Raw genomic sequence first — 121,896 nt, forward strand, 5'->3', positions numbered from 1 at the left:
GAGAGAGCAAAAAACTTGCCCAGAGTCACACAGCTAGTAAGTAGGATGACCAGGGTTTGAACCCAGGCAATGTCTAAGTCCAGAACCCTCAGCTTTAACAACTTCACTCTATTGCCTTTTGGGAAAATGATTTATAAAATGTTGCTTTGCTCCCGAAATCTCTCTGTTGAAATTCTACCTTTAATAACAGTGTCATAGAATTTTACACCTAGAAGAGACCTCAATATTCATTTGATTCAATTCTTATCCATAGAGCAACATCCTGGACAACTCAGCTTGAACACCTCTAGTGATGGGGAACTCATTACAGTTAGAAGCAGTCACGGATAAAAAAGTCAAAGAATAGTGGTTACTTTTATGGGGAAGAGAGGAGTAGCCCTTTGCTAGAGGTACAAAGGCAATTTCTGGAATGCTGGCAATGATCTTTTTTTTTTGGTTGCGCTGCGCCGCTTGTGGGATCTTAGTTCCCCGACCAGGGATTGAACCCGAGCCACAGCTGAAAGCGCCAAGTCCTAACCACTGGACCTCCAGGGAATTCAGTGATCTATTTCTTGAATGAGTGGTAGATACTTAGGTGTTTGCTCTGTGATAAATCATCAAACTGTAAAAATAAAAATAGGGCTTCCCTGGTGGCACAGTGGTTGAGAATCTGCCTGCTGATGCAAGGGACACGGGTTCGAGCCCTGGTCTGGGAAGATCCCACATGACGCAGAGCAACTAGGCCCGTGAGCCACAACTACTGATCCTGCACGTCGGGAGCCTGTGCTCCGCAACAAGAGAGGGCGCGATAGTGAGAGGCCCGCGCACCGCGATGAGGAGTGGCCCCTGCTTGCCACAACTGGAGAAGGCCCTCGCGCAGAAGCGAAGACCCAACACAGCAAAAATAAATTAATTAATTAATAAACTCCTACCCCCAACATCTTCTTTAAAAAAACTAAATAAATAAAAATAGAGATTAAAAAGAATTTTTTAAATTTTCCAAAAAAATCAAAATTCCATATAAAACTCATTCACTCATTCAAAAAAAAAAAGAAGCAGTCATGGGCAGCTCTAATTGCTAACGAAAACATTAAAATCCGTGTGCCAGGCACCTTGCATGGGGGAGAAATTCTTCAATATGTTGAGCCCAAACCTTCCTCCCTGCCACTTCTCCCTCCTGGGTCTGTGTGTTCTGTCTTTGGAACAACACAGATTGTACCTGTGGTTCCTGCATTTCCAGACGGCCTCACATATATTTGAAGACAACTATGAAGTTCTCCTTAGACTTTCTTCTTCCCTGTTTATTCAATCTTTTCTCATATCTCATTCCCTATGTGAGATTCAGTTTTCTTATAAACAAGCTTTTGTTTTAAAGTGCACATGTGGGAGGGCAGCGCATTAAGCTTCATCTGATGCTTCCCTTCCATCAAACTGTCTTGAGGGAAAGGAGTGGGGAGGGTGCTGAGAACAGAAGCAGTTGGGAGCATGGTTCAGGTGCCAGCCCAGGCTTGGAGAGGGTGTCCATGCAGGATCTCGGGGTAGGCAAAAAGCAGCACAGGAACTCTGAGCTCCTGAGACTAAGAAAGGGGACGTGCCAAGAGCTAAAAAATAGCAAAAGTGATGAACACCTGTTGAGCACCGACTATACGCACGCTGGGCACTTAGCTTGAATTGCCTGGCTTAATCCTCGCAACTGTGTCACTAGGTAGGTACCGCTATTATCCACATGTTATAGATTGAGTAATCTGAGGGCTAGAGCAGGGAAACAACCTGTCTAGAAAACGGCAACCAGGTTCTGCAGCCAGCACCCTAGCCTTTTCCTTAACTACCTTGCTCACAGAAAGATGAAAACCTAAATTTGCCTCCTTACCCTAGAGCCGATTAGTAATTATCCAGATGGAATCCAGATGCCCCAGACTCCTCCAGCCTTCAGGAGTCCTGCGGTACACAAGTAACGAACCCCACTCTTATACCAGGTCCCTAAGTTTTGAATCCCCAAGGAATGGTCTGTGCTCCACCAGTCTGTCTTAGATGTTTTTGGCTCTCTGAATCTGCCTGCCTCACCACTCCTGCCACGGGGAAACCCTTGTACTGCTGAACCTCATGGCACAGTTGAGACCAGACGAGACTGTTTAGTGAGACTTGTTCCCAGGGTCCCCTACTGAGCAAATCTCACGGCAACTTCCAGCCAGGTTGCAGTGATCAGTTTACCCTCCACCTTCCCCACTGTGAGCCCACCACCTCCAGAGTCAGTCTCAACAACTTCGACACTCCCAGAAGGTAGACCCTATTTGCAGAGATGTAGTCACCCAAGGGGAAGTGATGTGAGCTGATTAGCACCTCATGTCTCTCCATTTCTGGATAGGATCTTGGCTTTACCATTGCAAAACCAAAGAGCCCATTAATTAAGGCCCTCCTCCTCTACAGAAACTTGCAAACTGCATAGCAAGTCTCATCCAGGGCCTCATTACACAAACACACAATCACATTGAAACTATTACCTTTTTAAAAATATATATATAAACTAATAATTTCTAAAGAGAATACATTTGGGACAAAGGCATTTCTTTGCTTGTTCGGAATCTAGACTCATACCGTGGGAGGACCTTGCTTTAACTCCTAAAAGCACAGTGTGTTAACTCTCATTTTATCACCTGGGTCTTCCTTCTGACTGGTGAAGGAATTCTGACTGAGAATTATTTTTACTATAAGAATCTGTGGAAATCTCTCAAGATCCAGTACTGTTGGGTTTGAAACCGTGAATTGACAATTTTAAGACACACTGAAAACTGGCTCTAATGGTTAGTGTTATTTTAAAAAACATATACACAACTTTGAACTTCTGTGAATGTAACTGACACTGATGAACATGTCCAGTGTCTTCCTGGTAGAGGTGAGCTGGAGAATGAAAGAACCCAGATACCATAGGGACCTACAAGAAGGGAAATGAAGGTGTGGTTTTGGTGCCTGGCTTCAAAGGCTAGTGGCAATCATGAACCTAATCTGTCTCTTTCCAGCTAGACCCATTTTCTGTAAAGACAGAAAAACCCCAGACAGCCAAACTTCCCCTGCAAAAATGTTAATTTAACAATGTCCCAGTTTCCAAGCTATCTGCAGCTGATTTTTATAAGCACACTGATAACCCAGGCACCAGCAGGGTGAGGAAATGGCTAGTGTGCCAAAGCTTAGGCTCCCCAGCTCGGGGTCTAAGTCTTCCTTCTTTTCCCTGAAGTTCCAGCTCCTTGATGAACTTATGTTTACTCATTCCATTATTATTAAGGACAGAAATGAATAGACTAGAAAAGAGGTTCTTTTTTTTTCCCCCCATCCCAATAAATCACCCAGTAAATAGCACTGAACAGCCTCCAGTCTTGATAGCTGGTTGCACATATGAACTCTGCTGTGTAAAATCAGCTAGTTCACGTTTTCTTGGTTCTCAGGTCCTCTTGATAGCAGATCTCTTCCTTTGTGTGCCCAGCCCAGGGCACAGGCCCAGCAACTTCTCTCTGCTGCCTCACACAAACTGCATCAGACATACACATTCCACCTATTAGCATCCATTGTGGGAGGGGGGGTGTTAATAGAGACGGTAAACTCACTAAAAAAGTATCTAGACAGATTCAGATTCTAGACTTAAAGGACCTGCCACCTTAGGCTAAGTTTATGAAAATTATAAATATCGATTAAGAGCTAAATTCCTCTTTTAAACAAAATGGTTCTTTCTGAGATCCAGATTGACTAATTACTCCCCATAACTAATTTGCTCTGAGAGTCAAAGCCTCCTAGAGTATATATGAAGCTTCTTTGTGTTCAAACGCTTGGGGGGCGGGTAGGATCACTGCCTCACAAGGCAGGCTGTTTCAAATTTTTGACAACCTGTGGAGTTAAAAAGTTCCTCCTTATACTGAGTCCAAATGACCTCCTATAGCTTTCACCAATTTGGTCTTGGATCTACGCTCTGGAGAGACACAAAATAAACCTAATCCTTCTACTAGACAGCTAATCTCTTTATATGATTCTCTTAAAAGAAATTGTGGTGACTCAGGCTACAATTCTATCAAGGATATAATAAACCCAATACCTTCCCCCTCCTCCTCCTTTTAGTGGCAGAGTGAGCTTATGTGAGTATACTTAACATGCTGGGAGAAGGGAAAATGCTCCCCTCTGGCAGGCCCCAGTGCTACAGGCCAATTCAAGATTCCAGTTTGGAGGCTGCCTATGGGCAATCAGAAATGGATGAGAGTCTCACAAAAGGTAGTGCTGGACAGGCAGGATCCTTCAGATTTTTCTCTGTTACAACCCACAGCCTTCTGCTGGCTAAAGTGCAGGTCTAGCAGGGATTCTCCTTTTAGCCTGGATCAGGGGTCCTGGGTTCTCAATCTTTTGTGTGCATTAGAACCCAGGGAGTTTTCCATAGGGCCCACCCCTTGAGATTTTGATTAGTAGAAATGAGGCAGGCCTAGTAATCTGTATTTTAACAAGCACTCTAGGTACTGATGTCCTTTCTACACTGATCTGAATGAAGAAAAAAAAGATGAGCCAAAAAATACCTCGTATTTTGGCTTTATTTAACCAGAAAGCACACACACTTATAACATTTAACTTATTGGTCCTATCCATTTAAACAAAATTATTAAATTTCATGTTATATAAATAATAAAAATAATACTTCATCATTTATTATTCATCTGATACTAATCATTAAGTCTATCAAAATTCTTCCAGAATAAGGAGAGGACTAGTAGCATCATCTGCAGGTTACAGGCTGATAAACTGAAGTTTTGGGGGAAGCATTTAACATCGGCCTTCAGAAGGGAGCCAGGCTCCTGCACTGCAGCCTAGTCCTGTCTCGAGCTGGACAACAGAACAGGGTGGAGGACCAGCTTTGAGGAACTCTACAGGGAGAGTACGTTTTGGTCCAACACTTAGCTGATCAACCTCGTGATTGAAGTTAACACAAAAATCACACCTGGGTAAGCACCACCACACACAGGCTATGCAATTTTGTGGGAATTTTAATAAAGCTAAAGAGGGATTCTAGCACACAGGTTACAACAAATTAAAACGTTTCACAGTAGTCTAAGTACCTGGGCAGTTTAATTATGCAAAGAAAACCCTCTTTCCTTTGAGAACAACAGCTTATTTCTTTTCAAAATAGCTGCTGTGGTTCTTTTACAAATATAAAGGGTGTCTCATCTCTAACTCAGCCTTGAAGTAATGCTGTCCCAAAGCAGCCCTGGTGACCTTGTTTCCTTGTGGCAAAGTGAACCCATGTCCTACCCAGTAATTTAGCACTTAGTAAACTGATTCAAAAAGTTGAGCAGCAAATTTAGTAAAAGGTTTTGGTGATAGGAGCTTACTTTCCTACTAAGACACTTCATGCATATTTGTTGCAAAATAAACTTATTTTAGAATAAAAGTAGCAAAGGCATCTAACTTTCATTTTCTGTCAGGGATGAAGGCTTTCACTGGTTGGCTGACCTTCCTCTTCTTCCTGGAGCTCTCAGAACTTTGCTGACTGTACACAAAATTCATTCTTTGAATCTGTGAGAATCATCAGAGATAGGCACAATTCAGCAGAGATTTTGACGTCTGCACAAGGCATAGACAAGACAGGTAGACCAAGCATTAATCCCTCTTGCTGCATAACCAGTCTAAACCTGCTTTCCTGTGGGCTGGTTTAGCCCTGCACAGAGGCCCTGCTGCCAGTATCAGAGTCTGGAATTCAAAGTTTCAGGAGCTGAGGCCCCTGGATGCAGCCAGTTTCAGGGACAATTTCTTTTTTTTTTTTTTTTTTTTTTTTTTTTGTGGTACGCGGGCCTCTCACTGCTGTGGTCTCTCCCGTTGCGGAGAACAGGCTCTGGACGCGCAGGCTCAGTGGCCATGGCTCACGGGCCCAGCCGCTCCGCGGCATGTGGGATCTTCCCAGACCGGGGCACGAACCCGTGTCCCCTGCATCGGCAGGCGGACTCTCAACCACTGCACCACCAGGGAAGCCCCAGGGACAATTTCTTGGCTCTCTTTAGTGAATTCAGCACATCCAGCTCTTGAGAGAAGTGTTGTCAAGGTGTGGGGCCAACAAGGGGCAATTAAGGGTCAGGAGAGATCTAGGGCACTGGCTGGTTTAGAGGCAAATAGAATTGAAGTCCCTTTTCAGTTAGCAGAAACATACAGCCTTATTATTATTATTATTATTTTAATCGTAGGTTCAGATTAATGAATTAGGAAGCACCATGGCCCTTCTTTCTGCTTGATGAGACTTATATGTTATTGATTTAAGACAAGTTGATTAGTGAATCATCATAGATATATATTTCTCCATTGGGCTCAGCTTTGGTAAAGATTTTAGAATTTATATTTGTTTAACTGAGGGAACAACCAGATGTCAGACAATCCCTAATGCCTGGAATTCCAAGAAACACATGGAGGGCATTTTTATATTTTCCAGCCACTAGATGGGAGGAAAGGTTTTTCCATGTTCTCTGTTCTTTCTTTGGAGGAAAATGGAATAAGATATATATTTTTAAGCAAGACTTAGAATATCTAGTAGAGGTTCCAACATTATTCTTTTGTTATTTTGTTATAAATACAGGTTATTATCATTGACATGTTTTTACTACAAAATAGTGGAAATGTCATTAAAGCATTTAAGTACCATTTAGAACCAAAGATTGGGTCTACAAATGGCTAATTTAATCACTAACTTTTCATTTTAGAAAGTAGTTGAATTTCTGATCTCAGAAACCACAAATTCCCTTTGGCTTAAACCAAGACATTGACTATATAGAGCAGTAAAACTCTGAGAATATAAGTAGGGCTGCTTTTCAAGTAACTGGTTTGCTTAGATATGCAAAGTTTGAAATGGTCTGCTCTAAAGGAAAGGAAATAGCAACATAAAAACCCAAAGCACAAAAACCAACTTCTGCATCTAGGAGATGAATTTTTTACAGTGTAGCTGTAAGAAAAAGTACTTGGTAAAATTCAGCTTTTTAAAAAATGTTGCTTGGGCATGCTTTCTATTCAAATGAAATTATCCTCAATTCTATCAAGTCTGGATACACTGGGAAGAAAACAAGATGGGTGTACAAGTTGGTCTGATGGTTTAATAGTGTTTTTCTCTTTTTCTTCTTTGCTCAAAAGTAAACCAGAGTTTTATTACAAGTTTCAGAGCTGTAATTTTATTACAGTGAGTTCATCAGAACATCTTTAATAATGTATACAATCTCAGGGCAACCAGTGAGGTCTGGGAAGTCTCACTGGTTTATAGATAACTAGTGGGTTCGAAAGCAAGTGCGTGATCAGTCAGGGGATACTTCCTAACATAGATCAATAGTCCATATTCTGAACTATATAAACCAACAAATTTATCCATAGAAAGCAACATGTTTTTGAGAAACATTTTTCAGGTGTGTTCTAACTGGCTGAGTTTGATACCAAAGCCACCCAGGCAAGCATTCCCCTGGAGGTGTCCAAGTTAAAAACCTAGGAGTTGAGGGAGACCTTCAAGATGGCGGAGGAGTAAGATGTGGAGATCACCTTCCTCCCCACAAATACATCAGAAATACATCTACATGTGGAACAACTCCTACAGAACACCTACTGAACGCTGGCAGAAGACCTCAGACTTCCCAAAAGTCAAGAAACTCTCCACGTACCTGGCCATGTGGCTGACAGGGTCTTGGTACTCTGGCTGGGTGTCAGGCCTGTGCCTCTGAGGTGGAGAGCCGAGTTCAGGACATTGGTCCACCAGAGACCTTCCAGCTCCATGTAATATCAAACAGCGAAAGCTCTCCCAGAGATCTCCATCTCAACGTTAAGACCCAGCTCCACTCAACAACCAAGCTACAGGGCTGGACACCCTATGCCAAACAACTAGCAAGACAGGAACACAACCCCACCCATTAGCAGAGAGGCTGCCTAAAGTCATAATAAGGTCACAGACACCCCAAAACACACCACTGGATGCAGTCCTGCCCGCCAGAAAGACAAGATCCAGCCTCATCCACCAGAACACAGGCACTAGTCCCCTCCACCAGGAAGCCTACACAACCCACTGAACCAACCTTAGCCACTGGGGGCAGACACCAAAAACAACAGGAACTACAAACCTGCAGCCTGCGAAAAGGAGACCCCAAACACAGTAAGTTAAGCAAAATGAGAAGACAGAGGAACACACAGCAGATGAAGGAGCAAGGTAAAACTGCAGAAATACAAAGGATCATGAGAGATTACTACAAGCAACTATATGCCAATAAAATGGACAACCTGTAAGAAATGGACAAATTCTTAGAAAAGCACAACCTTCTAAGACTGAACCAGGAAGAAACAGAAAATATAAACAGACCAATCACAAGCACTGAAATTGAGACTGTGATTAAAAATCTTCCAACAAACAAAAGCCCAGGACTACATGGCTTCACAGGCGAATTCTGTCAAACATTTAGAGAAGAGCTAACACCTATCCTTCTTAAACTCTTCCAAAATATAGCAGAGGGAGGAACACTCCCAAACTCATTCTGTGAGGCCACCATCACCCTGATACGAAAACCAGACAAAGATGTCACAAAGGAAGAAAACTACAGGCCAATATCACTGATGAACATAGATGCAAAAATCCTCAACAAAACACTAGCAAACAGAATCCAACAGCACATTAAAAGGATCATACATCATGATCAAGTGGGATTTATCCCAGGAATGCAAGGATTCTTCAATATACACAAATCAATCAATGTGATAAACCATATTAACAAATTAAAGGAGAAAAACCATATCATCATCCCAATAGATGCAGAAAAAGCTGTTGACAAAATTCAACACCCATTTATGATAAAAACCCTCCAGATAGTAGGCGTAGAGGGAACTTACCTCAACATAATAAAGGGCATATATGACAAACCCACAGCCAACATCATTCTCAATGGTGAAAAACTGAAGCCATTTCCTCTAAGATCAGGAACAAGACAAGGTTGTCCACTCTTACCACAATTATTCAACATGGTTTTGGAAGTTTTAGCCACGGCAATCAGAGAAGAAGAAGAAATAAAAAGGAATCCAAATCGGAAAAGAAGAAGTAAAACTGTCACTGTTTGCAGATGACATGATACTATACATAGAGAATCCTAAAGATGCTACCAGAAAACTACTAGAGCTAATCAATGAATCTGGTAAAGTAGCAGGATGCAAAATGAATGCACAGAAATCTCTTGCATTTCTATACACTAATGATGAAAAATCTGAAAGAGAAATTAAGGAAACACTCCCATTTACCATTGCAACAAAAAGAATAAAACACCTAGGAATAAACCTACCTAAGGAGACAAAAGACCTGTATGCAGAAAACTATAAGACACTGATGAAAGAAATTAAAGATGATACAAACAGATATACCATGTTCTTGGATTGGAAGAATCAACATTGTGAAAATGACTATACTACCCAAAGCAATCTACAGATTCAGTGTAATCCCTATCAAACTACCACTGGCATTTTTCACAGAACTAGAACAAAAAATTTCACAATTTGTATGGAAACACAAAAGACCCCGAATAGCCAAAGCAATTTTGAGAAAGAAAAACAGAGGTGGAGGAATCAGAATCCCTGACGTCAGACTATGCTACAAAGCTACAGTAATCAAGACAATATGGTACTGGCACAAAAACATAAATATAGATCAATGGAACAGGATAGAAAGCCCAGAGATAACCCCACGCACATATGGTCACCTTATCTTTGATAAAGGAGGCAAGAATATACAATGGAGAAAAGACAGCCTCTTCAATAAGTGGTGCTGGGAAAACTGGACAGCTACATGTAAGAGAATGAAATTAGAACACTCCGTAACACCATACACAAAAATAAACTCAAAATGGATTAAAGACCTAAATGTAAGGCCAGACACTATCAAATTCTTAGAGGAAAACATAGGCAGAACACTCTATGACATAAATCACAGCAAGATCCTTTTTGACCCACCTCCTAGAGAAATGGAAATAAAAACAAAAATAAACAAATGGGACCTAATGAAACTTCAAAGCTTCCGCACAGCAAAGGAAACTATAAACAACATGAAAAGACAACCCTTTGAATGGGAGAAAATATTTGCAAACGAAGCAATGACAAAGGATTAATCTTCAAGATATACAAGTAGCTCATGCAGCTCAGTATCAAAAAAACAAACAACCCAATCCAAAAATGGGCAGAAGACCTAAACAGACATTTCTCCAAAGAAGATATACAGATTGCCAACAAACACATGAAAGGATGCTCAACACCACTAATCATTAGAGAAATGCAAATGAGGTATCACCTCACACTGGTCAAAATAGCCATCATCAAAAAATCTACAAACAATAAATGCTGGAAAGGATGTGGAGAAAAGGGAACCCTCTTGCACTGTTGATGGGAATGTAAATTGATACAGCCACTATGGAGAACAGTATGCAGGTTCCTCAAAAGACTAAAAAATAGAACTACCATACGACCCAGCAGTCCTACTACTGGGCATATACCCTGAGAAAACCATAATTCAAAAAGAGTCATGTACCACAATATTCATTGCAGCTCTATTTACAATAACCAGGACATGGAAGCAACCTAAGTGTCCATCGACAGATGAATGGATAAAGAAGATGTGGCACATATATACAATGGAATATTACTCAGCCATAAAAAGAAACGAAATTGAGTTATTTGTAGTGAGGTGGATGGACCTAGAGACTGTCATACAGAGTGAAGTAAGTCAGAAAGAGAAAAATAAATACCATATGCTAACACATATATATGGAATCTAAAAAAAAAAAATGGGACTTCCCTGGTGGCACAGTGGTTGAGAGTCCGCCTGCCGATGCAGGGGACATGGGTTCGTGCCCCGGTCCGGGAGGATCCCACATGCCGCGGAGCGGCTGGGCCCGTGAGCCATGGCCGCTGAGCCTGCGCATCCGGAGGCTATGCTCCGCAGCGGGAGGGGCCACAGCAGTGTGAGGCCCGCGTACAGGAAAAAAAAAAAAAAAAAATCCCTGCCCTGTAGATTTTACAATCTGGCCATGTTACTTTTTGGCTTAATGATTTCCAATGGCATCTCACTACTTTTAGGACAAAGTCCAAAGTTCCTGCCTTGGCTTTTCATACACCATCAGTGGTTCTTTACACTTCTAGGGAAGGAGAGGGGTCACAGATTGGCTATAAAACCCTGATGAAAGCTCTGCAGTCATTCCTTAGAAAATTGCTCCCACTCCCACTCTCACACTCATCCACTGTGATGGGCCGTTTGAGGGGGCTCCTACCCCCCAAATACCTCCCAATTAGAGGCACCCCCCCTCAGGGCCTGGCTGTGCCCAGCAGTACCAGCCTCATCTCCTCTACTCTGCCTCTCACTCTCTGCCCTCTCAGTTTTCTCATACCTTTGCTTCGTCTTGATTCTGGACCTTTGCACATGATACTCCTTCTGTTGATAAAGCTCTTTCCCCTACACCAGCCCTCTTTTTGCCTAATTAATTCCTACTCATTCTTCAGATCTCAGCTGGAAAATTATTTCCTTAAAGAAACTTTCCTTCCCCTATTCCAATTAAGTTAGGTACCCCAGTCATATGCTGTTAATAGAGTTCCAAGAGATCAGGGACATGCCTGTATTGGTCACAACTTACATTAGAAGGGGCTTAAAACATTTTTTTCAATGGATGAATGAATGAATGAATCTGTCTTCAAAAGCACTCTGCCTGCTGTATAGAAAGGTATTGGAGGCATCAAGTGGATGCAGGGTGATGAGTCATGCTACTGTAGTAGTCAGGTAATAACTTGGATACCAGTGCAGATGGAGAGAAGTCAACAGTGAAATATTTAGAAGGTAGAGTCAGAAGGATGATCAACTGGATACAGTGGTAAAGCTGAGGTAGGTAGGTCAATAATGACTCTTGGTTTCTGGTTTAGCTAACTTAATGGATGGAGGGACTGTTGTCTCAGGCAGAGAACAATGAGAGTTTTGAACCTGCTGTGTTTGGAGTACCTGAGAAACCCCAAGTAGACGTATTGAATCGGCAGATATATGTGGAAATCTGGAGCTCAGGACAAAAGTCTGGGTTGGACATGTAAATTTAAGAGTCATCAGCATATGGAGGCTAATTAATGCCATGGGTGTGGAAGAGATTGCTTATTGAGAGATCAGAGCGTGAGAAGGAAAAGGGACCCAGACATAGCCGTAAGGAACTCCAATATTTAGAGATCAGGTGGAAGATGAGCCAACAAAGAAGGTTGAGAAAGAGAGAGAGAAAAGAAGTCTAGCAGACTGTCCTACAAAGAAAGCCAAGAGAAGAGAGTTTTAAGAAGGAGTAGAGAAAATAAAAGAGGTGAGGGTGGTGGTCAGTAGTGTCAGGTATTGCTGAGAGGTCAAGATAAGGACTGAAATATGTCTACTTGATTTAGCCACATGGAGGTTACTAGGGGCATTGGATTGTTCAGGGCAGAAGTCACCTTGAAGTCGTTGAAGAATGCATAAAAAATTAAAGAAATCAAGACAGCAAGTATGCAAAGTTTTATCAAAATCAAGAGGGAGTGACCAGCTCAGCCTGGGGAATTTAGAGAAGCCTCCTTAGCAGAAGAGGGATGTTGAGCTGGGTCTTGAAGAATGAGTAGGAGTTCACCGTACTGGAGATGGGGGTGGATAGGAGAGATCCTTCTAGGTGGAAGGTTCATTCAGCATGTTTAAAGGCACTAAGGCATAAAAAGACACAGAAGGTATATGGGACAGTGAGAAATGTCCCTTCATTAGATTGGCTCTTAGGGTGAGGTGTTATATATCCAACACACTCCTGTTAAAAATATAAATTCCCCTGGAATTATTACTCAATATGATGTTAGTGTAAATTAACGTATCAAATGTCTCTAAGTGGCAGCCTGCTGAAAGCAGGGCCTCACAGGCTTTGGGAAGAAGATAGATAAGTATCAATATAGAAAAAGCAGCTCAGGGCAGTGTGCTTTGCTTTAGGAGGTAGATCTGTGTGGCGGACCAAGGAGTGGGCAGCCCCAGACACCCAGGAAATATCGTGAGTACTTCTGTGCCTGGGGTGAGAGTGCAGTGAATTTTGCTTACTTCAAAATTGTCAGGTCAGGTATGGCAAAACGTTTTTCTTTAGAAAGAAGTTCCTAGATCAAGGAAATTTATGGTTCAAAGAGGGTCTGTGCCCCTGTAAGTTATAGCAGCGATGTTAGTTTTGAATCCTTTCCCTTAACATTTATCTTTTTTGTACAATGAAAGGTAGATCAACAGCAATTATAAAATAAATGCTATTAGCATAAATGGAGCTCGTGTTAACATTGAGATGAATGAGCAGTAAGAAACCAAATACCTAAAGAGAATGCTTACCTCCGATTCCAGTAGAGCTGTGAACTCTCTGATATGTTGGGAAGTGTCTCATGTTTTACTGAGATTTATGAAGAGTTTGCCCATTAACTTACTTTCTTGATTTTCTGTAGTTTATGCCCAGGGTTCTGGACCATGTTTATCTCTGTTTGGGAGGTAAATATGTATTCTCCTTAGAATCATAATCACATATTTCCATTAATCTCTAAAAGTTATTATATCGGTTCTGCCTTCCTCTATATTTTCTAAGGCATCATATGGCTTTAAAGTTCTATAATTAATTCAGTTATTCAACAAATGTTTTTGAGCATCTTCTCTGTGTCCTTCATTGTGCTGAGCACTAAAGACACAAAGCTGATCAAGACATACTTCAAGTCCTTAAAGAGATTATGGTGGGGAAACAAACTGGCTACAGATGAAATGATAGAGTCACGTATAGGGTACAGTAAAGGTTCCAAAAAGATCTTATCAGCTCTTCCTGGGGAGGCCTGGCAAGGCTTCAAAGGGGATGTGAAACTTGAACTAAGTACTGCAAGATGAGCAGACATTCACCAGGCAAATGGCATTAGGGACTGGTCTTGCAGAGAGAACATTCTAGACAAAAGCACAGGGACAGAGATATAAAGCAGAATACTCCTGGAGAATTGGGAATTGTTCAGTGGGACTAACAGGAAGGGCATAGGGTGGTGGGCTGGGTCAGACAATGTCATTCTCCGAAGTTTGGACTTTGTACTATAGTGGAATGCCACTGAAAGGTTCTAAGAGCAGATTTGTTTTAGAAAAGTCCCTATGGCAGCATTGTGAGGGGTGAGCTGGGGAGGAGTGTGACAATAAGGAATGAGGCTACTTCAAGCAAGAACAAGAGCAGCAGTGAGGTTAGACAGGAGAGGGCTAAAGCAGCAGAGGGCCGAAGAGAGAGAGAATGAAGGCCTGAACCTGAACCCTAACATATCTTTGCCATCCATTGTAATGGGCACAGAGGTGGCAAAAGAAAGAAAGGAGTAAAAAATGACAAGAATTACCCAGGTAATGCCATTGACAAAAATGGGAAACAGAGGAAGCTAAGGGGGTGGGTGGTAGAAACAAGGTGGGGAGGATGGATGGAGAAATAACTGACTCTGTTTTCAAGATTCTGAATTGGAGGTGAGATTTCCAAATGAAGATGTCCACCAGGGCACTGACTATGTGACCTGGAGCTCAGGATGGAAGACACTGCCTCAGGAGCACGTGTAGAAAGTGTATTCACTTTGGATAAAAGACGGGCTGTTACTTGAGGTCTGCAGGAGGGTGGTAAAAGTGGATATAGATACAGGTACATCTTTAAATAGGGGGGCAGGAAGTTGAATGATCTATACCTGATGGCCTTAATTATTTCTATGAAGTAGAGTTTAGTTCATCTGTTTAGAAAGGGAGTGAATTGTCATGGGTGGCACTTAAGACACTTATGTGATAAAAGTATGGACAATGGGAAAGGGGCCAATAATGGACTTTCAAAACTAATAGTTATTGCTTAGAATCCAGATAACTTTAAGATATATCACCTTCAAATTAAAATATTTAAGTTTGACATATTAAAATTTTTGCTCTTCTTTTTACAAACATTTGAAGGCTTACAACAGACTGTGCTAAGAACAGCATAAATGTTATGTCATTTATTCCTTGCAATAACTATGTGGACAGGGAGGGGGTTTTTATTCCTCTTCTACAGATTTAGAAACTGAAGCTCAGAGAAGTGAAATGACTTGTCCAGTTCACACATTTAGTAAGTAGAAGTCTTGAACACAGGTCTCCTGACTTCAAATTTAGTGCTCCTTATAATTTGCTTTCAACCCAAAGGGGTAAACAAAGGTAGGAAATTGCAGGAGAGACTGTCAGAACTCTATGTAGGGTTTTGGGCTTCTATCTGCTGTTGACCATTATTGGGCATAGCCTACTGCAACCTCAAACTAAAGCCAAAACTGAGTTCATTCATTTTCCTTTGTAACCAATTTTTCCTCATGACTTTTCAATTTCTGTTAATCACCATTTCCCAGTCATCAAAGGTGGAAAACACAGTCACCCTAGATTCCTCTCTCATTTCCTAATGCCTACACAGAGTTCTTGTAATGAGTAAATGAAATAGCACAGATAGAGCACCTGGTACATCTCATATGTGCGAGTCATTTAGTGACTGGTGGCTGTTATCATCTCTACTGCCACAGGTATCCCTACTCCAGCCAAACTGGATCCTTGTGGTTTGAAAGGCTGAAAAATGGGCCACCAAAAGATTGTGCATGTCGTAGTCCCTGGAGCCTGTGAATGTTACCTTATTTGGCAAAAAAGGCACGGGGTGGGGGGGGGCAGTCTTTGCAGATGTGATTAAGGATCTTGAGATGAAGAGATTTTCCTGGATTATCCAGGCAGACCCTACACATAAGCACATATATTTTTATAAGAGGGAAGCAGAGGGAGATTCGAACACTGACAGAAAAGAAGACAGTGTGACTGCTGAGGCAGAAACTGGAGTGATGTGGCCACAAGCCAAGGAACGCCAGCAGCCACCAGATGCTGGAAAAAGCAAAGAACCGACTCTCCCCTAGAGCTTTTAGAGGGGGTGTGGCTTGATTTCAGCCCAGTGACACTGATTTTGGACTTCTGGCCTCTAGTGAGAGAAAACATTCCTGATGTTTTAAGCCAGTAAATTTGTGGTAATTTGTTACAGCAGCCCTAGGAAACTAATACAGTTATTCCCCAAACACACCTCATTCTTTTCCCTCTTCTCTATTTCCTCCACATTTCAGAATACAGAAATCTTCTATTACTTGCTCTCTTAAATTTTGAATAATTCCTTCAAGATCAATCTCTAAAAGTATTTCATCCACAGAGCCTCTCTTGTTTCTTTAATGTAATATGAGCTTTCTTTCTTGAGCGAATACCCACAGCCCATTTTTTGTAATTAAGTTTTCCTGACAGCATTAATATTTGTAAACAATTTGTCCTTTACCTGGGGCAGGGTTTTCTGTTCTTTAGGAATTCATTTGTATTAATATTATGATCTTTAGACTCTCTGCAATGCTTTACGTGGTGTCTCACATCAGTAATTCTTTTGCTACCTACCTCTACTACCTACAAAAGTATTCAATTACATAGTTATTCACATAGCCTAAAGCTGCACTGTCTATTATGGTAGCCATTAGCCATACATGACCATTTAAATTTAAATTAATCAAAATTAAATAAAATTTAGAATTCAGTTTAGTCAGTTGCTTTAGTCACATTTCAAGTGTTCAAAAGTCACATGTGGGTGCTCAGTTCAAGTGCTGAATAAATAACCGCATATCAGACATCACAGATATAGAACATTTTCATCGTCACAGAAGTTCTACTGGACAGAACTGCTTTACAGAGGCAATCTATATAATGCAAGCAAACAAGTTTCCTAGGGACCATGGTGATAATAGGAATACAGAAATTAGAAATAAATTTTCCTCAAAATGCAAAGACTTGTTATTGTAAAAATGTCACAATTTTCCCAAGATAATTTTATCAAACCAATGCAATCCCCATCAATATCCCAATAATATGTCTTTTGGAACTTATTAAGATGATTCTAGTAGTCGTCTAGAAGTGAAAATACACAGGAAAATCTCTCAAATACTGAAATAGAGGAACTATGAGGGGAAAAAGAGTTGCCCATCCAGACAGCAAAACATAAATGTAGAGTAATTAAAACACAATAGCAGTAATATAGGAATAGACATAGAATAGCAAGTATAAAAACCTATATATCTATGGGTTTTTAATTTATGATAAAAGTGGCATTCAAATTAGCAGGGAAAGGGTAGATGATTCAAGTGGTACCAACACAATGGGAAAACTTTCTCACACCAGGAAAAAAATATTCTAGCTAGCTTAGGGAGCCAAAAGTAAAACTACTTCATTAGGAGAAAATGTAGAAAAACTTATCAGAAGAAAATATGGAAAACTTTGTTTACAGCTTTAGCACTGTAAAAACCTTTTTAAGCAAGTATGAAATGATGAAACCATGGAAAGTTACCCTGTGTTCCTAAATTGGAAGACATAATATTGTTAACATGTCAGTACTACCCAAAGCAATCTACAGATTCAATACAATCCCTGTCAAAATCCTAATGACGTTTTTTTTTTGCAGAAATAGAAAAATCCATTCTAAAATTCATATGAAATCTCATGGGACCCTGAATTGCCAAAACAACCTTGGAAGAGAAGAACAAAGTTGAAAGCCTCACACTTCCAGATTTCAAAATTTACAACAAAGCTACAGTGATCAAAACATGGTACTGGCATAAAGACAGACGTGTAGACCAAGGAATAGCATAGAGAGCCCAGAAATAAACCCTCACTTATATGGTCAAATGAGTTTTTTCTTTTTAAAGTTTCTCATAGAGTTTTTTAAAAAATAAATTTATTTTATTTATTTATTTTTGGCTGTGTTGGGTCTTCGTTGCTGCACGCGGGCTTTCTCTAGTTGCGGCGAGTGGGGGCTACTCTTCGTTGCAGTGCGTGGGCTTCTCATTGCGGTGTCTTCTCTTGTTGTGGAGCATGGGCTCTAGGCACGCGGGCTTCAGTAGTTGTGGTGCGCGGGCTCAGTAGTTGTGGCTCGCGGGCTGTAGAGCACAGGTTCAGTAGTTGTGGCGCATGGGCTTAATTGCTCCGTGGCATGTGGGATCTTCCCAGACCACGGCTCAAACCTGTCTCCCCTGCATTGGCATGCGGATTCTTAACCACTGCACCACCAGGGAAGCCCAGGTCAAATGATTTTTGACAAGGATATCAAGAGGATTCAGTGCGGAAACTAAAGTCTTTTCAAAAAATGGTGTTGGGAAACCTGGATATCCACATGCAAAAGAATGAAGATGGACCCTTATACCACCTCAAAATGGATCAAAGACCAAAACATAAGAGCTAAAAACTATAAAACTCATAGAAGAAAATATAGGGGGGAGCCTCATGACATTGGATTGGGCAAGACTTTCTTGGATATAACACCAAAAACACAAGCAACAAAAGAAAAAATAGATAAATTTGACTTCATCAAAATTAAAAACTTTTGTGCATCAAAGGACACTACAAATGAGATGGAATAGACAATCCATAGAATAAGAGAAAATATTTGCAAATTATATATCTTATAAGAGATTAATATCCATAATATATAAAGTACTACAATTCAACAGCAACAAAACAAACAACCTGATTAAAAAGTGGGCAAAAGACCTCAAGAGGCATTTCTCCAAAGAAGATACAGAAGTGGCCAACAACCAAATGAAAAGAATCTCAACATCACTAATCATTAGGGAAATGCAAATCAAAACCACAGTGAAATATCACTTCACACCCATTAGGATGGCTATTAGTTCAAACAAACAAACAAACAAACAAAAACTAGAAAATAACAAGTAATGGAGATGATGTGGAGAAACTGGAACCCTTGTGCATTGCTGGTGGGAATGTAAAATGGTGCAGCTGCTATGGAAAACAGTATGGCAGTTCCTCATAAAATTAAAAACAGAATTACCATATGATCCAACAATTTCACTTCTAGGTATATACCCGAAAGAACTGAAAGCATAAATTTGAACAGATACTTCTACACTCATGTTAATAGCATAATTCACAATAGCCAAAAAGTGGAAGCAACCTAAATGTCCATAGATAGATGATTGGGTAAACAAAATGTGGTATATACATACAATGGAATATTATCTAGTCTTAAAAAGGAGGGAAATTCTGACACATGCTACAACATGGATGAACCTTGAAGACATTATGCTAAGTGATATAAGCCAGTCACAAAAGAACAACTAGTGTATGATTCCACTTATATGAAGCACCTAGAGTAGTCAAATTCACAGAGACAGAAAGTAGAATGGTGGTTGCCAGGGGCTGAGGAGAGAGATGGGGAATTACTGTTTAATTAGTATGGAATTTCAGTTTGGGAAGATGAAAAATGTTCTGGAGATGGTTACACAACAGTGTGAATGCCACTGAACTGTACGCTTAAAACATAGTTAAAATGATAAATTTTCTGTTATATATATTTTACCTCAGTTAAAAATAAAAAGTGGCACGTGATTTACAAGAAGATGAAACTGTAAGGAAAACGTCCTTTGAACAGGACAATCCGGAGGATATACAAAAATTTCAAATGCACATCTATTCTAGTCATCTATTCTAGAGAAAAGTCCCCATATGCACACAAAGAGTCATGTTCAAGGACATTCCCTGAAACAATGTTCCTAAGGAAAAGTGAAAACAAATGTTCCAGTAATAGCAGAAAATTGAAACAAACTAGAGCACTTTACTACTAAGGAATACTATGCAGTACTTAAAAAGAATGGGGTTAATCTAAATATACCAACAAGGAAAAATCTCTAAGACATACGTTAAGTGAGAAAAGCAAGTTTCAGGAAAAGATATTATCCCATTTAAGCTTTTAAACTACCCACAAATAGGGACTTCCCTGGTGAGGGAGTGGTTAAGAATCCGCCTGCCAATGCAGGGGACACAGGTTAAAGCCCTGGTCCGGGAAGATCCCACATGCCGCGGAGCAGCTAAGCCCATGTGCCACAACTACTGAGCCTGCGCTCTAGAGCCTGCGAGCCACAACTACTGAGCTCACGTGCCACAACTACTGAAGCCTGTGTGCCTAGAGCCTGAGTTCCGCAGCAAGAGAAGCCTCTGCAATGAGAAGCCCACGCACTGCAAAGGAGAGTAGCCCCCGCTCACTGCAACTAGAGAAAGCCCGCTCACAGCAATGAAGACCCAACGCAGCCAAAAATAAATAAATTTTTAAAAATCCACAAATATATGCATATATGTGTGTGTATATATATATATGCATGTATATATGTATGTATGTATACTATATATACATACATACCTATACATGTATATAACGCTGTCCAATAGAAATAGAATGCACAATTATAAAATTTTAAATTTTTTAGTAGGTACATTTTAAAAAGTAAAGGAAACGGATGAAATTAAATTTTAATAATTATTTAATCCAATATATAAAAAATATTATCTCAATATGTAATCAATATGAAAACTGAGATATTTTACATTTTTTATACTATGTCGTTACAATCCAGTATGTAGTTTACACTTGCAGCACATCTCAACTCAAATTAGCCACATTTCAAGTAGTTAATAGCCACATATAGCTAGTGGCTACCATATTGGTCAGCACATCTTGTGTGTGTGTGTGTGTGTGTGTGTGTATGTATGTGTGTTTTAAATACAAAATCAGTGGTATAGAATACCCTTATTGGTAGTGTTTGAATTATCTGTGAGAATGTATTCATGTAAAACTTATATAATTAAATTTATATTAAAAATATAAAGTTCCATATTAGTTCGCTTATTCTTAAAATTATATCTTTTATGAACTGATGTGTTTATAATTAACATGGTTTATCTCTTTGTTTTCCTTTATTTCAATGTGATGAAAGCTTTATTATGAAACTATTTTAATTTGTTAACTGGAAAGTTAATAAAAGAACATTAAAACCTTTAAAGTTTGTTTGGCTTACGTTTTACAGTTATAAAATATTCTAAACTATTATTAGATACTTTTCAGTAGAAAAATATCAGCTACTTTCCTACCTTCAAATGCCTGAGTAATTAACTATTAACTCTATGGTAGCTAAAGGTAGACATATAAAACACATATAAACACACTCAAGCACATACTTGAAGTAATTATAAAAATGAAAAAGTTGTTTTTGGTTTGTGGCATGTAGGAGGAAACCTACAGGCAATATGTTTGATGTATATCAAACATTGATATGATGTTGTTATTAGACGTACTAAACTTGACATAGGTTTGCTGATTCCTCAAAAAAGAGATGAACAGATAATAGTTACAGAATTGGAAATGTGATACCCTGCTTCTCATAGACTTGCTATGTAGGTCATTTGCTTGAGTCTGAGTCTCTATAAAGTGCTTCAGCAGGTGTTGAAAGGAACATAGTATAACTGTAAGTACAGAAATGACTATAGAGATAGGCCCCATAAAATAGACAGAAAAAGACCACTCTGGTATGAAGACTGTCTGAGATGGAAGATCTCTATGGGTGTGACATCCAGACCTCGGGTCATAACTGCCTACTCTTGCTGGCAGGAAGGAGAGGGCAAAGCAGATGACACTTAAGAACTCTGGCATCCCCTGAACAGTTCTTCCATACAAGGTGGAGGCAGAGTGGCAAAGATACATTCACTAAGAAGTCAGATTTTCACTTTAAACTGGTCCTAAGTTCACTTGAAGAAGAAAAGAGAAAAAACTAAAAAGAAGTAGTTGAGCGTTTAGAGTGAGGATAAGTTTTATATGAGGGACAGACACCTAACCTTAATTTTTATTTTACTTTTTCAGCCAACAGTGAAACATTTTCAAAGTTTTTAACAGAAAATGAAAATAATCATACCTCTCCTTCTGATCTACTTTTTTTTTTTTTTTTTTTGATCTACTTTTATTTTTTAACATATTTGAATCCTTTCCTATAATTAACAGAACTTTCCATTCAGTTCACATCTAGTTATTTAATTGCCTGGTTCTCTTTTCTTGATTTTATTTATCTATTTCAATAACTAATACAGTCACATAGTATGAAATTCAAAATGTAAAATAAAGGTATACAGTGAGATTCTCCCTGCCATCCCAGAGCCACTCAATTCCCTGCCTAGAAGGCAACCACTGTTACCAGTTTCTTGTACATCCCTCCAGAAACTTCTGTTTTCATTTTGAAATCAACTGTACCACTAAAAAACTTAAACTGCTATAAAATTCACAATATCATCCTCTTCAAATTGTTTTACTAAAGCTGGATCAGGCCTGGCCTGATGAGGAAGTGGAGGGTTGTGACCAAGTAACCGACCTATCTGCAGGGTCATTCCTGGTCTCATATCAGATGGAGGTGGGCTTTCTTCCCATTGTCTCCAGTTATCTTCCCCATCTGGAGACCACATGTTTTCCTCCTGACTAAAAGAAATGAAAGAGAACCAAACTGTAGAAGGGTAAAAAGGAGGGTCAGGAAGGCAGAGATTCAAGGCACCATGCTAAGTGCTGTGGTGGTGATGGGAACAGCAGGATGACATGGCAGGGATGGGCAGCAGTGTCTCAAGGTAGTGACGAACAAAGATGTAGAAACAGTGAACTCTAACCAACATCTAACACAGGTAAGATGAAGTAAGGGCTAAATAAACATACAAACAGGATGCTGTAGGAATGTAGAGGGAGAAGGTGAATGGGGGAAGGGACTTCAAAAATTAGCCTGGGGCTGGTTGAGCACGTCTGATGAGCTTCTTCTCAAAACAGCACATGTTTTTCCCTGACTCATAAAAACCTAGAGCTGGGAGAATGCCAGACCAGTGTGCTGAAGCTCAGTCAGTAGGGAAGTCTTTTAAAACCAATATGGAGGGACTTCCCTGGTGGCACAGTGGTTAAGAATCCGCCTGCCAATGCAGGGGACACGGGTTTGAGCCCTGGTCCAGGAAGATCCCACATGCCACAGAGCAACTAAGCCCATGCGCCACAACTACTGAGCTCGAGTGCCACAACTACTGAAGCCCACGTGCCTAGAGCCCATGCTCCACAACAAGAGAAGCTACCGCAATGAGAAGCCCACACACTGCAACAAAGAGCAGCCCCCGCTCGCCGCAACTAGAGAGCCCATGTGCAGCAACGAAGACCCAACACAGCCAAAAATAAAAGAAATATATTAAAGAAAAAACCAATATGGAGAGGAAGAACTAAGAACTTGCACACACACATAAGGATGAATAATAAAAGTCCCGCTGCAGCTTACAACTTGTCTTTGTTGTGAATCTGAGAAAAAACATGAATATTTTCCAAAGCTTTACTAATTAATTAAATCGGAATGGCCAGGCACTGCTCACTTCCAGGGGGCGCCATTCACATTGCTCTCTATGTTTTAGGTACCCCGCTGGAATTGTGCACAATCAATACAACCATGCATGGCAACCCTGGTAGGGCAAACATCACTTTTTTTTTTACTACCACTTTCTAAGTTTCCCCATCACTAAATTTTTACTTGGGATACAGGATATTCCTTTTGGCTAATATTTCCAATGACAAGAAAAAAAACAGATATTTAAAATATGAATACATTTTCTTAAAAACCCAAGGTTGTTGAGTATAAACTGCAGTATAGCTATGCTACAGAATATGGCTAGATTATATACCTAAAGTATGACATACTGTACATATTTTCCAACCTATAAAGATTTTCCATGATGGGATAGGGCTGCTCAGTCTCAAATTAAATACTATTTATTTAGAAATGTAAGGCTATTTCAAATCAAGCTGGGCCAGAGAGCAGGGTGGAATAGTATTATTGTTGCAGGGCATCTGGCACATTTTTACTCTGAGGCTTTCAGATTTAATGATTAAAAGTTGAAAGTTTCTCCTTGTTTTAGAAGAAGAGTTTTTCTGTTTTCCCCCAGCATCTCTCTTTTCACTGCCATTATCTAATACAGCAGCGTAAAGACATCTACCAATTTGGAAAACAATATGACGGTGGGTCACATGAAAGAATAAAAAAATGAGATGTGAAATTGATTTTTGTGTTTAAAATTATGCCACCATAGTTCATAATTCCTGGTTCAAATATTCCTGATTAGGAAGTGTCTAACCAAGTGAAATCAAGAAATACTTGTCTTCATTAGACACTGTTGTGTTTTGTTCTCTGTGCTTTGCATTAATTGGTGAATATGCAGGAACCAATCTTTTAAGGTGTTAGGGTTTTTATTTTGGTGGGTATTGAGCTAATTCCTGGTGGTTTTTAGAATTCACCCACATTTTCCCTTTTTGTGGAAATATTTATGCTGGGGATTTCCACTAAGGGAATTAGAGTTAATTGAGCTCTTTGGTTTGGGGGGTGGGAGGGGAGGTTGGAGGCAGGGACATGGCAGCTGAGGCCATACTTCTATTAGTACCTTTCTTTTTCTTGCCCCACTCTGTATCCATACACATAAGACTTAATCTAACAGGTCCTCATGGGATATCATATATGTAAAATAAGATCACGTATTTGAAAATGTTTGGCACAGTATCTGGTACATGTTAATCACTCAATACAAATTGGTTGTATCTAGTTGAACATTGCCTAATTTTGGTGAATATGTGGTTGCTGTAAATGAAATGTGCCCTAAACTGGCATAGGGATTTTAAAAAATCTAACTTATCCTGGGGTATGAGAAGTATACGGGATCTCTGAGTGATAAGTGAGATTATACATTTAGTAACGGTCTTCCCTTCAAATTTCAGCTACAAACTTGCACTGAAAACTGAAATGCATACAAACTGAGACATCCTCTCAAATCCCACCCAAGAAGAAATGAATAAGCTTGAAAAATTATTCATCTGGTTATTTTCACGGTATAGTGCAAAGACTGAGAACTAGGGGGCTGGGTTCCATCACTGACTTGCAAGTTTCCATCACAGTAAAAAAAAAAAAAAGGAGGGGGATAGTATTTGCCATGTACCAAACAGCAATGCTTTGAGGATTAATGACATAATGTCTGTAAAGAGGTTTGGAGCTCCTTGGAAAAAAGACACTACATAAATATAAAGTAGTATTAATATTTAGGCTTAGTCCACAATGTGAGACCTGCTTTCTTTGGCTCATGATGTCATCAGCAGTTTTGTAAGGTGTGCTCAAACACCCACAGAGGAGCCTTGTTAGCTTCCTCGTAAGTGGACTGTAAAGTTAATCTGGACCCACCTGGTGGGAGCAGTCACAGAGGCCGTGTTCCCTTTTCATGGTCTCCAAGAGGGTATGGATGGAGAGTGTTTGACTCCCTGAAGGAATGAGACATGGCCAAGGAACACTCAACAGCATTTAGGACTTCCCAGGAATGCAGTGGGAGTTTGGGAACGTTTTGGCTTAGAATTAAACAAAAGTCCAGTCTATCATATCTTGATTTAGAAGAAAGGCTAAATTTGCCTTTCTCAGACAAAGAAAGTTGGGAGTAACAGTAGGAATGAGAAAGCTACTTCTTGGAATGGTTAGTTTATATCTTTAAAGGATTTGGAAGCAAACTTGGGTATTTTTGTCCTGGGAAAGTTGTGGTCTCCAGGGGCTGTCTGTAGTCTCTTTGATGGCCACATTCTGACTCCTCATCAGTGCTTCATCTCTGTGAAATGGTTGTCAAGGGAGATCTTGCAGAGGTCTAACCGAATGATTATAATATTATTGTGATGAAATATTTGCATTTCTCAGCTTTAAAAGATAAAATTAATTTTGAGCCTCAGGCATCAGAAACCACCATCTTCAAAACTGTAAAGTTCATGAATTTACCATAATCACAAGCACTTGATAGTGATCCTGAGGCTGTGTCAATAATACCAAAATATTTGAACAAAAGATGGAAAAATATGAAGAAATATTTCTTTTTTTATCTGGGTGTTTTGTTTCTACATTGATCTAGGTTGGGTATTCTTTCAGAAATGTTTTGGCTCTTGTCCACTGATTTCTATGGTATTTCAGATAGATATTGACAATATGTGTTTTTTAGGAGAAAGGAGACAAATGTTATCACCTTCTCAACTTGTAGTCAAATCTACACTAGCTAGAAAGCTTTTTCTAAATAAAATATTGACTTTAATTCTTCTTCCTCTTCCTGCCCCTCAATGAGCAGTTCAGTCCTAACACCACTGTCAGGTGTGGCAGAGCCAGAGAGGTGTGTGCCGGAGGGGAGTCAGAACCTGAGCAGCGTGAGGAAAGCCTCCATGTGGAGGACGGGCCTAGCATGAGAAGTCAGAGGCTGAATGGAGTGGGGAGGGCCTCACAAGTATGGGTGACTCACAGGGGGTGTCAGAGCTTGAGCAGGGTGAGATAGGTATCTATATGTGTGTAGGGAAGGTGGCAAGGATGGGAGCTTGGTTACATTCGAGGGGACAGATAACATAAGTAAATATGTTAAGTATAATGGGGGCCAGGTTTCTTACTGATAGAGAAAGAAATGACAAATACAGAAAGTGAGAAAACTAGAATGATTTCTGTAGTATTAGATTGGAATTGGTGGTATAGGTGTGAATTCATGATAGGAAAATAATAATTGTGTATTGGACAGTGGAGTTAGTGGGAGTGAACACCTGATTAAAGTGGGTCAAAGAGAATAGAGAGCAGGGAAGTGGACACAGCAAGCATAGACAATTCTCTTGCAAGATGGATATGATTTAGGTCAATAGAAAGAAGAAAGGCATTCCAAGCAAGAGAAAGTATATTTGTTAAGATATGAAGGCAGAAACAAACTTGGCTTGTTCTTTTGACAGTGAGAAAACAGACTTAAGGAAGGGGGAACAGGTTGGGTAAGAGTGGGAAGTAAGACAGGTAACATGGAGCCATTTCATGAGTGGCCTGAAAGTCAGGTAGGGGTGTTTAGACTTGATGTAGTAGGAAATAGGAATCATGAGAGATTTTGATTAAGGAAGTGATACGATGAAAGTTGTATTTAAAGAAGATTTGACTGGCAGTGGTATATGGGATAGAGCAGGAGGCTGTGAGACAGCCTGGAAGCTGTGGCTGCAATTCAAATGCAAGAGGATGAAGGCCTGGACTCCAGTTTTGGCAGTAAGAACAGACTGGAAAAGGAAGGCTTGGATGAATTTTGATACCTGACTGAATAAATAAGAATGATTTCAAGATTCTGAACTTAAGACATTGAGAGGATAAAGGAAACTGCTGAGAGGCAGGGAAACTGGGTAAGGAAAGTTGTTCTGGGTGTGGAAAGGGGAGGGCAGTGGTGAATAAAAAGATGAGCATACTGGATTTGACATGATAGTGAGATATCAAAGTGGAAATGCCCAACAGAAGATTAAAGATATAGAACTGAAGCTGTTCAGTGCTGATGGTCAGGGCACAAGATAAGACTTTTGGGAGTCAACAGCACACATGTGATGATTAAAGCCCTGAGAATGGATGAATCCTCCAAAGTATGTAGACATTGAAGATTATATAGTCTGGGCCTTGAAGGGGTTGGGCTTTGCCAACAGTTAGAGGTGGGAGAAGGAACAAAAGTAACAGAGAGAAGCAGATGACAGCACAGACAGATGGAAAGAGAATGAGAACAGTATAATGTCATAGAAATAAAAAGGAACATTTAAAAGAGAGTATAGAGTCAACATCATAAAACAGGCCAAGAAGATTGAAAAAAGGAGTAAAGACAGTGAGATCTCTTAATTAAAAGTCATTGTTAGGAAAAGTGAAGATGACTGAAGAAGCCAGCTTTCTGATTCAAAGAGCAGGTGAGAAGGGGTACAGTAAATGGAAAGCCTCTTATGAAAAATTTGGTAAGGAAACAGCACAGTAACTAGAGGGATAATCAGGATCACGTGAAGGCTTTTTCTTCCTAATGTTTAGAACAACTTCATTCAAATTTTCCTCCTCACCTTCTACTCAGAATTTCAAAGTCTTGCTTTTGAACAAAGTCAGGATTATGACACAAAGCATCCAAAACCAAGTGGAAGAATTTGATCTCTGTGTGTTCTTCTAAGTTAATAGGACAGTATCTTTGTGGACTTTTAAATTATCTTATACTAATATTTTTTTCCTAAATTGAAACTATGGATGTTCTAGCAAGCTCTGAAAAGATAAAGTATGCATGAAAAATTTTTAACATGCAAATATTTTCAGATAATATCATTATTATATCCAGTGGCCTTCTACCCATCTGAGATATTTATTTCCAAGTGGAAGACTCTGAGCTAATATTCTCTTCTTGAAACCATTTAGACTTAAATTCTCTCTCTTTTTTTTGCTGTACCTGGGCCTCTCACTGTTATGGCCTCTCCTGTTGCGGAGCACAGGCTCCGGACACGTAGGCTCAGCGGCCATGGCTCACGGGCCCAGCCGCTCCGCGGCATGTGGGATCTTCCCGGACCGGGGCACGAACCCGTGTCCCCTGCATTGGCAGGCGTACTCTCAACCACTGCACCACCAGGGAAGCCCCTAGACTTAAATTCTTTAAATATGATTTTTGTAGTATCTTTATAGTATTATGAAGTATTTTTTATGTTAAAATTGTTGAGCAATACTTTACCAATTCTCAGAAATCCTGTCTGAAGCAAGTAATAATACCTTTATTCTTCAGACCAAAATGCTTAAAGAAAAAAATGCATTGCTGGTCCTATAAAGTAATTCTTGACATATTTATTTATTTATTTATTTATTTTTGCGGTATGCGGGCCTCTCACTGTTGTGGCCTCTCCCGTTGCGGGGCACAGGCTCCGGACGCGCAGGCTCCGGACGCGCAGGCCCAGCGGCCATGGCTCACGGGCCCAGCCGCTCCGCGGCATGTGGGATCTTCCCGGTCCGGGGCACGAACCCGCGTCCCCTGCATCGGCAGGCGGACTCTCAACCACTGCGCCACCAGGGAAGCCCCATATTTATTTTTTTAGGAGTATATTTACTGACTTCTGGGTGAAGATGGTAGATGCACACACCATCAACATTTATTTAGTTTCCTCCCCAAACCTCTTTAGAATGACAGTAAAGAGATTTATTTAAAGAGTAGAAACCCCAAAGGACAGAAAGAATAAGAGAGAAAGCAGCAGCAATGAAAGTTTGGAAGCTGGAAAGCAGATGGATGAGAGGTAACTAATGTAGTGGTAACTTAAACCAGCAGTGGGGCAAACCAAGAACCATCCAAATGTACAGCAGTCTAAAGAATTTCCAGCATCAGGTACTTGTGAAATAAGGGATAAAGAGGGTGGGTAGAGGAGCTAAAATAAGACCAACTAAAAGACATTTATGAAGCAGTTGGAATCCTCAGACCCCTTCTTCAATTTTGCAAAACCAAACAGTTGCCCCTTGACCACCCAGGCATAAAATTGGAAGTTTATTCTCTGGGGAAGGTGATAGAGGTGTTTAGATAGTGGGATCCAAAGCACAGTTGAGGCAGGGTTATGGTACTGGAAATGGGGGAATTAAGTGAAACTATGCATACAGAATGTGGAGACCCTCAGCCCTCTATCTCTATTTGGCTCCCAAAACACTGGTGGCCAGCATAGATTGAAGAAACTGACCAAGAGGAATGATTTAAAAAATACAGATATTGAGCATTCCCCCCAAAGGCCTGATCATATCATTCGACAATGAAGGCCACAATCACAATCATCCACAAGCTCAGAGCTTTCTAGTCCTTCCCCTTTTAAGTATAAGCAGACAACCAACGACTACCAGCCATCTTTGGCCTTCTGAGGAGAGAGAGGTAGGAGAGGTGGCTGGGGGTAAAGGAGGAAACAGCAAACAAATAGAAGAAACAAACAAAGACATACAAAGAGAAGAAATGTATCTAGAGATATCAATATCCTCTGAGATAAGAGACAATTCTGTAAGAGCGGGATGCAGTAAAAAGGAACACTCAGAGAACAACAACAAAAGGCTCTTGGAAACAAAATACAATAGCACAAATAAAAACTCAACAGAAGAATAGGATTACGTTGAAGAGTTATCCATGAGGGCAGAACAAAAGCACAAGGATATGGAAAATTGTAGAGAAAAGATTTTTAAAAATAGAGTAACTATATACAGGAGGTCTACTATCTAAATATTAGGAGATCCAGAAAGAAAGGATAGAGAGTTTTGAGGGGACATAATTTTTATCAAGGAAATAATTCAAGAAAATTTCCCAGAACTGAAGGATCACCCAAGTTACCAGATTCAAACTGGCCACTGACTGACAAGCATAAATAATGAATGAAAACAGACCTATATCAAGGCACAACATTATGAAATTTCAGAAATCTGAGGAAAAAGCTTCCAGACAGGAAAAAACAGATAATATACAAAAACTCGAAATCAGAATGGCTTGGAAATTCTTAACAGCAACACCAGAAGCTAGAACACAAGGAACAATGCCTCAAAATTCTCATGAAAAATAATTGTCCTCCTAGATTGTTATTTCCAGCCAGACTCTCAATCAAATATAAGGGTAAAATAATAATATTTTTACGGCTTGTATGATTTCAAAAACTCACCTCCCATCACTCCTCTTCTCAGGAAGTTATCAGAGGATATGTTCCATGGAAATGAGGGAGAAAACCAAGAATAGCAAACAAAAGGTCTAACACAGGAGAGGCAAAGAATTCCCCAGAAATTGTTGAAGGTAGATTCCAGGATGAGAGCCAGGCACCAGAGAGCAACAGATTTGGTCAAAGGTGAAAAGCTCCAGGAGAAATTTCTCAGTGAGGACAAAATTATTGCTTCTGAGTATCTTAAAGGAGACTTAGGCCAGCACTGTCATTAGATCTTTCTGTGATGATGGAAATGTTCTATATCTGCACTGTCCAATACAGCAGTCACTAGCCAGAGCACTTGAAATGTGACAAGTGTGACTGAGGAACTAAACTTATCATTTCACTTAATTACAATTAATTTAAATTTTAATAGCCACATGTGGTTAGGGGCTACCATTTTGGATAGTGCAGGTTTAGATAATCAGCAGAAAGTTTGGAATTGAATTAGGAATAAGTAGAGGAAAAACTAAGCAAATGAAGAACAATTATTAACTGCAGAGAAAGCAAAAACTTATGCAAGAAAGGAAAAGCAATCATGACTTACTACATAACTCAGCTCTTTATAGAATTATATAGTTATAAGAATATAATGCAAATTATTGACATAACCCAAATTAAATTATATATTTGGGAAAGTATTAGGTGGCTTGTTTTATCTTATCTTCATTTACCAAAAAAGTACAAATATTTTCTCCAGATCGATAATTTCACTTCTCTACTGTGTTCTTAATGGCTACATAGTGCCTCATCTTATTGGTCTACCAAAACTTATTGAACCAAACTTTCACTGAGGGATGCTTAGGTTGTTTCCAATTTGTAACAATTACCAATAGGGCTTTAATGAGTAATACCATGGATTACTGCTTTTTAAAATTTAACTGTAATGAGGCAAAGTTTACATACTATTGTACATACTATTGCATCTATTTTAATTATACATTTCTATGAGCTTTGATAAACCTATATATCCACCACCACAATCAAGATAGAGAATGTTTCATCGACTTAAAGTTTCCCTATTCCTCTTTGCGCTAAATCCCCATCCAACCCCCACCCCTAGGCAAACATCAGTTTGTTTCCTATAATTTTAGATTAGTTTTGCTTCTAGAATTTCATGTAAATGAAATCATATAGTATGTACTCTTGTCTGACTTTTTTTGACTTCTAAAAATTTATTCACAATTTTGCACAGTTTATTCTTTATTATTATTATTGCTAATACTAATTCGTTGTACAAAGATACCACAGTTTGCTGACCCCAGGACCAGTTGATGGGCATTTGGGTTGTCTCCAATAATAGGAGCTATTATGAATATAGCTGCTATGAACATTTCTGTTCAAGTATTTTTGTGATTATATGTTTTCATTTCTCTTGGATAAATAACTAGGAGTGAGATTCCTGTACCATATAGTAAGCATATGTTTAGCTTTATAGGAAGTTGATAAAATCTTCTCCAAAGTGGTTGTACCATTTAACATACCCACCAGCAATGTATGAAAATTCCAAAAGATTTACATCCTTGACAACACTTGATATTGTCGATTTTAATTTTAGTCATTCTAGTGAATGTATGCTAGTATCTCATTTTGGTTTTAATTTGTATTTTCCAGATGACTAATAACATGAAGCATCTTTTCATGTGCTTACTTGGCTATGGGTACATATTTTTTGGTGAAGTGTCTGTTCAAATTCTTGGACATTTTTAAAAATGGGGCTGTTTTCTTGAGTTGAAAATTATCTGTATAAATATCATCTGTACACATAAAAATTATATATCCTGAATACAAGTTCTTTGTCAGATGTATGTATTAAGAATATATTCACCCAGTTTTTTTGTTTTGTTTTGTTTTGTTTTTTTATTCACCCAGTTTTTAGCTTGCCTTTTTCTTAACAATGTCGTTTTGGAAGAGAAGTTTTAAATTTTGATAAAGTCCAATTTATCAATATTTTTCCTTTTATGGTTAGTATTTTTAGGGAACTGCCTGAAAACTTTTTGCTGAACATTTTGTTTCCTTCTAGAAGTTTTATAGTTTTAGCTCTTACATTTAGGTCCTTAATCTGTCTTCAATTAACCTTGTGTGTGGTATGAGGTAAGGATTAAGGTTCACTTAATATGGATATATGGATATCCAATTGTTCCAGCACCATTTGTCAAAAAGACTATCTTTTACCTTGGTACCTTCGTAAAAACTCAATTGACTATATATGTGTGGGTATATTTCTGAATTCTGTATTCTGTTCCATTGATTTATATGTCTATCTTTACTACAAGGTCACCCTATCTTGTTTACTGTACTTTTAGTACCTTTACAGTGTTGATATCTGATACAGTAAGTTCTACAACTTTGTTCTTTTTCAAAAGTTCTGTCTTTTCTAGGTCCTTTGCTTTTCCTTTTAAATTTAGAATCAGCTTATCAATTTCCACAAAAGAGAGACCTGTGGAGTTTTGACTGGGATTCCACTGAATGTATAGATCAATTTGGAGAGAACTGACATCTTAATCATGTCTTCCAATCCATGAACATGGTAGATCTCTGCATTTATTTTGGTCTTCTTTAATTTATCTCAGCAATGTTTTATAGTTTTAATTGTGTACGTTTTGGCAAATGTCTTATTAATTTAGCTTTAAGTATTTCATGAATTTTTATGCCACTGTAAATAGTATTTAAATTTTTCATTTTCCAATTGTTCATTGACAGTATAGAGAAATACAATAGTTTTTTTGTGTGTTGACCCTGTATCCTGTGACCTTGCTAATTTCATATATTAATCCTGGTAGTGTCAGGATTTTCTGTGTACACAGTCGTGTCATTTTCAAAGAAATTTAGTTTTACTCCTTCCTTTCCAATCTGTATGCCTTTTATTTTTTATTCTTACTTTAATTCACTGACTAGGAGCTCTAGTATAATGTTAAATAGAAGTAGTAAGAGTTGATATCCTATTTTACTCTCTATCTTAGGTACAAAGTGTTTAGTCTTTCACCATTATGTACGATGCTACCTTTAGGTTCTTTGTAAATGTCTTTTTTTGTGTGTGTGTGGTACGCAGGCCTCTCACTGTTGTGGCCTCTCCCGTTGTGGAGCACAGGCTCCGGACGCGCAGGCTCAGCGGCCATGGCTCATAGGCCTAGCCACTCTGCGGCATGTGGGATCTTCCCGGACCGGGGCACGAACCCGTGTCCCCTACATCGGCAGGCGGACTCCCAACCACTGCGCCACCGGGGAAGCCCATAAATGTCTTTTTTTTAATTGAAGTATAGTTGATTTATGATACTATATTACTTTCAGGTGTATGGCATAGTGACTCAGTACTTTTACAGATTATACTCCATTAAGAGTTATTACAAGATAATGGCTATAATTCCCTGTGCATATAATATATCCTTGTTGCTTATCTATTTTATACATAGCAGTTCGTATCTCTTAATCCCAAATTTGCTCCTCCCCCTTCCCTCTCCCCTTTGGTAACCACTAGTTTGTTTTCTATATCTGTGAGTCTGTTTCTGTTTTGCCTATATATTCATATGTTTGGTTTTTTTTTTTGGATTTCACATATAAGTGATATCATATAGTATTTGTCTTTTCCTAACTTATTTCACTAAGCATAATATTCTCTAGGTACATCCATGTTGCTGCAAATGGTAGAATTTCATTATTTTCTATGGCTGGGTAATATTCCATTATATATATATACATATGTATGTATGTATCTCACATCTTCTTTATCCATTCGTCTGTTGATGGGCACTTGGGTTGCTTCCATATCTTGGCAATTGTAAATAATGCTGCTATGAACTATGAATAATGCTATGAACATTGGAGGGCATGTATCTTTTTGAATGAGTGTTTTTGTCTTTTCTGAACATACACCCAGGAGAGGAACTGCTGGATCATATGATAGTTCTATTTTTAGTTTTTCAAGGAACCTCCATACAGTTTTCCATAATGGCTGCACCAATTTACATTCCCACCAACAGTGTACAAGGGTTCTCTTTTCTCCACATCCTCTCCAACATTTGCTATTTGTAGACTTTTTAATGATAATCATTCTGACAAGTGTAAGGTGATATCTCGTTGTTTTGATCTGCATTTTTCTAGTAATTAGCAGTGTTGAGCGTCTTTTCATGTGCTTGTTGGCCATCTGCATGCCATCTTTGGGAAAATGTCTATTCAGTTCCTCTGCCCATTTTTTAGGTCAGGTTGTTTGTTTTTCTGATATTGAGTAGTATGTGCTATTTATATATTTTGTATATTAACCCCTTGCCGGTCATATCATTTGCAAACATTTTCTCCCATTCTGTAGGTTGTCTTTTTGTTTTGTCAATGGTTTCCTTTGCTTTGCAAAACCTTTTAAGTTTAATTAGGTCCCATTTGTTTATTTTTGCTTTTATCTATTTTGCCTGAGGAGACAGATCTGAAAAAATATTGCTATAATTTATGTCAAAGAGTGTTCTGCCTATGTTCCCTTCTAGGAGTTTTATGGTTTCAGGTCTTACATATATAGGTCTTTAATCCATTTTGACTTTTTGTATATCGTGTGAGGTAACATTCTCAATGTTTTACATGTAGCTGTCCAGTTTTCCCAGCAATAGCTGTTGAAGAGACTATCTTTTTAAATTATTTATTTATTTAATTAATTATTTAGTTATTTATTTGGCTGTGCCGGGTCTTAGTTGCAGCACATGGGATCTCCCTTGTGGCATGAGGAATTTTTAGTTGTGGCATGTGGGATCTTTAGTTGCAGCATGTGGGATCTAGTTCCCTGACCAGGGATGTGGGATCTAGTTCCCTGACCAGGGATCGAACCTGGGCCCCCTGCATTGGGAGTGCGGAGTCTTAACCACTGGACCACCAGGGAAGTCCCAAAGAGACCGTCTTTTCTCCATTGTATATTCTTGCTTCCTTTGTCATAGATTAATTGACCAAAGGTGCATGGTGTAAATGTCTTTTATAAGGTTGAGGAAGTTCCCTTCCATTCCTTGTCTTCTAGAAGTTTCTCTTTAAAAAATTACAAATAAATGTTGATTTCATCAAACACTTTTCCTGCATCTATAAAGATGATCATGTGGTTTTTCTCCTTTATTCTGTTAATATGGTGAGTTACATTGATTGATTTTAAAACCTTAAACCAATCTTGCATTTGTGGGATAAACCCCATATAGTCATGATGTATTTTTCTTTCTATATATTGCTGAATTAGATTTGCTAATATTTTGTTAAAGATACTTGCATCTATAGTCAGTCATGAGAGCTATTGGTATTGTTTGGTTCAGAGTTTTCTTTTCTTATAATGTATTTGTCTGGTTTTAGAATCAGATAATTCCAGCTTCATAAAATGAGTTGTGAAGTCTTCAATATTTTCTTAAAGAGTTTGTTTAAGATCAGCATTATTTCTTTCTTAATTGTTTGAAAGAATTCACCAGTGAAACCATCTAAACTGGAGTTTCCTTTATGCGAAGAGTTTCAATTACAAATTCAACTTTATACAATATAAGATTATTAAGTTTATCTATTTCTATATGTGTCAGTTTGGTAATCTGTGTCTTTCAAGAATGTGACTATTTCATCTAAGTTGTCCAATTTATCAGAATACAGTTTTTACAATATTTCTTTATTTTGCTTTTGATATCTGTGAGATTTGTGGAAATATCGATCTTTCATGCCTGTTATTGGAAATTTGTGTCTTCTCTATTTTTTAATCAGTTTAGCTTATAGGTTTATCAATTTTATTGATATTTTCAATATTTTCCAAATTTTTATATATTTCCCAGATATATTGTTATTGATTTCCAATACAGGCATACCTCATTTTATTGTGCTTTGCAAATATTACGTTTTTTACAAATTGAAGTTGTGTGGCAATGCTGTGTGGAGCAAGTCTGTCAGTGCCATTTTTCTAACAGCATTTGCTCACTTCATGTCTCTGTGTCACATTTGATAATTCTTAAAATATTTCAAATTTTTTCATTATTGTTATATTTGTTATGGTGATCTGTTATCAGTGATCTTTTGATTGTTACCATTGTAATTCTTTTGGGGGCACCATGAACTGCACTCATATAAGACAATGAACTTAATCAATAAATGTTTTGTGAGGTTTTGGGGGGCTTTTTTTGTTTTTTTTTTTGCGGTACGCGGGCCTCTCACTGTTGTGGCCTCTCCCGTTGCGGAGCACAGGCTCCGGACGCGCAGGCTCAGCAGCCATGGCTCACGGGCCCAGCCGCTCCGCGGCATGTGGGATCTTCCTGGACCAGGGCACGGACCCGTGTCCCCTGCATCGGCAGGCGGACTCTCAACCACTGCGCCACCAGGGAAGCCCGTTTTGTGAGTTCTGACTGCACCACCGCCTGGCCGTTCCCCATCTCTCTCCCTCTCCTCGGGACTCTCTATTCCCTGAACACAACAATATTGAAATTAGGCCAATTAATAACCCTACAATGTCCTCTAAGTGTTCAGGTGAGAGGAAGAGTTGAATGTCTTTCACTTTAAATCAAAACGTTTTTTGGTTTTTTTTAAGATTAAATAAAGGAAGGCATGTCAAAAGCCATACTAGGCCCAAAGCTAGGCCTCTTGTGGCAAACAGTTAGCCAAGCTGTGAGAGCAAAGGAAAAATTTTTGAAGGAAATTAAAAATGCTACTCCAATGAACACATGAATGATAAGAAAGCAAAACAGGCTTGCTGATATAGAGAAAGTTTCAGTGGTCTGGATAGAAGATCAAACCATCCACAGTATTGCCTTACACCAAAGCCTAATCCAGAGCAAGGTCCTAATTCTCTTCAATTTTATGAAGGCTTAGAGAGGTGAAGAAGCTCTCAGAAGCTCAGAGAAGCTTTTCTCAGAAGAAAAGTTTGAGGCTAGCAGAGGTTGGTTCATGACGTTTAAGGAAAGAAGCCATCTCCATAACATGAAAGTGGATAAAGCAGCAAGTTCTGATGTAGAAGCTGCAGCAAGTTATCCAGAAGTTCTAGCTAAGATAATTAATGAAGGTAGCTACACTAAATAACAGATTTTCAGTGTAAATGAAACAGCCTTATGTTGGAAGAAGATGCCATCTAGGACTTTCATAGCTACAGAGGAAACACCAATGCCCGACTTCAAAGCTTCAAAGGACAGGCTGTCTCTCTTGTTAGGGGCCAATACTGCTGGTGACTTGAAGTTGAAGCCAGTGTTTACTTACCATTCTGAAAATTCTGGGGCCCTTAAGAATTATTCTAAATCTACTCTGCCTGTGCTCTATAAATGGAACAACAGAGCCTGGATGACAGTATGTCTATTGATAACACTGTTGAGACCTGCTGCTCAGGAAAAAAAAATTCCTTTCAAAATATTATTGCTGGGGGCTTCCCTGGTGGCGCAGTGGTTGGGAGTCCGCCTGCCGATGCAGGGGACGCGGGTTCGTGCCCCGGTCCGGGAAGATCCCACGTGCCGCGGAGCAGCTGCGCCCGTGAGCCGTGGCCGCTGAGCCTGTGCGTCCGGAGCCTGTGCTCCGCAGCGGGAGAGGCCACGACAGTGAGAGGCCCGTGTACGGCAAAAAAAAAAAAAAAAAAAAAAAAAAATTATTGCTCATTAACAATGTACCTGGTCACTCAAGAGCTCTGACGGAGATGTACAATGAGATTAATGTTGTTTTCATGCCTGCTAATACAGCATCCATTCTGCAGCCCACCAATCAAGGACTAATTTTGACTTTCAAGTCTTATTATTTAAGAAATAAATTTCACTACAACAAAGGAGGCAAGAAAATATACAATGGAGAAAAGACAGTCTCTTTAATAAGTGGTACTGGGAAAACTGGACAGCTACCTGTAAAAGAATGAAATTAGAACATTCTCTAACACCATCTACAAAAGTAAACTCAAAATGGATTAAAGACCTAAATGTAAGACTGGATACTATAAAACTCCTAGAGGAAAACAAAGACAGAACACTCTTTGACATAAATCACAGCAATAATTTTTTGGATCCGTCTCCTAAAAGTAAAGGAAATAAAAGCAAAAATAAACAAATGAGGGCTAATTAAACTTAAAAGCTTTTGCACAGCAAAGGAAACCATTGACAAAATGAAAAGACAACGTACAGAATGGGAGAAAATATTTGCAAATGACATGACCGATAAGGGATTAATATCCAACATATATAAACAGCTTATATAACTCAACATCAAAAAAACCAAACAACCCGATGAAAAAATGGGCAGAAGAAGTAGACATTTTTCCAAAGAGGAAATGCAGATGACCAACAGGCACATGAAAAGATGCTCATCAGGGAAATGCGAATCAAAACCACAATGAGATATCACCTCAGACCTGTTAGAAGAGACTCCTGGAGAAATTCAATAATGTGTATTTAATGTATTGTTTAATCTATAACATAAGGAAGTGTAATATATGTGCCAATATAAGCACAAAGGACTTGAGTAGGAACAAAGCTGCATTGGGCTAAGAAAATGACTACAGATGGCAGAGTAATAATTATGACAATGTATTGCTGGGTGTGTAACATTATAGGTGTAATATTAATAGCAATAATAACCACAGAAAAGGGGGAAAGGGAATAGAGCTATATAGGAGTAACACTGCTAAATCTCCCTGGAATTAAATTAGCATAAACCTGAAGCTAATTCTGATGAGTTAAGATGTATATGATAGAGTAACCAATTAAAAAACCAAAAAATTTAGTGAAAAAATGTTTAATTTTAAATGCTTCATTAAAAATATTCACTCAATACAAAATAAAGCAGTAAAGGAGACTAGAGGAACAAAAAAAACAAACACATAGAAAATGAAAAGTAAAATGGTAGTCATAAATCCTACTTTATCAATAATAACATTAGGGACTTCCCTGGCAGTCCAGTGGTTGAGGCTTCACCTTCCAGTGTAGGGGGTGCAGGTTCGATCCCTGGTCGGGGAGCTGGGATCACGCATGCCTCACAGCCAAAAAACCAAGACGTAAAACAGAAGCAATATTGTAATGAATTCAATAAAGACTTTAAAATAATAATAATAATAACATTAGTGTGAATGGATTAAACAATCCCATCAAAAGGAAGCGATTGTTACTGGAGATAATGAGGGACATTTTATGATGATAAAAGGGCCAATGCATCAAGAAGATAAAATAATTATAAACATATATACATATATACACACCTAACAATAGAACACAAAATTACATGAAGCAAAAACTGACAGAAGTGAAGGGAGAAACAGGCAATTCAACAATAACAGTTGGGGACTTCAATACCCCAATTTTAGTAATGAGTAGAACAGCTAGACAGAAGATTAATAAGGAAATAAAAGGACTGAAAAATAGTATAAACCAACTAGACCTAACAGACATCTATGAAACACTATATCCAATAACAGCAGAATATACATTCTTCCCAAGTGCATGTGGAACATTCCCCAGCAAAGACCATATGTTAACTCATAAAACAAATCTCAAATAAATTTAAAAGGATAAAAATAATTAAAAGTATGTTCTCTGACTACAGTGGAATAAAGTTAGAAATCAAGAACAGAATAAAATCGAGGAAACACACAAATACATGAAAATTAAACGACACACTCCTAAATAACCAATGTGTTGAAAAAGAAATCAAAAGAGAAGTCAGAAAATCATTTGAGATTAATAAAAAAGAAGACACAACAGAACAAAACATAACACTGCTAAAACAGCAGTGCTTAGAGGGAATTTAATAGGTGTAAATGCCTATATTAAGAAAGAAGAAAGATCTCAACCTAAACTTCCTCCTTAAGACGATGGAAAAGTGCAAACTAAATCTAAAACAAGCAGAAGAAAGGTAATAACGACTGTATTGGAAATTTATGAAATGGAGAATACAAAAAACAATAGAGAAAACTGATGAATCCATAAGCTGGTTCTTTGAAAGATTGACAGAATTGACAAACCTGTAGCCAAGAAAACAAGAGAAAAGACTCAAATTACTAGAATCAGAAATAAAACAGCAGGGCTTCCCTGGTGGCACAGTGGTTAAGAATCCACCTGCCAATGCAGGGGACACGGGTTTGAGCCCTGGTCCAGGAAGATCCCATATGCCTGGAAGCAACTAAGCCCGTGCACCACAACTACTGAGCCTGTGCTCTAGAGCCCGCGAGCCACAACTACTGAGCCCACATGCCACAACTACTGAAGCCCGTGTGCCTAGAGCCCGTGCTCCACAACAAGAGATGCCACTGCAATGAGAAGCCCGTGCACCACAATGAAGATTAGCCCCCCGCTCACCACAACTAGAGAAAGCCCACATGCAGCCAAAAATAAATAAATATAAATAAATAAAACAGCAAACATTACTACTGACTTTACAAAAATATAAGAAAGCAGTATAAAGGAGTACTACAACCAGTTATATGTCATAGCTGAAATAATAAATTCCTAGAAAGACACAAACTACTAAAACTGACTCAAGAAGAAATATCAATAGAAAATCTAAATAGATCTGTAACAAGTGAAGAGACTGAATTAATAATAAGTTTAAAACTACCCAGAAAGAAAAACCCAGACCCAGCTAGCTTATTTTAATTCAAAGAAAAACTAATGCAAACTCTCCACAAACTATAGAAAAGGAGTGAACACTTCCCAACTCATTTTATGAGGCCAATGTTATCCTGATACCAAACCAGACAAAGACATCACAAGAAGAGAAAACTATAGATTAATATCTCTTATATATGTGGACATAAAAATCCTTAACAAAATTTTAGCAAACTGAATTCAGGAAAAAATATATATATATAATCTCCCATGACCAAGTGGAATTTATCCCAGAAATACAAGCTTGGTTTAATATGTAAAAATCAATTAATGTAAAACATCATATCAAAATCACTTGATCGGGCTTCCCTGGTGTCGCAGTGGTTGAGAGTCCGCCTGCCAATGCGGGGGATATTGGTTGGTGCCCCGGTCCAGGAAGATCCCACATTCCGCAGAGCGGCTGGGCCCGTGAGCCATGGCCGCTGAGCCTGCGGGTCCGGAGCCTGTGCTCCACAACGGGAGGGGCCACAGCAGTGAGAGGCCTGTGTACCGCCAAAAAAAAAAAAAAATCACTTAATCATCTTAATAGAATAAAAGCATTTGACAAAATCCAACAGCCTTTCATGATTAGAAAAAAAAAACACTGAAGAAACTAGGAATAGAAGGAAACTTATTCAACATGTTAGAAGGCACCTACCCAAAAACCATAGTCAATAACATACCTAATGGTGAAACACTGGATGCTTTCCTCCTAAGATCAGGAACAAGACAAGGCTGTCCACTCTCACCGCTTCTATTCAACATTGTAATGGAAGTTCTAGCCAGGGCAGTTACAAAAGGAAAAGAAATAAAATGCATCCAGATTGGAAAGGAAGAAGTAAAAGTGTATCTATTAGCAGATGACATGATCTTGTATGTGGAAAATCCTAAAGAATCCACTAAAAAACTATTAGAACTAACAAGTTCAGCAAGTGTATTATCTAGGGTTCTGCAGAGAAACGAGCTAACAGGATTTGTGCAACTAACATTGCTGAAAGAAATTAAAGAAAATCTAAATAAATGGATAAATATCCCATGTTCATGGATCAAAACGCTTAATATTATTAAGATGTCATTAATCCCCAAACTGATCTTGAGATTCAATGCAATCCCTATGTGAATCCTAGCAGACTTCTTTATAGAAATTGACAAGCTGATTCTCAAATTCATATGAAATTGCAAAGAACTCAGAATAACCAAAACAATCCTGAGAAATAAGAAGGAAGTAGGACGACTCATACTTGATTCAAAACTTATTACAAAACAATGGTAATCAAGACAGTGTGGTACTGGCATAAGGATAGACACATAGACTAATGGAATAGAATTGAGAGTCCTGAAATAAAACCACCTGTCTATGGTCAACTGATTTTGACAAGAGCACTAGGACCGTTTCAGGGAGAAAGAACAGTCTTTCGAACAAATGGTGTTAGAATATCCACATGCAAAAGCATGCTGTCAGATTCTTACCTCACACCATATACTAAAATTGACTCTCAAACTGTATCAAAGATCTAAATGTAAGAGCTAAAACTATAAAACTCCTAGAAGGAAACAAAGGAGTAAATCTTCATGACCTTGGATTTGGCAAAGGATTCTTGGATATCACATACACACATCGCACAAAGCATAAGCAACAAGAGAAAAAATGGATAATTTGGACTTGATCAAAATTAAAAACCAATTGTGCTTCAAAGGACACCATCACAAAAATGAAAAGACAACTCATAGAATGGGAGAAAATATTTCCAAGTCATATATCTGTTAAGAGACTGTACCCAGGAAATAAAGAATTTTTACACCTCAACAGTTTTTATTGTTGTTTACAAATAACCTAACTTAAAAATGGGCAAAATATCTGAATAAACATTTCTCCATGAAAGACATATAAATGGACAATAAACAATGATATCACTAGTTGCTACAGATATAGAAATCATAACAATGAGATACCAGTTACTTCATACCTACCAGGATGGCTAGAATCAAAAAGTGACATAAGTCTTTTTGTGGATGTGAAGAAAATTGGAACTTGCATACACTGCAGGGGGAAATATAAAATGGTGCAGCCACTTTAGAAGACAGTTTTGGATTCTTCAAATGATTAAACAGAGTTAATAGGACCCAGCAATGCCACCCTTAGGTATATACCCAAGAAAAGTAAAAATAGGTGTTCCAAAAAACTTGTACATGAATGTTTTTTCATTTTGTTGTTGTTGTTGTTGTTGTTGGCATGATGCAGGATCTTAGTTCCCTGACCAGGGATTGAACCCCTTGCAGTGGAAGCATGGAGTCTTAACCACTGGACCGCCAGGGAAGTCCCACATGAATGTTTATAGTAGCATTATTCATAATAGCCAAAAGGTAGAAACAACCTAATTGTCCATCACTGATGAATAGATAAACATGTGGTCTACCCATACAATGGAATATTATTCAGCCATAAAAAGGAATGAAGCACCAATACATGCTACCACATGGGTGAAACTTGAAAACATGATGCTACGTGAAAGAAGCCAGTCACAAAACACAATATATTGTGTGACTTCACTTGTATGAAATATTCAGAATAAGAAAATCTATGGAGACAGAAAATAGATTAATGGTTGCTTAAGACTTGGGGGAGAGATGGAAAGAGGAAATAGGGAGGTGATAGTTAAAGGGTATGGGGTTCCTTTCTGGGGTGATGAAAATGTTCTAATATTGACTGTGATGATAGTTACACAACTCTTTGAACATACCAAAAACCATTGAATTGTATACTTTAAGTGGGCAATTTGTATGGTATATGAATTATATCTCAATAAAGCTGTTCAAGAAAAAAATGTTGTATAAATAGAATCATACAGTATGTAATCTTTTGATGCTGGCTTCTTTCACTTAGCATGATGTATTTGCAACTGATCCATGATGTTGCAGGTACCAGTAGTTTGTTCTTTTTTATTTTAAATTTATCCATTCTCCCATTAAAGAACATCTTGGTTGTTTCCAGTTTTGGGAGATTACAAATAATGTCACTATAAACATTTGTATACATGTTTTTGTGTAAACATAGGTTATTATTGCACTTGGTATAATAGTTGTTTTAAAGTCCTTATCTGCTAATTTTATCATTGCTGGCATTTCTGGGTCTCCTTCTATTGACTAATTTTCCTTGGTTATTGGTCAGTTTTTCTGCTGCTTTACATGTGAATGAATTGTTATCGGATTCTGGACAATAAGAATTTTACATAGTTGAGTGTTTGGACTTTGTTTTCCTCTAAAAAGTGTTGAATGTTATTTTGGCAGGCAAATAAGCTTGATCCTTTCAAGGCTTGTTTTTAAGCTGTTAGAATTCAGTTTGGAGGCCTTCACTAAAGGATTGGTTTAGCCTTCATGCTAAGGTGTAACCCTTCTGGAGTCTCTATTGAATGTTCCAGGTGTTCAACAAGGTCTCTCCACATAACTGATTGTTAGGTGAATGTCTGTCAGTCTTGTGAGAGTTCTAAGACTCTTTTACAGTTCCCCCAATAGTTTTCTGTGTCCAAACTTGTAGAATTTCAACCCATACTTGAGAAGCTGAATATTCAACAAAAGACTCAAGGGATGCCAGTGATGATTTCTGGAGCTCTTTCTCTCTGTAGATCCCTCCCTTCTGATACTCTGTCCCCAGGTGCTTCAGCTTCCTCAAACTCCAGTCTATTTCTTCAACCCAGCAAGATGCCATGCTCTGCTTGGGTTCCCCCTTCCCACACCGGTGGTCCAGAAAGAACCCCCTGATGGAAGGTGCAGTTTTAAGGCTCACCTTGTTTTTCTTCTCTCAGGGATCACAGTTTTGCCTTTCCTGTTATCTAATGTCTGAAAACAGTTGCTTCACATATTTTACCCAGTGTCCTAATTTTTTATAACAGGAGAACAAGTCTGTTACATTATTCCTTCATGAATAAAAGTGGAATTTAATCATTCTATAGGATTTTGGCTCTCTTGTGGGATTTTTAACATTCTCTCCTACATGAATGAATGTAAGGTTTAATGGACTGAGGATGAGCTTTGGAGCCAGAGAGACCTAGGTTTTCTGATACTGACTCTGATGCTTTCTAGTTGGGCAACATTGGATATGCTACTTAATGTCTATGAACTTCTGTTCCTTCAGCTATAAAATGTTATGCAAAGTTGTTGGGATCAATTGAAGTCATGTGTATATAAAGCCCTTTGTAGGCACTTAATAAATACTGATTATTATTATTATTTATATAACAGCTACTTGTTCCATTTCTCCTGAGTGATTCTGAATCAGGAATTTGACGTGTTTATCTTTGTACAGTGAGTCAAGCATGATAGGCTTCAATATAAATTTGCTGACTGAATAAATGTTGATACCTTATGGTTGATTAGAATATTTTAGAATATTATTTTAAACTTTCTTCACAATGAGCTAAGTGCAGACTTGTTTTAATGTCAGACCAGTGCCATTAGCTATAAGGTTTCTGTTTGTTCTGAATTTGGTTATCAAAGCAGGAGGAGCCCTCCATCATACAGGAAGAAGCAAATTTGAGGTGGTGGCTCCATAGAGGATATATATATACTTCAGTTTCTAGCTCCTCTTTATCACTGTCTGAAGGACTGGTCTTCTGAAGTCTTAAATCTCAATTTTGAGATCCTAATATAAATACCAAAAGAATTACTCTCCTTACAATGCCTGGGTTTGTTACAAACCATAATCTCATCTGTTTACCAACAGGCAATGTAACTTCAGATGGAAAACTAGCAGCACATATAACAAGTATTAGAAAAATTGGCCAACTGTATATAGTTCTATATAATTAAGTAACATTATCATTATATTTTTTCCAGTATGTAATTGACTAAATCTCAATAAAGTCTTTATTTTTTAAAAAACTCTAAATAGAGCCTAATATTACACTGGTTTTAGTATAATGATAACATTGTATTATTTCAGATTATTACAGGTATTTTTTTAAACCAGAAAGAACATTATCAGTCTTACTCCTTTTTTAAAAAAACAAAACTTACTTCTTTTAATGCTAGGGTTTAATAATAGTAACATCCAAAGTGTTATTACCTAAGATTACTCACTATGCTTTTCTTCTGTTGTAATATATATATATCAATATACTCTTTTTTTCTTTATGTAAATGAAATATACACAGATCATCAGAGTGGCTCTTCCCACTCACAAAAGAAGGAGATAATTCTCTGGTATGTTATAGAGTGATTCATTTAAAAAAAGAGATGATTTATATGACTGATGGAATAGTCAACCAACTTTCATTCCTCTTTTCATGGTTAACAGAGGATAACAATTATATTCTGTAATGCAGAACAGAAAAATTAATTGAAAAAATTTCCTATTTGACAAAAAGAAACTTTGTGAAAAGGACTATAGCCCCATGACAAAGAGAGAATGATGTGTGGTTTTTAAGTCTGAATATTTTCTGTAGATAATGTGCCTCTTCCAACGTTTTCAATAATCAACTCTATTTCCAAGAATCTAAGATATTCTTGCCAACACTACATTGTATCAAACAAGGCATATATGCTTCAAGAGATGTAATACTGTGAAAATCATGAGACTATACCTCAAAAATGCAAAACTTCAGTTCAGAGTTTAGTGGGAGAAAATAGATTCTGAATGAAAAGGCTCTTGTTTTAATCCACTGACTAGAATACAAAGCAATTCTAAGAAATTACAGAAAATATCTTTCTAGTCCACACTTAAATGGTACCATTTACTTTGGCACCAATGTACTTTACATTCTAATTTCTCAAAAACAAATCATTTACACTTTAATCAAATGTGTTAGCACAAAAGGTAAGAAATGGCCTTCACACAGGGAAAAAAATGGCCTTCACGCAGGGAAAAAAAGGCATATATTGTTATATGTATTATTTTGTGGACTTCATCAAAAAGAAAAGGCAACCCTTTCTGAAGGTACAAAACTCATAAAAAGCTCAGAAAATTAGAAAAGTACAGCCTATGGATCCCCATTTAAAAATTGATAAAAATACGAATTCCCAAAGAGCTGTAATGTCTTAATAAACTAGGACCATCAGTCTCTACAATAGACATGTGCAACATTAGCTCTCCATCTTTTTATAGCTGTCTGGATGTATCAGTAATTACTAGTCCTTTAAGGAGCCTGGGTTAAGTACCTCTATTAGAAAGAAGTACTTTTCCCTCAGCATTTAAACTTAGCATAAAATTTAAATAAGATTCTACAACCAATTCCAGAACATGTGGTTATTGTCACCATATAGGTGAATTCTTTAAAAAAGCCTATCCAGGGCTTTCCTGGTGGCGCAGTGGTTGAGAGTCCGCCTGCTGATGCAGGGGACACGGGTTTGTGCCCGGGTCCAGGAGGATCCCACATGCCGTGGAGCGGCTGGGCCCGTGAGCCAAGGCCGCTGAGCCTGCGCGTCCGGAGCCTGTGCTCCGCAACGGGAGAGGCCACAACAGTGAGAGGCCTGCATACCGCAAAAAAAAAAAAAAGAAACCTGTCCAAGAGCCTCTCTCTAGTGTATATGTCTATTGCTATCCGTCCAGCTGACTGAAACAGAGAAAACAGGTCCAACTTCACAGAGTACTGTGAGGTGCCACTGTGTTTGTGTGTCCTTACTACCTAAGGCCTTAAGCTTAAACCACCCCTACAAGGAAGTAAGACCTGTCCTGAAGATGTCGCAGAGGTAGATAAAATAAGGACACATTTGGGACAGGGTTTTTCAGACAGTTCTACATAACCCTGTTTCGTCCTGGGATTCCTTGGTCTCTTTACTTGGGTTCTGTGTCCTATTTTCCAAGTGGAGTTAGGTTTTAAGAGTTCTTGGGGACTTCCCTGGTGGCGCAGTTGTTGAGAACTTGCCTGCCAATGCAGGGGACACGGGTTCGGACCCTGGTCTGGGAAGATCCCACGTGCCGCGGAGCAACTAGGCCCGTGAGCCACAACTGCTGAGCCTGCGCGTCTGGAGCCTGTGCTCCACAACAGGAGAGGCCGCGATAGTAAGAGGCCCGCGCACCGCGATGAAGAGTGGCCCCCGCTCACCGCAACTAGAGAAAGCCCTCGCACAGAAACGAAGACCCAACACAGCCAAAAATAATAAATAAATAAATAAATTTTGAAAAAAAAAAAAAAAAAAAAGAGTTCTTGGGCTTCCCTGGTGGTGCAGTGGTTGAGAGTACGCCTGCCGATGCAGGGAACACGGGTTCGTGCCCTGGTCCGGGAGGATCCCACCTGCCGCGGAGTGGCTGGGCCCGTGAGCCATGGCCGCTGAGCCTGCGCGTCCAGAGCCTGTGCTCCGCAACAGGAGAGGCCACAACAGTGAGAGGCCCGCGTACCGCAAAAAAGAAAAAAAGGAAAAAAAAAAAAGAGTTCTTATCATCTAAGAAATTTTAAATTTCAAGTTTATCTCCTTTAATCATTTCTGAATCCATTGCCAAACTATGATCTCAGTTTTACATTGTTCTTCAGATCTTAAGGATCACACCAGAAAATGAAGAGTACAAATATTGAATAATTTCAACTACTGGTAGAAATCTTTTATATTTGTCTTTCTGTGACTGAGATAAGAAATAACCTGAAAAAGAAAATTGTATTAAAATATTTTTTTCAATCTTACAATAACCTCACAAGATGATTATGTTAAATTACTTCTTTACTATGGATCACTGGTGAAAAAGCAGTATAAGCTGTTTTTATCAAGATTTTGTAAACTTTATATTTTAATAGAAAAATTTTACTATTTAAAAAAGCTTTTAAAAATCTTTGAGTTAAAGTTTATGAAAAGTAGAGATTTCAGCAAAGCCAGGTAGGATACAGGAAAAGATGTGGAAGGTTCAGAATTGGAATTCCAAATCATAGAGACAGAAGTTCTGATGCTACCACACTGTAATTTCCAACTTGCCTGGAACGTCCTCTGCCCTAATGTCTGCCAATCAAACTGATGTATCCATAAAATCAACTCAATGAAACCTTCCCACACAGTGCCAGTTTACCTTTATTTCTGTATCCTAAGAGCACAGGCTTTGGAGTTCAACTGCCTTGATTTGAATTCTGGCACTGCTACTTATTCACTGTATCTGTAGCCTTGGGCTAATTTCTCTAAGTTTCAGTTTTCTCCTTTGTAAAATCAGGATAATAATAGAATCTACCTCATAAAATAGCTGGGAAGATTTAAAGTGATAATACATGTGAAGCCCTGAGTATCATGCTCAGTATTGTTAGTTAATATTATTTCTATCATTCATATACTCTCCAGTATTATTTTTCTTTATATCATGTAGATATTGTCTCTTCAGCTAGAGTTCTCAAAGGTAGAAACTATATTTTATATGTCTTAATTTTCCTCACAGTGCTTAGTAGGGCATTATTCTCTTAATAGGAATTCAAAATATAACCCAGGGAATCTTAGCATGGACGGGACCTCAGAGGTCAGTCTAGTTCAACCTTCCCCCTAAATCATGATTTTCTCTTGCAACACCCTAGAGACAATCATCTGTACTCTATCTTGAACATAGTATATACCTGTACTTGAACACAGCTGTCGACAAAGCGTTCACCCTTCTCAAGACAGTCAGTTTTATCAAGTAGTTGTCTTTTTTAGAAAATCCATCCTGAGGAGGTAGAGAAGCTGGAAGCTTCTGGAAAATGATAATACTCATTTGAGAGCTATACAAATTTTCAGGCTCTGTAAATTTCACTCCTGATACTATACCCTTAGAAAATAAGGGAAAATTCTGCCATACATACAAAGGTATTTATTACAACACCATTTATAGTAGTAAAATCAGGAATTAACTTAAATATTTAATGTAGGAAAATGGTATAATACCTAAATGGAAAAAAAAGTTCATTAAAATTAAAAATATGAAGAGTAAGGTAGGACATAGTTATAAAATTAATATTAAGTATAAAATTATCAATAAAACAAATTTATATTTATACCATGATTAAAATCATGTATAAATATGTATATCTGTGGAAAAAGACTAGATGGGATGGAAAATATAAAAATGAAAACAGGGATTTCCCTGGCAGTCCAGCAGTTAAGACTCTGTGCTTCCACTGCAGGGGGCACAAATTTGATCCCTGGTTGGGGAACTAAGACCCCCCATGCCGTGGTGTGGCCAAAAAAAAAAAAAGGAAAGAAAACAGTAGTGATGGGATGGGATGGTAGGACAGCTGGAAGATTTGCACTGCTTTTTAAATTACTTTAGTATCATTATGATATTGCTTTAAAATTTTTTTTAAGAGAAAGTTCTTCCTTCTCTTGAGCCAAAATCAACCTCTGCACACCTCACCCAGCCAATGTAATTTTCATTTTCTGGCTCTCATTCTGACCTTTGAAATTACACAAAATAAATCAACTTGAAATATTTGAAAATGATCATCATAGTTTTAGTACCCTCACTCTCTGGCACTCTGGAAGACAAATTAGAGGGGCAATGCTGTCATCAGGGAGACTCAGTTAGGAGGCTCAGCTGTCCTTCACCAAGAAAGCAATGATGACAGCCTGAATCAGTACAGTGGCAATAGGGCCAGACTGGAGAAGTATTTCAGATACAAAACAGACAGAAATGGCAACCAAAAGGCTGTGAAAAGTGAGAAGAAAATAGGAGTTGAACACATTCCTGGTCAGGCTGCTTGGTAAAGTTTTAATGAAATACAAAGATAAGGAACCTGGGAGGAAGAAGAGCATGTTTGGTAAGAAGTTGAAATTCCATTTGATACTGAATTCGAGGTACTCGTAGAATATATATGTCTATATATTGATGGAGAGATCAGTTTGGAATAAGGGAGACAAAACCAAACCAGAGAAATAGAAGAAGGCAAAGATAAAAACAAAACATGAGCAAAATAGAAAAACAAAGCAACAGAAGAGATCAGCACAACTAAAAGATGACTTTGAGGGCTTCCCTGGTGGCGCAGTGGTTGAGAGTCCGCCTGCCAATGCAGGGGACACGGGTTCTTGCCCCGGTACGTGAGGATCCCACCTGCCGCGGAGTGGCTGGGCCCGTGAGCCATGGCCGCTGGGCCTGCGCGCCCGGAGCCTGTGATCCGCAGCGGGAGAGGCCACAACAGTGAGAGGCCCGCGTACCGCAAAAAAAAAAAAAAGATGACTTTGAAAAGAGTAATAAAAAATACTGATTTGGGGCCAATCTAACCAAGAAAAATGAATGGGGCACAAATAAATACCAGATAAAAAAACAGGAAAATAACTACAGAAGCAGAAGCAATTTTTAAAATTATGAGACCTCCATGAATAACGTCACACCAAAATATATAAATACTTGAAGATAGGGGAGAGAAAGGTCAGTTATTTATATTTTTGGTATGATGTTATTCATGGAGGTATCTTATAATTTTAAAAATCACTTCTGTTTCTGCAGCTATTTCTCCTTGTTAGAGAAAAACATAGAGTACATCTCTGTAAACTTTAGAGTGGATAAAAAATTTTAAATAAAAACTGCCGAAGATAGCCGAAAAGATTGATAAGTTGAACTATATTAAAATTAATATTCTGTTCATCACAATACACCGTTAAGAGAGTAAAAAGGCAAGTTAGAAAGTTGAAGAGATATTCACAATACATGTATCTGACAAAGGACTTATATGTGGAATATATATTCAGAACTCCTACAAATCCATAAGAATGAAAGACAAACCCAATAGAACCCAATAGAAAAATGACAAATGACTTGAAAAGACATTTCACGAAAGAGGACATCCAACATGGCCAATAAACATGTGAAAATGTGCTCATCTTCATTAGTCATCAGGAAACTACAAATTAAAACCACAATGACCTACCACTACACACCCACCAGAATGGCTAAAATTAAAAAGATGGAAAATGCCAACAGTTGATGAGGATGTGGAGCAACCAAAACTTGCTGATGGAAGTGTAAATTGGCAAAAGCACTTTGGAAATTGTTTTGTAGTATCTATTGAAGCTAAATGTACTCATATCCTGTGACCCAGCAATTCTACTCCTAGTAAATCTATTCCCTCCAGAAATGTGTATGTATTTCACTAAAAGACATGTTCAAAGCAGTGAAAAAATGTTTCATACTCCATGATTCCACATCTATAAAATAAAAAACAAGAGAAACTAATCTATGCTAATAGAAGCCAGGATAGAGATACTGCTGTTGAGTAGAACAGTGACTGCAAAGTAAGACTGAGTTTTCTCAAGGTGCTGGTAGTATTTTGTTTCTTGATCTGGGTGCTGATTTCACATGTGTATTCATTAGGGCTGGAATGGGGTGAGGCAAACAAGAAACCTAGGAAGTAATATTTAAGGTGGTACTCACTCTTACCTTGTTTGCCTCACTCTCATCCCAGCCCTGGTGTTCAGTTTGTGAATATTTATTGAGCTGTATCACTATGATATATGTATTTTTCTGTATGTATATTATACTTGGATTTTAAAATGTAAAAGGGGTCTGGTCTACCTTACCCCACAAATAAAAATAAATTCCAAGTGGAATAAATATGTAAAAAGAAAAACCTTAAATTTTTTATAACAAAATAGAGGAGAATATTAAAAATGAACTCAGATAAGGAAGAATTTCTTAATATCCAAAAGCACATATTAGAGGAAAAGAGTTGACTACATTAAAATTAACAACTTCTCAAAAAAAAAAATTAAGAACTTCTCTTTAGCAAAAAACATCTTAAAGAAAGTGAAGAGACAAGCCACAAACCTGAAAAAAAATTGCAACATAAATAATGAAAAATAATTACTATTCAGAACATATTTTTAAATCAATGAGGAAAAGATAAATAATCTAATAGAAAAATGCATGAAAGACTTGAACAGTTACTTTATACATAAGAAAACCAGAACAGCCAATATACATGAAAAGATGCTTAAACTCATTAATAATCAGGGAAATGCAAATCAAAATCAAATCATGAAGCATTACCATTTACATCCAGGAGTTAGGCAGAAAACATAAACTTGGGTAAAATTAAGTATTGACAAGGGGACTTCCCTGGTGGCGCAGTGGTTAAGAATCTGCCTGCCAATGCAGGGGACATGGGTTCGAGGCCTGGTCCGCGAAAATCCCACATGCCGCAGAGCAACTAAGCCCATGCGCCACAACTACTAAGCCTGCGCTCTAGAGCTCGCAAGCCACAACTACTGAACCCGCGTGTCTATAGCCTGTGCTTCCCAACAAGAGAAGCCACCGCAATGAGAAGCCCGCGCACCAGCAAAGAGTAGCCCCACTCGCTGCAACTAGAGAAAGCCCGCGCGCAGCAACAAAGACCCAATGCAGCCATAAATAAATAAATAAATAAAATTTAAAGTATTACTTAAAAAAAAAAGTATTGACAATAATGTACAGCACTCCCTCCACTTTTGGTGGAGCATAAATTGGTACAACCATTTTAGAGAACAGTTTTTCATTACCTAATAAAGTTGAAAATGTGCAAGTCCTAGAACTCTTTGGTATATTCCCTGGAGACACTCTTGCATATGTGTACGAGGAGGTATATACATGAATGTTTATAACAATTGCAGAGGAAGAAAGAATGTCTGTCAAGAATAGAATAATCTACAGCAGTGAAAATGAATGCACTCTGACTTAGGTTTATCCATAACAATTTTCTACCCCAGTAATCAAGAACTTACTTATACTTGCAGTGAGTATGAATAAACACCTATAATATTTTTAAATGTTTAATATGCTCTTATAAGTTATAGAAAATCCAAAATTTCCTAAATTCATGGGTACCTTTTATAAAAAGAAGTATATTAGAAAGTCTTTTTTTCTCCTAGCCATGGACCACTTCATCTAACAGAGTATATTTCCTTCTCAAAGATAGTTTTTTTAGAATAGCTTTTTTAGAATAAAGACTCGAGGTTAGGGGCTAGTTTTGTTTCAGTTTTTACACCCGGCACACTCCATTGGATCCTGTTACTATGATATGACCTGTGTGTGAACTGAAAAATGTCAACTGGGTTTAACTGAAGCAATGGACAGTCGCTACAGCTTTGCCTTACGTGATTGTTGCATTCCTCTTCCTCTTCCTCTTCATCACAGTCTAGACCCTGATGGGCGATCTCTGTAGTGCTGCTCTCCTGAAAGACTCTGTTCTCCAAATCAGACACTCTGGTGGCCTCAGTTGTGACTTTTAATTTCATGCTATGAAAGCCAGTGGAGACCAATCCCGCTTGCAGGTTTACAGGCTTCCCCTCGAACAGCAGGAAGTGTGAGTTTACCCCTTCTTTAAAACCAGGGGGATGGTAGTTATGTGGGGTCACTGCAAAATGAAAAGGGCAGAAAACCGAGAAAACTGTTGAGTTTCAGGAGAACAAGTCAGCATAATCTTTCATGGGTAACAACAGACATCTCTTTCAAATGATTGCCAAAATCCTTCTATTTATCCAAAACATTTACTTCACCACTGAAGAAGGAATTTGACTAGAGGTCTCCACCTACCTGCATTATAGTAGTGGAGTTTCATAGTAAGTATAACATCATTAGGAAGGGGTCCAAGGTTCTGCATCATCATGTACAATTTACGCAACAGTAGAACACTGGCTTTCTTAACATCTTCACTGTTTGTCCCACTTTCGAAGGTTGTGCTACTGCTATAACCACATAGAAAAACAGCATACTTTTCAATCACATATAATACTGAAAATCTATTTTAAAAAGAACAAAACTTTTTACTATATGATCAGATAAATATAAACTCAGGACACTCTTGAGACTATTTTAGAATGTAAATTAGAGGAGTTATTGTACTTTTTGCAATGTATATACAAAGGATTTCTTAAGTAGCAAGTTCCCTTTAAGACATTTTCAATGTGACCTGATTTTTTAAAAATCTGATTTACAAATAACTGCATACTATAATAGTGAGAACAATGGACTTGACATTTAATATTGGCTCTGCTGCTAACTGGCTGAATGACCCCGGTCAAGTCACTTAGACACTCTATGTCAGTTAGCTCCTATGTGAGATAAGCTTACACACATTTATATACCTCTCCAAGTTAAATCAATCATCAGCTCTGGGCCTTTGTACCATCTGGTTATCTCTCAGAGGCATCCCCTTCTCACTCTTACATGGATTATGACAATGACTGACTATTCTTCCTGCTTTTCTTCTTGCCCACACTGCAAAACATTCTCCACACTACTACCAAAATAATATCCTAATAGGAAAATCCACTCATGTCATTCTCTTGCTTAAGTTTCTTCTATTATATCCATCACCTTTCAATCAAATTTGAGAACAGTGTGTGTACAATGCCTTTCACAACCAACCACACACTCACCTCCACCTTCATCTGCAACTACTACCCAGTTCCTTCTTACTCCTGTGCATTTGTATGTGCTGTTCACTTTGCTTGTACTGTGCTTTTCCCACTTCTTTTCCTGACTCTACCGAATTTATCCTTTAATACCCATCTCATGTGTCATCTCTTCAGGGAAGTCTTCCCTGGTAATCCCTATACCTCACCCCTGTTTGTAACTGTATGTCCCCTCTAGACTATGAATGGCTATATTTTTCATCTCCACTGTACTAAGTTTAGTGCCCAACTATATTAAGTACTCAATAAACATTTGTTGTATTAATGAATGAATGGACAAGTTGGACTAAATTACCTTCCAACGCTAAACATTTTTTATTTCTCTCCAAAATTTTTTCCCCAATTAGTCTCACATTTGAGTAGTTTCCAAGGACTATGACTGCAATATATTTTTACAATGCCTTTCTCAATACTGAAAAATAATCCTTAGTAATTGAACTACTAGAGATAGTGTCAATTCATAAAACAAACATTAAGGAATCACATTTGCTCCTTTTTCAGTTTTGAAAAACTTAAAGTTTTGTCTACCAGGATTTAACCAAATTTGAAATAGGTAATGAGAGGGAGGGGCTATTGCCATGTAGCACTTGTGATCCTTCAGTATACACCATATTCATAAAATCACACTCATGTAAAATCATTTTCAAGACTCCCTTGTACTCTTTTAAAAGGAAAATTTTCTTTACTATAGAAGAGGTGATAAGGTAATTTTGTGTGAACAATCACTTGAACAAATGCCCACCTTTGGTCACGTATGCATTACCTTCTCTTCCCCTTAGTAAATGATTTGACCATTTCTTCTTTTTTCTTTTTAAAAATATTTATTTATTTATTTGGCTCTGCCGGGCCTTAGTTGCAGCACGCGGGATCTTCGTTGCGGTGTGAGAGAACTTTTAGTTGCGGAATGTGGGATCTAGTTCCCTGACCAGGGATCGAACCCGGTCCCCCTGCATTGGGAGCACGGAGTCTTAACCACTGGACCACCAGGGAAGTCCCAGATTCGGCCATTTATGTTTTACTGTTCACCTCTAGACATATGTGCCTTCGTAACAAAAGAGATTAATCTGCTTGTCAGTTGTACAGAGAGTAAAAGGCAGCTGTTTTATGTGAGAGAATATGTGTGAAAAGTGCTGAACAATCTGTAAAGTGTTATACAGATGTTAGCTAATGATGGTTAGTACCTTAATTCTTGTTCCTAGAACTTACTTCCACTTCACATCCTAATGCTGTCCATATATTTCACAAATGAGAAGATAATCAAGGGTGTGAATCTTGGAGAGAAATCATTAAAGTTGTAATAATAAATGATGAGACAGAGCTAATAGTATGGAAAATTGAGAATTAGGCCACATTTCTCTTCAGTGTTATTCCTTTCAGAGAAACTCATCCCCCTGAGGTGCAGCTTTCTACCACCCAAGGTTTTTCTCCATCATCCACCCTCCCCACTTCTGTTCCGTCTCATCAGCAATACTTAGCTCTATCTGAATCCAAAAGCTACTGGGAGGGGAATAAATGTTGCTCCTCAACAAAACATCTCCATCTTTACTAAGGACCTTCTGAAGTAAATGTCCTTGTCCTTGTTATTTAACCCATTAGTATATCTAAAACTTGGAATTTCAGACTTGATAGGAAAATGCAGTGCTTTCCAGTCTTTTCCATACAGGGACACATAGATAATTATATTTGTATGACACACTGGGGTAAACAGATGAGAATATTTGTGTCTATAGGTAAATAGCGCAGGGGTTTCATCTACCCCAGTCCTGATCTGGCTATATTGAGGGTAGAAAGGGTTAATATCTTGGCATAACAATTGAGGAACTTTGAATTAGTGGCTAGATAGAGCCTCATGGAGTTCTTCAATCAACACCACATAGACAGCCTCATTAATATAATTTCTACTGCTGTGCCACCCACCAACCACCATTGCCTCCAAAGACCACCACCATCCCCACCACTAGGTACAATTTACTGTGTGTTTATTATGTGCCAGGCATGGGTAAAGCTTTGTATATGCAGTATAATTTAATAATCACAGCAACCATATGAAGTAGATATTATTAATTCCACTCTGCAGATAAGAATACTAATATTTAGGGAGGTTTATTATTCTGTCCAAAGTTAAATGACCAGTAATAGTCAGAGCTGGGGTTCCAAGCTAGATCTTTCTGCCTTAGGAATTAGAACTCTTAACCACTAAATTGCCTTTAGACCCTACTAATATCACCTATAGGAGAAGAAGGAAAGAAGCAAAGGAAGCCTCTTCTCCTACTGGCTTCATCTATGGATTTCAGAAATTTAAACAATTTTTACAGTCCCTTTTCATAATAGTGGTTTTTGTGGGATTGTTGGGGGAAGTTACAAAGGAAGTATAAGACCTACCTCTGGCCTCAAGAAGCTTATGTTTACCTCAATCCTACATATTTCTCATGTTCATTAAACAATTAGATTCTACCTGTCAAAATCCATAGTGGCTCCTTCTTTTGTGTATTTGAATTTGAACTGGTATATCTCAGTCACTTTCTAGAAATAGCAAAGGGAATAGAGAAAGAAATTATTTTTTAAAAATCCAGAATCTTATCTGATAATAGGTAAGGAACACTTTCATTGTATACCTACTATACCTCCTACATACTTGTTTTATAGCATTACATTATTCAGGAGTAATATTTCCAGATATAAAGATAACAATTTTTCTCCTCCATGCTGAAAATGAGTTAGATGGCATAATCTCTTGTTACCATCTTAAAGCTGGAGAAGCTAAAGCACAGAGTCAAGTGTCTGACCCAGCTTAGGTAAATAACAGTGGAACTAGTTAAGAAACCATTCATTCATGATAAGGATATTTATTGAATGTCTACTTTGTGTCAGGCAGTGGAGTCACTATGGTGAACATGACAGAAAAGGTCCCTGTTTTTCTGGAAAACACAGACAATAAACAAGTAAACAAATAAAATAATTTCAGGTAGTAATAAGAGCTGTGAACAATATGAAGCAGATGCTGTGACAGAGTACAGAAGGGAGAGGTGGTGATTTGGTTTGGAAGGGCCAAGGAAGGCCTCACTGAAGAGGTGATGTTTGAGCTGAGCCTCATTGATGAGAGAGGTCAGCCATGTGCAGAGCTAGGGGAGAGCAGGGCACCCCAGCAGAAGAAACATCAATGCAAAGGCTCTACAGTAGGAAAGGAAGCCTCTTCTAGGATCACAGAGAAGGCCAAATGGCTGACGATGAGTGAGCAAGGGGGAGAGTATAGGAGATGAGGTTGTAGAGAAAGTTGTGGGGCCTTGTTAACTAAGGGGTTTGGACTTTATTCCAAGTAAACCAGAAGTCCATTGAAGGGTTTTAAGCATGGTAGTAATCTGCATTTTTTAAGATCACCTTGGCTATTTTAAGAGTGCAGAGAAGTGGGAACCATGAGAACAATTAAGAGCCTCCTGAAAAAAAAAGAGAGAGAGAGAACACAAGAGGGAAGAGATATGGGGATAAATGTATATGTATAGCTGATTCACTTTGTTATAAAGCAGAAACTAACCATTGTAAAGCAATTATACTCCAATAAAGATGTTAAAAAAAAAGAGAGCGAGAGAGAGAGAATTCTGTAGTAATTCAGGGAAGACTAGAATGGCAACAGGAAAGCTAGAAAAAATCAGAAAGGAACCAGGGTCTATGGTATCAGGTGTTTTTTAATTTTTGTTCTCTTGATCCTGCACTAAAAACTAGACACCACTGCTGTCTGCTAGCTGTAAATATGGACAAATATAAACAGATATAAATAAGCTAGAAATAAAGGACAGATTTCCTCATGAGAGATATACTCCATTTAAAATAAGGTGATTGCCTAATAGTTGAAGCTAATAGTTGACCCAGATACATGTACAGTTGGCTGTTGAACAACATGGGTTTGAACCATGCAGGCCCACTTACATGCAGATTTTTTTCCAATAGTAAATACTACAGTTGTACATGATTCATGGTTGTTGAATCTGAGAATGACGAACCAAGGATACACAGGAACCGTGTATATGGAGGACCTACCATAAATTATACATGGATTTTCCACTGCTTGGGGGTCACCACCCCTAACCCTTGTGTTGTTCAAGGGTCAACAGTAGTCTGTACACAGAGCTGGAGAAGGTGCTAAAGACAGGCAAGGGTATGAATTTAAGTCTGAACACAAAAAATACCCTTCATTCATCTATTTCAGTGTTTGTTCCTTGACAATGTGGGAATGGAATGTTAGACTGATCAGAAAAAATCACAATGTTCTTGTTACTTTTGTCTATTCTGAGATTTGGTATCCCATGAATTATAGGTGAGCAGGTCCTAGGGAAACTGGCTCATGGTGCTTATACTCTAAAAAGACTGACTTGTAATGGAGTTATTTTTAAGAGAAAAAGATTTTTTCTAGCAAGACAGTCTACTTGAGAAATCAAACCAAGTTCAGAATGTTGCTTTGTGAGTACAATACCAGAGATATGTGAGAATAGAGGTGCCTACAGCAACAGGTTCACTCCAGACAGGCTAGATACACAATATCCTCTCTTCCGTTGATGCGTTGATGCATTGATGCGGTATAGTTGCCCTGTCAAGTAAACAATGCCTGTTCTTCCTGACCGCCCATGTTTCTCAACCAGCTCTAGCTTTCTGATACTCTGAGCTATCTTTTATTTTTTTAAAATCTATCAAGAGTAGATCCTTTAGTGGCTGATAATTTTATTAACATTTTATTATTTGGTCCCTAGTGCAACTACTAATAAAAGAGTGATGTTTGTAATTGTTTTATAGAAGATGATAATCCTTAATAACTTCCATCCGAGTCTGATTGATCAAGGAAGGTATATTTACAGCAGGCACTAGTCTCTTCTTAACACCTCATAAAACATTCTCCTGCTTTTCAGATTAATGTGTTGCCTAATAAGTATGAGTCTTTAAACTGCTCACCAATGGTTTCTATTAATCATACTGAATGCATCCACATGGTCCAAAGCAACAGCAACATACACAGCTTTTCATTCTCCCTCCACACTCCAATCCATCGGCAAGACTTTTCAGGTCTATCTCCAAAGCACATCCCAAGTCCATCTGGTTCTCTTCACCTTCATTCTCTTCACCCTATCCAAGCCAACACCATCTCTTTCCATCTGATCTGCTTGCTTCCGAACTACTCCTCCTTCTCCAAATTCATTCTCTGTTCTATAGCCAAAAAAGTTTTGAAAATGCAAATCAGACCATGTCACTCCTTTGTTAATGGTTTCCCATTGCCCTTAGAATAAAATCCAGAATTTACCTTGGTCCATGGGCCTTACTCATCTGTCCCCCTGCCTACCTCTCTGACCTTATCTCCTGCCTCTTTCCCTCCCACTCACTCAGCTCCAGACTCAGGGCACCCTCTTTGTCCGTGAACACACAAGATGCCTTCCTGCCTTTGGGCCTTTACACAACTGTACTCTGGAAAATGTTGTCTCCAGTTGATGATAATAATCATGATATCTGGGCACTTCCCTAAATGCTCTACATCTATTCATTCTTACATAGCCACACTCAGAGTAGGTATTATTACATCATTATAGATGAAGCTAGTAAGTAGTAGAGCTGGGATTTGACTCCAGCGCCTGCAATGTTAACTACTGTGTTGTTCTGCAGTCACATGCTATTACCTCTCACAGGCCTGCATGGGGTGACTCTTCTTCAGTTTCAGCTCAAACAGTGGCCCCTCAGGGAGGCTTTCCAGGGACTGCCCTCCAATCTTTCTTCCTCCATTCCCACCTTAGCACTCTCCAGCATACCAACTTTTATTTTCTTCATAGCATTACGATCTATCTGAAACTTGTTTTGCTAAGTTTTGTTTACTTGTTTATTGTTTATCCTCCCTCATAAGAACGTAAGCTTCCAGACAGTCTACCCATTAACTCCTGTGTTTCAGGCACATAAGGGGAACCCAATTAATACTTGCTGAATGAATAAATATTCAGCCAGGATAGAGTTCACATTCAATTAGGATTTCATCCTACAGGATTTTTTAGAAACAAAGTATCTAAAAGTATATTGTGGCTAGAAGCAGGGACCATCTATAGTTCAGTTCCTGAAGCAGTCTATTAAAAGTGGTGTTGACCACCTCTAACAGGCAAAAAGAAAAACAGATGGTGAAATAGTAGGATTTGAATCCTCACAATATTCAAATATAGCAACTCTTTATGGGTCTATCATGCATTAAACTGTGTAAAAATTTCCTTAACATATTTACATTTTGGCTTACACATCTTATTAATACCCTCTACCCATTCTGTAGTGTGTATCTGCAGAAAAGACACACAGCCCTCTTCACTACTTTAGTTAGTTTCATCAGTTCATCTCTTTCTTAAGATGGAGCAACCAGAACAAAGCCTCAAGTGCAGAAGCACCACAGCTTTGTGCAATGCCCAAAACTCTGTTGGTTTCTGGACTGGATAAGCAAACTTATTTAAGACAGAGGTTCTCAACTGGTGTACCATGACAGACTCTTCACAAGAGTGCTGCAAATTTTAGTCCATGTGTAAAATGCATTTTTGCTTCAGGTAAATATTAATGTTGTCACTGTTTGTGCAGTTTTGCTTAGGGGACAATATATACTTCTACCAGTATGAGTCAAGAAACATGGCACCATATCAGATAAATGCCAAAGAAAGACTTTATGTGAGAATGCTGTTTTGCGAGTACATAGAAGAAAGAGATCAAAGAGGTAAATAGTTCTATCAGTGACTTGGTGCTAAAGAGCAACCATAAAACAGTGTAACCCCATGGATACTTTTAGGCACTATGAACATTGCTGTGCCATAGTTATACCATAATTATTGCTGACACATTTGGTGTCCTTTTAAGTCTTTTAATACCCTTAAACATGCCACCAAATTTTCTAGTAATCAAGAGTGTGCCATGAACACAGAGGTTAGGGATCACTGCTATAGGAAATAATATGTAAGAGTTCAAAATATTTTTTTCTGAGTCATAAATGATAGCTCAGAACGTATATAATAAGCTTTTGCTTTCTAACTTTATTATTATGTATATTGCCTGCATCAAAACTCATTTAACAGTTTTCTTCCCACTCTGTAATATTTTTCTGTAGATAGCCCAATTTCCTCAGCATTTCACTACCTCAAAAACATTAGTTTCAGATGAGTTTTACATGCATAAGAAAACATAATAATTTATTGCACTAAGGAAATGACCAATTTATTAACAATTTATCAGGAGATCTTACTTTGGGAAACCTCCCCTCAAACCTACTGAAAACAAAAAAATTGAAACTAAACTAGAGACAAAGATAAAAATAGGTTTAGCTTGGGCATTGAGGAATTGTTACCCACCTCAGGCGCCAGTTTTCTTTTGCCTTGCTCAAACAGCTGTTTATAATCTTGCCAAAGAAGAAAGGATATTAAAGACTAAAAAACACTTAACTTAGTTGTGAAGGTTACCAGTTAGGCTAAATCCATAGGTTTAGGGGAGGAAAATTGAAAGCAAGCAAAAGGGAAAGGGAAGAGGAAAGAAAGCTGGGAGGAAAATAGAGGATAGAATGAGAAGAAAGAACGAAGGGCTTCTCCCTCCATTTGTGCCACTGCCACAGCTGTCATTCAAAGTAGCACAAGTTACTATTACGTATCCAGGACTATGAATTCACACTGGGAGATCGAAAAGAAGACAAGATTTGTCCTCAGGAATCACAATCTGGTTAGGGAGATAAAGTAATCTTTATGAATTAATTAAGAGTGTTAAATTGTGAGGTCCTGCTGGAGAAAGGAATTTGGAGAAAGGAATTTAGAGAAAGGAGAAATTAGTGTGAACAAAACAGCCAAAGAGGCTTTCATGAAAGCTTTAAACATAAGTTGGTGTTGAGGATGAGTAGGATTCAATAAGCAGAGGGGAGAAATTTAGAGAGAGAAGAGGTAAAGCTTAAAAAATCTATGAAAATGTCAGAAGGGAGAGAATTAAGTTAGCCATAAAAAAAAAAGTTTAGCATTATGCCACAAAGGTCAGAAATAGAAAGGATTCAGCATCATTTAAAATAAAAATAAAAGGTAGTTTTCATACAGATTCTCACTGTTAACGTGTTAGGGAATACGCTCAGTTCTACTCAATGTTTTTTTTTCCCAATACCCTTAGGTAGTTTTTTAAATCTCATAATAAAGAATTGGTGACATTTATAATAAAACACACTGAAAAAGCTCACTACGAGTTACTTTGTTCATATGGTAGTCTAGTGATATAATTTATGGCCTCAACTCAGGTAAACATATTTAAATATAATATACTGCCCATCTCTTTATGTGTTCTTACCTCAGGTTCCTTCGGATTTGTGTAAAGCTATTTAAGGAAAAATAAACAGCATTTAATTTCTGAAACTAGATTACTCCCCACAGAATACATTTTCTATGTGAAGAGTTCAATTTGTGCTATATTAATTGAGTACTGAAATATATATATATATGTATCTTGAGATATATATTTCAAGCTAGAGATAGAATAAGCTCTTATTTTGTGAACATAGAGCGTCTTTAGAGCATTCTGTGAACCCTGATTATAAGGAAATTGATAACCAGATATTTATGATTACTGTGACTGCACTACAGTCACAGTAATTTGTTATGGTTTAAAATTTTTAAAATAACTCATATATCTAAGACTCTCAATAGTATCTTCTCAGGCTTCCCTGGTGGTGCAGTGGTTGAGAGTCCACCTGCTGATGCAGGGGACACGGGTTCGTGTCCCGGTCCGGGAGGATCCCACATGCCGCGGAGCGGCTAGGCCCGTGAGCCATGGCCGCTGTGCCTGCGCGTCCGGAGCCTGTGTTACGCAACGGGGGAGGCCGCGGCGGTGAGAGGCCCGCGTACAGCAAAAAAAAAAAAAAAATAGTATCTTCTCATTTTCCTTCTATTCTTAACTACATATACCATGTTATATACCAGGAAGTATACAAAGCTTCAATAAAGTTTGTAAAACTTCAAAAACAAAGAGCTTTGAGTCTGTAAATTAACTCAGAAAATGAAATTCTAATAGCCAATAGATGAAGCAGATAGTATAGCCTATATATTTCCTCATGTATTATAATATGCCAAAGAAATATGTAGATTGTGATCTTTTATTAAAACTTCTGATAGAGTTTTTTTTTTTCTTCCAAAATGCATAGGACAGACAATGAAATTCAGGGAGGATGGGGGAGAGTACTGTTTTACTATTTCACTTGCCAAAAGACAATGAAGCAGAGACAGAGGCTTGGTCTTTAAATGTGCACTTACCGTAAGTACTGCCATGTGTAGCTTCAAGAGAAAAGAAAACTATTGTTACTATACATTTGTACCTATATTATTATTATTTTCAATAAAGTCTAATTAAAATATGACTTTCAAATTAAAAGATCTGAGCAGGAAAAAAATACTATTCAGAAGGTCAGAGAAATGGATACTAATTATTCATCCATTCAAGTGAGTCTCTATTATATACCCAAGGTTCTGCTGGGGAGGGGAGAGATGGAAAAAAAAAAAAAAGAAGATAACTATCCTTAGTCTCTATAAGTTACATTCTAGTTTGGGAGGCAAAAGATATACAAAATAATTCATTATTACTAAAAGTTAATTATGCCATAAGCATCTCTAAAACAGTTTGCGTTTTGAAAGTAATCTAAAATAAAAAATTTTAAGTCTGATATAAGTCTACAAAATCTCTGCCCTCCCTACAGCTACATTACTATAAACAGATTCTGCTTGGAAGAATAATGGAATATATAGATACAGAGATAGAGATATAAGCAAGCCTATTAAAAACTAGGATACAAATGAGAAAATTTCAGGACCATAATTTTGTATCAAATTATTCACCTATTTCACCCAAAAGACTAAAACTTTAGTGACACTGTGTGGCCGTTTTGGTTACTGCATACAATTGATTTTCAGACTACACGGTAACACTCTAATTTATATTAATTATTTAATTAATAGTTCATTCATTCATTCAAAAATAGAAATGGCCCCTGATCTCAGGGAACATGCAGACCAGCAGGAGAGAACAAAAAAAGCACACAGATAGGTACATCATTACAATTGTGTTAATTGCTATGAAGTAGCAGCACTGAGTGCTTGTGACCATTAAACAGATGGGAGAGGGGTGCGGGGGGGGGGGGTGGTTGTCAGGGAAGGCCTCCCCGAGGAAGTAAATATTTAGGCTGGGACCTGAAGGATAAATTGGAATTAGCCAGATAAAGGCTGTGGGGTAGGCAAGAAAATTTTGCAGGCAAAAGTAACAATATGTACAAAGGTAAAAGGCACTTGGCATGTTCTCGAATGCTTGTGTGCTTGAACATGGTGAGCAATGGTGAGAGTGATGCCTTGGAAAGTATGATCCCTAGACCAGCAGTCTCAGCATCACTTGGAATTTGTCTGAAATGAAAATTCTTACACCAGAAATTTTGGGGTGGAACCTGGCAATGTGTGTTTTAACAGGCCCTCCAGGTGGTTCTGATGCAAGCTAATGTTTGAAAACTACTGCTTTAGATTATTAACTCATTTAATTCTCAAACAACCCTAAGAGGTTCGTTTTATTATTATTGTAAAGAAGCTAAGTTACCAAGAGGTAGGTTATGTGCCAAGATCACACAGGTATTAAGTGGCAGAACTAGGATTCACTTCAGACTGACTTCTTCTAAACCTTGAGCTCTTAACTATATTTCACTGCCCCTCAAAGATGGGCACTCAAGAAATGTTGCTAAATGAACGGACAAAGGAGAATGAATGAGTGCTGTTCGGTGTACTGGTGAGGACCTTCTTCCCCTCTCAGCCTGTCTAAATACTAAGGGCCTTCAAAGTCATTTTCTCCCAAAGATTTCCCTCATGTCCCTCACTGGATATAACCCCTCCTTTTCCATACTTCCTTTGCACATGATCAATATCTTGCCTTTGGTATGCATCACTTTCTAATGAAATATCAAACTGATATGAAAAAATCAAAATTTAACAGCCCAACATGGCACAGGTACTGACCAATCAGAAAAGATGCCAACTTAGCCCTGGTGCTGGGTTCCTGGAAGCTCCCCCCTGGGCCAGGTGTCAACCCTTTAGTTGCTAGATTGTGGAACAGTCTAGGGACATCCCAGAAGAGACACTGGTGGGGTGAAGGGGCGGACATGGTGGGAGTCATTTGGGATCCCAGAGAAGCAACCGTTTACCACTGGCTATAGAGTACTTCAACATTTTAACAACAGGTACAGCTATGCCAGTGTGCAATAGCTGATCATCAGCCGTGCATGCATGTCATCTATCTTCTGCCATGGACTATAAGCTCTTTGTGTGCACAATCTCATATCTGTTTTATTTTTGTATCCCTCAACCCCCCAGTCAGTGTTGAATAAATCATAAGTAATAACTATTCAATGAAAAAGGAAATATATCAGTGCAACTAAATAATCCGATGTAAGGCTTACTCACCTTAAGGTTTTTTAAAGGAATAGGAATTGAGAAGTAAAAAGAAGACAGAGATGGGGAAAGGAGAAAGCAGTGGTGGAAAGTTCATTTATATATTATCTCTTCAACTAGGACTAGAGCCTCTAATTTTTACACGCTTCATAGCTGTCTTGGGCAGCAAGAAAAATCTAATGCACTTAAAATTCAAGCTGCATTAAAAAAAATTCAAGCTACAATACTAGCTATTTTGAGGGAACAGGTTATATACATGTGCCAAACATAGCTAACAAAATAACTAACATAGAATAAAAACCGATTATTCAAGTCCATTTTTTCCTTTCATATCTGCAAATTGAACTGCCACTATTTTGAACATGTTCAATGTGCTAAATGCCAGATTCTTGTCTGCCCTTTCCCACATCCTGTGGATCTCTTCCAGTGACTTCAGAGGAAATTCTGTGGTCAAAAAGATATGAGTATGTAAAAGAGAAAAATGAGGGTTTCATTTCTAATTGATTCAAACAAGACATCAACAGGACAACAAAGACACAAAATAAAAAGAAACTGGTTCATGAATGCAAATGTAGGAACTGGTATACTGTTAAAACACAACAACAAAATAAAGGCTAAATTTTTCTTTTAAAGGGATAAAGGATGAGTCTTTGATCCTGGTGTAAATTTAAAAACATTCTTACGTATCTCTTTTCCAAAGCATCAAAACAACCTCGAATCCTGTCAAGAAATAAATGTTTGGTGTCAATTTGGACCAGATGCAAAGCCAGAAAGAATCCCAAGTACAAAACTGATTTGTTTCTTGCTTTGAAATACATTAAATTGATGACCATTTCACCTTTCCCATTTAATCATTTTTTAGAAATTCCTATATCTTTTAATATGTTGATAGTACTTTATAAATAATATGTAAGCAATTTTGAGGTAGGGAATCACATCTTATTTTTCTTTTGGCCTCCCATAATGTTTAGGACACTGACATGCATATGATGAGTAATCAAATTTTGATTGATATTTTTCTTTCTTATATAAAGTCCATTTTCTTCAAAAACAAAACTAAATCAGTATCTTAAAATAATATTGAATAATTGTTACACAATTTCTAGGAAATTAAAAAAAAAGAAGATGAAAAGAAAGAAAGGAAGAAGGCAATAGTTTTAAGGAAATGATCTTACCAAATAAAGTCTTATGGGTAATTTCAGCTATGATAAAAATAATGTTGTTCAACTTTGGTGGAATTTCAATTACTTACCACCTGATAATATGCAGTGACCCAGGACATTTTTTATCTTCTCGGAGGATTTTTAAACTGAGGTCTACAAAAATAGAAACAGTCTGTTGCACTAAAATTGTCCATACTAAATAAGGGTATTTCCTTTCATGATTTTATTTTTATAACTTACTTAGTTTATAGCTTATAAAAACATTTTGAATCACTAAATATCTAATTTAAAAATAAATCCTATGTTGATAATTGACTTAGTTCCCATTTTTATTATAGATTAGCAGTCTTCCCTTCTACAATGTAGCACAACTGACTTGGTTGCAAAATCAATTTGTGTCACTTCTTTGCTTCTGCTGAATTCTAAGTTATCATAAGGTAGTACTGAGACCATCTCCATCAACCAATTTAAAACGTACACCTCAGTCTCAAATCACTTCTCTGGTATTTCTCTCTCTCTCAATGAAAGAAAAAAAGGATGAAAAATGTTTCCATGGATTATTCTCAAATATTAATTTCCATCTGAAATTCGACTACCTTACTATAGGAAGGAAGAATAAGAAAATCACATTAAAAGTTTTGGTTTAGATCAGTCTAAAATCAATTATTGATTCATGTATGACTTTGTATAAATCACTTCACCTTTTCAGATTGTTTTCCTATCCTAAAATTGATGTTACCTCTATTGCTATTGAGAGATACGAAAATTATTCCATATTGGTATAACATTTAGAGATTGCCAAAAAGAGAGCAACTTAGGAGTACTGGGCATTTTTATGATATATGCTACTTTAAGTACAAACACTGGGAGGGAGATATATAACTTCCATTAAAACTGTCACAAAAAATAAAGCTATAAACAATGGTATTGCCCTCCATGCACAGGTTAGTGATTGGCACACAGTAAGCGCTTAGTTAATTACTCCAAATATGTCTTTTTCCAATTCTATATTCCAAACAAGAGGAGAAACTGCAACTATATGCTACATATAAACATTTTCACTATTACAGATTTATACCCTATAGACCAAAAGAGGACATAACACAAATGAGGCTGTCACAGTTGCAAATATAATGCTTTTGTGTTTATAGCACACATGCATTTCATTGATGCTCATGTAGAGAATCAAATGTTTAAGAAAATTAAATTGGAATGAGGCCTAAGTATATCATTAAATACAGATGTGAGAAATTTAAAGTTAAGTTAGATTTTGAAGAATAACATCTTACAAGGAAACTTGTAGCCCTCTATATTTATTTTCCAAATGATACTTTCCCACTTTCATGACAAATCAGCAAAATTTTCTGAATTGTTATCACAATCCATCTTTTTAAACAAAAAGATTTTTGAAAAATTGAAGAGTCCTAGGTACATTCTTTTTAATACAAGAGAAGGAAAGGAGACAGAAACAGCTTGTAATACAAGGAAATGAGATCATGAGTTTAAGGACATAAGAAATAAAAGGAAGAAAAGTAGAAAAGACAGAAAATTAAGAAAAAAACAGAGCTGATTAGAATAATAATGGTCTACATATCCATGTTAATCAACAAATGGGTTTGGCATGGGTATGCATATTTTCCACATATTTGTATATGTTAACAGAAAGAATTAAACTTCTCAATTAAAATTCCTCAAGGCCAAAGTCTACCTCAAAGAAAAAAATTCAGTTGAGACACAAAATAGTGCAAATGTACAGCACCCAAGTAGATTTCGATCTGGCTGCTGCTTTTGTAGGTACAGTTTAGAATTACTGGGCTTGTCCATACATATTTCTTTTCTCTTCATTCGGTGATTTGGTATTAGCCAGGAACTAATGGTTCCTATAAGTAAAACTACTAAACATAGTGAAATTAAAATGGAAAATGAATTAGCAAATTGATCTTAAAGAACCCATGACTTGAAATTAGCACACTCTGTGAGAAAGTAAAGTTTTACTCCTGCCAAATAGAGGAAAAGGGCTCCACCAGCCAAAGTAACCATTTAGTTAAACTTTACCATCCAAATGGCCTTCTTCATAAGAGCTCTCTGGAAACAGGCCCCTTAGATATGTTACACATGAGATAGAAGTAGCAAAAAGTTTCTTCACCATTATCAATGACTCATGCTCATTAATTATTTGACATGGGAAAACTGTTTCCTGGGAGGGGGGAAAATGAAAAAGATTAGTATTCTTTAATATATACAGCCCATCATGCCATTACCACAAGTAAAATGGAAAGATTTTTCAAGACCTCAAATCTGATACCTTTATAGATAATCAAAAGGAAACTGGGCTTTGAATATTGCATCAGATTAGATCTTCACTGGCAAGGCAAAGAAGAAAGGCAGAGACGGTTATCCAAGTAATTCAAGACTGATATAATTTATTTTACAATGACCCATGGATTTAAGCAAAATGGGGAGTTTTACTATGATTATATAATCTTCCCTTTCATACACTCCTCAGAACCCACTGCAATCTGTCTTCCACCCGCTCTGTTCTATACTATTCTCTACAAAGTCACCAAGTACATCCTATCATTGACCTCATCTCGGTCCTCGTACTATGTAAACTCCTCTGCAGTGCTTAACACTTTTGCCCACACTCTCCTCTCTCTCAGTTGCCATAACATCCTCAAACTCAGTTTATCTCTATCACCCTGACTGAAACCTGATCCCAAGTTTCATTCTCAGACAAATGGATCAGCATCCACTCCAATCATCCAAGCTAGAAGTACAGTCATCTTCGGCTTCTCTCTCTCCTCCATTCCCCATATCCAATCACAAAGTCCTATTAATCCTCTCTAGGAGAGTTCTCAAATCTGTTTTCTCCTTTCTCTTCTCACTGCCACTGCCTTGGCTCAGGACATGGTCACTTCTCCCCTTTAGTACTGTAGTTGCCTCTGACCTCCCTGCTAACAGTTTCTTTCATTCAATCTGTCCTTCATACTGCCAACATTATTAACTTTAAAGAATACAAATGTTATCATGACACTCCCTGTGTTCATACAGGATAGAGTTCAAGTGTAGCGTTTGAGAACTCTCAAAATCTTATCTTTGCCTAGCTTTCCTGTCTCATCTCCCACCCCTCCCTTCTGCCCCTCCTCCCTTATCCCCTCCTATGCACCCTACTCCCTAGCCATGTGGAACTACTATTCATCTACTATTCTACTACCATGTATTTCCACATCTTTGTGCTTTGCTTAAGCAAAAGTTCTGCAGTATAAGTGACTCTCACAGATAAAGCTGAGTGCAAGAAACCTGATACAATTGAGTACTAAAGTATGATTTCATTTATATAAAGTACAAAAGCAGGTGAAACTAATCTATGATATTAGAAGTCAGAATGGTAAATCTCTGATTACCTCATTCAAATTCAGAGGTCTTTCTTACTATACTGCAGTTTCAACTGTTGAAGTTTTAATAATTCTGTTACTTAGAGGCAGGTACTACCCACAAATATGCATTTAGATGAAAGAGAACGCCCCAAAATCTTTATCTATATCTGGTTCTAGAATGTCTTCAGGACATTCTAGACATGATTTTGCAATGTAAGCTTGCTTCCTCTTTGGTACACTACATAGCGAAAATGAATTATCAGTTCATCATTTTGTCAAACCATATTATATTCAGTTGTTAAAAAGATACATAAAATTATTCTTGCATGTATGATAGGAACTTTGGAGACAAATTATTATGGATCTTAAAAGTCAGGCTAAGGGCTTCCCTGGTGGCGCAGTGGTTGAGAGTCCGCCTGCCGATGCAGGGGACACGGGTTCGTGCCCTGGTCCGGGAAGATCCCACGTGCCGCGGAGTAGCTGGACCTGTGAGCCATGGCCGCTCAGCCTGCGCGTCCGGAGCCTGTGCTCCGTAACGGGAGAGGCCACAGCAGTGAGAGGCCCGTGTGCCGCAAAAAAAAAAAAAAAGTCAGGCTAAGGAATTTATGCTTTATTCTGTAACGAGTGGAAAAGCAGCAGGTTTGATTAGGAGAGTGAGTAGAATAATTGTTTTACAAATATTAAGCTATAGCAGAAGTAGGAAAGATTAACGTTGAGGGAGAATTAGGTATGTAATATGCATGTGTGTGTATGTGTATGTGTGTAAAATTTTACAGAAAATTGCTTTTGGTACCCATAGATCCTGAGAAATTAAGGTTCTTTTGGGGTAATTGGGTAATAGCTGGCATGGCATACATATATAATAACTTATTGAAAACATGCCAAAATTTAGAGGCAATACTTGAGTAATAACCACTTGTAAAATTAAATAACCTAAAAATATAAAGATGTTTACTTTAAATACAGAATCTAAAAGGCCATTTGTAATAATGAAGATCAATGATTGGAAAAGGCCTCTAGAATTGTTACTTTTCTATACTCCAGGGATTTTTTTCTCAGCTCAGTTGATCTAATACTTCAAGGGTTATCATTCACGTTTTTATAAATGTCTAATACATGAAAATACTGTGGCTTGATAATAGAAAACACTATTATAAATTATTTTAATAAGAAATTGTGCTAATGATATAAGTAATGTTTGACAGCTCAGCTGTCAAGCTACATGACCTACAGCAAGTTACTTTACTTCTCTGAGCTTCAGTTTTCCCCTTATTTCAAGGTTTAAGTGAAATAATAATATAAAGGGACTTCCCTGGTGGCGCAGTGGTTAAGAATCTGCCTGCCAACGCAGGGGACACAGGTTCAATCCCTGGTCCGGGAAGATCCCACATGCCTCGGAGCAACTAAGCCTGTGCACCACAACTACTGAGCCTGAGCTCTAGAGCCTGCGAGCCACAATTACTGAGGCTGCGTGCTGCAACTACTGAAGCCCGCATGCCTAGAGCCCGTGCTCCACAACAAGAGAAGCTACCGCAACGAGAAGCCTGCACACAGCAACGAAGAGTAGCCCCTGTTCACCACAACTAGAGAAAGCCCGCGCGCAGCAACAAAGACCCAATGCAGCCAAAATAAAATAAATTAATTTAAAAAAAAAAAAATATATAAAGCCCTTGGCACAGTGCCCAGCACATGGTAAGTGCTGAATAAATGTTAGCTTCTATAGTTATTATTATTGTTGTTTTAAGTATTAAATAGCAAAATCATACAGTCACTTAAAATTTACTGGGAGAAGTAGCTTATGCAGTCCAAACTACAAAGATCTGTTTATATCAAAAGGTCAATTTGTTAATTTACAGTGAGAAAAATAACTGCCAAGCTGATTGCAATTCATATACCCAGCTCAGCATTTTCACCCCAGGAAGGATTTCCTAAGTGGAAACGCAATGAGATCAGAAGTTGGCTTGGTGAGTATATTGAATTTGAGCCAGAAAGATGACTGCTTTCTCTCTGCCCTAATTCTCTTTCAACTTCAATCTTCCCTGCCTCTGCTACAGCTTAATATTCCTAAAACATTATTTTACTCACTGTCCTGGTGAAACCACTGACTGTCCATTGATTACAGAATAAAGCATAAATTCCTTAGCCTGGCTTTTAAGATCCACATTAATTTGTCCCCAAAGTTCCTATTCAATTTTATTTCCTACTTCTGTCCAACATGATGACACTCCACTACAGTAAGGATGGATTCTTTGTTATTCTCTGAAACATGCCATGCTCATTTCTTACTCTGAGCCAAGGCATATGCTAGTTTTTCCTCATGGAATTCTCTTCTCTCTCCTCTCTCCTAATCCTTTTCATTAATTAAGGTCCACCTTAAGTCCTATCTCCTTCGTGAGGAATATACAAACCATTCCAGTCTATATAAAATCTCTGAATTCCTATAATTTGTATTGCTTTACTCTTTTCACATATATTTAATGCATATACTGCTTTGTATATTGACTTACCTCCTGTAAATCTTATTTCCCTAACCAGATTATAAACTTCTAGAATGTGAAGATTCTTTTTTTTTAATTCTCTCAGAGAATAACACAGCATTACATATATATTATATAATATTAAGCTCTCAATGAATCAATGAATGTTCTTTAATGAATGTCATGGGACAAGATAAATTTGCCCAGGTGGACCCAGCAAGGTTGCCTGGCCCTGGCATGCTTCCCCAGGGCCCCAGGATCCTAGTTTCTCTAAGTGCTCTCTCCTCCAGTTATTATAATTACATCATAGTGTGCATTAGAAGTGTCCTAATTGTGTCAGGAAGTGAATGTCTAACAAAGAGCCATTCTCTTTAAACATCTTTTTTTGTTTCTGATTTCTTTTCCTCTACAAAGTCTAAATATATAAACATGAAACAAGCACCCAATAAGTTACTTTGTAGAAATCTATTCTAATTTCCTGAACATCCTCAGTGCATTAGCCAGTTAAAATGTAGACATACTCTGCCAGAATATTATGTGCCGATTAACTGACAAAACTGCTGTTTAAAAAAAACACCAAAGATTAAAGTCATGATTCTGAACTAACTCACTAAATAGTCATTGATTTTCTTTTAATTCTTAATAAATACCTTAGGTGCCTTGTGAATTCTGATAGAATGAGAGAGCTGAGCAGTGGCCATTATAGCAATCTATCAAGGATTCTTTTAACAAGTCTAACCTGTAAAAAAAAAAAAATTAGAGACCTTGCCTAATGTAATCCTTATTGTGAATTTTCCGAAGAACTATATAATTAGCATTTGATTGTATTCTTTTGAAAATTAGTTTAATAAACATTTTTATCTCCACTACCAATTTTCTATAAAGTAAGATCTCTGGATGAGTTTTTCCAACCACCTGATAAAAATTTAAGTTGACTTACTTGTTCCCAAATACATTTGTAGGGGAAAAATAAATTGTAAATCCCCTAAAGATTCAACAGTATATTTTACTCATCCTTGTTATTCCCTCAGAGTGTAACAGTGCTCTCTATATAACAGGGGCTCAAAAATACTTCTTGAATTAACTTCATGTGTAACTGATTTTCAAAGTAAACTCAAAAGTTAAAGTTTACACTTCATACTCATTAGGATGGCTATTCAAAAAAGTGGAAAATAACAAGTGGAGGTGAAGATGTGAAAAATCAGAATCCTTGTACACTGCTGGTAGGAATGTAAAATGGTGCAGCTGCTGTGGAAAACAGTATGGTAGTTCTTCAAAAAGTTCAATAGATTTACCATATTACCCAGCAATTCCACTTCTAGGTCTAAACTCAAAATAATTGAAAGGAGGGATTCAAACAGATTACACACCAATGTTCACAGCAATATTATTTACAATAGCCAAAAGGTGGAAACAACCCAAATGTCCAACAACAGTTGAATGGATTTTTAAAATGTGGTATATACAATGGACTATTATTCAGCCTTAGAAAGGAATGAAATTCTGATACATGTTGCAACATGGATAAACTTGAAAACATTATGTTAAGTGAAATAAACCAGACACAAAAGGACACATATTGCACGATTCCACTTATATGAGGTAGAGACACCTAAAGTAGTCAAATTCATAGCAACAGAGAATAGAATAGAAGTCACCAGGGGCTGGAGGGTAGAAAGAATGGGGAGTTCAATGAGTACAGAGTTTCTGTTCAGGATGACGAAAAATTTTTAGAAATGGGTAGTGGTGATGGTTGTACAACACTGTGAATGCACTTAGTGCCACTGAATTATACACTTAAGAATGGCTGAGATGATGAATTTTATGTAATGTACATTTTTCCACAATAAAAAGTATTAATATTTAAAATACATAGTTTTCAATTCTGTTGCTTCACTAACATAAAAAAGAAGTAAATTTCCCTTTTTCTTTTCAAAGTACTTAATTTATATTGTAGTTTCTTGTCAAGGTTTTATGGAGTTCTGACCAAAATATCTGTAGATAACCCACTTAAAGAAATTCCATTCTAGATCACTCAGGATAGCGTGTGACTTGTTTTTGTGTACAAATTAATGCAAGATTCTGGAAGATTTTGCAAATAAAAGAGGGCAGAATTATTTAAGGACACTACCACAAGGTGGTGATAGAGATTATAAACAGGTAATAATTTCTCTCAAATTATTTCTTCAGAGCAGCACTAGGGGACACTCTTTTACTAGATTTACATGAGACTGAAACCACCTAATAGTCCTTTGGTCCTTAATGATTCCAAGGTATCTTTTGTTGACTTCAGATTATAACCTTCATTTCTGAGTGTAACCTGACCCTTTCTTAGCTTTTGGTGTTCTTCAAGGGCTCTGTCCTAGGAGCTTTTTTTTCTTTTTTTAACTTCTAAACACACTCCCTGGATGAACAAATACTTTTTTGTTGTTTCAATTATATTTCTATTCTGACGACTCTTAGATGTATTCCCCCAACCTAGGTTTCACTGGGGAGTTGCAGATCTATACCTCTATGAGCCAGTTCCAATTTGATGTTCCCAGCATACCCAAATGTGAATTCTTTTGCCCGAAACCTATGTCTGTACCTTAGCTAAGTGAATGACAACATCAAATACCTAGATGCTCAAGCCTAAAAACTATGACTCAACCCTGTTCCCTCCCTCATTCCCACATCCATTCTCCTTTCTCAAGTGTCCACTCCTCACTTTATACACATTGTTGTCATCTATGCTTCAGATCAGATCAGCCTCATCTTTTGACTGGATTTCTTCAACCACCAGTCTGCCTGTCACTGGTCTTACCCTTCTCCAGTCTGTTCTTTGTATTGCAGCCAGAGTATTCTTTTTAGAGTACAAACTTGACTATGTAACTTCCTCAACTGAAATACTTCAGTGGCTCCCCACTGTCCTCAGGATGAAATCCAAACTCCTTACCATAGCCTCAAGATCTGGCTCATGCCTCTTTAGCCACATCTCTAACCATTTTCCCTTACACTTTTATGCATCAGCTATTCTTATCTACTTTAATTAACCTATATTCTCTCTAGCTTTCAGGCTTTTGTAATGTTCCTTCTGCCTGAAACATCCTCCTCCCTTTCCAATTCCTACTCATCTTCTAGACATGGCTTAGTACAAGTTTCTCAAGGAATTATTCCCTGGTTCACCACCAAGTCTGGGTTATGTGCCTATTGTAATATATTCCATATCATTGCATTTATGTATCCACCCCACCCTGCTGTGAGATAATGTGAGGGCAAAGTTGTATCTGCCTAGTTCATTCTATATTTTTAAAGTTTTTTTTTTAAGGTACAATTCAGTAGGTTTTAGTATATTCATGAAGTTTTGCAACCATCACTACCATCTAATTTCAGAAGATTTTCATTACGTTAAAAGAAACTCCATACCCACTAGCAATCACACCTCATTTTCCCCTCGCCTGACTCCTTGCAACCATTAATCTACTTTTCATCTCTATGGATTTGCTTATTCCAGACATTTAATATAAATGGAATCATATATAAACTTTTGTGTCTAGTTTAGCTCATTCTTGAATCCTTAGCACCATGACAGTACTGGAATAAAGTAGGTAGGTGCTCAAAAAATATCTGCTGAATCAATAGAGAAGTACTACATGAACAAGGAAAAAGTAAGGGTCTAGAATAGAATTACAGAATTTTAGAAGTAGAAGGAACTTTAAATGTCATCTAGTCCAAACATCTAATTTTCTAGATGAGAAAATCAAGGTCCAGAGAAGTCAATTGACTTACTCAAGGTCAATCAGAACTGAGAATAAAAATCAAGAAAATTTGACTCACAATTTAGGGGTTTTTTTCTACAATGACTCTGCGTAATGAAATTCCCCTTGCTTTCATTCCATCTAAAATACTGCATTACCAGCACGTTCTTAGTTGTTGGGCTTGCTTGCTTATTTCTAAACATGGTAGGGTCTCTTTTTGGTGTCCTGAGATAAACTGGCTTCAGGAAGGCAAAAAAATCTAAATAATTATTTTAAATAGCCAGGCTCCTTTCAACCTCTAACTATTCTGTTGCTACTGTCTTTTTCCCTTTGAGCAGGTGTTTTGTGGAGGTCTCCTATTCAAGTACAAACTCTGCTTAATTTTGAAAGCTCACAAGCTAACAGCCCCAGGAGGTATGACTCTACAGATCATGTACTCTCAGAGAATTACTCTGATATTTTTTTATCACCTCGTTCTGACTCATTATCTAAACTTAAGAGATATTTCATAACTATGGGTTTTAAGAACAGAACTTTAACTTCCAAATGTCTTTGACTTATATATTTGCTTGTATATTGGATCCACAAACATCTGAAACTTCACAGGGCATCAATACATTCACTCTTATGCTTGATATGTCTACTCTGTGACAAGGATTATGATCTTCCTGAGAAAAACAAAATTTCTGTGTTTTCTCAGATAAGACTCTCTCTGGGCTTACTTCTTGACCTACATCACAATTGCCCTATTTAAAATGGTGGCACAATACTCTTTTACCTTTTTATGTGTGAATCCAAGATTCAGATAAAATTAACCAGCTGGTTGTTTAGTTTCTGAAGGCCTAAGCCACTTTTTTTTTGGGGGGGGGTGTAGGTGGCATTCTGAGTGACACACAAAAAAAGTTTCATTACATTTGCCCAAAGACAATAATAGTTGATTTCCTAATACTTTTCACCCATCTTTCCCAATCTTCCAAAACCATTTTTTTAAAACAAGAAAATCCCTTGTCTATCAAATGTATAATGCCCAACAGCTAGATTCTAAAATGCAGCTAGATGACCTTCCATACATGTGTATGGTATGAAGGAGATAGCTTTACTCAAAGGAAGTACCTGTCAATGTAAATGGACTTAAATCAGAGTTGGAAGGGGGAGGAGACATTCTCTAAAACTAATCCAATCCTTTCATTTTAAAGAAAAGTCAATTCAGTGGAGGAAGGATAGTCTTTTTAACAAACAGTGCTGGAACAACAGGACATCCATAGACCAAAAAGCCCTGAAAACCTTCAACCTAAATCTGACACCATATACAAATATTAATTCAAAATGGATCATAGATTTAAATGTACAATATAAAACTATCAGTACAAAGAAGAGGAAAGTGAAGTCCAGTAAGGGAACATGGTTTGCTAAAGGTCACCCTGTGACTCAGAGGTTTCACAGAGTTTGCTCCCATAAATTATTATTCTCCATTTTAACAAATCCCATTTGGTCCTGTTAATTCCCCTACTCTGTGCTCACTCAGAGTAAAGGGTTTCCACTATATTAACTGGGTATTTATTCATGCTCTTTTGGTTTTTTAATATCTTCTTCAGGCTACTTCAATTATTCATTCTATTCAACATTTACTGGGCGACTACCACGTGCTAGTCTTCGTGTAGGCTTACAAAGATGTAAAATACTGTTCCTACCTCAAGAGATTTATGGCCCAATGGGGGAGAAATTAGATTATTATCCTAATCAGATTTAAAACTCCTTTACGGGCAGAACTGTACTTTTTCTTCATTTTCATCAGCCAAGTAACATGATGTACTGCACACCGAGTCCAGTGCTCTGCACAATTGAACACATTTCGGTGATTGGTTAATCTTGAGTTTCAAGACACTCTCTCCCCTGCACTGTTTGGGGAACTAAAGTCCATGAGATCAAACAGCAAATCCTGGATAAGGCGAAAGAGGAGCTGAGGTCATTCCGTGGGGACTCACACCTCTTGGTGTGTGCCAGCCATTGATTCTCACAGAACACCTCAGTGGCTGGAGAAAACCTGACCTAGAAGATAGACAGCCCTCCCCCACAAAGCTCCCGATCCGACTGGTTGCAACACGCAGGTGTCGGCCGGAATAAGAGCTTGGCTGCCGACTGCCAGCTGCTGCGTCCTCACCTGGACTGATTCCTTCTTTTCCATCACCATTTCAATTTAAAAACTACCTTGATAGTGGGAATGTGAGTGTTCCCAGTACAATTCTCTCCACCCCCGCACCCCACTTCCCCCACCCCCAGTAAATGTGAAAATTTTCATCATCAAGCTTTGGGGAGGGGGGTGGGGAATGCTACCTAGGGGTTCCCCTTTGCCCTTCCCCTCAGACCCGGCCTTCCCGCTACTCCTCAGAATACTTCGGGCCTCACAGAAATACTTTCAAATCAAACTTAAAGCCTCGAGGAAAAAGAAACGTAAAGGGAAAAAAATAACCTAAGAGGAAAAAAAAACCCAAAAAACTCTAACGACGCTCAAGCGCCGTTTTTCTCCGTATGCCTCGCATCTGGACAGCCCTCACCTCAGAGGGTCGACGCCTCCCAGTGAGAGGGACTCAACGGCCTTTTCCGGCTCAAACTCTCCCTCGGGCTTATGAATAATCAACGAGACCTTCCTGGGCGGGGCGAGACGCTTCATGAATAATTCGTTACTTCTGCTCGCGTGAGCGGCCCGCCTCGCTCGGTCTCATGAATATGCAAAAAGAGGCGAGCGACGGCTAACGCGCCCCCAGCAAGCCCAAGCCCTCCACGCCTGGCCTCCTGGCGCCCGTGAGGAGGTGGTTCCCTGCCCACCTGCCGTCAGGCTTCGGCTCCAAGGCTCTCCTCCGGCGTTTCCCGCCCTTCCGAGGGTTCGCCGGGCGCTCCCGGGCCTGAGGGACCCGCACCGAGCTCGAGGCGCCGCGCACGGACCCCGACGGGGCCTTCGGCTGGGGGCTGCTCCGCTGGGCAACCCTTACTTCGAGGGACAGCCTGCTGCCAGCCTCCCAGAGGAGACGCCTGCCCGCCGAGGTGAGGGAGGGCGGGAGGACTTCGCGTGCCCGGAGGGGCCTGGGTTAGAGCCTGCGGGGCCGTGGGGTTTAATGCGGGCCAAGGGCCCGCCGTGGGTGGGGGTGTGGGGTGTGGGGAGGGGAGGCTAGAGCCTGGAGGGACCGGGTCAACGCAGAAGGGCGGTAGAGGCCCAGAGGACAGAGGTTTTCGCTGCGCGGGAGGGCATCCTCTCCACTTCTTCCCTGTATGGACCCCCACTTTGCATTATTTTTAATATTCATTGGTAATTGTGGAAATAAAACACGAATATGTGCTCCTCTTACACTGCCTCCTAACCTGGTCCCCTGCGCAGAGGTAACCCCAGTGAGCAGTTGGGTGTGGGTCTCCGCAGGTCCCTTTCCAACGGGTTCAGCTACACATCTAGTATCTTGTGGGGCTTCTCAGCGGTTTGTGGAGCCCCTGGAACCTCTGCAGTGGGGTTTCCTGAGAGAGTGGATGAAGCAATGGGTCACCTGAAACCTGTTTTTACTTTGTTTCCACAGTAAAGGAAAACAAAAAAAAGATTCAAGTTTGTAAAAACCTAATGACTAAAACCAAACTTCGGGCAGTAAATTCCTTTAGTGCAGGTTTTCTCAATCTCAGTAGTAGTACCCTCCCCACCTCAAATTTGACAACCCAAAATGTCTCCAGACGTTGTCAAATGCCCCCTGGGGGACAAAATGGCCCTTAGTCAAGAACTACAGCTGACCCTTGAACAACTGGGGGGTTGGGGGTGCTGGCAGTCTGCACAGTCAAAAATCTGCCTGTAAATTTGTAGCCGGCCCTCCTTATCTGAGGTTCGGCATCCAAGATTTAAACCAGCTGTGGATTGTGTAGCATTACTGTAGTATTTATTGAAAACAATCCACGTGTAGGTGGACCCGCGTAATCAAACCGGTGTTGTTCAAGGGTCATCTGTACTGCTTTAATTCTGTACTTTCCAGAAGTAACTGCTCTTTAAAACAACCATGCAGATGATCTGTCTGCTCCAGCCCTTTCCAGCCTTGGCATTTTCCTGCTTCCCTCTAGCTGAACCACTAGCCCCTGTGTGCTGGCTGTGCTCACTTGAGGTCCCTGTCAGCTAACCACTACCGTCTCCAAAGGGCCTTCCCTATGTTGAAGTCCACCCCCCTACCACACCGCATGCACACACACACAGAGTTATTCTCTCTCATTATCACTCTGTTTTCTTCCTAGAACTAATCACAATCTGGATTTCATTTATTTGTTAACCTGTTTTTCTTTCTTCACCACCTAGAATGCAAGTAAGCTTCATTAGAGGCCTGATCTCTTCAGGTCACCCCAGGATCCCCAGTGCCCAGCACAGTAATCAATAAACTTGGTGGACTGAGACAATAAATTACCCTCTCTTCCTCCCAAGAGTTTCTGTGGGGTTTCTCCTACTCCTTTCCATCCACATTCCCTTCTGGGCTCCTCTGTGACCTTTGTTTAGAACTAAAATGGATGAATGAGCTCCTAGGAACTGCGGGTGAAGCCTTCACTTTTCCCACTGACTTATCCACTCTTTGAGGGCAGAACTGTCCTTTACTATGTTCATTGAAGGTATTCATATTGTTGAATGAACTAATTGATAACTTAAGGAAAAATATTAGACAATTAAAAATTGATCATGCTAAAAGGGGCTTTAGAAATTATCAAAGAACTTCACAGATAAGAATTTAGGTAATTTGTTCAAGGTCCCCAGGCTTGTTGAGAGGCCAAGTCACAGGTAGAACCCATGGTATCACACCTCTCATTTCAAGGCTCTTTCTTATCTCCAGCCAGTCTAGTTTCTGATTACTTTTCTGTGAACCTGACTTACAGCTCAAACACAAAAATCCCAAGCCCAAGACTTTTTTTTTTTTGGCTGCTTTGGGTCTTCGTTGCTTTGCATGGGCTTTCTCTAGTTGTGGTGAGCGGGGGCTACTCTTCGTTGCGGTGTGCAGGCTTCTCATTGCAGTGGCTTCTCTTACAGAGAAGCCTGCACACCGTAAGGAAGAGTTGGCTTCATTTGAGGAGCATGGGCTCTAGGCGTGCGGGCTTCAGTAGTTGTGGCGCACAGGCTGAGTTGCTCCGTGGCCTGTGGGATCTTCCCGGACCAGGGCTCGAACCTGTGTCCCCTGCTTTGGCAGGCTGATTCTTAACCACTGCGCCACCAGGGAAGTTCCAAGACTTACTTCTTGTCAACCAGAAGCTTTTGAGTTTGTATTCTTCATCTTTTGATTAAATCCAGCCCTGGGGATAATGGCCTAATAAACTCAAAAGTGCTATATGGTATTCAAACAATTTTCCATTTTCTTTTATGCGTTTCAGTGCTAAGCGATTGGAAATTTTCCCTGTTGAAACCAAGTATCTTGTTTGTTTTGGAATGGAAAAATGTACATTGTAGGAGAAAGTGCTCATCGTTTAGAAATTTCCAAATAACCAGTTGTTAGCTTTGCCAAATCCTGTATCCAGTAGTAAAATAACATGTGAAACAGATGAAAATGCAGGGGGTGGGGGGAGGATCTTTTTTGAGATGACTTTTCATTGCCTAAAGTTGACCTTTCTCTCTTTAGACACGTGTGTTTCCTTTTTACGCTGTGTACCTGAAACAGTTGTCACTCATTAGTTTCTAGTTAGACCCTTGCTTTTTGAGAACTAAAGACCATTCAGGGTTCCTTCTTTCCTCTTCTTGATCATTTTATATAGGTAGCACCTTGTTAATAGAGTCCTGTGGAGTCATGCTCTCGGCTTTTACAATTTTGCACTTTTTTTCTGAGGTGTGTGACAGCACACTGCATCACAGGAAGTAGAGACAGCTTTTGTCTGACTCATTGAAACTTTCCCCCATTGAATTCCGTTTAACCCTGGAAATCTTTTCCAAAAGATGGTTTACTCGAGGGTTATCAAAATAGACATATCAAATATAAAATGTATTCTCAGGAAGACATCTCTAAATCTTTCTCTGTCTTCAGTGCACATAATCATGATACCAAATACAGAGAAAAGAGATTGAGGTTTGGGGAGCAGCTACTCTTAACATCATCAAAACTTCTAGTCATCATAAAGCTGACACCACCGTATTTATTCATTCATCAAACATTTATTTTGCACCTACCATTTATAAAGCACTCTGCTTGGCCTTGTGGGGACCAGAGGGATAATGACTTGGTCCCTGAGCTGTGGAAGTTTACAGTATAGTAAGAGAGGGAGACCTGTAAACACATTACTCACATAGAAAATAATTTGCAAATATTAATGGAGGTATAAATTATGATAGAGTGTAGAGAAGGAAGGTATGCATTGTGAATGGGGAATCAAGACAGCTTCACAAAGGAAGTGGCATTTTAGGAGGAGAATGTGTATATATAATTTCCTTTGCACATTTTTTGGCAGTGGTTTAGGCCACTTCAAACCAATAAAAGCAGACATTTTGCTCACCGCTTTAGAATTAGGAAAGAAAAGAAGATGTAAGATCCTTTCTTTCCACTCTTGTCAGCAACAAGCTTCTGAAAGCTAAATGTTGCCTTTGCAATCCCAGGTGCCTCACTCATGGTTAAGAGGAGAGCTCCAGCTACATTATTCTGAGCCCTCTCATTTCTGCGTTAGGGTGTTATTTTCATTGGGGCATACATTATACTGTAGCCATGTGATTTTTTTTTTTTTTGATCAGTGGTGTTTATAGAAGCGTTTATGAATTTGAAATCCTAGAATTTTAAGTATTACAGGGAAGGAAAGAGAGGCAAATGATTGAAGTTTTTAATCAAGCCTCTGTGTGTAAATTGGCTATGCTGCCTTGCTAATTTAGGTGTTTTTTTAGAGAGAAAGGCAAAGGTAAAGAATTGACAACTTGGCTTTAGCTTCTGAACTTGATCTATTTTTTGGCAGCCAAAGAGAAGCCAGTCAATAGGAAATAAGCGCCGACTATAAAATCTAAACATATGCTCCTGCTGCTTCTGCCCATACACTGTCAACCTAGAAAATATAATTCCATGCGCAGGTAGCAGTTTATTATGGCGTTCATGCCCACTCAAGAGTTGCATATCAATTTCTGCATCCTTTTTTTTTTAAACATCTTTATTGGGGTATAATTGCTTTACAATGGTGTGTTAGTTTCTGCTTTATAACAAAGTGAATCAGCTATACATATACATATGTTCCCATATGTCTTCCCTCTTGCGTCTCCCTCCCTCCCACTCTCCCCATCCCACCCTTCCAGGCTGTCACAAAGCACCGAGCTAATATCCCTGTGCCTTGCGGCTGCTTCCCCCCAGCTATCTACCTTACTACGTTTGTTAGTGTGTATATGTCCATGACTCTCTCTCGCCCTGTCAAAACTCACCCTTCCCCCTCCCCATATCCTCAAGTCCGTTCTCCAGTAGGTCTGCGTCTTTATTCCTGTCTTCTGCATCCTTTGAATTGATCTTTTCTGACTGGCAGAAGAATCTCCATGTGGATTGTGTGTTTCTGGGGAAAGCCTAGGGTTTAACGAATTGGAACGGGAAATGACAGAGGCTGTGAGTGACAGGCTGCTGCCTGCTTGAGTGCCCCGACTAAAAAATAATGTCAAGGAAGATGTTGAATGCTCAAACATTATAGAAATGTTCTATTTGGCTACTTAATTGCGTTTTCTGCTGACTGTGATGTTTTGTTGACATGTAAGATTATGTTATTCCTCTTAATGTTTATCATTAATAGAAAAGATTTCAAATGAAGTAGTTTTTAAACTGCCTTTCTGTGATTGCAACTTGGTACCTCTGTACAGAGATCTGAGATGAGGTGATGTTCAAAATTTGCCACACTACTGACAGCCCATATTTTGAGGCCCTTTACTTTCTACACATCTTGATGCTTGGAAAATGACAGTTACCAAAAATGGTTTAGAACTCCTATGAGAACATAGTCCAACCTCAGCCCCATGAGGGGCTTTTCTTCCCCTTCCTTTAGTTTATAGTAACCTAATGATAAATGTGTAAATACTAACCTCTGACTGAGACGGTGCCTAATTTAAGATTCAGAATACTTATGATCTTAGCATGAACTGAATGTAACGATACAAGACATCTGAGGCAGGCATTTCTAACTCTCCTCATTAAACAAACAAACAAAACCCAATTCCCTCCTGCCAAGAGAAAGGTTAAACAACTGGAAAGTGAGACATTACACAGAAATTACCAACATAGCTTTAAAAATGAAAGGGAGAAAGAATTGCAAGAAGACATCACTTAGAGGCTTGCTATAACTTACACCTAGGAAAGCTATTACAGAAAGCCGGATTTCTTTGAAAGTCATATTCTCAAATGTGCCAGGGGCTATGTTAGCCTCAGTCATGTTAGTGCATAGCACAGAAGATTTACTGTAGTTAGAGGCATTGGGAGAATTTAAAGTATGACCTCATCAATAACCTGTGGATATACCCCCCACCAACCTTTATTTGTTGAAAAGTGACTAGGCATAAGACTTACTCAATAAACACATTGAGTGAATGCACATATGTTATTGGAAGAATCCCAAATACCCAAGCAATTAACTGGGATATGTTCAAATTATGCATAATGGATTGATCTTAGAAAAGATGCATTGAAAACTTCCTATTTCTGTTGATAATATTTTTTTCCATTTATCTAATATGAAACCATTATCTGTGTGTTAACTTTTTAAAATATTTATTTAGGCTGCGCCAGGTCTTAGTTGCGGCTTGTGGGATGGGATGGATCTTCGTTGTGGCATGCGGGCTCTTAGTTGTGGCATGCATGCTGCGGGATCTAGTTCCCCGACCAGGGATCGAACCTGGGCCCCCTGCATTGGGAGCGCAAAGTCTTAGCCAGTGGACCACTGGGAAGTTCCTGTGTGTTAACTTTTTATTCAGGTATAGTGTACATACAGAAAAACATCCTCTTTTTTCTTTTTATTGAGGTATAGTTGATTTACAGTATTATATTGGTTTCAGGTGTACAACATAGTGATTCAGAGTTTTAGATTATACTCAGTTTAATTATTATAAAATATTGGCTGTATTCCCAGTGCTGTACAATATGTCCTTGTAGTTTCTTTTGTATATAGTAGTTTGTACCTCTTAATCTCCTACCCCTATGTTGCCCCTCCCTCCTTCTCTCTCCCCTCTGGTAACCACTAGTTCTCTATATCTGTGAGTCTTTTTCTATTTTGTTATATTCATTTGTTTTATTTTTTAGATTCCATATATGAGTGCTAACATATATTTGTCTTTCTCTGACTTATTTCACTAAGCGTAATACTATTCAGGCCCATACATGTTGTTACAAAGGGCAAAATTTTATTCTTTTTTATGCTGAGTAGTATTCCAGTAGTATTATGTGTATATGTGTGTGTATCACATCTTCTTTATCCATTCATCTGTTGATGGACACTTAGGTTGCTTCCATGTCTTGGCTATTGTAAACAATGCTGCTATGAACACTGGGGTGCATTTATCTTTTGGTTTTTTTTTTTTTTTTGCAGTACGCGGGCCTCTCACTGTTGTGGCCTCTCCCATTGCGGAGCACAGGCTCTGGACGCGCAGGCTCAGCAGCCATGGCTTACGGGCCTAGCCGCTCCGCGGCATGTGGGATCTTCCCGGACCAGGGCACGAACCTGTGTCCCCTGCATCGGCAAGCGGACTCTCAACCCCTGCGCTACCAGGGAAGCCCGCATTTATCTTTTTGAATTAGTGTTTTCGTTTTCTTCAGATATATACCCAGGAATGGAATTGCTAGATCACATGATAGTTCTATTTTTAGTTTTTCAAGGAACCTCCATACAGTTTTCCATAATGGCTGCACCAATTTACATTCCCACCAAGAGTGTACAAGGGTCCCCTTTTCTCCATATCCTTGCCAACATCTGTTACCTGTGGTCTTTTTGATCATAGCCTTTCTGATAGATGTGAGGCAATATCTCATTGTGACTTTGATTTGCATTTCTCTGATTAGTGATGTTGAACGTCTTTTCATGTGCCTGTTGTTCACCTGTCTGTCTTCTTTGGGAAAATGTCTATTCAAGTCTTTTGCCCATGTTTTAATCAGGTTTTTTTTTTAATTGAGTTGTATGAGCTGTTTATATATTTTGGATATTAACTTATTATTGGTCATGTTATTTGCAAATATTTTCTCCTATTCAGTAGGTTGTCTTTTTGTTTTGTCTTTGGTTTCCTTTGCTGAGCAAAAGCTTTTAAGTTTAATTAAGTCCCATTTGCTTATTTTTGCTTTTGTTTCCTTTGCCTTAGGAAACAGATCCAAAAAAAAATGATGCTACAATTTATGTCAAAGAGTGTGCTGCCTATGTTTGCTTTTAGGAGTTTTATGGTTTCAGGTCTTATGTTTAGGTCTTTAATCCATTTTGAGTTTATTTTTCTATATGGTATGAGAAAATGTTCTAATTTCATTCTTTTACATGTAGCTGTACAGTTTTCCCAGTACCACTTACTGAAGAGACTGTATTTTTCTCATTGTATATTCTTGCCTCCTTTGTCATAGATTAATTGACCAGAAGTGTGTGAGTTTATTTCTGGGCTCTGTTCTGTTCCACTGATCTATATGTTTGTTTTTGTGCTAGTACCATACTATTTTGATTACTGTAGCTTTGTAGTATAGTCCGAGGTCAGGGACTGTGATACCTCCAGCTCTGTTCTTTCTCAAGATTGCTTTGGCTATTCAGGGTCTTTGTGTTTCCATACAAATTTTAGAATTGTTTGTTCTAGTTCTGTGAAAAATGCCATTGGTATTTTGATAAGGATTGCACTGAGTCTGTAGATTGCCTTGGGTACTATGGTCATTTTAATGATATTAATTCTTCCACTCGATGAACACGTTATGTTTAATTTTTTTTTTTTTTTTTTTGCGGTACGTGGGCCTCTCACTGTTGTGGCCTCTCCCGTTGCAGAGCACAGGCTCCAGACGCTCAGGCTCAGCGGCCATGGCTCACGGGCCTAGCCGCTCCACGGCATGTGGGATCTTCCCAGACCGGGGCACGAACCCGTATCCCCTGCATCGGCAGGCGGACTCTCAACCGCTGCGCCACCAGGGAAGCCCCCCATGAACATGTTATATCTTTCCATCTGTTTGTGTCATCTTCAGTTTCTTTCATCAGAGTCTTATAATTTTCCAAGTACAGGTCTTTTACCTCCTTAGTTAGATTTATTCCTAGGTATTTTATTCCTAGATATTTTATTCTTTTTAATGCAAAGGCAAATGGGATTCTTTTTTTTTATTTTTAAAAAAACTTTATTTATTTTTGGCTGTGTTGGGTCTTCGTTGCTGCACACTGGCTTTCTCTAGTTGCGGCGAGCAGGGGCTACTCTTTGTTGCTGTGCAGAGGCTTCTCACTGCTGTGGCTTCTCTTATTGCAGAGCATGGGCTCTAGGTGCATGGGCTTCGGTAGTTGCAGCACATGGTCTCAGTAGTTGTGACGTGGGCTCTAGGGTGCATGGGCTTCAGTAGTTGTGGTGCACGGGCTCAGTAGTTGTGACTCGTGGGCTCTAGAGTGCAGGCTCAGTAGTTGTGGTGCACGGGCTTAGTTGCCCTGCGGCATGTGGGATCTTCCCGGATCAGGGATCGAACCTGTGTCCCCTGCATTGGCAGGCGGATTCTTAACCTCTGCGCCATCAGAGAAGTCCCAGGATTCTTTTCTTAATTTCCTTTTCTGATCATTCATTGTTAGTGTATAGCAATGCAACAGATTTCTGTATATTAATTTTGTATCCTGCAACTTTACCAAATTCATTGATGAGCTCTAGTAGTTTTTTGCTGGTGTCTTTAGGATTTTCTATGTATAGTATCATGTCATCTGCAAACAGTGACAGTTGTACTTCTTACTTTCCAATTTAGATTCATTTTATTTCTTTTTCTTGTCTAATCATGTGGCTAGGACTTCCAATACTATGTTGAATAAAAGTGGCAAGAGTGGGCATTCTCGTCTTGCTCCTGATCTTAGAGGAAATGCTGTCAGCTTTTCACCATTGAGTATGATGTTAGCTGTGGGCTTATATATGGCCTTTATCATGTTGAGGTATGTTCCCTCTATACCCACTTTGTGGAGAGTGTTTATCATAAACGGATGTTGAATTTTGTCCAAAGCTTTTTCTGTATCTATTGGGATGATCATATGATTTTTATTCTTCAGCTTGTTAATGTGGTGTATCACATTGATTGATTTGTGGGTATTGAACCATCCTTGCATCCCTGGGCTAAATCCCACTTGATCATGGGATATGATCCTATCAGTGTGTTGTTGAATTTGGTTTACTGATATTTTGTTGAGGATTTTTTGCATTTATGTTCATGAGTGATATTGCCTGTAATTTTCTTTTTGTGTGATATTTTTGTCTGGTTTTGGTATCAGAAGGATGCTGGCCTTGTAGAATGAGTTTGAAGTGTTCCCTCCACTGCAGTTTTTTTGAATAGTTTGAGAAGACTTGGTTTTAACTCTTCTCTAAATATTTGGTAGAATTCACCTGTGAAGCCATCTAGTCCTGGACTTCTGTTTGTTGGGATTTTTAAAAATGACCTATTCAATTTAATTACTGGCAATTGGTCTGTTCATGTTTTCTACTTCTTCCTGGTTGAGTCTTGGGAGATTGTACATTTCTAGAAATTTGTTCATTTCTTCTGGGTTGTCCATTTTATTGACATATAGTTGTTTGTAGTAATCTTATCCTTTGCATTTCTGTGGTGTTGGTTGTAACTTCTCCTTTTTCATTTACTGAGTTTATTGATTTGAGCCCTCTTTCTTTTTTTCCTGAGTCTAGCTAAAGGTTTATCCATTTTATTTATCTTATCAAAGAACCAGTTCTTAGTTTCATTGATCGTTTCTATTGTTTTTTTAAGTCTCTATTTCATTTATTTCTGCTCTGATCTTTATGATTTCTTTCCTTCTACTAACGTTGGGTTTTGTTTGTTGTTCTTTTTCTAGTTCCATTATGTGTAAGGTTCAGTTGCTTATTTGAGTTTTTTCTTGTTTCCTGAAGTAGGCTTGTATAACTATAAACTTCCCTCTCAGAACTACTTTTGCTGCATCCCATAGATTTTGGACTGTTGTATTTTCATTTTCATTTGTCTCCAGGTATTTTAAAACTTTTTCTTTGATTTCTTCAGTGGTTGTTTAGTAGTATATTGTTTGGCATCCACATGTTTGTGTTTTTTGCAATTTTTTCTTGTAGTTGATTTGTGGTTGGAAAAAGCACTGTGGTTGGAAAAAGATTCTTGATATGATTTAAGTTTTCTTAAATGTGGCCTAGCATGTGATCTATCCTGGAGAATGTTTCATGTGCACTTGAAAAGAATGTGTATTCTGCTGCTTTTGGATGGAATGTTTCATATATATTCCATTTGGTCTATATCTCTAAGGCAGTGTTTTCATATTGATTTTCTGTCTGGATGATCTGTCCATTGATGTAAGTGGGGTGTTAAAGTCCCCTACTATTATTGTGTTACTGTCAATCTCTCTCTTTATGTTGGTTAATAATTTGCATTATGTATTTAGGTGCTCCTGTGTTGGGTACATATATATTTATAATCGTTATATTTTCTTGGATTGATTCTTTCTTTGTCTCTTATTACAGTCTTTGTTTGAAAGGCTATTTTGGCTGCTGTAAGTATTGCTACGCTGGCTCTCTTTTGATTTCCATTTGCTTGGAGTACCTTTTTCCATCCCCTCACTTTCAGTCTATGTCTGTCTTTAGATGTGAAGTGAGTCTCTTGTAGGCAGCATATATATATATGGGTCTTGTTTTTGTATCCATTCAGCTACCCTGTGTCTTTTTATTGGAGCATTTAGTACATTTACATTTAAAGTAATTATTGATAGGTATGTACTTAGTGCCATTGTTAATTGTTTTGGAGTTGTTTTTGTAGTTCTTTTTTTGTTTCCTTTCTTCTTTTGTTCTCTTCCCTTGTGATTTGATGACTGTCTTTTATATTTGATGTTGGGATTCCTTTTTCTTTTCTGTGCATATATCTGTTACAGATTTTTGGTTTGTGGCTACCATGAGATTTATATATAGCAACTTATATGTATATGTGATCATTTTAAGTTGCTGATCTCTTAATTTCAAATGCATTTTAATGACCCTGAATTTACACTCCCCTCCCCTACAGTTTACTGGTTTTGACATCATATTTTACACCTCTTTGTTTTGTGTATCCATTAAATACTTATTGTGGATATAGATGATTTTACTACTTTTGTCTTTTAATCTTCCTGTTAGCTTTGTACGTGGATGATTTACTACCTTTATATTTCCCTTTACCAATAAGCTTTTTCCTTCTGTAATTTTCATGTTTCTAGTTATGGCCATTTTTGCTTAGAGAAGTCCCTTTAACATTGTTTGTAAAGCAGGTTTGGTGGTGAACTCTTTTAGCTTTTGCTTGTCTGTAAAACTTTTGCCCTCTCTATCAAATCTGAATGAAAACCTTGCTGAATAGAGTATTCTTAGTTGTAGGTATTTTTTCTTTCATCACTTTAAATATATCATGCCACGCTGAAATTTCTGCTGAAAATTCAGCTGATAGACTTATCCTTTGTACATAACTTGTTGTTTTTCCCTTGCTGCTTTTGATAGTCTCTTTATCTTTCATTTTCGCCATTTTGATTACAGTGTGTCTTGTGGTCCTCTTTGGGTTGATCCTGTTTGGGACTCTCTGTACTTCCTGGACCTGGATGTCTTTCCTTTCCCAGGTTATGGAAGTTTTCAGCTCTAATGTCTTGAAATATGTTCTCTGCCCTTTTCTGTCTTTCTTCTCCTTCTGGGATCCCTGTAATGCAAATGTAAGTATGCTTCATGCTGTCCCAGAGGACTCTTAAACTGTCCTCTTTTCTTTTTGTTCTTTTCTCTGTTCAGCTTCAGTGATTTCTACTGATCCATTCTTCTGTATCTTCGAATCTACTGTTGATTCCTTTTAGTGTATTTTAAATTTCAATTATTGTATTCTTCAGCTCTATTTTGTTCTTCTTTGTATCTTCTAACTCTTTGTTCATCTTCTTACTGTGTTCATCCATTCTTCTTCTGAATTCTTTATGATCATTACCTTGAACTCTTTATGAGGTAGATTGCCTATCTCCATTTCACTTAGTTCTTCTGGGTTTTATCATGTTCCTTCGTTTGGAACATGTTCCTCTGTTGCCTCATTTTTCCTAATTTGCTGGGGTTTTTTTTGCAGTACGCGGGCCTCTCACCATTGTGGCCTCTCCCATTGCGGAGCACAGGCTCTGGATGCGCAGGCTCAGCGGCCATGGCTCACGGGCCCAGCCGCTCCATGGCATGTGGGATCTTCCCGGACCGGGGCATGAACCCGCGTCCCCTACATCAGCAGGCGGACTCTCAACCACTGCGCCACCAAGGAAGCCCTTTAATGTGCTGTTTTTATTTCTATGTCTCTGGTGAGAGACATAGGTTATGTCTTTGGTTATATTTCCCAAGTTTGGAAAAGTGGCCTTTTGTAGGAGACGTCCTATATGTCCCAGCAGTGCACTCCCCTCTGGTCACCAGACCTATGTGCTCTAGGGGTGCCCCCATGTGGGCTGCATAGGTCCTTCTGTTATGGTGGGCTGACTACTGTGGGCAGTCTGGTAGGTGTGGCTTGTCTCTGGTCCAGCTGGGTTGCTAGGCCCTGCCCGGTGAGGAGGCTGCTGGTCACTGGTTGGCAGGACCAGGTCATGAGGCAGCTGGCTGCAGAGCCCTGGAGGGTCCTGGGGCTAGTGCTGGCACACTGATGGACAGAGCCAGGTTCTGGGATGGTTAGTTGTGGGGCCAGGGTTCCTGGATCTAGTGTTGGCCTACTGGTAGGTGGAGTCAGTTCCTGCATGGCTGGCTGTGGGTTTGAGGTGCCCCAAAGCTAGTTCTGGTGCAGTGGTGAGTGGGGCTGGATCCTGGGGTAGCTAGTTGATGAGACCAAGCTATCTTGGAGTTGGTGTTGGCCTGCTGGTGGGTGGGGATGGATTCCAGGGCTGCTGGCTGAGGGACCCAAGGTGTCCCAGAGCTGGGGTTGACCTGCCAGTGGGCAGGGCAGCGTGCAGTGGGTCCCAGGGCATGGGATGTCCTGGGGCTGGTGCTGGCCTTCTGGTGTGTTGGCTGGATCCTGACAAGGCAGGCTGTGGAGGTATGGTGGTCCTGGGGCTGGTGTCTACCTGCTGTTGGGTGAGGTCAGGGCCCAGGGTATCAAAGTGCTGGTGCCTGCCCATCAGTGTGTGAAGCTGGGTCCTGGGCCTAGTGCCTACCCACTGGCAGGCAAAGCCAGGCCCTGTGGTCTCTGGCTGCAGAGTCCAGGGGTCCCAGAGCTGGTGTTGAACTGCTGGTGGGTGTGGCCAAGGCCCAGCGGTTACTGGGGCTAGTGCTGGCTCACTGGTAGGCAGAGCCAATTCCCAGGATCTCTGGATGCAGGGCCCTGGGGATCCTGGAGCTGGTGTTGGTCTGCTGGTAGACATGGGCCATTTCCTGACACAGCTGGCTTCAGGATCTGGGGTGTCCCAAGCCTTGTATTGGCCTGCTGGTGGGTGGGACCAGATTCCAGGGTGGCTGGCTAAGGGGCCCAAGGTGTCTCAGAGCTGGTGTTGGCCTGCTAGTGGACAGGGCTGGGGCCCACGGGGTCCCAGGGCTGGTGCTGGCTTGCTGAAAGGTGGGCTGGGTCCTGCCATGGCAGGCTGCAGGGCTGTGGCGGTCCTGAGGCTGGTGTCCATTCACTTGTGGTATGGCAGGGGCCCAGGGGGTTCCTGGGGCTGGTGCCTGCCCACTGATGTGTGAGGCTGCTCCCAGGCTAGTGCCAGTCTTCTGGTGGTCAGGGCTGAGGATACTGGGGCTGGTGCCTACCTGCTGGTGGGCAGAGCTGGGTACCAGGGTCTCTGGCTGCAGGATCCTCGGGGCCCTGGAGTTGGTATGTTGGCCTGCTGGTGGGTGGGGCCAGGACCCAGAGGGTCCTGGGGCTGGTGCCTGCCCACTAGTGGGTGGAGCTGGGTCCTGGGGTCTCTGACTGCAGGACTCTGGGGGTCCCATGGTTAGTACCTGTGCACTGGTGTCGGGGGCTGGGTTCTGGGCCCTCTGGTGGACAGGGCCTTATCCTGGGGCAGTTTTGGGCTCAGGAGGTCTTAAGGCAGCCTGCCTGCTGGTGAGTGGAACTGTGTCCCTGCCTGGCTAGTTGCTTGGCCTGAGGGTGCTGGTGCCAACAGGCTGGTGGGAAGGACTGGTTTCCAGTGCTAATAGGCTAGAGGAAGGATTCCAAAATGGCACTTGCCAGCACCAGTGTCCACATGGTAGAATGAGTTCCCAGAATTGGCTACCACCGGTGTCTTGTGTCCCCAGGGTGAGCTCCGTTTGCCTCCTGCCTGTCCAGGAGACTCTCCAAGATCAGCAGGTGGGTCTGACCCAGGCTCCTCTTAAATCACTGCCTCTGCCCTGGGTCCTGGAGCATGTGAGATTTTGTGTGCGCCCTTTAAGAGTGGAGTCTCTGTTTCCCACAGTCCTCTGGGTCTCCCAAAAGTAAGCCCTGCTGGTCTTCAAAGCCAATTGTTCTGGGGACTCTTCTTCCTGGTGCAGGACCCCAGGACTGGGGAGCCCAGTGTAGGGCTCAGACTCATTGCTTCTTGGTGAGAACCTCTGCAATTGTAATTATCCTCCAGTTTGTGGGTCCCCCACTCAGAGGTGTGGGGCTTGACTGTACCGCTCCACCCCTCCTACTGGTCTCGTTGTGGTTCCTTCTTTATATCTTTAGTTGAAGATCTTTTCTGCTAGATTCTGGTCTTCCTCAACAATCGTTGCTCTGTAAATAGTTGCAATTTTGGTGTGCCCATGAGAGGAGGTAAGCTCAGGGTCTTCCTACTCTACCATCTTGGCCTGAACTCCCACCATCCTCTTTTCTAAATATACTTTTTATTTACATATACATAAAATTCACCACTTTAAAGCAAACAAATCGGTGGTTTTAGTATATTCATAAAGTTGTGCAACCATCACTACTAATTCCAGACCATTTTCATCACCTCAAAAAGAAGCCACATGCTTATTAGCGGTCACTCCCCATTTCTCCCTCCGCTATCCCCTGTCAACCATTTATCTACTGCCTCCGTGGATGACTCTTCTGGATATTTCACATAAATGGAATCATACAATATCTGGCATCTTTCATTTAGTAAAACAAAAGTATGATATTCATCCATGTGGTACCATGTTTCAGTACTTCATTCCTTTTTATGGCCAAATAATATTCCACTGTGTGGGTATACCACATTTTGTTTATCCATTCATCAGTCGATGGACATTTGGGTCACCACCTTTTTGCTATTAAAAATAATACTGATGGGGCTTCCCTGGTGGCGCAGTGGTTGGGAGTCCGCCTGTTGATGCAGGGAACGCAGGTTCGTGCCCCGGTCCAGGAGGATCCCACATGCTGCAGAGCGGCTGGGCCCGTGAGCCGTGGCTGCTGGGTCTGCGTGTCCAGAGCCTGTGCTCCGCAACGGGGGAGGCCACAGCGGTGAGAGGCCCGCGTACCGCAAAAAAAAAAAAAAAATCAATTGACGGGGCTTCCCTGGTGGTGCAGTGGTTGAGAGTCCGCCTGCCGATGCAGGGGACACGGGTTCGTGCCCCGGTCCGGGAAGATCCCACATGCTGCGGAGCGGCTGGGCCCGTGAGCCATGGCCGCTAAGCCTGCGTGTCTGGAGCCTGTGCTTCGCAACGGGAGAGGCCACAACAGTGAGAGGCCTGCGTACCGCAAAAAAAAAAAAAAAAAATCAATTGACCATCAATTGTGAGGGTTTATTTACATACTCATATTTCTATTCTATATATATGTCTGTCCTTTTGTCACTACCACACTGTCTTGATTACTGTAACCTTCTATTAAGTTTTGAGATCAGAGAAGTGTGAATCTTCCAATTTTGTTCTTTTTCAAGATTGTTTTGGCTATTCTGGGTCCCTTGCATTAATTTTAGGATCAGCTTGTCAATTCCTGCAAAAAAGGCAACTGGGGTTTTGATAGGGATTGCACTGAATCTGTAGATTGGGGAGTATTGCTATTTTAATAACATTAAAAATTTTGATTCATGAACACGGGTATCATTCCATTCATTTAGATCTTTAATTTCTTTCAATGACATGAGTAGTTTTTGTTGTACAAGTCTTGCACTTCTTTGGTTAAATTTATTCCTAAGTTTTTTATTCTTTTTCATGCTTCTGTTAGTTTGCTTGGGCCGCCATAACAGAAAAACCATGGACTAGTTGACTTAAACAACATAAATTTTTTCACAGTTCTGGAGACTGAAATCCCAAGGTCAGGGTGCCTGCAGGGATGCTTACTGGTGAGACCTCTTTTTGGCTTACAGATAGCCACCTTCTCCCTGTGTCTTCACATGCATTTTCCTCTGTTCATATGTGGAGAGACTGAGATCTCTGTGTCTCTTCTTCTTCTTATAAGTACACTAGTCCTGTCAGATTAGAGCCTCATTCTTATGACCTCGTTTAACCTTAATTACTTCCTTAAAGGCCCTATTTCCAAATAAAGTCACATTGGGCATTAAGGCTTCAATATATAGCTTTTGGGGGACACAGTTCAATCCATCACAATGCTAATGTAAATGGAAATGTTTTCTTAATTTCATTTTCAGATTGTTCATTGCTAGTGTATAGAAAGATAATTAGTTTTTATGTATTGATCTTGTATCCTTTAGCGTTGCTGAACTAGCTTATTAATTCTCATAGTTCTTGTGTGTGTGTGTGTGGATTTTCTACATGTCATTGCAAATAGAGCTGGTTTTACTTCTTCCTTTTTAATCTGGGTATCTTTTCTTTCTTTTTCTTGCCTGATTGCCTGGTTAGAATCTCCAGTACTATGTTGACTAGAACTGGGAGGAGTGGATATCTTTGTCTTGTTCCTGATCTTAGGGAAAGCATTCACTCTTTCACCATCAGGTATGATGTTCACTGGGGTTTTTTCATAGATGCCCTTTATCAGGTTGATGGAATTTCCTTCTATTCCTAATTAGTTGAATGTTTTTAGCATGAAAGGGTGTTTGATTTTATACACATATTGTATTCATGCTTTTTTATACATATATTAAGACAATCATGTGGTTTTGTCCTTTATTCTTTTAATATGTATTAAATTGATTTTCATATATTGAACCAAACTTGCAACCTCAGGATAAATTCCATTTGGTCACAGTGCATAATCCTTTGTATCTATTGCTGGATTCAGTTTGCTAGTATGTTTTAAGGATTTTTACATCATGAGGAATATTGATCTGTAGTTTTCTTTCCTTGTGATATTTTTATTTTTTAATTTTTTAAATATTTATTTATGCATGCTGCTCAGGGTCTTAGTTGCGGCACACGGACTCTTAGTTGTGGCGTGCATGCGGGATCTAGTTCCCCAACCAGGGATCGAACCCAGGACCCCTGCTTTGGGAGTGTGGAGTCTTACCCACTGGACCACCAGGGAAGTCCCCCTTGTGGTATTTTTAAATTTGGTTTTGGTATCAGGGTGATACTGGCCTCATAGAATGAGTTGGGCAGTATTCTCTTTCCTTTTATTATTTTTTTTAAGAAGAGTTTGTAAGGGACTTCCCTGGTGGTCCAGTGGCTAAGACTCCATGCTGCCAATACAGAGGGCCTGGGTTTGATCCCTGGTCAGGGAACTAGATCCCACATTGCTGCAACTAAGAGTTCGCGTGTCGCAACTAAAGATCCTGCATGCTGCAATGAAGATCCACATGCTGCAGCTAAGACCCTGCGCAGCCAAAAATAAATAAATGTTTAAAAGAAAATGTTTGTGAATTCTTGTTTATGTGTTTGGTAGAATTCAACAGTGAAGCTATCTGGTTCTGGGCTTTTCTTTGTGGGAAGTTTTGATTACTGATTCAATCCTTTTGCTTGTTATAGACCTATTCAGACTTTCTTTTTCTTCTTGAGTCCATTTCAGTAGTTTGTGTCTTTATAGAAACATTTCCATTTCATCTAGGTTATCTAATTTGTTGGCATACATTTGTTCATAAAATTCCCTTATAATCCTTTTTATTGATGGAAGATTATAACATCCGTCTTTCATTCCAGATTTTAGTAATTTGAGTCTTTTCTTTTTTTCTTGGCCTTTCAAGCTGATGGTTTGTCAAGTTTGTTGATCTTTTCAAAGAATCTACTTTTTATTTCATTGATTTTTCTATTGTTTTTCTGTTCTCTACTTCATTTATTTCTGCTTGAGTCTGTATTGTTTCCTTCCTTCTGTTTCCTATAGGTTTAGTTTGCACATATTTTTTTTTTTTTTAGTTTCTTAAGGTGTGCAGTTAGGTAATTAATTTGAGGTCTTTATTTTTTAATATAGCATTTATAGCTATAAATTTCCCTCTAAGCTTTAGCTGCACTATAACTTTTGATACATTGTGTTCTTGTTTTCATTTATCTCAAAGTATTTCCTAATTTTCCTTGTGATTTCTTCTTTGACCTATTGGTTATTTTGGAGTGTGTTGTGTGATTTCCATGTATATGTGAATTTCCCACATTGCCTTCTGTTATTTATTACTTTTTAAAAAACTTTTATTGAAGTACAGTTGATTTACAGTGTTGTGTTAATTTCTGCTGTACAGCAAAGTAACTCAGTTATACACATATATTCTTTTTCATTATGCTTTATTACAGGATATTGAATATAGTTCCCTGTGCTATACAGTAGGCCCTTGTTGTTTATCCATCCTATATATAATAGTTTGCATCTGCTAATCCCAAACTCCCAATACTTCTCTCCCTCATCCCCCGCTCAACAACCACAAGTAGTCTGTTCTCTATGTCTGTGAGTCTGTTTCTGTTTCATAAATATGTTCATTTGTGTTGTATTTTAGATTCCACATATAAGTGATATCATATGGTATTTGTCTTTGTCTGACTTCACTTAGTATGATAATCTCTAGGTCCATCCATGTTGCTGCAGATGGCTTTATTTCATTCTTTTTTATGGCTGACTAGTATTCCATTATACATATATACCACATCTTCTTTTTCCATTCATCTGTCTTTGGACATTTAGGTTGTTTCCATGTCTTGGCTATTGTAAATAGTGCTGCTATGAACATAGGGGTATCTTTTCGAATTAGTTTTGTCTGGGTATATACCCAAGAGTGGAATTGCTGGATCATATGGCAACTCTATTTTTAGTTTTTAAGGAACCTCCATACTGTTCTCCATAGTGGCTGCACCAGTTTACATTCCCACCAATGGGGTAAGAGAGTTCCCTTTTCTTTACACCCTCTCCAGCATTTCTTTTTTGTAGACTTTTTAATGATGGCCATGACCAGTGTGAGGTGGTACCTCATTGTAGTTTTGATGTGCATTTCTCTAATAATTAGTGATGATGAGCATTTTTTCCTGTGCCTGTTGGCCATCTGTATGTCTTCTTTGGAGAAATGTTTATTTAGGTCTTCTGCCCATTTTTTTGATTGGGTTGTTTGTTTTTTTGTTATTGAATTGTATGAGCTGTTTGTATATTTTGGAAATTAAGCCCTTATTGGTCACATCATTTGCAAATATTTTCTCCCAATTCGTAGGTTGTCTTTTCATTTTGTTTATGGTTTCCTTTGCTGTGCAAAAGCTTATAAATTTGATTAGGTCCCATTTGTTTAGTTTTGCTTGTATTTCTATTGCCTTGGGAGACTGACCTAAGAAAACATTTATATGATTTACGTCAGAGAGTGTTTTGCGTTTGTTCTCTTCTAGAAGTTTTATGGTGTCTTGTCTTATATTTAAGTCTTTAAGACATTTTGAGTTTATTTTTGTGTATGGTGTCAGGATGTGTTCTAACTTCATTGATTTACATGTGGCTGTCCAGCTAGCCCAACACCACTTGCTGAAGAGATTGTCTTTTCTCCATTGTATATTCTTGCCTCATTTGTCGAAGATCAATTGACCATAGGTGTGTGCCTTTATTTCCAGGCTCTCTATTCTGTTCCATTGATCCGTGTGTCTGTTTTTGTGCCAGTACCATGCAGTTTTGATTACTGTAGCTTTGTAGTATTGTCTGAAGTCTGGGAGGGTTATGCCTTCACTTTGTTCTGTTTCCTCAGGACTGCTTTGGCAATTCTGGGTCTTTTATGGTTCCATATAAATTTTAGGATTTTCACATTCTGTGAAGAATGTCATGGGTAATTTGATAGGGATCATGTTAAATCTGTAGGTTGTTTTTGGTAGTATGGCCATTTTAACAATATTAATTCTTCCAGTCCAAGAGCATGGGATATCTTTCCATTTATTTGAATCATCTTCAGTTTCCATTATCAGTGTTTTATCGTTCTTGGCATATAAGTCTTTCACTTCCTTGATCAGGTTTATTCCTAAGTTTTTTGTTTTTGGGGGTTTTTTTGATGTGATTTTAAACGTGATTTTTTTTTTTACTTTCTGATATTGCATTGTTAGTGTAAAGAAATGCAACAGGTTTCTGTATGTTAATCTTGTATTCTGCTACCTTGCTGAATTTTTTTTTAATCAGTTCTAGTAGTTTTTGTGTGGAGTCTGTATGGTTTCCTATATATAGTATCATGTCATCTGCATATAAGGACAATTTTACCTCTTCTCTTCCAATTTGGATACCTTTTATTTCTTTTTCTCGTCTGGTTGCTGTGGCTAGGACTTCCAATACCATGTTGAAAAGAAGTGGTGAGAGTGGGCATCCTTGTCTTGTTCCAGATTTTAGTGGGAAGGCTTTCTTTCAGCTTTTTACCATTGAGTTTTATGTTGGCTATGGGTTTGTCATAAATAGCTTTTATCATGTTGAGTTATGTTCCCTCTGTACCCACTTTGGTAAGAGTTTTTATCATAATGGATGTTAAATTTTATCAAATGCTTTTCCTGTATCTGTTGAGATCACCATGTGGTTTTTGTCTTCTCTTTTGTTGATGTGGTGTATCACATTGATTGATTTGTGTATGTTTTACCATCCTTGTGACCCTGGGATGAATCCAACTTGATTGTGGTGTATGATCCTTTTTCATGTGTTGTCAGATTCCGTTTACTAATATTTTGTTGAGAATTTTTGCATCTATATTTATCAAATATAGATATCAGTATATAGCTATAGATCAATATATTCATAGATAATAGATTAATATAGTCATCAATACAGATACAGATTTGCTGATACTGGCCTGTAATTTTCTTTTTTGGTGTTTGTCTGGTTTTGGTATCAGGGTGATAGTGGCTTCATAGAATGACTTTGGGAGTATTCCCTCCTCTTCAGTCTTTTGGAAGAGTTTGAGAAGGATCAGTATAAGTTCTTATTCATATGTTTGGGAGAATTCCCCAGTGAAGCCATCTGGTCCTGGACTTTTGTTTGTAGGGAGTTTGTTTTTTTGTTTTTGTTTTGTTTTTGTTTTTTTAAATTACAGATTCTATTTCACTTCTAGTGATCAGTCTATTCAAATTTTCTGTGTCTTGATTCAGTTTTGGTGGGCTGTATGTTTCTAGAAACTTGTCCATTTCTTCTAGGTTGTCCAGTTTGTTGGCATATAATTGTTCATAGTATTCTCTTATTTTTTTTTATGTCTATGGTATTCTTTATTATTTCTCCTCTTTCATTTCTTATTTTATTTGGGTCCTCTCTTTTCTTCTTGGTGAGACTACCCAGAGGTTTGTCAATTTTGTTTACCCTTTCGAAGAACCAGCTCTTGGTTTTATTGATTTTTCTGTTGCTTTTTAATCTCTTGTATTTATTTCTCTCTGATCTTTATTATTTCCTTTCTTCTGCTGACTTTAGGTTTTGTTTGTTCTTCTTCTTCTAATTCTTTTAGGTGGTAGGTTAGGTTGTTTATTTGAGATTTTTCTTGGTTTTTTTGAGGAAGGCCTGTATCACTATGAACTTACCTCTAAGAACTGCTTTTGCTGCATCCCATAGATTTTGTACAGTTGTTTTGTATATTTTTATTTTTATATGAAGCTGATACAACTGGATTCTAAGTACACTGAGATTGTCAAATGGTTACATATTTCCTTCTGATTCTTTAGGTTTTTTCTTTGACTTCATACTCTTTTTTAAAAAGAAAAATTCAGTGTACCTGCCCCATTTATTTTAACAAACACAAAAACATTCGCATAATGTTTAACATTTGATGGACACAACCCTATATTATAGATACTATTGTTGTCCCAACTTACAGATGAGGAAACAGAGACATGGAAAAATTAAATTCTTTGCCAAGTTCCCACAACTACTAGATGGCAAAAACTGAGATTTGATCCTGGGCTTCCAGCATTTGAGCCCATACTTTCAGTTAGCAGCTCTCAGAGTTTTTGGTCTCAGGACCCCCTTATATTCTGAAAAAATGACTGAGCCAAAATGTATATGGACATACAAGGGCCCTAGAATATCTAAGAAACCTTGATAAAGAAAAAACTTTTTAATAAAAAAATGACTGGTTCTCAAAGTTGGAAGACTTAACCAGCATATTTCAACATTTACTACAAAACTACTGTAATTAACACAGAGTACTTTTGGAGCAAGGATAGATAAATGTACCACTGGAACAGAACAAAGAATCCGTAAATAGACCCACAGATGTATGTTTTCTTGATTTACATCAAAGGTGCCACTGTAATTACATGGGGGAATGATTTTGGAACAACTAATTGTGTGTATGGAGAAAAGTAAAGCCTGACCTTTAACTCAAACACAAAAATTTGTTAAGTATATCATAGACCTAAAATCAAAAGCTAAAACAATCAAACTTCCAAATAAAAGCATAGGAGAATATTTTCCTGGTATTGTGGTAAATAAAGTTTTTAATCAGATCACAAAATACACTAAACCAAATAAGAAAGATTGATAAATTTGACTTAAATTAGAACATCTGATCATCAAAATGCATCATTAAGAAAGTAAATAGGGGCTTCCCTGGTGGCGCAGTGGTTGAGAGTCTGCCTGCCGATGCAGGGGACACAGGTTCATGTCCCGGTCCAGGAAGATCCCACATGCCGCGGAGCGGCTAGGCCCGTGAGCCATGGCTGCTGAGCCTGCGCATCTGGAGCCTGTGCTCCTCTGCAACGCGAGAGGCCACAACAGTGAGAGAGGCCTGCATACCGCAAAAAAAAAAAAAATAAAAAAAATAAATAGGCCAGCTATAGAATGATAAAGAATTCATATACAGAATATACAAAGAACTTCTACAAATCAATAAGCTAAAGATAATTTTTTTTCCTATTCATCTTTTTTTTTCTTTAGGGTTTGAGGTAGAGGATTTTTTTTTAAGGTTTTTTTAAAATTGAAGTATAGTTAATTTACATTGTTGTATTTCAGGTATACAGCAAAGTGATTCAGTTATCTGTGTGTGTGTGTATGTACATACATATATACATATACACACATATATCCTTTTTTAGATTCTTTCCCATTATAGGTTATTTTAAGATATTGATTAATCTTCGCTATGTTGTACAGTAGGTCCTTGTTGTTTATCTATTTTATATATAGTAATGTGTATCTGTTAATCCCAAACTCCTAATTTATCTCTCCCCACCCCTTGCTTTCCCCTTTGGTAACCATAAGTTTGTTTTCTCTGTCTGCGAGTCTATTTCTGTTTTGTAAAGAAGTTCATTTGTATCATTTTTTGGATTCCACATATAAGTGATATAGTATTTATCTTTTTAAAACAAACAAAAGATTTGAACAAGCATTTCATGAAAGAGGATATTCAAATGACCAATTAATGTATCAAAGGGAACTCAGAATAATATCAAAGAAATGCAAATTAAAACCATAATAACACAATTAGCAGAATGGATAAAAAAATTTTAAACTTTCATTATCAAGTGTTGCTGAGGATGTGGAGTAACTGAAATTCTCATCCATTATGATTTGGCAGCTTCTAATAAAGCCAAACATAGACCTACTGTGGAACCCAACAATTCCACATCCAGGCATATGCTCAAGAAAAATTAATTCATATGGCCACCAAAGACTTGTACAAGAATGTTCATAGCAGCTTTATTCATAATAGTCAAAAACTGGACAAAATCCAAATGTCTGTCAACAGGAAAAGAAAACAATATGTGATATAGTTGTACAATGGAATATTACTGGCAATAATAAAAATGAACAGACTATTAATACACAGAATGACATGTATGAATCTTAAGAACGCTATGCTGAGAGAAAAAAGCCAGGCACAAAAGTATACATATTATGATTCCATTCATATGAAGTTAAGAACAAGCAAAACTAATCTATGATGACAGAAATCAGAATAATGGTGACCTCTGGTGGATTGGTGAGTCCTTCCATGATGATGGAAATGGCCTATAACTTGAATGTGGTGGAGGTTACATGGTGTATACATATGTAAAAATGAATTGAGCTGAATGTTTAAGATTTGTGTACTGTATGTAAATTATACATCAGTAAAACTTTAAATAAAAAGGACCTCCAAAGAGCCTTTGTTTATGTGAGTTATATCTATCAAATTTTATATTGGAAATTGAAATTGTAAAACTTTAAGGTATTAACTCATTTTTAAATAAAAAATAAAAAACTTACTACACATTAACATACATAATGTCTTTATGAAAAATAACTATTTTCTAAAACAAAAAATTAGAGGAGTGGCACTGTTATATATTTTTGCAAATTTCTTTAACGTCTGACTAAAATAAGACAGCTGGAAAAAAGACAGCTGAATTCTCAAACCTGCTTCTGCATTTAATGTGCTAAAATATCATGTTATGCAGCCTTTGGAAACTCTACTGTACACTTACAGGAGAAGGCAAGTGAAAAGACAAATGAAACTTATAAAAATAGTTTTAACCTCATGATTCTCTGGAAGTCTCAGAGACCCTAGAGTGCCCCATATTATACTTTGGGAACTGCTGCTCTGACCCACCCTCCTTTGCTGCCTTTTTAGCATGTTGCTAGAAGAGAAATGTAATATCCAAGTTTAGAATGGGGTTCATGTTAGCTATTTTATTACACAGATTCCTTAGTATCTCTCTCATTTTCCACAGTTCTACCCCTGCCTCCCCTACGTTTTCCAGGGCCAATAAGTTTGGAGATGAGGACTTCTCTTCCTCTTGGCCCTTGTCCTCTCTGTAGTGGAGGCTATATTCCAGCAAGCGGGTAGATGTTAACAATAGGACACATGAGCATGGCAGGGGATGACTTTGATCATTATCCACCCTCTTAGCATAATTATCATCATAAGTTGCTGCAAGAATTAGTTTTTGTTTCATCTCTCAACTCACAGGTCACCCCTATGACTGTATAGGAAGCACCTTGGTTAGTGACTTAGTAACCTCAGCTGTCTCACACCAGTTCACATCACTGTCCTTTCCAGAGGCAGGACTGCCTTAAGGACCTTGACATGGCACTCTTTTGCTTTCTTAGTGTGTCTTTAGTTATAGTTTAGAGCTGCTGGGTACAGCCAGATGACTGTAGGTACTGGTTGGCTTTCTGAGATGCATCTAATATGAGAGTAAGACATACGCTTCAGAACAATTTTTTCCAACATCTTTTAATGAAAAATTTCAAACATACAAGAGAGTTGAAAGAATTTTATGGTAAAAACCAATATACTCATCATCTGAATTTTACAATTTACATTTTACTATATTGCTTTATCATATATCTGTCTATCCATCCCTCCATCCATAAATGATTTTTTATGCATTTCAAAGTAAGTTGCAGACATAAATACACTACACTCCTCAATGCTTCAGCATGCATACGTTTAACTAGAATTTAATGTTTGTGTAGAGGGTTGGGTTTTTTTTCAGGTAAACTTCATATATGGTTTACCCAAAGGAGCTGAAAACTATGTCCACATAAAAACCTGCACATGGATGTTTATAGCAGCTTTATTCATAATTGCCAAAACTTGGAAGCAACCAAGATGCCCTTCAGTAGATGAATGGATAAATGAACTGTGGTACCTGCAGACAATGGATTATTTTTCAGCACTAAAAAGAAATGCATTTCAAGCCATGAAAAACAAATGAAGGAACCTTAAATGCATATTACTAAGTGAAAGAAGCCAATCTGAAAAGGCTACATACGGTATGATTCCAACAGTATGACATTCTGGAAAACGCAAAGCTATGGAGATAGTAAAAAGATTAGTGGTTGCCAGAGGTTAGAGGGGAGGGAAGGATGAATAGGCAAAGCACAGAGGATTTTTAGCATGGTGAAACTGTTCTGTATGATACTACAATCCTGGTATGTTATTATGTATTTGCCCAAACCCATAGAATATACAAAACCAAAAGTAAACCCTAATGTAAACCACAGACTTTGGGCAATTATGATATGTCAATGTAGGTTCATCAGTTATAACAAATGTACTACTCTAGTGAGTGATGTTGATAATGGGGCAGGCTGAGCATATGTGGGGGTAGGGAATATATGGGAAATCTCTGTCAGTTCTTCTCAATTTTGCTGTGAACCTAAAACTGCTCTAGGGACTTCCCTGGTGGCGCAATGGGTAAGAATCCACCTGCCAATGCAGGGAACATGGGTTCGATACCTGGTCCAGGAAGATCCCACAGGCTGCAGAGCAGCTAAACCTGTAAGCCACAACTATTGAGCCTGTGCTCTAGAGCCGACGAGCCACAACTACTGAGCCCACGCGCCCTGGAGACCACGCACCACAACTACTGAGCCGATGCACCGCAACTACTGAAGCCCGCACACCTAGAGCCTGTGCTCCACAACAAGAGAAGCCACCACAATGAGAAGCCCGTGCACTGCAAGGAAGAGTCGCCCCCACTCACTGCAACTAGAAAAAGCCAGCACACAGCAACGAAGACCAAGCCAAAAATAAATTAATTAAAAACAAAAAAAAACTGCTCTAAAACAAAATTATCTTAAAAAAAATAAGTCCTGTCAGAAGAATGAGCTCTCCAGAAGACAAAGGCTGCTTTCATTTAAAAAAATTCATGTACAGTAAGTGGACAAATTGTAAGTACAGCATTTGGTTAGTTCTGACAAATATGTTCACATGTGTATCCCATGTAGAATTGTAAAATATGACTATCACTCCAGAGTTGGTCCTCTTCAGTGAATCCCTGACCCCACCACACTCCCGGAGACAGGTACCTGTTTTCAGAATAATTTTTAACTTATACCCAGTGAAATTCTTTTTCAAATTAAATTCAGAAATCTCTGGATTACTTGGGCTTATTGTTCTTGGTTATAGACTCTCTAGAAGTCACAGAAAATTTCCAGCCTTTCCTTAGATGATAAGATATTTTGTGTAAATGACTTTATCTGTAAGTTATTTTTTAAATTTACTTTTTATTTTATATTAGAGTATAGCTGATTTACAATGTTGTGTTAGTTTCAGGTGTACAAAGTGATTCAGCTATGCATATATCCATTCTTTTTCAGATTCTTTTCCCATACAGGTTATTACACATTATTGAGTAGAATTCCCTGTGCTATACAGTAGGTCCTTGTTGATTATCTTACATATAATAGTGTGTATATGTTAATCCCAAACTCCTAATTTATTCCTCTCCCCACCTTTCCTCTTTCGTAACCATAAGTTTGTTTTTGAAGTCTGTGAATAAGTTTGTTTTGTAAATAAGTTCAGTTGTATCATTTTTTTGGATCCCACGCATAAGTGATATCATAGGATATTTGTCTTTCTCTGTCTGACTTCACTTAGTGTGATAATCTCTAGGTCCATCCATGTTGCTGCAAATGGCATTTCACTCTTTCTTATGGCTGAGTAATATTCCATTGTATATATGTACATCTTCTTTACCCATTCCTCTGTTGATGGACATTTAGGTTGCTTCCATGTATTGGCTATTGTACATACTGCTGCAATGAACATTGGGGTGCATGTATCTTTTCGAATTACGTTTTTCTTCAGATATACGCCCAGGAGTGAGACTGCTAGATCATATGGCAACTCTTTTCAATTTTTTAAGGAACCGTCATACTGTTCTCTATAGTGGCTGTACCAGTTTACATTCCCACCAACAGTGTAAGAGAGTTCCCTTTTCTCTACACCCTCTCCAGCATTTCTTATTTGTAGACTTTTAAATCATGGCCATTCTGACTAGTGTGAGGTGGTACCTCATTGTAGTTTTGTTTTGCATTTCTCTAATAATTAGCGATGCTGAGCATCTTTTCATGTGCCTCTTGGCCATCTGTATGTCTTCTTTGGAGAAATGTCTATTTAGATCTTCTGCCCATTTTTTGATTAGGTTGTTTGTTGTTTTGATATTGAGCTGCATGAGCTGTTTGTATATTTTGGAGATTAATCCCTTGTTGGTTGCTTCATTTGCAAATATTTTCTTCCATTCATTGGGTTGTCTTTTCGTTTTGTTTATGGTTTTCCTTTGGTGTGCAAAAGCTTGTAAATTTGATTAGGTCCTGTTTGTTTATTTCTGTTTTTATACTGAGTTATTTTAAATTATGAAACAGAAGAACTGATCTTCAAGCACAGAATAGGTGTTCAATATAAGCTTTTTATTTCCATAATTCTAAACTGCATGGACCTGAGAAAAATGTATTTAATGGGCAAAACTTTCAAAAGAAAAGAAAAAGTAAGTCACTGTCACTCATTCCTATATAGCAATAGTCCAGTGAAGGCAAAGCTCTCAATGTATTGTACAAGGTGAAAAAGCAGCTCTCAGGCTTCAGAGTTGCAGGATATTATTAAAGCCCTGTGACCATAAACCAGGCTGGCCTTAGTGCCTCTTTCCCAGACAGTCTTATTTAACATCAGCACTCCAAGCAGGGCAGGTCAGACCTTTCAGAGCCAGGAAAATACCTCCTGCAGTGCTTAATCATACACATCTTGAGGCTTGTGGATAAACTCTTTATCAAACGAAGGCTTGAGTCCCAAACAGGTACTGAGTGGCTCATTTATTCCTTCTTTTGTCCCACCAAAATGATTTTTTTAGTGCATGGACAATTCTGCAGAGATTTATTAAGTCCTCATATAGACCTATTCCTGTGGAGCATATGATGATGAAAAATATTCTCAATTTCAAGGGGTTTTATGTTTTAGGGGGAGAACCAGGTAGAGGAGAATTCCAATTAAGAGGAGGTAGGGCATGATGGAGAGGGAACTTCTGGAAGAGGGAAAATCTGAACTAGACCTTGAAAGATTGGTAAGGTTTCTTTTTTTACAAATATGGATGAGAAGAAAGAGCAAATAATTTTTCATACTGCAGCCCGAGTGATGTTTATGAAGCACAAATCTGATCATTACATTCCTCTACCTAAAGCCCTTCATCGATGAGAAATATTAACACTTGTGTTTTATGAGATAATAGTGCCTGGCACACAGTGGATGAGGAAACTGAGGCCCAGTAGGGGCCGTGCCCTCCCCAGAGCTAGGTACTTAATGGCAGAACCAGACTGGGACTTAGTCCCCTAGGAAATACTCCTCTCCTTAGGCACCTCAGTAGCCATTTTAGGTTCAAGAAAATAAATCAGCATCCTAGGATACAAGTATATCTGGGCTGTGGAGGACCATACAGCCATTCAAACCGGTGGGCACATCTGCATGTAATCAGCCAGAAGGAAATTCAAGATTACTGCTAATTCAGTAAGGGAAGTTGCAGAAATTATAGGTAGCATAATCCTGTTTTCACAAAACTAATGAAGTTTGTGAGTGGCAGGAAGAGGTCTGGAATGATAACACCAATGTGCTAGCTGAGGAGGGGGGATTTGGCAGAGGAACTTTCACTTGTTAACATATACATTTCTTTGTTGCTAGAGTTTGTTTTGGTGGTGGGTGGTCATCTTGTTTTATTTACAAGGAGCATGCGTTTTGTTTCTAATTAAAAAGGCAGGCAAAACCAAACTCTCCGCTGACCCTCAGGATTGTGTCCAAACTCCTTACTGAGGCCCCTCTTGATCCACCTGCCTTCACGCCTCTTCTCCCCCTTCCAGTTTCGCCTGCATCCGAGCTCCAGCTCCCAGAACTCAGGGCTCTGCCTTCTGGACTGTGAGCTTCTTCTTCTCTCTACCCTTCTTTTCCCCTTCTCTCCGTGGGGCTTTTATTTATCCTTCAGGGCTGGTGCTTCCTGAAATACTTTCTTCCCTATTGTTTGGCACCATGTTGCCTTCGTTTTCCTTTTTCTTTTCCTTCCTGCCCCCTTTGGCAGCTCATTTCTTCTCCCTGGCCTTTTAGCTCAGTCCTTGGCCGCCTGTTCTCTCTCGGGCGGAGCTCCTTCCCATCCACTGCTTCCGTTCCATCGCTCTGCCTCAACTCTCACACGTCCAACCCCAGGCCACACTTCCCTCTGAGCACGACATTTGGAGAGCCTTCTTCAGAACTAACCCCCCCCCGCCCCGACTTCCCCGGGACACACATACCCTCAGCAGGTGACACTGTTGTCCTTCCTGTGTACTTCTCCCCTCTCTGCAGCCCAGACACTTTTCTTTATTGCACTGCTGCTCCCTTCTCACCCAGAGCACGATGGCCCTGTACCTCCTCCAGAAGGCTCTTAAAAACACAGCTCTGGTGTTCCCCCTATTGAAAATCCTTCAGAGGCTTCCCGCGGCTCTGAGGACAAAGACCTTACTCTTCAACCTCAGGTTCAGCTTATCTGACCCGAGCTCACATCCCCCTGTGCCCCCTGCACACCAGCCCCACTGGCCTTTCAATGCTTCCCTCTAAAGGGCCTTGCTTCTGAGACCACTGCCCTGCCGACCTGGCCCTCCTCACAACCTCCCTGCACCCTGGTTGGTGCCTAGTTACCACCTCTCTCTTTCCACATAAATCACACTGCTCAAGGAAACCTTTCCTGATGCCCAAACTAGACCAAACCCCTGATGGGGCGCTCAGAGCCCCACCACTTTCCTTCACAGTCCTCCTCACCGTTTGCTATGAAGGTTTGCAAATTCATGGGTTCACTAGACTGAAAGCCCAGGCTAGGGACTGTGCCTGTTTTCCTCCATTTGTGTCCCCCAGACCTAGCAAGGACAGGCACTCAATAACAGAAATGTGAAAGTTGAGGGAGAGGAAACAGATGAGGAGAGTTAAGGGGAGAAAGTCCATGGGGTCAAGAATAGCTGAGTATGCCTGGTAGGCCAGCTGATGTCAGTCAGACCAAGGAATCTGGGTTGTATTTTGTGAATCAAAGGAGGTCAGCCAAGCTTCCAGGGCAGGACAGCTGAATTATATGATCAGCTCAACAGTGTAAATGGGATGACTTAGTACATTCCAAAAAGCCTTCAACAGTTTGGATTGATATTGGCTATGTCTCTGAGAAAAGGAATTGGGGATGGATTTTATTTTCTGTGTGCTGTGCTTGAAGTCTTTGGTGTTACTACTGTAGGTGAACGACACTGGAGGACTTCTCATTCAGCGGTCTGAGTGCTTCATCCATTAGCTCGTTAGGACGGGAAAGCCTTTGACGATAGCCGGCGGAGCATTTCTGTACCTTTCTTTAGCAAGGAGTCCAAACATTTTTTGAGTTCAATTTTTTTTTTAAAACAGGTGTTTACTAAAGTGAGCAAGGATCTTCTGCAGCTGTTTGGAGCCTGAGTGGCAGATGACACCAACTAACTGGGGACAAGTATGAGTTACACCCCAAAGGCTGCTGCAGCAGGATGCCCAGACAGCACATAGACCACCTCCACACCTGCAGAGCTGAGAGGATGTCAGGTAAGGGGTCCATAGTTGCTCAGTAATGAGGCTTGTGAGAGAAATACTTTAACTGGAGGTGAGGCCTTGATGGCAGTTTTGGCTTCGGAAGCAAGGTTGGGGTCATCATTCAGCTGCCTCTCCCTCCACCTCCTGAGGGGCCCTAGGTTTTATTTATTTATTTTTATTTTATTTTTGGCTGTGTCGGGTCTTAGTTGCGGCGTGCAAGCTTCTCTCTAGTTGTGGCACACAGGCTCTGTAGTTGTGGCTCATGGGCCTCTAGTTGTGGCTCACATGCTCAGTAGTCGTGGCACACGGGCTTAGTTGCCCCGCAGCATGTGGGATATTAGTTCCTCGACCAGGGATCGAACCTACATCCCCTGCATTGGAAGGCAGATTCTTAACCACTGGACCACCAGGGAAGTCCCCTTAGGTTATATTTAAGTAGACTGCCTTCCCTACCTATAACTGTTGAGTTCATAGCAATCCAAACGTGCCTCCACTCTAAGCTATAAAGAAACAATTAACCATAGTTAATGGCCCATAATTTGTTACTTCTGTATTCTATTCCCAAGGTTCCCTCCTAAGTTATTACCCATGAAGAAACATAAAACTGTATTTCACAGAAACAAAGTGAGCTCTTTTTTGCTTTATTTCCCTCTGATTTAAAACAGTGGGTCTTCCTAGATGGAAAAGAGGTTCATCCCCACAGATGGGAAAGGCTACCACTCAGTGTTTTGCACCATTACAATGCAGACACATGGACAGGACCAGCTACAGAATTTGCAGGGCCCAGTCCAAAATGAAAATGAGGCCTCTTGTTAAATATAGTGGGAATTTCAAAACTGCAATAGAAGTGCATTAAACCGAGGGCAAGGTCCTTCTGAGTGCGGGGCCCTGTGTGACTGCAGAGGCTGTGCACACACCAAATGTTCTAGGTACTAGGAGGATGTGGGGTTGGGGGGGGAACTCTACCCCGAGAAGCTCAATGCGTGGGGCGGGGGGGAACTCTACCCCGAGAAGCTCAATGCGTGGAGCGGGGGGAACTCTACCCCGAGAAGCTCAATGCGGGGGTGGGGGGGGAACGCTACCCCGAGAAGCTCAAGCATAGGAGCAGCTCCTTCCCTGGCAGAGAGCCTCTGCAGAGGAGGGAGCGTCAGGAGACGTGGACAAAGCATGGGGTGGCCAGAGGGCCACTGCTGAGGGAGCAGATGGTGTGGCCAAGGACAGCGTTCTCTTGGTGGTCCTCCCAGTTCTGATCTGCTTGGGGTTTGGTTATTAGAGGGCCCATGGATCAGAAAGGAATTGGGGTGCTTTAGAAAACTAGAAGGAAGGGGCAACAAATGAGTGTAGAAAACATTGGGATTGAGGAGGCATGAAGAGAGGGAGCTTCTAGAATGGAATTATCCCTGTTTTATTTTCATTTAATCAACCAATCTTTTTTTTTTTTTTAACTGAAGTAGAATATCAAATTTAGATGATTTTTCCCCCTAAACCTACTCCTCCCCATTCTCCATTTTAGTAAATGATCCAACTGGATGGATCACTGTCCATCCAGGTGATCCAGGCAGAAACCTGGAGTCTGGTTCCTCCTCCTCCTTTGCCTCAACAGTGCTCACTGAATCCTGTTAGTTCTCTCTTCAGGGTCCTTCTTGGGCCTGCACATTGGATACCTCTGTATCCAATGATGCCACCACCACTTCTTGCCATGACTGACAGCAGCCTCCTCACTGCCTGGCTTTTGAATCATGCAGACTAGAGTTCAAGTCCTCATTCTGCCACATGTTAGCTGAGTGACCTTGGATAGGGCTCTTCACCTTTCTGAGCCTCAGTTTCTTCATCTGTAAAATGGGAATAATAATACAAAGGGTTGTTGTCTGGACTAAATGAAATGACGAAAGTGTCTTAGCACACAGTACATGCTCAATGAATTAGCTTCTTGTCTCTTTCCCTCTTCATTCCTCAGGCCTTAGTTTATACATTACTTCCCTAGGAACCCCTCTGCTGACTTGCTGCAAGTTCCCACAGATCCCCAGACTGCTCTGCAGCGTTCATCACACTTACCTGTCTTTTGTCCACAGTCTTCTCCATGAGCACAGGATTCTGGCTTTCTCTGCCTACTGAGGTGCCCTGACATGAAGTAGGAATCATATTTTGTTATTTGACTGGTATCCCTGTATATAATCAAAGGTTCCCAGCCATGGGGTCTCTGTAATGTCCCCCCACCAACTCTAGGTAAGCGGGTAGATGACCATAAACAAACGATGGAAACCAAGAGCATCCTACCCAATATAAGTTAAACCTAGGGCACTGGGGCAACTCGTCATAGCAGATCCCGTTCATGAGAAGCAGACCTAGGTCAGGTAAGGCCCATTCAAGGCCAGCCTGACCAAGCCAGGAAGCCAGTGCTCCAGATCAACACAAACTTCCCTGGGAAGGCAATGAGGCTGGGCTAAGGAAGGGACAGCACTACGGGCAGGACCACCCGCCCTGGAGAAGGAATGAAGGTGGCCCCCATTCACTGACCCAGGGCCACCTGAGTAGTTGGGCCAACCCTTCTCCTCAGGCCTTGACAGCTCCCCACTAGATATCCCCCACTGAGGCCAGTCAATTGCATGAGAGGTATGCACACCAAGGGGCTGACGCCCTGAGAAGCCCAAGGTGGAGGGGCTGAGTTTTTTGTTTTCTGAACTTTGAAATAACATATACGTAGAAAAGTACATTAAAAATCTGTAGTTTATACTCCAATAAAGATGTTAAAAATTTTTTTAAAAAAATCTGTAGAGGCTGATGAGTTATCAGATGAGCATCATGAAACCCACTACTCTGATCAGTACCTAAAGCATCTCCAGCACTCTGGAAGCCCACTTACCCTCCCCAACCCTGCTCGCTCCAACCCCTAGAGATGACCAAGGCCCTGGCTTTTGTTGTTACCATACCTTGGCATCTGAAATAATACTTTTGCCTGGTTTTGAACTTTTAAAGAATGGAATCATAGAGCACATAATATTGTTCTTTTTTCTGTTCAGTATTATGTGAGATTCATCTGTGTGTTTGTATGTGTAACTAGTTTATTCATTCATTGCTGTGTTAGATCTTGTAGATGAATGTTTCACAAATTGTTTATCCCTTGCTCTGTTGATGGACATTTGTGCTGTTTCTGGCTTGTGTATTTTATTGCCTTAGTTTGAGGCTGTCCTGGATGACTTGCAGAGGCAAGGGGAGTTTGGAGCAGAAGGGAAAGGAGGGGGAGAGGCAGGAGGAGCTCTGGGCATGGGGGCAGGGCAGGTGAGAGGGACTCTCAGGTCAGATAGGGCTGTGGAAGTACAGTGGGGCTGATGGCACCGTGGAGGAAAGGGTGCCAGAGGGCTCCTTTGAAAGTTTGCTCCTACTCAGAGACTAGAGGAGTGCAGTTCCCCTCTGAGGGCAAGTGTTCTGCGTGCTGAAGGCCATGGTCATGTGGTTCAGCAGGCAGGAGTTCAACTCCTCCACCTTCTGGACCTGCTGCCTGAGCCCACTTCTCTGCTCCCCATGGGGTGCAGGGCCGGCTCTGCATGCCTAGAGAGAAAGCCAGGCAGGGCAGCTGATAGCAAAATATTGCCCTAGGGGGACAGAGGCAACACCACAAACTGGCCAGGGAGTCACCTCTGGTGCCTCTTTCTCAGGATGGGCAGACATCAAGAGATTTGTGTTTGGGAAGTTCAGGGATCACCACTGCCCATCCAGACACTGACCAGAATGGAGGTAAGGCAGCAGAGCCCCGAAGGGAAGGGGCCAGCATGGCTGACTGCTTGCCCAGCCCTCACCTGCCCTGGAAGCAAGGCCACCCCGTGGAGCCCACCTCTTGGAGACTCCCAGCAGCCCCGGGCAGAGCTCCCACCCCAGCAAGAGAACCTGTCCCTGGTAACACTCCACCCACTTAAGTGGCTGGATCTTAAGTATTTCACCTTGGGAACCATCTTGGCTGGAGATGGCCGGGAGTCCCTATCACCCCTGAAAGACCTGACATGTTTCCCTCCTCCCTCCAGCTGAGCAGGTACAGGTAAGAAGAGAAGTTCTCTTGCCTTGGAGCAGTACGGCTGCCTGGGAAACAAGAAGGGTTCCTGCCGCTTCCAGCTCTGGACGACGTGTGAAAGCAGGTAAGGTGGGGGCCTCAGGCAGAGCAGAAGTTCAAGTGTGGGCTTTGCAGGATGCTACCGCTCACGCCCTCAAAGTCAGGGCAACTAGACTTTGTAAAACATGATCTATTTCCTCCTTGGATCCTCAACAGCTTTGTGGGTTGACTAGACAAACTTCCCCATAGAGGAGAAATTAAAGCAGAGTAGAGTGGTCAAGGCTACACCCTAAATCATCAATGAAGGGGCTAGAACACAGGTCCCACAATCTCTGGGTCAGGGCAGCACAGAGCTACGCACACACAGGCATGTGCCTAGGCAGACACCCAGCTCTGGCTTCTTGGGCTAAGAGTTGCCTTGACCCCTGACACCTTGACACCTGCCTTGGGGAGGAATTCAACTCTTCCTAGCAGGGCTTGGGAGAGAGGATGGCAAAGTGACATCAGTGTTCACATCTGCTCCAAGCTGGCTGGGAAGGAAATGCTGACATCCTAGCACACAGAAGACAAAAGGCAAGACCGGTGCTGCAGGCCTTTTGGTTCAGCCATCCTTTCAACTGACAAGACTGGGCAAGCAGTCCTCAGGCCCATGAGAACCAGTCCCCAAGTTAATGCCTCAGAGCTGCACAGGGTGGATATAAGGGTATGCATGTGAGGTGGCCTTGCACACTGGTTCAGATGGGCATACCTGATGCCTTAGCAGTTTCTCCAAGCCCCTGGGGAAGGATGACTTCGCTGCATTTCTGGCAGAGACTCATAATGGAACTGTTTAAAGTGTCTCCATTTTAAGTACCGATTTATAAATTTCCAGGGAAGCAGGTGTGGAAGGAGGGCACAGAAGAGGCACCTCAGGAACACCAATACCAACATAGGCACAGGGAAAGGATGGTCTGGCGCAGCCTCTAAGGCCAACTGCAGAGGCAGAAGAGCCAGCAGGTATGGATAGTCCTTGGGGACACCCAAGAACGTGCTGGGGGGCAGAAGTCTGAGGCAGCAGTTGGCTGGTTTATCAACTCAAGTGAAAGAATAGAAAGAATTATGCTACCCAGGTCAGGTCCCAAGGGCCGACAGGGACTTCAAAATTGGGAGCCTCCCCAGTATAGAGTATGTGCCAGTGAGTACCAGAATCTTCTGGGTGACTTGAAAGAACCTCTAGTTCTAGGGACTGATTTTCCAATGGGCAAAATACAGTAGGGGAACCATTTATAATTAACTCACATCTGTTTTAATTTGGATGACGAAGGCTTAATATGTTCAGCCACCATGGGCTCCTTTGGCATTGGAGATGAAAGGAGGACAAGCTGAAGGCAAGGTCTTCACTCCTTTTCCAACCTTGGGCTCGCTTGCCAGGTAGTGAACACAATCTGGCCCAGGCCTTAGACATCCATGCTGGGCAGAGGTAAGGCCCACCTCGCTCTACCTCCCCCCTCAGCCTGGAGAGCTGGCTGGTCTGCATATCTTAAAGCTTGGTCAGTCTTCAGTCAGGAACCTAAAACTCATCACCTGTTCAGCAAAGTGAGGCCACATCAGTCTCCACAGGACTCAGAGTTCTTAGATGCCACCCCAACTCCAACAAGCAATTTCTTTCTCTTGGCCCCCTTTCCCATTGCTTTTATAGGACTTTAAAGCAGCAGTGCACCTGCAGACTTGCATCCATTAAAAAAAATATATTTTAAGTTCATGAACTTTAAAGTCTTTGAGTAGTGATAAACTTGCACTTTATTTTACTCAGATCAGAATGTTAACTCTGTAAGGTGGAAGACCCAGGGCAGGGCCAGTCATCTTCTAGTTTTTAATACAGGGTGGGACAGAAGCTCGGTCTGGCTCTGACCATTCAGAATGTCCACCAGCAGCCAGAGACAGAAATGTCACCTCATTTCATGGATGGTGGAAAGGGGAGCACTTTCTAGGCACTCACTGTCAACCCCCCCCTTTGTGGCCAGTGCTCTGCTCTAGATAAGGAAATGCTCAGTTCCTCAGCACCCACGGGCAACTCAGCTGGTGCTGCGGGGTTGGATTCCAGCCCAAGTTTGTGGGCTCAGAAACCCCAGGTTCTTTCCACCAAACGAGTGGTTTTGAAACTGGCTCTTGTGGCAGTGCTTCAGAGGTTCCCTGTAAAGTGTCATCTTAAATTTTAAAAGTCGTCTGTAACACGTACACTCAGATGTAAAACATGCATTGCTTAGGCTGCCTGAGACCTCAGGTAAGGCCTCCATTATTGTGCTGGCTTCTCAGGTCGCTGATGCAGAAGGTGCAAGCCTTGTGCTGGGATTGCCACACCCAGCTGCAACTCAGTGCTATGGCTCTCACCATAGTACAGTTTTAGTGATTATAACCTTCGTGTGTTTCTTACCTGATGTATGGAGGATAAGGGCTGAAAGCAGGTATTGGATATTCCTCTTGATCTTTTTTCAAGTATCTACTTCAGTTTTGTCCATAACTAGAGATTGCAGACAACCTATGACTATTTCCACTTACACAGATAAAAATCAGGATTTTTTCCTCCATACCATACCAAACAAAATCACATATAAATTGGACACCGAGATAGCTCACAACCCATTTGCACTAGTCAAAAATGCTCCCCCCACTACCCTTGCCACCCCACTAGTTTAAGACATGACTTGAACTTAGTTCATGCTATTAACACTTTTTATGTACATGAAAGGTTTAAAAGAAAAACAGAAATACTGCATTACAATATCAAAGCCTTTTGATTTGGGTTACCAGGGAGAGGAGGGCTCACAGTTTAAGCCTTCTGGTAGTGACTACTAAGCTCTTTTCCAAGATTTCTGGTTTGGCTAACTCAAAGAGAACCAGGTTAGAGTAACTATTTATCTAAGGCTGCTTTCTGGAAACCCAAGAGCACTGAGGGGAAGGGGGCAGGAGAGAATGTTTCTTATTCAGATTCTTCTGTTTATTCACTGGTAACTGTGGATGAATCTTTGCTGCTCCCTGAAACTTGGTTTTCTCAACAAAATATCACAAATGGATTAAATACCTAAATGTAAGACCGGATACTATAGAGGAAAACATAGGTAGAATACACTGACATAAATTGCATCAATATCTTTTTCAGTCTATCTCCCAGAGTAATGGGAATAAAAACAAAAATAAGCAAACAGGACCTAATTAAACTCAAAAGCTTTTACACAACAAAGGAAACCACAAACAAAAAGACAACCCAAAGCATGGGAGAAAATATTCGCAAACAGCGCGACTGACAAGGAATTAGTCTCCAAAATATACAAACAGCTCATGCAGCTCAATGTCAAAAAAAAAAAGCAAACAACCCAATCAAAAAATAGGTAGAAGACCTAAACAGACATGTCTCCAAGACGACATACAGATGGCCAAAAGGCACATGGATAGATGCTCAACACTGCTAATTATTAGAGAAATGCAAATCAAAACTACAATGAGATATCACCTCACACCGGACAGAATGGCCATCATCAAAAAAATCTACAAACAATAAATGATGGAGAGGGTGTGGAGAAAAGGGAACCCTCCTATACTGTTGGTGGGAACATACATTGGTACAGCCACTATGGAGAACAGTATGGAGGTTCCTTAAACTAATAAAAGCTACCACATGATCTAGTAATCCCACTCCTGGGCTTATATCCAGAGAAAAACATGGCTCGAAAGGATACAGGCACCCCAGTGTTCGTTGCAGCACTGTTTACGATAGCCAAGACATGGAAGCAACCTGAATGTCCATCGACTGATGAGTGGATAAAGAAGATGTGGTACAACAGAATGTTAGTCAATTAAAAAGAATGAAATGACGCCATTTGCAGCAACACAGATGATGGGCCTGGAGATTATCATACTAGGTGAAGTAAGTCAGAGAAATACAAATATATGATATTATGTGGAATGTAAAAAAAAGATACAAATGAACTTATTTACAAAACAAACAGTTTCACAGACTTAGAGAATGAACTTGGGGGAAGGGTGGCGGGGGAGGATAGATTGGGAGTTTGGGATTCAGATGTACACACCGCTATATTTAAAACAGATAACCAACAAGGACCTACTGTAAAAAATAAAAAATTAAATTTAAAAAAATCAGGAGGTTGGATTAAATCAATGATTTCAGACTTTCATTTTAATCATCAGAACCTTTCTTCAAATCACATCACATCTTACTTGGAAGCCTAATACTGAATGGGACAGAAGGCTCGCTCCCCACAGAACAGCATGAAAACCACAAAACTACACTATCTAAGGTCCCTCCCCTCTACCTCTAATACCAGGATTTCAAGTCCCAGGCCTCTGAAACACAGATGCTGACTCCTGCTGCCCCCTCCTGGCCAGGCCCCTCCCTGTCTCTTGAACAGACTAAGGAGTGGAGCTGTTTTATCCCATGCACCTAAAACACTGGTCACAAGACTGACTAGAGAACCACAGTGGCAAGGGGCTGAACAACTGTTTGTGGGTGAAAACGACATTTACTTAGTTTACATGGTCACGGAGGCTATAGCAGAATCAATGCTGTTACAATAGTGGGCACTACTGTCAGCAGCAACACGACGTTTTTAACCAGAATCTGAGCCTCATGGGTTCAGTTTGCATTTAAAAAAAAAAAAAACCAGTCAGGAAGAGTGAAAGGTCAATTCTGAATGCCAGTGTAAAACAAATTTCACTGAAAATACAACTGAAATGCAACTGCTATGAGCACTATAAGAGAAGCTAAGAACTTCGATATGATAAAAAAGTGGTAAATAAAATACAACAGCAGCATTAAAAAACTTTGTAATTTCTACTAAAGAGGGTACCCCTTCCCTTTCCTCCTCATGCCTCCGACAACTGCCTAGTCTGGAAGAGCCCTGTTCAACCAGGGAGGGAGCTGGTATTTGCACAAATGTGCAGCAGATGAACTCCACACAAGGGAGAGGACCAAGGTGTAAGTGTGGTTGTGTACCGGGGGCAGGGAGACTCCTGTTTAAGAGTCAGAGGCTTAGGAGCGTAGCCACCTACTCCTGCTAGATGCCTCTCACACATTCTGGTCCTGCCCTCCAGACATCTCATCAGTAACCTCGACTTTGAACAAATGTTCTTAGAAAATGTGACTAGAAATTAAACAGCTGGGACTCCTGCCATATTTTCCAAACTCCAAATGGAGACTCAAGTCATTTTGCGCCACAGTCCAGGTCCATTTTCACTCATTGTTAGCCCTACCCTCAGCTAATGCAGTCGGGTGGGTACAGCTGCAGCCCTGGAGACAGATCACTTGAACAGGTACCAGCAAAATGAAAAGTCCTGCAACAGCACCTTCAAAGCAGCCCTTGTTCTTAAGACATCAGCAGAGGTCATGGCTACAGTTAACAATCTCCCAGCCTCATGTGCAGTGGCCAAGTATATCAGCTGTCTCAAGGACAGTGGCCTGAAACCATATTCTAGGGTTTATCCTCAATTCCCATTTTGATATTTTTTAATAGCTGGAAATTAACAAATGCTCTGGGGCAGCATTTTGTTCATTCCCCTTTAAATCCGCCACAGTACCTTTTTAATTCTTAGAATATTATTCTCTGCTAACATAGAAATGAACAATGAGCATATTAGCAAAATAAAGAATTTTCTGTACACCTTTACTAGGAAGTCTCAGTGGATTAAGGCAGTCCTATCATTTTTTGGACTGGGATTAAGGACACCGAAGTACAGAAGGAGGGGAAAAATTCAGAGATGAAGAGGACATCCTGGCATCTC

At 39.4% G+C, this 121,896-nt stretch overlaps 1 protein-coding gene, 1 long non-coding RNA gene and 1 other non-coding gene across 5 annotated transcripts; 1 reads left to right on the forward strand and 2 right to left on the reverse strand.

Annotated features, from left to right (window-relative positions):
- Positions 1-5,294: 5,294 nt before the first annotated feature.
- On the reverse strand, positions 5,295-80,117 carry HORMAD2 (HORMA domain containing 2). Of its 2 annotated transcripts, none has more exons than XM_032603029.1 (11): positions 80,009-80,117; positions 74,367-74,455; positions 69,918-70,059; positions 67,952-68,015; positions 67,383-67,419; positions 64,531-64,551; positions 63,572-63,598; positions 57,714-57,781; positions 54,378-54,529; positions 53,939-54,198; positions 5,295-5,523 (listed from the first exon to the last, which is right to left on the reverse strand). In XM_032603029.1, exons 2-11 carry the CDS (start codon positions 74,415-74,417, stop codon positions 5,419-5,421), a joined length of 927 nt encoding a protein of 308 aa, XP_032458920.1. In that variant the 5' UTR covers positions 74,418-74,455; positions 80,009-80,117; the 3' UTR covers positions 5,295-5,418. The 2 variants fall into 2 exon arrangements, with proteins under 2 accessions (XP_032458920.1, XP_032458922.1); XM_032603031.1 differs by lacking the exon at positions 80,009-80,117 and adding an exon at positions 55,439-55,447 and having other exon boundaries at positions 5,419-5,523; positions 54,378-54,526; positions 74,367-74,417.
- Positions 35,184-35,256, reverse strand: TRNAG-CCC. Its single transcript has one exon. It is a non-coding gene; the product is annotated as a tRNA-Gly (tRNA).
- Positions 80,118-80,285: 168 nt separating the features above from the next.
- On the forward strand, positions 80,286-117,439 carry LOC116765066. Of its 2 annotated transcripts, none has more exons than XR_004353126.1 (3): positions 80,286-80,495; positions 111,921-112,088; positions 116,096-117,439. It is a non-coding gene; the product is annotated as an uncharacterized LOC116765066 (long non-coding RNA). The 2 variants fall into 2 exon arrangements; XR_004353127.1 differs by lacking the exon at positions 80,286-80,495 and having other exon boundaries at positions 110,802-112,088; positions 116,096-116,206; positions 116,993-117,439.
- Positions 117,440-121,896: the final 4,457 nt, after the last annotated feature.

The sequence above is a fragment of the Phocoena sinus genome, chromosome 14 (genome assembly GCF_008692025.1).
Source record: "Phocoena sinus isolate mPhoSin1 chromosome 14, mPhoSin1.pri, whole genome shotgun sequence".
Classification (NCBI taxonomy): Eukaryota; Metazoa; Chordata; class Mammalia; order Artiodactyla; family Phocoenidae; genus Phocoena; species Phocoena sinus.

Coding starts and splice junctions, on each gene's coding strand:
- HORMAD2 (XM_032603031.1), bottom strand. CDS start 74,417: ATGGCCACTGCTCAGCTCTCTCATTCTATCAGAATTCACAAGGCACCT. Junction 64,552..67,382: donor ATGCTTTGGAAAAGAGATAC/GTAAGAATGTTT, acceptor TTTCTCTTGAAG/CTACACATGGCAGTACTTAC. Junction 57,782..63,571: donor CAAATCCGAAGGAACCTGAG/GTAAGAACACAT, acceptor TGCTATTTCTAG/AAAGTGACTGAGATATACCA.